The 143,353-nt window shown below is 43.7% G+C and overlaps 5 protein-coding genes across 18 annotated transcripts; 3 read left to right on the forward strand and 2 right to left on the reverse strand.

The window, feature by feature from the left end:
• Positions 1–284: 284 nt before the first annotated feature.
• Positions 285–35,325, forward strand: RP9 (RP9 pre-mRNA splicing factor). 4 transcript variants are annotated; one of them, XM_084857920.1, is made up of 7 exons: positions 285–573; positions 3,652–3,682; positions 3,958–4,087; positions 6,716–6,807; positions 9,346–9,407; positions 15,862–15,906; positions 35,075–35,325. In XM_084857920.1, the coding sequence occupies exons 1-7, from the start codon at positions 377–379 to the stop codon at positions 35,091–35,093; spliced, it is 576 nt and encodes a 191-aa protein (XP_084714046.1). In that variant the 5' UTR covers positions 285–376; the 3' UTR covers positions 35,094–35,325. The 4 variants fall into 4 exon arrangements, with proteins under 4 accessions (XP_084714046.1, XP_084714045.1, XP_084714044.1 ...); XM_084857919.1 differs by lacking the exon at positions 35,075–35,325 and adding an exon at positions 18,860–19,188; XM_084857918.1 differs by lacking the exons at positions 15,862–15,906; positions 35,075–35,325 and adding an exon at positions 9,978–11,566.
• LOC146344686 (uncharacterized) lies at positions 15,602–24,357 on the reverse strand. Its single transcript, XM_084857894.1, has 5 exons — positions 24,211–24,357; positions 20,036–21,919; positions 19,268–19,393; positions 18,185–18,307; positions 15,602–15,883 (listed from the first exon to the last, which is right to left on the reverse strand). The coding sequence occupies exons 1-5, from the start codon at positions 24,353–24,355 to the stop codon at positions 15,846–15,848; spliced, it is 2,316 nt and encodes a 771-aa protein (XP_084714020.1). The 5' UTR covers positions 24,356–24,357; the 3' UTR covers positions 15,602–15,845.
• KBTBD2 (kelch repeat and BTB domain containing 2) lies at positions 35,306–41,814 on the forward strand. Its single transcript, XM_084857903.1, has 3 exons — positions 35,306–35,613; positions 37,426–37,591; positions 38,791–41,814. The coding sequence occupies exons 1-3, from the start codon at positions 35,444–35,446 to the stop codon at positions 40,324–40,326; spliced, it is 1,872 nt and encodes a 623-aa protein (XP_084714029.1). The 5' UTR covers positions 35,306–35,443; the 3' UTR covers positions 40,327–41,814.
• A 3,481-nt stretch (positions 41,815–45,295) lies between these two features.
• AVL9 (AVL9 cell migration associated) lies at positions 45,296–85,080 on the reverse strand. Of its 10 annotated transcripts, none has more exons than XM_084857897.1 (16): positions 84,868–85,080; positions 75,947–76,067; positions 72,782–72,867; positions 71,682–71,753; positions 70,213–70,302; positions 68,966–69,032; positions 68,396–68,436; positions 62,665–62,703; positions 60,530–60,599; positions 58,460–59,001; positions 56,055–56,189; positions 55,111–55,330; positions 52,089–52,206; positions 50,625–50,678; positions 50,230–50,318; positions 45,296–49,296 (listed from the first exon to the last, which is right to left on the reverse strand). In XM_084857897.1, exons 1-16 carry the CDS (start codon positions 84,979–84,981, stop codon positions 49,202–49,204), a joined length of 1,953 nt encoding a protein of 650 aa, XP_084714023.1. In that variant the 5' UTR covers positions 84,982–85,080; the 3' UTR covers positions 45,296–49,201. The 10 variants fall into 10 exon arrangements, 8 of the variants coding, with proteins under 8 accessions (XP_084714023.1, XP_084714021.1, XP_084714025.1 ...); XM_084857895.1 differs by lacking the exon at positions 84,868–85,080 and adding an exon at positions 79,344–79,615 and having other exon boundaries at positions 45,297–49,296; XR_014792282.1 differs by having other exon boundaries at positions 45,395–49,296; positions 52,100–52,206.
• A 3,708-nt stretch (positions 85,081–88,788) lies between these two features.
• On the forward strand, positions 88,789–97,571 carry LSM5 (LSM5 homolog, U6 small nuclear RNA and mRNA degradation associated). 2 transcript variants are annotated; one of them, XM_084857930.1, is made up of 5 exons: positions 88,789–88,874; positions 92,211–92,306; positions 92,754–92,781; positions 93,945–94,017; positions 94,678–97,571. In XM_084857930.1, exons 1-5 carry the CDS (start codon positions 88,829–88,831, stop codon positions 94,762–94,764), a joined length of 330 nt encoding a protein of 109 aa, XP_084714056.1. In that variant the 5' UTR covers positions 88,789–88,828; the 3' UTR covers positions 94,765–97,571. The 2 variants fall into 2 exon arrangements, with proteins under 2 accessions (XP_084714056.1, XP_084714057.1); XM_084857931.1 differs by having other exon boundaries at positions 94,709–97,571.
• Positions 97,572–143,353: the final 45,782 nt, after the last annotated feature.

A 143,353-nucleotide genomic window follows, 5' to 3' on the forward strand; every position in this document is an offset into this window, starting at 1 on the left:
CACCAGCTGTGCGCGCGGGTTCATAGCACTTGCGCCGAGGCTACAACGGGATGACCGTGGCTCAGAGCACAACCCCACCGACAGCGCCCTAAATCTACTGGAAGCGCCGCTCCGCCCCTCTTGCGCTCCCCCGCGGCTCCCGCCGCCGACACGCCCGGAAGAGCGGCCCCGCTCCGTCCAGCGGAGTGGGAGGAGGAGGAGGGGGCGCTGCCTCGATGGAGGGAGGCCCGGCAGCCCGGAGGAAGTGCCTGCTTCACCTCCGCCTGGAAGTGACAGCGGGAGGCGGGCCGGCGGAGGCTGAGCTCGGCGTGGCGGGCCGATCCCTGCTGCCCGGCCGCGGTGCGTCGGCTCTCCGCGGCAGCCCGCGCTTCCCACCATGTCGCAGGGCAGCAGGCGCGAGGAGGCCCGGGGCAGCAGCAGCAGCAGCCGCCGCCGCAAGCGGCACCGGAGCCACAGCGAGCCCCGGCCCAGCAGCAGCTCCGGCGGGGGCGGTAAAGGGCAGGAGCGGAAGGAGCAGAAGAGGAAGAAACGCGAAGTGCAGCAGATCCAGCAGATCCAGCACCTGGAGTCCTTGTAAGGCGACACTCGCCGTCTGTTTCTTAGTCTCGCCTCCCGGGGAGCTCAGGATCTCCCCAGTTAGTTATCCTCACAACAACCCTGTGAGGTAGGCTAGGCTGAGAGAGAGAGAGAGAGAGAGAGAGAGAGCGCTACTGGCCCAAGCTTACCCAGTCAGCTTTACTGCTGCTGAGTGAGGATTTTAACCTGGATCTCCCAGACCCGGTCCAAATCGAATGTTCTGTCTACTCCAGCACACTGGCTCTGGTTCCCCACTGGATTAGGGATGTGCAGCTATCAGCCGGTTTGTTACTAGAAACCACAGGCTCATGGAAGCAGAACAAACTAAAGAAAGCCACTCTCCTGCAAAGGCAGGACCCCCAGCACCCCATTCCTCATGAGCTACCCAATTCAAGCCACCCTGTGCCACAAGCCTAGAGCAGGATGCCACAGAAAGGTCATCGCCGGATGGCTCATGCAAGCCGCATTGGGGCCGTGGCTCAGTGGTAGAGCACATGCTTTGGATGCAGAATGTCCCAGGCTCGATTCCCAGCATCTCCAGGTAGGGCAGGAAAAGCTCCTGCCTGAAACATTGGAGGACCACTGCTGCCAGCCAGTGTTGACAGCGCTGGGCTAGATTGACCAACGGTCCAACTCAGTATAAGGCAGCTTCCTATGTTCCTACATGGCCCTGCAAGGGAAGAGAAAGACCCAGGAAGCCCCCAAGAGACACCAGTTCATCAGACCCCAGGAGAAATCTTTCCCACCCCCATATATGATGATGAGTCATACCCTGAATGGATATGAACAAATCCCACCATTAGAATATTTCTACGGGGTATTTGGAGGGAACATAAGGAGAGTCATGCTGGATCAGGCCAAAGGCCTACTTAGTCCAGCATCCTGTTTCCCATAGTGGGCAACCAGATGCCCATGGGAAGCAGGATACAAGTGCAATGCCATCCTCTCGCTTGTGTTCCCTAGGGAGTGGCATGAGGAGCTATGCTTCCTCTGATCCTGGAGATAATATATATCCATGGTGATTAGTAGCCATGGGAAGTCTTATCCTCCATGTATTTGTCTAATCCCCCTTTAAAGCTGTCTAAATTTGTGGCTGTCACCATATCTTGAGGAAGCAAATTCCATTGTTTATGTGCTGCGTGAAGAAGTATTTTGTTCTGTCTGCCCTGAATCCCTCATCATTCAGCTTCAGAGGATGACCCTAGGTTCCAGTATGATATGAGGGGAAGAAAATCTTCTCCCCATCCACTTTCTCCAGCCCATGCATAATTTTATGCACCTCAATCATGTCTCCCCTTACAGCTCTACGCTACCCCATGTTGTGACTCTGTCTGCTCATTGCTGGTGCCATGTAGTGCTTAACTACTGTTATTTTTGTAAAAACAGAAAAGAGAAACCCTGGGCTCAAGGCTTCCTTGATGTCCTCAACCCCTGTAAGCATTGGTGGCGAGCTCCTGGATACGTCCAGACCACCGTTTTGTAGGCAATTGGGGCCCGTTTTGTTACTGTCATGCATAATCAATGGAACTTTACTGTACCAATCAGTGCTGGTCCAGTTAGAGTCACAGGGTCTTGGCAACTCTCCATCTTAATCATCTCTTCTTTCAGGTCTTTCTCCTCTGTTTCTGTTTTAGTTCTATCATCTGGACATAGCCTTTTCAGGGATGGTGACTTACTTATTTATTTATTTATTTATTGCATTTATATCCCACCTTTTTTCCTCTTGCACGGAACCCAAGGCGGCTTACATTATCCTTCTTCTCTCCATTTTATCCTCACAACAACAACCCTGTGAGGTGGGTTGGGCTGAGAGTCTGTGACTGGCCCAAAGTCACCCAGTGAGCTTCCATGGCTGAGTGGGGACTAGAACCCAGACCTCCCGGCTCCCTGTCCAACACTCTAGCCACTACACCACACTGGCTTAGCAAGGGAAATTCTGGACTGACAAAAGGAAGTACTTCTTCACCTAGCACATAGTTAAACTGTGGAGTTCACTCCCTGAAGAGGTAGTGATGGCCACCAACTTGAACGGCTTTAAAAGTGGATTAGACAAATTCATGGAGGTCGAGCCTGCCCATGGCTACTAGTCAAAATGCTGGCTCCAGTGCCATATAGAGTATGCCTCTGTATAGCAGTTGTTGGGGGGCACAAGTGAAGGGTGTTGTTACACTCATGTCCTGCTTGTAGCCTTCCCGTAGACATCTGGCTGATCACTGTGGAAACAGAACCTTGATCCTCATAGGCCTTTAGTCTGATCCAGCCAGGCTCTTCTTACGTTCTCTTTAGTGCTGTTTTTACCCTTGGCTGGCTTTGCAGACCAGAGTTGTCTGGTGCCAAATTACCACAGTGTTCCTGTCTGTAAAACAGCACAGCCTTTCAAATCAGTGACACAGAATTCTTTTAAGCAATAGACAGACTTCCAAGTTGGGAGGGGCCATAGCTCAGTGGGAAGAGCACCTGCTTTGCAGGCAGAAGGCCCCAGGTTTAATCCCCAACATCTCCAGGTAGGGCTGGGAAAGCTCCTGCCTGAAACCGCCGAGAGCCGCTGTTGGTCAGTGTCAACAACAGATGTACCAATGATCTGACTTGTTATAAGGCAGCTTCCTAGGTTGATACTGCAGTTCTGGCAGTAAGATAAGCTTATGACATTTATCAGTAGTGACAAAGTAGAGAAAATAAACCATCATGCTGTTTTTTACAAGGCGGCTGCAGTTTCAAGAAAAGAAAGCTTTTACATTTCTGACAAATAAGGTAATGCTGTGAAATGGTATCTTGAAGCTGTCATTTTCAGCCAAAAGCAGGTCAAGATTAGACAGAACTCTGTGACTTGTCAGAGGGTACCTTTTTTGGTTCATTCGAAAAGGCAGCATCTTAAATGGATCATATTCTGAATCTGCTTGCTGGGGTGGGGTAGGGGGGAGTTCCAGCAGGGAAAGTGAAAGCATTTGAGTGATAAGGTACTTTTTGAAAAAAAGAAAATCCCTTCCCCCATTTTTATTTCAGTTTAATATTCTGCCTTGCTTAAAAATTTAAAATTTTTTTTACTAACGGTGTATTTTTTTTTCTATTTTTCAGTTATGAGAAACTTCCTCCAGGGCTAATTAAGGTATGTTGGAAAGCAGTAAAGGCATTTTCAAAAGAAAAATTCAACAAATCTGTTTTAAAGGTACTTTTTAATTGTTACCATGGGTTACCACCAAGCTGCCTGTGTGGTTGCATGTCCCATGAGGTGAGCTTATTGGTGGCTACCCCGTGGCTAACATTTGCCTCTAGATCAGAGTTTGAACCAATATGCATCCACTGAGCTTCTCCCAGAGAGAAGTATCTTGCCCACTGCTTTATTTTATTTTCACAGCTTTATTTATTTATTTTCTTATGCAGGAAGATGAGACTAAACCAGAGGACTGCATTCCTGACGTACCTGGCAATGAAAATGCACGAGAATTCCTAGCACATGCTCCCACAAAAGGGCTCTGGATGCCATTAGGGAAAGAGGTCAAAGTTATGCAATGTAAGTGAGGCGAGTGTCTAGATTACAGAGACTCTCTTACATGTACCGCTACCAAAAGAGGTTTAGGGAGCAATCCTGTGGCTGCTAGTCAGTGGCTAGTTGGCCTTAGGATACGTTGGTTTCCGGCAACCGACCTTGGAGCTCGTGCTCGGAAGTCAGTTCCCTAAGAACTGCCCCCCACCCCCCCAGCGCAGCTTCATTGGCAGCATGGAACGGCCCCGCACTCCTCACTCAGAAGAGGAGTGGAGAGTGGCCAAAATGGGGCATTCCTAGGGGCATTCCGGGGCGGGGAAGGTGGAAGTGCCGGTATGACACATCCTATGTGTTGTCCGGCAACTGCTTCCCCTGTTCCACCTTCCCACAGCTAGACAGCCAAAATCAGCTGTCTAGCCGCAAATGCAGGGTGGCTGAAGTGTGGAGGGGACGATCCCCTCCGTGTTTCTCCTTCCCTGTATTGGATAGGCGGTCACCTCCAAGTTCAGAGGCAGCCAGTAGGATTGCACCCTTAGTTGGTGGGAATGTGAGGCAGGGCCTTTTCTGTGGTAGCACCCAGTTACGAAATTCACTCCCAAAGGAAGTGAGACTAACCCCATTTCTGATGGCATTTCATTCGGCAGTGGAAGCATTTTTATTCCTCTTGGTTTTTAATATAGGATTAAAGATTTTCGCTCTGCTCATTTCCATTTTAAGACCTTAGTTTTATTTTTTGTTATTTAATGGTGTCTTGTTTGTTTTCTTGTTATGTAAACTGCTTTGGGGGGCCTTGTTAGGGCCGAAAAGCAGTATTAAAATGCATTTATAAATAACATATGCATTTATATGTTACTTATATTAAAATGCATTTATAGAATAACATAAATCAATCTCTTTACAGCATTTAGGGAATTGGGGGGTGGGGGGAATGTAGACACAGGAGTATGCACTGTCAAATCTGAGGTACTGATTAACAAGCAGTAAAATGACCTTCCAGACTGGTTAGCTGTCAAGGACTGTTGAAACAGCTCTTACCAGAGAGTGTAGATGTAAGTTAGATAAGACAGAGATGGCAGGCTGGGAAGATGTAGTGAGGATGCAGTGTGGAGAGTCAGGTGCCAACAGATTTGCAGACAAGGAGGTCTAGGATGGTTTAGGAAAGGCGTTGCTGAAAATGGCCAATGCCGATTCAGTCATAGGGCATTTCTACACCAGCCTAAAATCCTGCATTTAAAACAGGGCTTATTGCTTCCTTTTTAAATGCAGGATCACCACTGACTCCCTTTACACGTGCTTCCCTTCCCCCCTCCTTCTCCCCGTATCTGAGTCTTCCATTATCTTTCATTGATCTCACTCCTCTTCTTGCCGCTTTAACTCTTTTCATGGAGAAAACTGAAGCGGAACACAACAGGGTAATTTGATAGCTCATTATCTGCGATCTCTTTAAAAACGGAACAAAGGGCATTTAGTACAGGAGGGACACGGCAGGGTCACGGCATCATGTAAAGAGCCCGCAAACTTCTGTGAAGGAGCAATCTCAATCGCGGGATAAAAGCGCTGTGTGAGGAATACTTCGAGTAGACCTATTGACCAGTAGAATTTAAGTGAGTCATGACTAACTTAAGTCCCATTGATTTCAATGGGTCTATTTTATTTATCACTAAGTCTGGATCCAGCTGTTGCACTTGTGTCCTGCTTGTGGGTTCCTGGTTGGCAGCTGGTTGGCCACTGTGTGAACAGAATGCTGGAGTAGATGGACCCTTAGTCTGATCCAGCACGGCTCTTCTTATGTTCTAACCCAATGTAGGTTTGGAACAGGATGGTAGCTACTGTGTCCTGTCTTACTCTCTACCCCTCGACAAATCAACGTTCGATGCCAAGAATGCTAAATTCTGTAGTCTGTATAAATGATTCACATTCAATATGTTTGTCTATATTTGCATGATTTAGGCTGCAATCCTATGCCTACTTACCTGGGAGCAAACTCAGTTGAACGCAGTTGGACTTACCTCTGAGTAAACATGCCTAGGATTGCACTGTGAGGCTCCAATCCTAAACTTACTTTCCTGGGAGTAAGTTCCATTGAACTCAATGGACTTAGCTCTGAGTAGACACGTCTAGGATTGCACTGTGGGGCTACAATCCTAGACTTACTTTCCCAGGAGTAAGTTCCATTGAACTCAATTGGACTTATTTCTGAGTAGTCATGCATAGAACTGCACTGTTATTCTCCTTCTCCTGGCAAAGGGACAGCCTAAAACGGATGGGGAGCCTGTGGCCCTCTAAACATTGGACTCCAACTCCCATCAGCTCCAGCCAACATGGACAGGTTTCGTGGGAGGTGTAGTCCAACAACGTCTGGAGGGCCGCAGGTTCCCCACCCCTGGTCTAATAGCTTTGGAGGGAGCTGGAAGTTTGCCCTGCCTTTCCCCTCACTCAGCCTTCCTTCCCTCAGAGGGGCAAGAACAGGAAGCTCTTCAGTCCCCTGAGGGCAAACAACAAATAGTTCTGTTCTGAACAAAAGTCAAGCAGGTATGAAGTTCTGTGCTGTTATTGTTGTTTTTAAAAAGATAACTGAAGTTTTCCTTTCTTTTCTTGTGCAGAACCATATTTAAAAGTTCTTAAAGAGGATTTTTATTTTATTTTCTCCTCAAGGCTGGAGATGTAAACGCTATGGACACAGAACAGGGGATAAAGAATGCCCGTTCTTTATTAAAGGCAATCAGAAGCTAGAACAATTCAGAGTAGTAAGTAAATTATTGCAGCATTAATTTTGAAGGTTCTGGAAATTCTGCTAAATTATTGCGTCTGACAGTTTTACTTCTTTCAGTCTGAGGGCAAAACTAAATGTTATGAGGGAACCTAACAACGTCTGCCCAGTGCTGTTGTGGGGACTGAGGAGAGGCACATGCAGGGGAGAATCAGCAGACGGGGTTGCTTAATCTTTTCTTACCTATTGATTTTCCCCAGCAAGTAGCTCCCTTCCCCAAGCTCAGGGCCGGCCCAGGACATTTTGTTGCCTGAGGGAGAGCAGCAAATGTTGTGCCCCACCCCAGTCAAGGTGTATAGCCATATTACCCAAGTCCAGTCAAATTATTTTGGCACCTGAGGCAGAAAATCCCACAAAGGCTTCTCCCTCTTCCCAGCAGTAAAAACACAATAATAAAAAATTAATGAACAATTGCTGCTGTTTAATGACCCCTGTCCCCCATCAGTTGCCTCATATTGTTAAAGTTTTATCCCCGCCTACGTACAAAAGCTGTAAGTAAGCCCAGCTATGGGGAAAAGAGCCTGGAAGGAGGTTTTACAGGAGAGAATCTGTGGGTGCAGGAGGGGTTAAGCACCCAGTCCATCTATTCATTAATTTATTTTCAACAAGTTCTCATGGAGGAATTCCCCTCACACACATATACACACACAAATGCTTTGTACACCCCCACATCAAGATAATGTGTAGTTCTACCCTGATGCACAAATCTTTTACGCTTATCTGGGGTTTAAACTAACAGCCTGATCCACTTGCAAAAAGTGGATTAAGATGGGTTGCAGGAGCTCTTTTAACAGTGTACTGGTGTGACCGATGAGCTTTCACCAGTGCAACAAAATACCCAGGATCACATACATTTAAACAATGTGCCATATTGCAAAAAGCTTGCTGTTTGAAATATTGAAGGAAATGTCAGATAACTTACCATTTTAACAAAGGAAAGCTACCATCAGAAGGAATGGTCGTATTTCCCTTTCCACACCCTGTTATAACCAGAAGCAAAATGGCCTGAACAAAGAAATGTCCCCCATGCAAACTTGACACTTTGCCATGTGGCATTCGAGGGTTGTTAATGGGAACAGGAAGTGGCTTGCATGTGGCTCAGGCATGTTGCGTGTCCCTGCAATTCATGTGTTAATTAACTCACAATTTGCTATGGGATGCCACCCAGCGCTGTTGGCTCAATGCATTGAATCTTCCTCCTGGGCAACTGAGTTAGTTTTTGTGTGTGTGTTTTTTAAAATGACCACAAATATCCTCCACATCATCTCAGAGCAACTTTATATCATTTCTAGCTGTTGTTTACATGAAAAAGCAAGCTCTAATTGCACGGGGGAAACAGCATTAAATAGAGCTAAATGATATTGGCTAGAAACCAATATCATTTAGCTAGTTGCTAACCAACTTTAGCTAGTTGCTAACATGTTTAGCTGTGATGTTATTCCCCCTAAGTATTATTTGTTTATGAGTACTGTGTACCTTGCATATAAATGCACACAAGTTTCTAGTCTGTAAAAATGTTTCCTAGCTCACCCAGTTGGGTCTGCTTGACCGCCCATCCCTGTACTAGCCATCTGTGTCCCAAAAACACCCTAAGCAAACCAAGTTTTGTACAGTTTCCATACCTGGTTGCCAGGGGGCAATTCATATTCATCACAGGTGACCAGATAAGTGATCATTAAAAGCTGGTGTAACCTAGAGGTGCCCTGCTAATTACGTATTTGGGGGAGACAACAAAAGTAGACATTCTGTGTTGAGTCATTTTGGCTAAACTAAAAACCAGATAATGCAGGTAAGCACTACAAATTTGAATGACCACATTTTAAAAAAACCCATAACTGTTATATTGCTTTATATTCTAAATTTTGAGTACACCATCACATTTCATTTTTGGCATTCATAGCTCAAAAGAATTAGAAATTAGGTATAAAATAGCATACTCATTTTCTTTGGCCCAGTTCAGGCGTAAGAATCTTAGTATGATAAATCATGGGAAATGGTAGTTTAAGCTCTGACTACCAACCAGAATTACAAACCAGGATCAGTTCACTTTGTAATGGGAAACTGTGGTTTAACAAATTCTGGAAGTATTACATTACTGCTCACGAGAGACGAGGGCATGTATGGGTTTATTGGACTGAAATAGTTACACCTGAACCAGCTCTTTGACTTGATTAAGGCCAATTCACACGTTACATTTGAAGCATGGGTTCATTTCTTGAGAGTGCTCCTGCTGCTCAGATTCCTGCGGAAATGTGACACTTGAACATTTTGTACACATTAAGTTGCTTCCCTCCCAACCTGCATCCAGCAGGTCTCTCGATCTGACTCCATAAATCAGAGGAGAGCAGTTTATATGGATGAAACCATCACTAATGATTGTGCATGAGGATGTTGACTTAAGATAGGCTGATTAGATCTTTGCTTGTGTCCCTAGGAAATGCAGTGTTTTTTGACTTCAGGGATTGTTTAAAACAAAGGGATTGTAAGAAGTTATGCTGGTAATTTTGTTTTCAAGGCACACGAAGACCCCATGTATGATATAATAAGGGAAAACAAGCGCCATGAGAAAGAAATGCGGTAAGTCTGGTTCTGTTTTAAACCTGGTCCTGTTTTAAACCTGGTCCATCATCATTTATTATTATTACTACTAATAATTTGTTGTTGTTATTATTATTAATAATAATAATAACAGCAACAACAGCACTTAGTGTTCAACAGAACTTATTGTTCAAAACACTGTGTATGTGGGGATGGATCCAGATTTAATCTGGATCAACTGCACCAGCAGAAGTGGACTTCCCTACCCCCTCCATCCCACGGCAACCCCTCCTGCTCCCTGAAAATGCTACACAGAGAGAGTCAGGCGATTCTGGTGAATGGGGTGAGCTGAAGTTACTTGAAACTCAGAAATTCCTGATTCGCAGTTCACCATGAGAGCCACTACATTTCTTTACTTCCCATTTAATGATGATGGTTTAAAAATGGAGTGCCAATTTGAGGGGAAATTCCTTCACTATTCTACATCATAATGTGGTTATCATGTTTCCATTTCAAGGCTGATATCCAAGTAAAAAAGAAACAAGCCGTTTGCCCACCCAAGCAAAGGGAGAATTTCATCTTGCGTTGGCCATTTATGCATTTATTTAGGATACAACAGTTGAAGCAGCTGCTGGAGGACTCCACTTCAGACGAAGACAGCAGCAGCAGTGACAGTTCTAGTTCTTCAGAGTGTCATGAAAAATGCAAGAAAAAGAGAAAGAAGAAAGAAAAGAAAAAGAAGAAGAGAAAGCACAAATCTTCTAAATCAAAAAAAGTCATCTGAGTCAGACTGAGGAGACGTCACCGCAGTGTTAAACTTGTGATGTGTTGTGAAGCATCCAAAGAATAGTCCTCCCCAAAGGGCTTTGGAATAGTTTCAAGGCACAATCCACAGGCCATTCATGTGCAGCCTTGGTGTTATTTTGTGAGTTGCCCCATCTAGAGGTCCTCCCACTGCATCTCCACATTGCATTTTTCACCTCGCTTGACTGTAAAAAAAGAAAGAAAGAAGGTTTGGTTGTTTGGTAGAAGAGCTATCAGTAGGAGAAATTGCCTGTGGTATGCACATGCTATTTTCCCCCTCTTGTGACTTTTCATTTTAGCATTAGGCTTCTTTTTTTAGCCTACCAAGACTTTAAAACTCAGCCTTGAGGTCCACAGGTGGGAAAAGCTGCCAGCAGGGAAACTTGCAAAGTAACTCCAACAGTGTTCACAAATACCTCTTGGTCATGGCCTAGGAGAATATACAGAAATCTTTTAGGTTCACATAAGCAAGGTCTCTGTAGTACTCCAGATGGCCAAGGCTCAGGATTCGTTGGATGAAGGTTAACGAACAATTGTTCTGGCCAGTCAGACTGAGGCAAAAGCTAGGAGAAAAGAGAACTAAAGAGGGGCTTGGTGTGGACTTTACTCTAACTGCCTTTAGCTGAACTTCTGTTTTAAAACTGTGTGATTCAACACAGACCATTACTGTCACAGAAACAGTGGTTTGTCTGCTACAGCTCAAGAAGACACTATGGCTCCTGTTGAACTTTAATGTTAACAGAGTTCTTTCTTTAACTTAAGTCAGCCTGCCCGGCTTGCAACTCCACAAGCTAAACACAGTCCACTAGCCATATATGACGGACTATCAGGAGTTCAAGAAACCTCCTGTTTGGGCAATCTGCCTGGAACTAGAACTGGAATTGTAATAGAAGGGGCTGCCAGGTGACCATGCTGGGCTGCTTTTGGCTTGCTGGATCACAAGTTGTGCAGGCCTGACTTGAAGCTCTCCATGCCATGTGAATTACTGGTAGGTTGTTGTCTGTGTTGTTAATTCTGTACTTCAGCTCTTCATGTATCCATGACAAGCCTTTTCTTTTAATAGGGCAAAATGATGTAAATCCAAAGCCACTTATGACACCTCCTTTTAATGTTAATTAAGGAGGTGGGCTTTATCACAGCCAAGGCATACGCCAGAGTTTGCATTGGCCTTAAGACACTAGAAAGCTGAGCTGTGATTTCAGTCTGGCCTTCTGTGCATCCTATTTTGTTTCTTCCGTTTTTGAGAGCACTTAAAATAATTTTGCTGCCCTACTGAATTGAACCCACAAGCGTTAACATCCATCTTGCCGGTAGTTTTTTTAAAAAATATATTGTAAGCCTGTTTGGTATGACTGCTAGGAAGGGACTTGAAAAAGTAAACAATATTTCCTGTAAGATGAGTTGCTTTGGGACATTGAGGGCGCAATCCTATCCAGATAGGCGGCTGCCTCCGAACTTGGAGGCAGCCACCTATCCAAAGCAGGGCAGGAGAAGCATGGAGGGGATCATTCCCTCTGTTTCCTCCCGCCCTGCTTTTTCTGCTAGACAGCCAGTTGCAGCTGTGTAGCCGCAGGAGCGAGGAAGGAGGCTGCCTGTACGACACCTAGGATGTGTCGCACAGGCATTTCCGCCCGCCCCGGAATGCCCCTTTTCGGCTGCTCCGCACTCCTCTTGCGAGCACGGACTTTGTTCCGCGCTGCCTCCGGGGCAGCACGGAAGTGAGGGGAGGTCAGTTCTCAGAAAACAAGATATCCCGTGGCCATCTAGATGCTGCCTAGCAGCCATTGGATTGCTCCCTGAGTGTAGTTGCAATGACTACATCATTATGCAATGCCGCCAGGCCATAAGTTTGATTTAAAAGGATAGAAATGTTAACAGTGGTGCAGCTGGGTTGTCCAAGAAAAGAATTGCTCATCCATCTGTGTTGTGTTTGACAGACGTGCAAAGCATCAAAAGGGCAATAGGAGCTTTGGGCCACAATCTTAGAGGAAGACATGAAGAAGACGCTAATGCTGCAGCAGCAGCTGATGCTTCAGGTTTTTACTCTGTGGAAGAGACACACCACATGGCCATTTAAAATGACAGCTGTAAAATCTTTCAAAACCTCTCCAGGCTTTACATGCACCTCCTCACCTGTCAAGAAGTGCATCCTTAGACTTTGTCCTGCAAAGGGGCTGTTTGGGGAGGTTGTGAACATGTCTGGGCCTTTGGCAGTTTCTGCTTTGTAGTACCAGGTAGGAATAGGGTCAGTAAGATCTTTCATTTTAAAAGGTTATTATAATGCAAGATTCCCTCATGCTAACACTCCCAACCTCTCAAAAGCAAGTTGTGCAGCTTAGCTTGTGAGTTCATATGGAAGCGCCCTCCGCAAACAGCGCAAGCTGGTAGCACTCTAGGGCAGGGGTAGGGAACATGTGGCCATCCAAATGTTGTTCGACTTCAGTTCCCATTGTCCCTCACCATTGATGGGAGTTGTAGCCCTCCAGCTGTCTTAACTGTCTGGAGTTGATGGGAGTTGTAGCCCTCCAGCTATCTTAACCTTCAAGTTCCCTAACCCTGCTCTAAGGGCAGAGCTGCACACAGTGATGATTGTAGCAAGGTCCCTTTAATAGGTGCCCATCCCTCATTTAATAATACGTAAAATGCCATCTCTTTTTAAGCTAGAGGAAGGTAGTGTGGTGAAGATAGGCGTATCTGACTCCCATTACTTTGATGGGGAGAAAATGCAACAATCTGTACTGCCCTGTTGGTCACATTTGTATTACAGAGCAGAGTGGCTTGTATGGAAAGTTATTCTCTCAATAAGTAGGCTTGGCCGAGAGAGAGGTGGCCCAAGATTGCTCAGCTCATATCTAGTGCCCGATTCACTAAACAAGCCTTCCCCAACCTGATGGCCTCCAGATGTGTCGGAGGCTGGTGGCTCCGATGTCAGTGGAGTGGTGAATCTGGTCTAGGTTTCACTCAGAACCAGTCAGAACTCTAAAGGAGCAATCCAAGGTGCAAAGCATCTTGGATAGCTCCTTTAGAGTTCTAAGTGAAACCTGGAGCAGATTCACCGCCCCACTGACATCAGAGCCACCAGCCTCCACTGGTTAGATTACAACTCCCATTATCCTCAGCCAGCATAGCAGAGACACATCTCAACAGTGTCAAGTTGGGAAAGTCTGCCCTGCCGTTTTGAGAGTAGGATTCAAAACGTCCATTTTGCCTGAGAAGGAGCTAGTACACAACTGGTCATGAAGCGAAAAAATAGGTTGCGAGCGTATGCTAGCTTTTCTCTGTTGGCCTAGAGGAAAGGAGCCGTTCCCACTCTTTATTTTACAGGCACGGGACCTCCAGAGTGTAAAACTCCCCTACTCTTTTCCTATGTGTTAGAGACTCACTATACATCTATTGAGTGGCTATTTGGAGCGCTCTGAGGTAAAGAGCCCCATACAGGAAGCCCTGGGAAATCAACGGAAATAATACATTAAATACAGCAACACCCACTAAGGTTAGGAAGCGATACCCAAAAGGTGCCCTTTTGCATCCCACACACAGTTTTGCACCCACCACTCGCAGTGGGAAAAACTAAAATGCCACAGGTTCTATAGATACCTTTCCCCACCTTTGTTTTACTGAAAGCCCTTCCTCAAAAAGCCAAGTATTTTTAAGAAGACTGCCCAACTAGATTTCCATGGATTTTTTCTTCTGGATTTTTCCTCCTCACCCCTCTTTTCGTATTTTCGTACCATCTCAGAAAAATCAAGAAGAAACCAAGTTCTTGAAGAGTTCCGGACTATATGGAGCTCAAGGGGAATCAGGGGCTTGACAGTGCCCATGTTCCCCCCATCACAGCCTTTCTCCTGGACAGCTATACAAAAATAGTTGCAGGTTGTTTCATCTAAGAGTTAGGGCATCTTATCTCATTCTCAGCTTGGAAAGCAGGGGTGGGGAACATGTACACCAACAACATCTGGGGGCCACAACTCCCATCATCCCTGATCACTGACCATGCTGGCTGGGACTAATGGGATTTGGAGTCCAACAACTTCTGGAGGACCACATATTCCGCATCCCATCTGCAAGGAATAACATGCCACACCAATTCCTCAGTGAAAGGGACAATTGACCAGTTCATTTATTACAATTACATTCTTCAAGGAAAAGGTGGCTCACGTGCCCCCCTTCCTCTCCGTTTTATCCTCACAACAACCCGTGAGGTAGGTTAGGCGGAGAGTCATCTAGTGAGCTTTACGGCCAAGAGGGGACTAGAACCCAGGTCTCCCAAGTTCCAGTCCAACACTCTAACCACTACACTACACTGGCTGGTTCACAGCAGACCCCTTCTATCTCCATCCCCCTGGAATATGTAATATTTGTGCTCTAGTGTTTCCTTTTGAACCTCTCCAACACTAACCAGCTAGCAGTACTGCCTCAAGCAAGTTGTTTGAGGCATGTTGGTTCCTTTTCTCTAACCTGATTCAGCTTTCCTGAGGTCCATTTCCTCATTTAGCATTAGTTCTCCCACCACCACCTTCCTATCTCACTTGCCTGCTGCTCCATCTCACTTGTTCTCCCCCCCAATCTCCTACCTGCCCTGTGGTTTTAACCAAATAATTGCTGGTCTAATCTGAGTGCTTGCATGCACTTACTCTATCTTTGTAATAAATCAAATATTCGACTACCCTAATCTCTGGCTTGCTGTCTCATGGCTCATTCCCCCTTATGGAAACGCAGATTTTGTCATAGCATACCATGGGTCTAGGTTTAAGATCCCAACCTGTGTCATTTGGGTGTGGGCAGACTAGGGATAGGGGTGAAATTCGTTCAGTTTGAATTTTAATGCAAACCTACTGAAGCCACATTCCTGAACCAATGCATGAACTGACATGCAGTTTTCCTTCAGTATTTGCCCTTCTGAATTTTGTGATTCAGTTCTTCAGTACATACAAAACTGCATATATTAAGGGAAATTGTGCACAAAAATGCATATATTAGTGAGAACACAAAAATTACAAAATGATCGGAGAAAATTGCTTTCAAAAAGGGGTATATTAGGAAAAACACACATCGACGTGTTTATGAATTTTCCTGCAAACTTAAGATTGGAAATATTGGAAGCTTGAGAGGAACTAGAATTGACCAATTAATCCATGTAGGCTATATACAAGTAAATGATGAAACGTGGTACTAAAAACTGTTTTCAGTGCTGTCTTGTCCAGAGGAAACAACGCTGCTGACACTGGGTGTCTCACTGCTGATGGAAGTGTGGAGTGTTTTTCTGAAAGTGCAGCCTCCCTCCCTCAACTCTACATGTAAATTTAATTTTTCTCAGACTAGCTTGTGGCTTCCACAACACTTTCATCCTTGTTCCAAAGTTGTCACTTTGCTTAAAGTTTTAGTATTCATAACCTCCGCATTACACATTATTCACAAGACATCACATTGGTGCACGTTTAACTTTAATTTTCTTTTTTTAAATATTGATTGTGTCATTTACAATACCAAGTGTCTTCATTTTGGTGACCAATTCATATTTTATATATTTTTCAATGTGTACTCAAGAATCTTCAGAGTGCAATTTTAATCTTGCTGAGCTGCTTACCACCCCGCTCCCCCCCGCCCGCCCTCCCGCCAGCCAATGCTTATGATTCAACTGAATGATACTGGCAAATGTATCCACAATTCTGATTATCTTCTTTTATAGAGAGATCGCTTTGTTTCACGCCCTGCACAAAAGATATTTCAGAAGGTTAGTCATTTTTTCAAAAAGACTATGAACTTGCTCTCCAGCAGCAGACTCTCAGATTTTGGTGTTTATCCAATCATGTTTTGACAGACATTGACTTACTAAAGCAAGGTTGGGGAACCTCTTTCAGCCTGAAGGCCAAATTCAATTTCAGAGAAGCATGGGGTGGGGGGCACGTTCCAGTGGTGGACAGGACCAAAGGCAAAGGGTGTGTGGCCAAAATACAAAAAAACCAGCATATTGTAGCTTAAAGCTCTTAGTGCCAGCCTTAGGAGAGACATTTCAACCTTTTAGAATGGGGAGAAACTGCACAAAAGCTGGGAAAGCCCCCAACAATCAGTCAGGGAAAAGGAGATAGAGCCAGGGGAAGGGGCGTGGCCATCTGGGGAACCCTTGTGGGCCAGATAAGGGCCCCAGGAGGGCTAGATTTGCCCCCCCAGGCCTGAGGTTCCCCACCCCTGTGGTAAAGGAATTGTTTAAAATTCAGTTGTAAATCTTATATGAGGGGTAATCTAAACATGGGTCATTTATGCAGGGCTGTTGAGAATGCAATACCCATCTTGGGAACCTGGAAGCCAACTTGCAGGGCTCCTACAATCTCTTCTAAAGAGCTGGGCTGCCCTCTCGTACAGCCCAATCCTGTCCACTATGAAGGCATACCTAAAGCTAGGTACATGTGGTATAGGCCTCCTAATGTAAGGTTATGCCACTTCAGAACAAGTCTGTCAGGAGAAAGGTTATATGTGGGGCAGCATCCAAACTCCTCCTTCCTGCCTATAGAAAGTGAGAATGGCAGGGCAAATATCTTCCTACAATTCTCATATTTTTTTAAAACATGGAACATTCAGAGGTGTGCTCCCCACTCCCATCCTGATGTGGTTGTCCAAGCGCACTGTGCCACATGCTTTTTCTAAACATCTGAGTTTGCCTTAAGTCTTAGTGTGAGCGCAGTACAGAGGCCCATTAAGACAGCCAGTATGGGTACAGAATAGACACAAATTCCAAGAATGTAAATATACCCAACACCTTCACAGGAAGACACATGTGCGCACACCGTGTCCTGGCTTGCAGCCACAAACTCTTCATGCCAACAGTAGATGCAGACTGGGTTCAATACAATAAGCCACACTGAAGGGTTGAGTATGGGTTGGAGTGTGGGTTGTTGTTGAAACGTGGGTTATCATGTTGTCCGAATCTAGCCACGCTAACAAACCATAGTTTGTTAACCACAAACAACCCATGAAGGGAACCCATTGTTGTTGTTGGGTTGTGAACTGTGGGTTGTTTGTTGTTAACTAACCATGGTTTGTTATTGCAGCTGGGTTCAAACAGCATGATAACCTATGTTTCAACAAGAACCCACAGTTCAGCAACAACCCACACTCAACCCTTGGGTGTGGGTTATTGTATTGTCTGAACCCAGCAGCAGTGTAACAGGCCACGCTGAGGAAAATACAGCAAACATATGAAGCCAGTTCCCAGTGATGAGCGATGCACAGAATGAAGGACAGATTTTCAACTAGAGAATCTAGTCAGAGTATAGGCTAGCTAGCAAACAGGAGTGCACAGAGCCATCTCGGCTGGCACCTAGAATTTGTTTGCTTTCTCTCCCACAGCCTGCTCAACCCACCTTTATTCAGCAGGACATAGGCTTGGCATTCCAAATATCTATGAGTATGGATTGTATTGACTTGAAAGCCTTATGATCAGCTACTTCAGCATTCACTGTTCAGGTAGTAGTTGTAGCCCAGGTGTGGGGGTTTTTAATCTTAGGTAGGGCAAGAGCACTATAGAAGCACACCTGCAGATTCATGTACCTTTTGCCCACTTCCACACTACCCAGGGTTTGTGTCTTTCAAAGTTAACCCCTAGAACAGGGATGGGGAACCTCTTTTAGCCTGAGGGCAGAATTCAGCTTCAGAGAAGCTTTTGGGGGCCACATTTCAGTGGTGGGTGAGGCCAAAGGCAAAAGGGGTGGGACCAAAAATACCAGCATATTGTAGCCTAAAGGTGCAATCCTATGCATGTTTACACAGAAAAAAGTTCTACAACTCCAAGTATGCCCCATCCAGCATGGCTGGCTGGGGCATGCTGAGAATTGTGGGGCTACTTTCTGCCTAAACATGGATAGGATTGCACCCTAAAGCTCTTACTTCCAGTAATTCAGCTTCAGGAGAGGCATTTCAACCTTTTAGAAAAGGTGGGGGGGGCAACAACAACATGCAGTGCACAACAGTAACTGGCATTAGTGCTAGAGAATTCACTAATCGAATACACTTGCCCTTGCGACGGGTAGTTCTAGGCTTCTCACATTCTTCGACTTCTGCATCATGTCTTGTGTCTCTACGTTTGTGTGGAGGCTTATGTGCCCCTTTCTTCTTTGGTGAATCTACACGCAACCTTTCTGAAGCGACAAAGAGTATTTCTGCATTCAAGAGATACAGTTTTATGAAACCAGTTTAAATAGCTGTTCATCGCCTCTATTGTTGAAGTAGGGCTCTTCCCCCACTTCAAATTTCTTCCTGTAGTGGGCTAGATTTTCAGTAAGTTAATGTGTAGCTATAGAACAGCGTGACTAACTCATTCTTAGGAGTGCTCCTAAACAGTGTTGTGCAAGCTGGTCCCAAGATGTATTAAAGGTTTGCCCAGAATCAGGCATGGGCATCCATCCTGCACACTCACACATGCATCATACAGGTACAGTAGTTAGAGAACCATCATTGGCTGCAGCTCCCAGCAGGGTTTTACACTCCATGCCAAATCCATGAGCATCTCTACACCAGCCTAAAATCTTGCATTTAAAACAGGGCTTTCTGCTTCCGTTTTAAATGCAGGATCACAATGACTCCCTTTTTCACCTTCTTCCTTTTCCCCCACCCCCTTCCCCCTCCTTCTCCCTGTATCTGAGTCTTCCATTATCTTTCATTGATCTCGCTCCTCTTCTTGCTGCTTTTAGTCTTTTCACAGAGGAAAGTGAAGCAGAACACAACAGGGTAATTTGATAGCTCATTATCTGTGATCTATTTAAAAATGGAACAAAGGGCACTGAGTGCAGGAGACGCCTCGGAGGATGACGGCATCATGTAAAGAGCCCGCAAACTTCCATAAAGGAGCAATCTCAATTGCAGGATAAAAGCTCAGTGTGAAGGAGCCCATGTCCGTCTCGGCATAGGGTAAGAAATTCCCCTAATAGTCCCTGCTCTATAAGCGTTGCCAATGTGTTCTCCCTCCATTGAAGAGCAGCAAGGAGAGCAAAACCAAATTTAAATAAATTGCAGCTAAAGCAAAATAAATACAGTTGATGCCACATTAATTAATATCTGAATATACTAATTTTTAAAATTTAAAATGGACACAGTCATACCTGTCTCTCTGCTTTTTGTTGTGGGCGAGAGGCCACCATGTGTCAGGCTAGCAAATTTGGGCCTAGCACCACTTTGCATCCAGTATTCATCAGCTGCAAATCTTCTGCCTTCCTCTTGTAACCTTCCTGGCCAAGACATAAGAAAGCAGAATCCCAGTCAGTCATTGGGTGTTTAGGCTGTTACACCTATAACTTAATCAGCCCCAAAGAGTCATTCACAAGATGGCTTAACCCAGAAATCCTTACTGGATCGAACTCTATAGGTAGAATTCAGTTATCTTGTATTCTGGGCCATTGATCCCAAATGTCACCTATCTCTAGTTAACCCATTTCCCTCTCCTCCCTCACATCCACTGATTTAACTGCAGAGCCTGATCACAGTCATGTGATGGTTTGCAGCAATCCCAGTCAAGCCTATGCCATTTGCCACCTCCGACTGCAAGTCAGGAAAGGAGCCTTTTTCAAATTTGTTTTTGAGAAGATGTTCAGTATAGTACCATTTTGAATTTTAGTGACGCTGTTACGTGGAAAGGTACTTAAGAACTAGCCCTCAAAAAGGTGCAGATGTAGAGGCCGTTAGTGTGAAGTCCATGCTGATGGGCATTCAGACACATAGCCCAAAAGCAGTTCGCACATACAGAGGCTATTTTCTTTTTTATAAAAAGGTACCTTAAACCCTTCTGTTCTCTTCCCACTCTTTGAACTACCAAGGCCACTATGTGTGAGAAAATGAACACTGCTTTAGAAGTGTTCCCCACCTGTACTCACCTGAACACTTTGATGAATTTCTTTGGTGCTCAAGTATTTCTAGCTGTTGTGCTGTAGGCCTCCTGAGGAGGAAGTTGTAGTCATCAAAGAGATCCCCATCTTGTTCCTGCTCTTTCTTCACTTTAGTAGCTAGTCCAGACATTTTTATTTTCTCTTGTACAGGCCAACTAACGAAGTGTGCTGGTACTGCATTTTTAGGTATTCTCCAAAACACTTGCTGGCCAGTTTGCCGGAAGGGGTTGCTTTTGCTAGGGTTCAAGCTTCCATATAGAGCAGCTTCTTGAATCAAGTAGTCCTTCTCTTCAATCTCTTCTTCCTCTTCCTCTTCCTCCTCCTCTGGTTCCTTCACCCAGTATTCTTCAGAATCATCAGCTTCTGATGGGGACAAACTCTTTGTAGCTTTTTTCTTGAGAGAGTAGAGCTGCTTGCTGCTGGATGATCTAGGGAGAATACCCAGCTTTCTACTTTGACTGGAAATCTCTTTAACCTTGACTCTTGAGCAGCTCTTTAAATTCCGGCTGTAGCCAGTACTGGCCTGCTCGCTCCCCACCACTTCCTCATCTTCATTGAGGGAGCCTCCACTTTTTATTTTCTCTTTCTCCAAGCCCTCTGTGCTTTTCTTGAAGGTACGCATACTCTTCCGAAGCATGTAGTCAGGGGCAAAATAAGACACTGGCGCATCGTCAGTTGATGAGCCTTCATCTATGGAAGACATCTCGTCTGAGGTAAGATTGAGTACACTTGGACGCTTTCTTTGAGACAAATAAATATTATAGTTGAAGTTAGGATCCATATTGTCCAAACAAGCCAACCAGCTCTCAGAAGGCATGTATTTCTCCGACTCATCACACCATAGGCTTTTTTCTGAAGCTGCCCAATTTTCACTGGTCACATCATGGTTCTCATTCAGTTTCTGAGGGAAATAAGGATCGTTTACTATCTCCATGCCAGATGGAAATAATTCCCTTTGCTGAACAAGGCTGGACACATCTTGAGGAGCTTTTGAACCACTGGACCTCTTCAAGCCAGAAGATCTTTTGGACAACAGCACATTTTGCCTCGCCCCTGGGTGGTCAGGTCTGGTTAGTTCAGCCAGCTGCACTGCCCTGGCTTCGTCTAGAGGAGACTTTGCTCCGTAGCTTGATGCTCCCTGTTTTTCTGAATCCAGCTTTGCTTTACATTGAGGCTCCTTCTCCTGCACATCCTCAAGAGCCTTTTGCTGTTCTGAATAAGGAATACTCGGCACCAACTCTCCTTGTTCACGAGGCCCATATACAACTCCTTCACAGGAACTCAGAGCAAACATATCTCTTTGCATTAGGTTCTCCGGGACTGTCTTCTTCGCCACATCATACAGAGGGATTGTTTCTTTGAAGGACTTCCAGAGTTGAATGGCAGGGGCACCACCATTAGCATACTCAATTCTTACTTCCTCTTTCTCAAAGGCGTAGCCTGATGGGGGAAGGCTTCGGAACTGTACAGCACCTGAAGAGCTCTTGGCAAAGTCTCTGTCTGGAACAGCAGAAGATACAGCCCTCTCTGGCTTTTCCAAGGAGCTCTCAGTTCCTTTACCAACACCAGATGAGACACAGCCCATATTTCCAGTATCACAGCCTTTCGTTTCTATACCATGATCCTGATGCTTTTTTGGTTTACTTTCAGGCTGTCTAGGATCAGTCTGTGTTTCTTTGGTCTCTGTTCGTTTGCCGGGGCTGTAGTGCCTGAACCGCGTGGCTTGATAAAACATGGGCGAGGGTGGATGACCATTAAAATAAGGTCTTCTGTTAACTCTCATATGCATGGGATGCTGTTGAACAAGATATCCAGGGTACTCATGGAGAGGAACAGAATAAAACGGGAAATATGGATTGGCACTTCTTAAGCCTAAGAAGAACAGAAATATACATTTTCCCCCAATAGAACATTTGCCAAAATAAAATCCTAACATACATTACTTCATAACAGATAAGCCCCATGGCTCATCAGATCTTTAACAATACCCAATATGCCATCCACTTTTGATCAGCTAATCCAGACCATTCCATAAATATGAGCCAACAGTGTGATGTGGCTGCAAAAAAGGCAAATGCTATTTTGGGCTGCATTAAGAGAAGCATAGCTTCCAAATCCCAGGAGGTACTAGTTCCCCTCTACTCAGCACTGGTTAGGCCTCATCTGGAGTACTGTGTCCAGGTCTGGGCACCACACTTTAAGAAGGATGCAGACAAGCTGGAGAGGGTTCAGAGGAGGGCAACAAAGATGATCAGGGGACTGGAAACAAAGCCCTATGAAGAGAGACGGAGAGAACTGTGCATGTTTAGCCTTGAGAAGAGAAGACTGAGGGGAGATAGGATAGTACTCTTCAAGTACCTGAAAGGTTGTCACAGAGGGGATGGCCAGGATCTCTTCTCGATCATCCCGGAATGCAGGACACGGAATAATGGGCTCAAGTGACAGGAAGCCAGATTCTGGCTGAACATCAGGAAAAACTTCCTGACTGTTAGAGCAATACGACAGTGGAACCAATTCCCTAGGGAGATGGTGGGCTCTCCCACACTGGAGGCATTCAAGACAAGGCTGGACAGCCATCTGTCAGGGATGCTCTGACTTGGATTCCTGCACTGAGCAGGGGGTTGGACTCGATGGTCTTGTAGGCCCCTTCCAACCCTACTATTCTATGATTCTATAATGCAGCCATGGGTAACTTGTGGCCCTCCAGATTTTTGGCATACAACTCCCATCAGCCCTAGCCAGCATAGCCAATGGTGAGGGATCATGGGAGTTATAGTCCAAAACATCTGGAGGGCCACAAATTTCCACCATTCTCTAAGGATGTAAAATGGTTGCATCTGTTGTTGACATAGCGACTAAATTGGTTTGTGTCCTCCCTGGCATCCTGTAAAGATCCAATGTATTGGGACCTTATTCCCAGCTGCATGCAAAACGTACAGTTCAGGACACTGTAAGGAAGTCCAGGGCAGGGCAGCATAGCACTGGCAGCCCCATCATGCTTCCATGCCGTTCCTTTTCAGTCAATACATGGCCTCAGAGCAAGACTGGGAGTGAGCCTCAGTATTGCACATTCTCTCTCTGCATGGAAAAGCAAGATAACCAAACTAGGGAGATCCCACATTGATTGTAGACATGTCCCTGTGGACTAAAACCCACTAGAGTGTTCTTACAGCACCACAGAGATCATGTGTGTGTACAACTCTGGGAATCTGGGGTCCAAGTAATAAATGAGCAGGTCAACATAGAGTCACCAACATATCCATTCAACTGCTGTAGGGGACAAGCTACAGAGTTATGGCTGGGATGCTCTTAATGCAGGTCTGCCTAACACATTTTGCCACCTGAGGCAGAGAATCTAAATAGAGTGTCCCATCCCCCTCAGCACTCCCCTGTATGAAGTAACAGCTCCTCACTGTTGGATACCCTTCAATGCAGGTGACTGCCTCACTCTGCCCAGTAGTATAACCAATCCTGACTTTACCATGTAAAAAAATGGAGTACCATATGCAAACTCTCAATGCAACTAAGCATTTGTAATGAGTATTGGACAGTTTTAAGTTTAGAGAAGATTTATGGCTTTCTATCACATGGCAAGTAAGCTAGCTTCTAGGAAGACTGGGCTTGCTGGTAATGCCTCTTCTTGATAACCATACTCATTTTGGCAGCAATACCAACATCCAGATCCTAAAGCCACACTGATGTCAATGGAGCCAGTTGTCAGCTAAACATGCTGAGGATCACAGCTTAACCAAACGTATTTGAAATAAGTCCCATTTAAGTTCAATGGGAGGACTTTTTTTTTTTTTTACAGTAGGTTAAGATGTTTTTCCCCTCTTGATAACATAATATGCAGAAGTTCAGCAGATGAAGCATTTCCTACTATTATCACCGTGCCACTGAAAGCATCACCCATTTAAATTCACCTGCCATACAGAGCTGTTAAGCCAGAGGATCCATTCCACGAGCAGCCTCCTCTAATCTGGAAATGCCACAGTGCAAGCATTGCAGTCAGAGAATGCATAACCAGTTAGAAAATAAACTAGGGAAAACACCAACATTAGGCATGAGATCCCATCCTGAAAATGAGGAGCAAGACCAAAGCTGGAGAACATATCCATGGCTCATTCCATGCATTTTCCTCAGTTGTCTATAGCTCGCCTTACCTCCTGTAGGGATGCCATAAGGGTTATACATCGGGCCAAGGATCCATGGATTATGGAATGGTTGCTGTGCTGTTGGGTGTGCATAAAAAAAGGGTCTTTGGTTTGTGGGATAAGGTCCGCTTTCTGAGGCTGGGGAAGCATTCATTTTCTAGGCTGGAAACAGATAAGTGTCAAGTGTCAAGTACTAGTTTAAGATATATACCTTTGCCAAGCTATTTGACATCCTAAGTTATCTAAGGATAAGGCAGATCCTGGACTCCCTGTGATGGTACAAATTCATCTAAGTCATGGGTAGGCAGAAGTTAGATCTCCAGATGTTTTGGACTTCAGCCCCTGCCAGAACGGCCAATGGTCAGGAATATCAGGAGTTGAAGCCCCAAACATCTGAAGATCTGTCTTCTGCCCACCCCTGCTCTAGGTAACCTTCTTCTACCATTCCCCCCCCCCCATGCCTTCATTTGGTCACTGGTGAGCCTTTGGAGGCTGTTATGGGGGTGGCGTTCCCCCACCATCTTCATGACCTTCAAGCCTTTCACAAGGCTAAGAGAAAGATACACCCTCCAGGTCTTGTCCATCTCCGCACTCCCGACAAGAGCAAGCTTAGCCAGACTTATCCCTGGAATGTTCGGAGAAGGCCCCATCACTTGGTGATTGGTTGGGGCAAGTTCCTAACAACAGACTTTGGGGGACCACACTGTAAAGCCCCATGCATTCTGTGGATCTTATTCCACAAGCTCTCTATTCAGAGAAGCATATAAACACAGAAGCAAATGCTTTTCCTCCTGTCCTATTAGTCACATACCCCAGTCAAGCCTGCCTAGTCAATTACACTGTGCAAGTTTGCTAGGAAAAGTCAAGTATCAATAGCCACTGCTTCCCTACCATGCAATGAAGGAATAGCCATATAGTTTAAAATATGGATTTTTTATATTAAAAGAAGGACCCCTTTTAGCTCAGAAGTATGCATGTCTACACTCAGAAATAAGTCCCACTGAATTCACCAGGGCCAACACCCAAGTAAATATACAGGGTACAGTACAGACCTAGTTTGCTTAGTGGTGAATCACCAATACTACTTCTAAAAAAGCAGAAGACTGTTCAAGTAAACACCTCCTCTCTGTTCACTACAGTTAAGATACTCTTCACCCCTCTTAGTCCAAGGCAAAAAGAAATTCTACTACAGATTTCCATATTAATCCACTAGTATTGCTACTAATGGAGTGTTTAAAAAACAACAACCTCAAACGCCAACATTAACAACCCACAGAACAAGCTATTCAGGGTATGTCACCAGATCTATAGTTCAGTATTATTATAAGGCTTGCTAGTTAAGATAGGTGTACACAGGTAGAAAAAGCAGAAGGGGGGGGGAAGAGAAAGATACCGACTCAAAGGGAATAGAAGGCCACACACCTCTTCTGGAACCAAGAGACAGCCAAACAGAATGGAGAGCCCTTTTAACCAGCAGCCTGCCTCAACCAAATGCAAGAGTCTCCTGTCTTAAGCTCTCCCCTATTTCCCACACCCTTTCATAAACCAACTATCCACCCCCCCACCTCAAACTTCTTTAAATCCTTAAATACAAACTCTAGAAAGCTAAGTCATTTCCACCCTTGCTGTATTTGACCCAAAAACAAAGATCCATCATGCTGCTGCTGTATCTCAAAACAGCCCAGCAAAGAACTAATTAAAAAGGCCTCTCCTCTTTCTTAAGAAGCACAATCCCTCTCTCCACACACCTGGAGCCAATTCAGTCCTTTTCGATAAAACAACAGGGTCTTACAGCCTCATCCTAGGCAGAGTTGAGTGGGCCTAAGATGACTGGTTTCAATGAACTTGGGCACATTGTCCTCTGCATAAAACAGGGCTGCTTGCAGCAGCTTTCCCTCCACTTTTAAAGTTAAAAATTTATCACAATGGTAGAGACATAGGGAGACATTCCAATTCAAGGCTTTGATCCTGCAAACACTCTAAAGCCTCCCTTGCCTCCAGCACAGTGGACTTCGGTGTGTTTAGCCTTGCATAGGTTCAGGCTGACAGAACCAACTCTTCAGGGCTCAGCGTAGTCCCTTACCTAGCAATATATGGAAGTGCTCCTTTTGACAAGATAAAAAGACAATTGGTGAAAGTTTCAGTCTGTCATCACTTGTTTGCAAATAGTCCCACTGACCTAACTAGGTATTTCTAGTAGCTGTTGGACTATAGTTACAAGCAAGAAATGCAGGGTTCATTAACATGTATCTTTTATTTATGTTACATTTGTATCTGGCCTTTTCCTCCAAGGAGCCCAAGGCAGCATACATGGCCCTTCTCCTCTCCATTTTATCCTCACAACAACCCTGTGAGGTAGGTTAGGCGGAAAGTCAATGACTGGCCCAAAGTCATCTGGTGAGTTTCATGGCTGAGCAGAGGCTTGACCCTGGGTGTTCAGTCCAACACTCTAACCACTACACCACACCGACTCCCCATAATTACATTGCATCCCATACCATTTCTATTTTAATATGGTAATGTAATATAGCTAGCATTTAGATAGCATTTTAGAGTGTTCAGTGTACTTCACATATATTATCCCAGTACTTCTAAAAGCATCTAAGGGAGATCAGTATTATTATTCCCATATTACAGATGTGAACCTGAAAGATAACAGATTGCTTAGGGAACTCACAATCTGAACAATGCTAAGCACCAGCTGAGCTTCATTCCTAAGCAAGGGGCCTGTAGCCAGTCCTCTAGCCCTCCTCTTCTTCAACTTTCCTGTCTCTGCTTAATAACTTACCTTTTCAAATGTGTGAGCAGTGATCAGAATTGCCATTTGCCTTGCCCTTACCCTCTGGGCAGCAATGTATAGCAGTAAATTTTAAAGCGCAGATGTTCATCATGAAGGTCTCCATAGCCACGCCCCCAAGGAGAGCCCATAAATGCAGGCAGCTGTGTCATTTCATCTCTCTCTCTCTGCATTACATATATCTTTTATAAAGCTAATTATCTTACTTGCCCATTCAAGACCAAGGCACCCTAAAATACTTTGCATTACAGCAGGGGTAGCTCACAACTATATGTTGTTGCTGGAAAAATCAATTTTCCCTCCCCAGCTGCTGCGAGGACTGTAGCTAAGCTCTGAGAGAACAGGGAAGCCTAAGGGGGTCCCTGCTAATCAGGCACTTCAACCCTGCAAGCCCTGGCTCGGCTACAGCCACAGTGATGTGGAACTGGTCAACAGGGAGAGGGCAAGCACCTGGGCAATGTGACTGTCACAAGGAGGAGGGGGCCCACTCAGGGCATCTTTCCCAAGAGCCTTGCAAATCTTGGAGCCAGCATTGGGACACCATTGTACAATGTCCGGTTGTTCATTTGAAGTATATTTAACTTATCAGGAAACTGAAACCCTCCTCTCCATTTTATCCTCACAACAACCCTGCGAAGTAGATTAGGCTGAGAGTCAGTGACTAGCCCAAAGTCACCCACTGACTTCATGGTTGAGTGAGGACTAGAACCCCCGTCTCCCACGTTCCAGTCCAATACTCAAACCACTACACAACACTGGTGCTCTTTTTAAATATCTAGGAGCTGACGGATACAAAATGTTAATTTGATATCTTTAGCATGAATCATAAATACATGTGCATACTTAAGAGGGAATATGATTTATAATACTAAAAAGAATTCACTGAATATTAAGTCGGTGTATTTGCATGCAGTACTTATGATGCACAAAATAAAAAGCCAATGCAAAATTGACTTCTAGTTCCACTATGCTCCAGACTTGGCTACAACTCCCATGTGACACATGAAAATTATTTTTTTGCATCACCTAGAAATGGTAATATGGCAGGTGGTATATAAATCTAGAAAATAAATAATTAAAATTATGACAAATCACACCGGTTCCACAAAAATGGAATGTCTTCTGGAGCATCCTCCTCCAGTACTGTCAAGCAGCTCCAAAGGCTAGGGCTGCAATCCTAGAGCTACTTATCTGAGAGTAAGCCAAATTGAACCCATTGGGACTTACTTTTGAGTAGATATGTATAGGATTATACCAGGGCCTGTAAAATTATGGGCTGTTAATGGGAACACCTCCCAGTCCTCGCAGCCGTGCTATCATTCTGTTCAATGAAGTCAAGAGAAGGCTTCGCGTTCTCCACTCCGGTTTCTACAGTGTGTGTGTGGAATTGTGCCCCTCCAGATGTTGTTGGACTACAACTCCCATTAGCCCACGCCAGCATGGCTAATGATAAGGAATGTTGGGAAATGTAGTCCAACATCAGCAGGGCCACAGGTTCCCCACCTCTTTTACACAGGAAATAAACCTTCGTGGGGGGGGGGGACAGAAGAGACAAACGCCTTGGTGGCAGTTCAGGTATTGATTTGGGGGGAGGGTCCCTCTAATTGCCAGAACAAGGTAGAGAGCGAGGGCTTTCAGCGTAGAGACACCACCCTGCATCCAGGAGGAATAATGGCCAGCGCGTCTGAGACGCTAACCTTCTCCTATGCCATTATGGATTGGCGCATTTCGTCACAAGATGAGGTGCTTGCAGTTACAACAGTCGCCCGGCAGGAGGGGGGTCGAGGAAAGGCTCCTTCCCCATCCTCCGCAGCCTTTCCCTCAAGCGCCCGCAGGCTCAATGAGAAGGCCAGAATCGCGTCAAGCCACGCACGCGCGTTATTGGAAGGAGCCCCTTCCCGTGCAAAGGAGGGCAAGCCGCGCATGCGCGCTGAAGGGGCGGGGTCGACGAGCGGAGGTGGCTCCGCCCCTGCGTAAGAACACAACTTTCTCCCCTCTCCCGCCCACGTCCGGCTCCCTCGCTCCGAGCCTGCGCAAGGGCGGGATAGAGTCGACAAGGGTGCGCTCGCGCGCTCTGTGGTTCTCAACGGACGTCGGGGCGCGCGCAGCCGCCGTGTGTCCCCCGCTCCCCCCCCTTCTTCTCCGTTCCTGGGAGGATACCGAGCGGCGGCGGCGGCGCAGGCCGGAGGTGAGGGAAGGGGGGGTCGGTCGGTCGGTCGGTCTCCTCATTTCGCTCTCCTCCCACCTTCCCATTATCTAGGCCTTTGCCCCGGGGTGGGGTGGGGGAACGCTTCCTCTTCTTCCTCTGTGGAAGGAAACGGCCGAACCCGCCGAGGCTTCGTTCGCGCTCTCCTTCCCTGTTTCCCCAGAGCCAGGCTGTGGCCTGGGAGCAGCCCCTGGGGAGAGGAAGGGAAATGGCCGAGGCGCTGCGCTGGAGCTGGGTGGGCGGGATGGACGGATGGGTGGATGGATGAGGGGAGAGAAGAACAGGGATGTTCGGCGCCGGCTTCCACGGAGCGTGGTGGGAGGGGGTGGGAAGGTCGGAAGACGGGGGCGGCGTCGCTTGGATCCTGCGCCGTGTTGCCGGGGCGGGGTGGGCAGGAGGGGGCGTCTGTGTGTGCGTGATTCTCGGGGACTGCGCTTCGGGGCCCGGCCTGACGGCCACAGCTCTCCTGCTTTCACCACCACGAGCCGCCGCGACACAGGTTGGGTGTTGACGTTAGTGGGGCTCTGCTTTTGGTTGCAGTGCAGCCCCCGTGCCCGCCTCCAATGTCATGCTGCGGTTAAACACTGCCACAAGGCGCTTTGTTCTGGAGCGGGTGGGTGGAGGTGCTTTTGGGGGTGCATAGCAGGGGAAGCGGGGGGGACGCTGGCAAGTGTGGCTTGCCCGGCCTTCCTCAGAATCAGACTCAGGTTGCGGGATGGGGGGGCTGGATCAGGCTGCCTGCATTGCAGCTGCAGGTTTGCTTAGGGACTCGGCATTCTCATGCTGCTACATAAAATACCAATTTGGATGTTGGCCTCTGGGATCCTTACAGAGCAGCGATTAGGAACGTTCCCGGCCCTCCGAAGAGAAGAGCAGCTAGGGTTTTTGACACTGCAGCCTCCTAGTGGGTGAATAATGATATTGCTTGCCCAAGAGGATGAGGAAAAGATGAATATTCTTCCCTAGCCCTTCGAAAGAGTCTCGCTAGATATAAAGATGCGATAGTACTTTCATAACAAAGGTACTTACCTGGGACTGAAATGGTGGTGGGGTGTGTCTTTCTTGTCTTCTGGCTAGAATGTGAACTTGGCATGTACAAGTGTTTTTAGTTTGCATAATGCTGTGTGAGGACGATGGTCAGATTACTTATTTGTCAACCTATTCTATATAAAACGGATGTAAATTGAACTGCTGCATAGAAGTAAGATATGCAGTTTTCCTAGGAGTGTAAAGTACTGTTGACCATTTGGCATCTTGCTATCGCCCCAAGCGTTTTGTTAAAAAAGGTAGGGAAGGGTGTGTTAAAGATTGCTTGTCATTCTTAATTTTGGCCAGATTTAATGACGGGTGTTAATGCTGCTCCTAATGAAGTTATCTTTCAGCAATAGTTGTTTCTGTGCAGGCACTGCAATTTATATTATTATTAGTAGTAGTATGTATCAAGCCTTAATTGATGTGTGGCTCATTATAAAAGGAGGCATTGCCCTCTTTAATACCATAGAATCAGATGAAGGGTTAATGTACTCTTAATTTCAGAAGGTTTAATTCATAAATGGCTAATTTAGAAAAATATGAATAATGTACAGTTCTGTATTAAGAAGTTTCAAAGAAAAATAGGTTGGTATAGTATTATGTGTTATTTGTAGTATGTTATGAATTCTTGTTTTTTGTCAGAACTGCCTTTCATTTGATTTGGAAGACTGCGATTGGAGCTCATTCTTGTGCAGTCATCCTATTTAGAAATTTGAAAAATATACACTGATATGGGAAATTTGCACATCCTATGGAAACTGCCATAATGTTAAGCAGTTGGTGTCATTAATGGTTAGAAATATGTCCTATGGGATTCCTCTCGGGATCTGAACTCAGTTTGGTGCAGTTGACCATCATTGCTAAGGCATGGATGGAATGGGCAGTATAGTGTACTTACATACCTGGTAAGTGAAACAAATCTGGGAGGAGATGCAAACACAGCCTAAAAATTCAAAATGAGTCCAATGGGCAGGTAGTAATATAAATGGTTGCTCAAATGAAAGCCATTTTTAATTGAGAAAAGTTGAGTAGAAGTTTCTGAAATAAGAACTTCAAAATGTAAAGAGGAAATAACTAGCTAGTTCACAGAATTTCCAATAAAAATTTAGGTATGTTAGTAGATGGCTTGCTGTGCATGTGGTGAGGCTGTCATGCATGCCCTGTACCCACATTTTATGCTGACATTGATTTGAACTGCCTGCATAGGGCTACTGTTTCAAAAGCTGAGAGTAGTAATGTTAAGCTTCATTTGGACTTCCATTCTGAGTACCACAGTTTAAAGATGATGTTGGAAACAATTCAGAGGGGAGTTATAAGGATGAGAGAAGAAAGTCTAGAATGCAAATCATATAAGAAAAAGAACAGGTTATCTTTAGCTTACATAACAGATTTTTAGAAGTGAGGGAAACATGTACTTCAGAATTACTGAGAACGAACCAAGAACAGTGGTCTGTGTTTCTATTTGCCACCCTTGCCTTAGCAAATAGTTCAACAACTTTTGACAAGGGTGATGATGAACCCTGCCTTCCTCTCTAACTTGGAGCTGAGAAAAGGGCAGGGATTTCCCCACAGATGCACTGAGCATGATCCAGAAAGGAAGGCGGATGTGGCTACTGAGGTGCTCATAGTGCCTTAGCTGCCCGGTGCCAAAACAAGACCCAGTCTTTTCCTCTGGTTCCAGAGGGGAAGGACTGAAGATGGCTGTTTTGGGGATAGGTCATGGAGCTGTTTGAAATGCCTTAGGGTACAATCTTATGCATGTTTAGACAGAAGAAAGTCCTACAGCTCCCGCCATACTGGGAGTTGTAGGACTTCCTTCTGCCTAACATGCATAGGATTGCACCCTTAGCTGCCCACTGCCAAAAGAGGTCCTGGCTCTAGAGGGAAAAGTAGGGGCTGGCCATTTTGGCAGCAGACAACTGAGGCGCAGGGAGCACTTTTGTCACTCACTGTCAAGATTAGTCCCAGCTAATCGGGGTTAGTGGTTTTTGTGGTGGACAACCAAGGCACAATGAGTTCCTCAGGTGCCCAGTATCAACACAAACTCCAACTTCCTGCTCTGGAGCTGCTGCCAAAATGACCCTATTTCCCTCCTCAGTTACAAAGGTTTAGAATGGTAGCAGGGAGTGAGGAACTAAAGTTAAAATTCTGTGTACACTTACTGGGGAGTAAGCCCCATTGAGTATAATGAAACTTCTGATTAAGCATTCATAGGGTTGTACTTGAGGGGAGTGTCAGGGGCTTGGAAACCATACATTCTGGCAATCATAGGTTTTGGCTTGGCTATCAAGGCCAGTCACACCTTGGAGAAAATTTGAGTGCAAAATAGCTTGGCTAGGGCAGGAGGTTAGGTGTATATGGTTCACTGGATCCCTTCTAAGATTCTGGCTCTATATTTTCTTTTCCACCATACTGCATCTCCTTAGTGCCAGCAGCAGAATTTTTCTAAGTGGTGAGAGGCCTTCTACAATTCACCCTCTCTCCCCCCAGGTGAAGTTGGAAGAGCCCTTAGAAGCCCACTGCAACCATTGCAGAAATCGCTAATTCAGTTTGACTTGGGATCCAGTTGTGCTAGAATGATCTTCTGTTCTTATCAAGCTTCTATGGATATCTTTCAGTATGCTTTTCCGGAGGATGTGGACAGGATTCTCAGATGTATGACCACATTTGTGAATGACTCTTACCCTTCTTGGAATTAATGGCTCCATGAAGAGTGCTGTGTACATGTCTGCTGTTCTCAAGGAGTTAGTTGTATGCCCGTAGTTGAAAAAGCCATCTAATAAGCCCTTCCAATTTGGCTTATTATATGGTTCTAAATACTCTTGGTTGAAGCACCTAGCTCCAAGTTGATCTGGATGAAGTTGTTTTCCTAGATCCTTTTTAGTCTGGCTTCAGGCCATATTTGGAGACTCAACTGCCTTGCTCACCCTAGTGGGGCAACTATTGATTCTCATGTATCTTTCAGTGGCTTTCAGTACCATCAACCATAGCACTCTTCTGAGCTGCCTTGCAGGAATGGGACTGGAAGGTACCTTGTTGAGGTTGCTCCAGTCATCTTGAAGAGCATATCCCTGGTGGTGCTGGGGAACTGTGCTCACATCTACCCATGGCTACTGGTTTATGGGATGTCTCAGGGCTCCTGCTTGTCCCTCATGCTTTTCAGCATCTACATAGAGCTTCTGAGTGTTGTCATTGGAGATTCAGGCTGATGTGTCATCAGTATGCTGATGATGCCAGCTCTATCCTTGGTTTACATCTGATCCTAGGGAGGCAGTGAAAGCCTTGAATTGTTTCTGGGGAGCTGTGAGGACCTAGATGTTGGTGAACAAACACATTTAATCCAGAGAAAATGGAAGTACTGTTGATTGGAGGATTGCCAGATTCAGCATTGGAGATGCTACCTGTCTTGGATGGACTCACCTTGAAGACTTGGATTTTCAGGCTTGAGATACTCCTTGATCCAAAGTTGCTCTTGGATGCCCAGATAGTTGTGGTGCCTTTTACCAGCTTTGACTAGCACACCAGCTGCACTCTTTCTTAGAGAAGGCGGGCTTGGCCACAGGCATCCATGCATTTGTAACTTTCAAACTGGATTATTGTAACAACCTCAATTTGGGATGGTCTGTAAAGTCTCTTGAAACATCAGCTGGCACAACTTGCCAGGCAGTTGTATGGAGTGCACAGTTTGAACATATTACTCCAGCATTGTTTGTTCAACACTGGTTAGATGTTCACTTCTGGACCTGAATTAAGTTGCTGGTTTTTAACTTATAAAGCCTAAATGGCTTGGGATCTGGACACCTTAATTACTGTCTTCCCCAGTATGTTCCTTTCTGACCATTACATTCAACATCTGAGGCTCTGCTTTGGATTCCTCTGCTAACTGAAGTATGATGGATGTTTGTAAGGAGCAGGGCCTTCTCTGTTGTGGCACCAACCGTGTGAAATTTTCTTTCTAGTTAAGGTTTGCCTTTCCCCAGCACTGAACACTTTTAAGTGCCAAGTTATGATCTGGCTTTTCAGGGAGGCCTTTGGCATGGGCTGAGTGCTGCCTGGTTGTTCTTATTCTGCTCTTGCTTTTGCATTGGGTTTTCTTTTTCCTGCTTTCTGCTGCTGCATTGTTTTTATTGTACAGCTGTATTTTTGCTGTTAAATGTTTGTTTTGTTTGTTCTAGTTATGATTTTATTGTAATTTGATTTTTTATGTTGTAAGCAGCTTGATTTCTGTTTTGCAGAAGAGACTAGTAGAGTAGACATTTTTACAATACATAGTTGGCTGTTTTTACTAGCATTAGGTATTGTTTTGCAGCTACTTGAATATAACATTGAGTAATTGTAATTTAGTTCCTCCTTGTTTGAAATGGGCCTCACATGAATGTTAAACATATGAAGTTAAATGGTCAGCTACCTTTGCACACTGTAGTTTTAAAAAAGCATCATAGCAACATTTGGCTCTTCTCTGTTAACAAGATCCCAAAATTTATCCATGGTACCTGTAAGATCTGGAGTCTGATGACATTTGTGACCATTTTACATATTTTAGGGAGAGGTAAAAACACCAAGGAGACTTTCTCAGTACAAGCACAAGGCAAGGCTGGTCAGACACAATCCTGAGTGGGTTTTATAATGTTTCTGCACTGCTACCCTTATTCAGTGCACCATTTCTAGTTGTGAGCATTCCTAATGCACTGAAGAGATAGAGAGACCATTGGTTTTATTCTTCTGCGCTGGCAAATATTCTTCATAAAAAAATAATTGTTTAAAGTGGTGTACCAAATGGTATTTTATGATGAGATTGGCTTAGAAAAAATGACTGACATTATTGTTTTTTCTTCTAGTCACGAGTGCAGCCATTGATTGAGAGATGGTTCAAGAAAATCTACCTCACAAATTCCATTTGTTCGCCAATGTGCTGCATCACTGGAAATCTCAACAGGAACTTGGGAGTCATTCTTGAAAGTCTCAGGAGAACAGATGGACACCAAATCAGTGTATTGCTCCCTAGGAGTGGGTCAAACTCTGAAGTATTCTTGATTCAGGAGTCCAATCCATCATTGCTAAATGTCTTAATAAAGTTTGCAAAGGCTTCAAACAATATTCCCTGTAGTTTCTTCTGAATTTTTCAAGAAATGGTTGCTTGTCCTCTTTCCTGCTGAAATAAAGTGGCTTCTCTAATCTGGTCCTGGAAATATTAATGGAATGCAGCCATGTCTACCCAGGAAGAAAGGCAAATCAATTCGGAATATGCTGTTTCCTTATTGGGGCAGTTAAAGCTGTTCTATGAACAGCAGTTGCTAACTGACATTGTTTTAATTGTTGAGGGCACTGAATTCCCATGCCATAAGATGGTTCTTGCTACATGTAGCTCTTACTTCAGGTATGTGTTTAAAGTAGTGTTGCTTCTTCCGAGAAAATGTGTTGTGTTAATCTCATATGTCCAAAACCTCGTTCTGTAGCATACTGTATTAGAGACTGGTTCTACTGGTAACTTGAAGGGAATGGAGAACTAAAATACTGTTTCAGTTACAAATATGAAAGGATGAAGCTAGGGTGCACAACTCAGCTATTTCCAGGGCTGCACTGACTCTAGAGCATTTCCTGAAAGAGTGGAGTTTGGGTGCCAGATAAGACTTTTTAATGCCAACAGTGTGCTATACTATGGGGAATACAGGAACTATGGAATGAAGATTGATTAATGGAAACAAGATCAGAAATGTCTCCAGCTCATGCTCAGCATTGGTGCAGGAGAGACCTTGCTTTTGCAGTTTTTTGAGATTTGTCAAGTGTTGGGCAAAATTATGCTCATCTTGCCCTAGGGATCTGAAGTTGGGGGCAGGGACAAAATCCCAGTGCTCTGTAGTGTATCAGAGGACATGAACAGGGGGCACCAGGGAAGTATAATCATATAAAATAACTGTCTGTTCCCATTGGTCCTGAAGATTAGCACTCTCCAGAGAAGCTTAGGGAGAAGAATATACTGTATGTGTAATTGAGAAATGATGGTTTAACAAGACTACAATGTGTAATTGAGAGATGATGGTTTAACACCCTACCCGTAGATGTAACGAACTGCACAAAAACTGTTCTGGAAGGATTAGGCATGATATTATTTTAGTGGTCTGCCAAGCTCTGGTATGAAGTGGCTGTGGTGGATAAGCCCAGAGCTCAGTATCTTCTGTGATGTTGCAGAGGATGCTGAGACATGCTTGTTTTCCTGTATGCTTCCTTACTTATACATATTTGAAGTTTCTTGGTGAGTGAAATCTCAGCAAGTATTAATGAAATGAAATAAAGACACAGTGTTGGTGATCCAGCTTGACTTGCCATTGTGCTGTGAGTACCAGAAAATACTGGTAACTTGAGTCTTCATTTGAAAATTAGACACTAGTCCCAGAACAAAATAATATAATCACCCTTGTAACTTAGATCAAGTACTCCAGGAAACAATGAATCAAACTGACTTAGTACTGATACCAAAGTTTCTCTGGTACCTGAGACGCAGCTATATGATGACTGCATAAAAGGGGAGGTTAAAATTACTGAGGTGCTGCAGATGTGTGTGAAATACTCAAATGATTCTCTCATTATACATAATTGTAAAATTTACATACAAACTGAGATTACATACAGACTTGAGTGCAGTGGGTTTACCTGCAATTTACAGGTGTCATGTGCCTTAGCCAAAACAGATATGAGAATTAGATAATAAGGAGTTGGAAATAATAACTGTTGGGGTTTTGCTGTGTAAAGGGCAAAATAAATTGAGCTCCTGTTGAGATAAATACAAATTGATCCAAGTATATAAATAAAGATGTTTAGCATAGCTTAAATGCAGAAGAAGTTAATTCCTTTCTAGACATATAAATAATGCTATCTGAAAAGAGGCTGATTTGTTAAAATAATTTGAGTAATTTGTAATGCTGAGTACCAAATCTAAATGGAGAGCCCAGGTGGTATACTGGATAGTACAGTGGCCCCAGTTGCAAATAAACCTGAGTGAAGTGTGATCAGTGTTCAAAGGGATCATGAGGGGTGCAAGTTGGAATGCAGCCGTTGTGAATCAACGCATAGTTCTGGAAGCTTTGAAATGTACTGCATTTTATCCAGCTATGGTCTCCAAAGAATTGAAAAAATTAAAGAAAATGTAGAAGATGGCCACAGTTAATGTATTTCATTTTTCTTCCATCAGAGCTATGTTTATGAGCGGGTTGAGTGAAAGTAAACAAACGCATGTCCATCTGAGGAATGTGGATGCAGCCACTTTACAAATAATAATAACTTATGCTTACACGGGTAATTTGGCAATAAATGACACAACAGTCGAACAGCTTTATGAAACGGCTTGCTTCTTACAGGTAAGTATTCTATACTAAATTTCCTAAGACATTTTTTTCTTAAATTACATCTAGAATGATTCTTAACGTCAATTAATGATTCTTAATTGAAATGTGTGAATAGAACAAGCTGTTCTGAAAGCCACTTGTGCAGGGTAACAACATAGATGAGAAGTATCCTGGGACAGAATCATAGAATCATAGGGTTGGAAGGGGCCTACAAGACCATTGAGTCCAAGCCCCTGCTCAGTGCAGGAAGCCTGATTCCCAGGTAGTCTCCCATCCAAGTACTAACCAGGGCTGACCCTGCTTAGCTTCCGAGATCAGGCACATCCAGTCCTTTGCTATATGGAATAGAAATTGCTGTGGAAGCATTTGCGTGTTTCACGTTAAGGGTCCTTTTGTAATACACTCTATATTAAAATACATTCTGTTGGTTTCAAGGAAATATGTCTAGAATTACGATGTAAAACTGACTTTTACCATGCATGTCATGAGCTTTCCACAGGGAATCTGTAGTAAAGTAAATTAAAATCATGAATTCAAAACAGTGACTAGGATCAGGGGTAGTAGTGCAGTAAAAGAAGCAGAAGCTCCCAAAGTTGCACCTCTTGTCCTCTTGGGAACAAAAAAGCATTGCTCAAATTCACTACCCAGAATTCTTCACACCATGATGTTTGTGGCTCTCAGTAGAAGATCTGTCTCAGCCCTTGAATCAGAAGAAGCTCCCAATTTGATGTATCCTCATTGACTGCTGTCTCTGAGAGGTCTGATACCTGGTAAAGTAGAAAGGTAGGGAGTTCTTTGAGTTCATAAAAACCTTTCCAGGAGTAGGGGAAGTATTTCTGTCCCTACTAGCACAGAGATAGTGCAGAAGACATGGATCACTGGGAGACTAGTAGTCCCTTCAGTAATCAATCAAGCAGCTTTGATGTCAGCAGACAAATGGGGGTGCTTTCTCTCTCCCCTTTCCTACTTTCCTGGCTACTAACAGTCCTAGATTGGTATGTTGCAGTCAGCATGTTTGGGCATGGGGAAAGACCCCCAAACTCACTGACTGATCTGTTCAGCCTTATCCAGTAGAAGTTGCTTAATAAGTTGAAGGGAGGTTGTCTCTATAGAAATCTAGGAACTGGATCTGTTACCGTTTTTCTTTTGACATTAACCTCATGTAAGTAGTGCTTTGTCTGCTTCTCATTGCATTGCCTTTTTCATTCTAGGTAGAAGATGTGTTACAGCGATGTAGAGAATACTTAATTAAAAAAATAAATGCAGAGAACTGTGTCCGGCTTTTGAGTTTTGCTGATCTTTTCAGCTGTGAAGAGTTAAAACAGAGTGCTAAAAGGATGGTAGAACACAAGTTCACAGGTGTATACCACCAGGAGGCTTTCATGCAACTCTCACATGATCTGTTGATAGATATTTTGAGCAGTGACAACTTAAATGTGGAAAAGGAGGAGACAGTTCGTGAAGCTGCTATGTTATGGCTGGAGTACAACACAGAATCTCGATCACAGTATTTGTCATCTGTTCTTAGCCAAATAAGAATTGACGCACTATCTGAAGTTACGCAAAGAGCTTGGTTTCAAGGCTTACCACCAAATGATAAATCAGTAGTGGTTCAAGGATTATATAAATCTATGCCGAAATTTTTTAAGCCAAGACTCGGAATGACTAAAGAGGAAATGATGATCTTCATTGAAGCTGCTGCTGAAAACCCTGGTCGTCTTTACTCTTCAGTATGCTACAGCCCACAGGCTGAAAAAGTTTACAAGCTCTGCAGCCCTCCTGCTGATTTGCATAAGGTTGGGACGCTTGTAACTCCTGATAATGATATTTATATAGCTGGTGGGCAAATCCCACTGAAAAACACAAAAACCAACCACAGTAAGACTAGCAAACTTCAGGTTGCCTTCCGAACTGTGAATTGCTTTTATTGGTTTGATGCCCAGCAAAACACTTGGTTTCCAAAGAGTCCAATGCTGTTTGTTCGTATAAAGCCATCCCTGGTTTGCTGTGAAGACCACATCTATGCAATCGGAGGAGACAGTGTAGGTGGAGAGCTCAACAGAAGAACAGTGGAAAGGTATGATACTGAGAGAGATGAATGGACCATGGTAAGCCCACTGCCCTGTGCATGGCAATGGAGTACAGCAGTTGCTGTTCATAACTGCATTTATGTAATGGCACACAACTTGATGTACTGTTACTTCCCCAGGTCAGATGCTTGGGTTGAAATGGCTATGAGACAAACGAGTAGATGCTTTGCTTCAGCTGCTGCTTTTGGGGATAAAATATTTTATATTGGAGGCTTGCATGTTGGCAGCAACTCTGGTATAAGACTCCCTACTAGCACTGTAGATGGGTCTTCCGTAACTGTGGAAGTTTATGATGTGAATAAAAATGAATGGCAAATGGCAGCCAATATTCCTGCCAAGCGGTATTCTGACCCCTGTGTCAGAGCTGTTGTGATCTCCAACTCTTTGTGTGTCTTCATACGAGAAACCCATATGAATGAGAGAGCCAAGTATGCTACCTACCAATATGATATGGACCTTGACCGGTGGTTTTTGCGTCAGCATATATCTGAGCGGGTGCTCTGGGATTTGGGGAAAGACTTTCGGTGCACTGTGGGAAAGCTGTATCCATCTTGCCTTGAAGAGTCCCCATGGAAGCCTCCTCCATATCTCTTTCCACCAGATGGAGCTGATGAATTCGAGCTGGATGGAGAGATGGTTACACTACCCCCTGTATAGCTTCCAGAAGTCAGAGACTGCATGCCTGTAACTGGTTATCAATTTTTTTTTGAGAGAGAATAGGGCAGGAACTGAAACATTAAGCTGTCTTGTCTGTATGCCCTGTTTAACATGTCGTCACCATTGACTGTAAATCGGTGAAATTTACAAGCAGATAATGCTTCCATAATCTGAAAAAATCCCTCTGATAGCCAATGGGATCTATATGTATATTGCAAGCTTAAAGTATCTGCTTATTGTTCAAATTTTAGTCCTGTGAAGATTTTTAGTTCAGGAAAATTTCACAAAAGCAGCTTCTATTTCTAGGATGGTATGTAATTGCTCAAAGTATCTTCCAGTTATATTTGAGTGAATTCTGGAAATCTCTGTATGTGCTAGTTATATAGATTGTGTGGCCTAATGGAATGTGCTGCACTTAATACACAACAGCCATGTTGGTATATAATGCCATGTAAAAGAAGAAACAAATCCCATGGATCTACCTGTGGTAGGAAGGGTAGATCTTCCATTTTACGGTGACATGCAGGGCAAAATGACTGCAGGCTCAGTCAAACTGTATTAATATTATAATAATTATTAGGTGCATGTATTTTCACTAACTTATACCTGTCTATTTAGAATACAGGTCTTCCGAGCAGCTGGTAGTTTACCAGGTGTGAACTTAGGTTGCTGGGCTTGCAATATGAATTGCCAGCCCTTCCTAGTGCGGGTCTCTGTGGAGCTTTTGATCAGTAAATAGCTCCACATTCTGTGTTTCAGAAACTTTGGCTCATGCATATTACTTCCTGCTGCTTATGTTCCCCCTGCCCCAATGTAAACATAGTGTGGATTAACCAGGTCTTTATTTTTGTTAATTTAATAACACGCATTACTGTAGTGTGACTGTGTATAGATATCCTTTAGCTGTCTTTTTTTTTTTTTGAGGGGGGGAACAAACTTTGTTCAGGAATACTTTGTGCAGGAGAGCAGTTGACTAGTGCTGCTCTGGCATTAATCCCAGGAACCACTAGCAGTAGCGGGGCACCGCCAATCTTACATGAGCACAGGTGCTTCATGATGGATTGTACTAGCATGTTCAGCTGCATCATGTTCTGGCACTGTATTTTGAATGGTATTAATTTATTAAAAAACTGAATCAAAATTAGTTTACCCCTGTATTTTTTGCAAAACAATGGGATTATTTGCATGTCATTGTAAGCTACAGTTGTTGAGAATTCTGGCTTATTGTGAATAAGCAAGCATGCTAGCATATGATTGTCTTATTAGGACAGCAGCAAGCCAAGGATTCCTAGTTCAGATGTAACACCAAACAAATAGCAAAGAAATAGCTAGCAAACATATTTCTGAAACCTTCCAAAGAGATAGCCACATTAGTCTCTGGTAGGTTACAGTGTCTTGTGCTACCTTTAAAGATGCAATGCATTCTTTGTGACATAAGCATTAGTGAGCCAGAGCCCACTTTGTCAGCCTTTCAGTGTCTAGAGCACTATTCTGAAAATAAAAGCAAGAAATAAAAAATAGAAAATGAAGGTTTGGGATGGGAGGAGTGGGGAATGGCAATGGTAATAATGTATGGTCACAGAAAGCTGTGCATAAATTCAGAAGTAGATATATCGTCATACAGTTGAGCATGCCCTTGCTAGGACTAGAACTTCATTCAGTATAATACCATGTTGTTGAAAACTTCCTGTTTGGTATTGTATTGCTGATATGCCTTCTGTTAACTTTTTTTTTATCTCCACAGCATTCGGTATGCACGTTTTCATTCTCTGTGGGTGTGAGGGGCAGGGAGAGGAAGGGTAGAGATGATATATGATGCTGTTCATTCCTCCCTTGCTTGCACAGCTCCCTTTTGAATCATAGGCAAATTGCTCAAGTACTATATTTAAAACAGACACATGCCATCTAATGCCCCTCAGTTTATCGTTTTGTTAAACATATGCAGTTCTCTTGAATAGTAGGCTGGTACAAAATCTTCCCTAGCACTTTTCTGCCATTTTCTTAGTCAAATTTTAAAACTTTTTGGTGTATGTTCTGTGTGTTTTTTAATGTATTTTAACTTTCTGTGTATTTCTGCCACGTGGGGGAGATCTGAAGGTGGATGAATGGTATCCGAAAGCCCTGCTGGGTTCCTGCCAAAAGGGCCCTCCCTAGGCTGCTTTTTCTTTTTTTTGGTACAAATTTCTCCAATTGAAATTAATGGAGGACTACGCCAACCTCTAGGGGTGGCATAGGTCTGCCACTGGATCAGGGTATATCTTGTTAACGTGAGAGGGCTGTGAGTCCACAGCCTCTCCTGGCATGCCTCTTCTCCCTGCCCTCCCCCCCATCAGAGTAGAACCAGTCGCAGAGGTTTCTGCAGCTGCTGGGGTGGTGGTGGGAGGTTCAAGATCAGATCTCCTCTGAGGACAGAACTGTCTGCCCTCAGAAGAGGAGATCAGACAAATCCTATGGTCTCTGGAATGTCCTCCCAAGGACCACAGGATTACCGCAAAGTTTTCACTTGCAGTTGTTCAACTTCACAAGCAAGACCATTTATCATCTTTGTTGCTTGATGAATATATATGTTCCTCTAACAGAACTGGAGGAGACATTATCTTGTTACAGAATTTGTAACTGAACTAGCCAAATATCTTCAACAAAGCAGTACAGCAAGCAAATATCTAGAGTAATGACCCACAGCTTGCATTTTTATAAAGATTATTCTATTTCTGCAAGCTCATAGTGCACTTAATTTGCTGCTATAAAGCAGAACAAGATCAATTTCTTGATTTTGGTCAATACAAACTGATTTCCTTAGGCAACATTTAAAAAGTACAAGAAACAAAGCTCTGAATTTAAGTGATTAGTGCCTAGTAGTTGCTATTAGAATGTGATCTGTAATTCAGGCTGCAGGTGAAAATGTAAACTATCACTGAGGGACTAGCTTTTAGCAAGTGTATAAATGTTTAATCAATGTTCTACAGCCAAAATGAGAAGCCACTGTATTAGTAATTGCATTGAATCTAGATTTACACTGAACCAACTGACTGAAGTGGGCTTCCCTGCTCCCTCTTTCCCAAAGGAGCCCCTCTAGCCCCCTGAAAATGCTACACAGAGTTGTACAAAATTGGGTGGAAGGACCTTTTCATGGAAGGCAGATCCTGTATCTAACCCAATACCTACAACAGGAGACTAAAATTATTTTGAAGGACAGTTTGTTAAATAGAACAGAACAATGGTAACTCTCTGCACTGTAAAAGTCATACCTTTTCAAATGGACAGAAACCGGTCCAGTTAGGTTGGCAAGGGGACATATTTAGATGTTACTCTTTCCTCTGCTTTTGTTCTTTCCCCCTGTCATTCTTCCCAGTAAGTCTCAAGATTTCCTTCACTAGTTCTCTTCTACAAGTTAATGCACATCCTCTCCAGATCCGAGATACACATGTAAAAAGGTTTATCCTTGGCAGGCTCAGCAAGTCTTAACAGATTTGTTCCACACAGATGTTCTATTTGTCATGAAGTTGGTTTATCGGCCACACAGGAATCCATAGCGTACATAATGGTTACGTTGGAATTGATGTGCTTGTAAGAGGCAGTGTTTGAACTCCAATATGGAATTAGCTCATACGACAAAGCTATGCGCACTAAACATGAGGCAGAAGATCAAATAGGGACTGTACAACTTCAGAGGATTCATAGATGGGGTAAATATCTTAAGGGGAACTGAAGGTCTAAATCAAGGGTTACTGCTCTTAGAAACTAGAAACTGGCTAGACTTCTGACCAAAGCTTCGATCAAAAGATGAACAAGTCTCTCCAAAGCACTTGCACAATAGGGAGGTGGAGGTTACAATTTGCAGGGAAAGGATGTCTAGATGATATGACAATTTGAAAGATACCTTCCCAGAGACCTGATGGATTGTCCTGAAGACAAAGCTGGAGTGTGGAGGAAATCCTGCAGCTGCTGCGGGGAAGGGGCTTTGGGCAAGGCTCTTAGCTGCTGTGTGACAGGCCTCCACTTCAGTGGCAGCAGGATTCAGGCTACCAGAACCGGGCATTCTTGAGGAAACATGTTGCTGAGGCTTTGGCAAAGCCCCGGGCTCAATGGTTTGGAAAGTGATTTTAGCAAGGATCTGAGAGCCAGTGGGAATGGCAGGGAACACTGGGTACTTGGGCCCTGAGTTTATAGCGTATTTTTAAACATAGCATAGCTAAACAAAAGGGAAGTATCCTGGCCAGCATGTATAGCAGCCTTAATAGAGTGGATTCCTCTGCCAAATTTAAGCAAAAGCATGGGGATCTCCACCTGACCATCACAGTTAACAGCATTTATGCAACACCTTGGGTGTATGTGACTCTTTGACTGGATATATTATGCCTTGTTATGCCTACAGGGCACTTATTTTAGTATGGCTAATTGGGTTATACTGCTGAATCTTGCCTTGTATATGTTCCTAGAGGTTCCTGACCTATGATGCAATGGGCCTATTTGCACATAAGCGCAGCAAATCATGGGTTAATTAATCCGCGATTTGCTGGGTTGTGGGCCATGCACAAGGCGCTGCCACTTTGTATAATCAGCCTTCAATCCGCAGTTGTGTGATGTGCAAACCTGGACACTGGGTTATTTGTGGGTTAAATAACTAAAATGTTTACCCAAGAACTAATCATAAGTTAACTCTGGGTTGATTAAACCACAAATAACCCATAGCATCTGGGTTTGCATGTCATACAACTTCCGATCAGGTGCATCTGAGACTGATTATGCAAAGTGGCTGCAGCTGGCCACTTGCTAGACCTCCTCACCCATTACTACAAGCCCTCCATGCTTATCATTCCAGATGGGGCAGGGCTGAGTAATAGCAACATCAGCTAATATCAAATAATATGGGGGCAAAGTGTCTCCCAGGCCTTGCATGCCAACAGTTGCCACTTTGAGTCCTGCTCATGATTTCTTTATATTCCAGAATAATCCAGGGACAATGTCTAAATCTATATACCATACTCATTGTATTCCTTCCAATAAACACTTTTGTCCAGCAAGATACATTCAAGCTAAACAAGAACAATTTTTTTTAATTTTCTTTAGAACAAAATATACAGAAGCAATAGTCTTTTGAACACAGTAACTTAGTCTTTGCACATTGACAATAGATGAAATACCCAAATTTACCAATCTTCCTCCCACAACAACCCTGTAGCAGCAAAGATCAAATGGAAGTAACCTACTATGGTGCATTCCACTTAAAATAACCCATGATTAGGCAACTAATTTCAGTTGTACACCTGAAAACCAGCCTTCTGGGCTTGATGTCTCCTAAATTTGGTAAGGGGGTAGTGGTATTTCTAGTCTATTTGGTGCACATTTCCAAATACTTCGAAGATATTAAAAAAATTAAAATCAATGCCTTGTGCATAATGCAAATATATAACTAATAGAAAGCACCAGCACACAAAAGTGTCTCAAAAGTGCCACATTAGCAGCCTGATCCTAAACACTTGCGTGTAGGGTGAAAAGTTCTAACACCAGCAATTAATATCCCTGCAATAGCCACAAAAGTTACATTATGTAATGCGTTGGCACAGCATTCAATGTGTTGCATCCTGAACATGTGCTCTCGTAGAGTATGTCTAAAGGCATGTAACTCATTCCGATATTGAGGGGCTTAATGGTCATGCTGGTTTTGCTCAGTAGAGGGGGTGTTTTTATTTTCATCTGCCCTTCCATATTGTATTTGAGGTTCAGGCTTGTTCCTGTGCCCCAAAACATGTAATATCTGCAGGCTATACACACCAGCCTTAAAGAATATCTCTAAAAGTTCAGATGGACCAGGTTTTTTTTAAATCTTAGCTTTTAGAAGTACCCCTAAAGTAGTAAAGCAGAAAAATAAAAAGACTCAAGACTGGAAGTTTAAGGGCAGCATTTCATGCTGCATGTTGTTCACACATCAATGGATGACTGCTCTACAGTACTGTGTAGTACATTAGTGCTTTCTTCATTGTAAGTACTTCAAGCAGAGCATCTACTTCTAACATGTATTTACTGCAAAGTTTAGACCAAATGTTTATGCCCATGGCCCAGACTCCAAAAGGGAAGTTATTAATGGCTAGAACACAAAGAAATACTGTTCATATTAAATGTGAATGGTCCTCCTTTATATACCTCTAAAGCAAATTAGTTTTGGAGTATCAACAAAGCTACTTTAGAAAATTCTTTTGGGTGCTATTCCACTGTCTATGACAGTTTGTTCAGTGTACACTGCATTAGCTGATGAGTCCGAAATGCCTAATTGTAACTACATAGTAACAGAACTTTTATTGCTAGATCAGAGAAAAATGTTATGATTTAAATACTATATTAACTGCATTGACCTTACAGAATTAAATACTGCCAGATTTTTGTAATGTAGTATAATTATAAAGATGTGTAAATAGTGTGTGAAATACTGAACTGTCACTCCAAGATGGTGGCTACTATAAGCTGTCATTACAAGGAGCTGTCATTTTTTCCTCAGTTTTAACCATCAGTTTTTCTCTCTACGCTTTCTGCTGCTTTTACATGATAGAAGCTGTAGATTAATCCACTCGAGGTGTTACCAAGACAGCCCTCTTAAAACCATGTTCCATTTAAAGGAGGATGAAAAGCTGGGCACTGTATTATGCGATGTCACACCTCCATGGAGCTCTGAAGAAAAAGCAGGCAGTTTATAAGCCCTGTTTGAACCTGCCTACATTGCAATGACTGCCATGGCATCGCATGTTACTCTGTAGTTTCAATAAAGGGGTGACAGCTTTGTGGCAGGACCACATGATAAAATATTTCTTTGGAAGCAGCCCACTTCTGTGGTTAAAGAACTGACCCAGAATGTAGAGGCTCACGAGTAGTGCGCTATTAACGAAGAGAACACATGCAAGCCTTTTTTGTCATGTGATGAGTACAAGATACTGGCTATGTACTGTCTCAGATATCAGAATACATTTGGAAATAGTAGCTAGATAGTGATTTGTTTGCAAGAAGCTATCAGGCATAGAGTAGAGCATCTGTCACTTCACCACACTTGTGCAGTTTACCTATGAAAAATATTCTGTGTTAAGTGTATGGAAGTGTATACACTCTATACATCAGTACTTCTAATGTGCCACAAGTAGCCACTAATTTTCATTTCATATATACAGAACAAAGTAGATATTGCATTAGCCACACACACACGATAATGTACTTTTTTTTTTCTTTCCTTCCTGTGATATCTTACAGGAATGTTGTGTGAAGTACCCTTAACTGCTTGTATATTGGAATATACAGGCTGCTGGTGGTGCAAACCACAGCCATCTTTGAAAACTGGGCCTTTGAAAACTGTGGCAGAATACAAAAACCTCTGGTTGGGATAAGCTGTGCCAGCCACCAAGAACAAAATGTTAATAATGAATATTTAGTTTCTGGAAACAGACCTAGTAACTGGACTAGCTACAACCATCACAGCCTACATTAACACTATGTATATTCCTCCTATACTTAGATCATTTCAGGGTTGAAAAGGGAAATCATTAAGGATAGCAGAGGAGGAACTGTTTCAAACTGGCAGTTATATGCATGAAAAAGTGTGTGTACGTGTGTGTGTAAATCCTGGAGTTATTTTCTTTTGGTAAATCACGATCATGCTTGAAGCAGTGCACTCATGCCCCAAACCAAATTGGTTGCCCACTGACAGGCGTAATCTCACTGACACCTATATCACAGGGGCAGTAGTTACAGTTACTGCAATTCATAAATTCACCACTGGCAGTAAACCAAGTTAAGTCATTACCATGGTTTCTCAAATCTCTGCTAACCCACACATTGAACTAGAAAATTCCATAGCAGCTAGGAACAAAAAAGAAAGATGCACGGCCGACTCCTGCATTTGGAACCTAACTGTGCCAGAGAGGTAGGTATTTGCTTATAGGTATTCATTGGTGAAAGTTTCCTAACACCTACTGTGGGAATATCACACAAGCAAAGGGGAATGTGAAATCAAACCGTATCCCTAATTAACAAACAAACAAAAGAAAGAAATTTTAAGTTAACATATATATCATGAAAAGGGGAACATGTAATGACTGAGCGAGGAGCTGTTCCTCTTCTTAGAGACGTCCCAGACAACTGTTCCAAACATATAACAAAGCTGCTTGAAGAAATTATGATGAAGCTGTGTACTTCAGTCAGTTTTAACATGGGAATGACCTTTAAAAATAATTTAATTTTTTTTAAAAATGAAAAATGCTGGGTGCTAGTTGTTAAATGGTAAAATGCCAAGCCAGAGCAAAACTGCCCATAGGTGCTGAGACAGACATATTAGCTTTTATTGGGGAGTTCTAAGCATTAACCTGGGCACCCAATTCTGCTCATTTAAATCCCATTTGTTTCATTTAATTCCACCCAGAACTGCTTAAGAGTTGCAGTATTAGGCTGCAATTCTCTGCGCAAGTTTATGGAAATATGTTCCACTGAAATGAAAGGAACTTACTTCTGCATATAGGACTGGGGAGGGGGAGTGTATATGTATATAAAGTTCTTGAAATGTTAACTTCATAGCTAAGTTTTCTGTTCCAAGCTAAAGTATGCTTCTCAATTTAAAAAAAAGGCTAGACAACTGGACTTAAAATACAGCAAAATTTACATGAATCACCACTATCCAAAGAACAGCATACGTTGGAAAATACAGCCTGTCTTACAACAAGGCTTAGATTTAAAACACAAAGAGGCATTAATGCAAATTGAAAAGGACATCCTGTGATACAGCTTTAAAAGGCCATTCTTCATCCTCATGCTGCTTGAACTCATGTGCATGTTTTTAGCAAAACCTCTTGGTTTCTTCCTCAAAATAAATGCAAGGGTTTGGTCCACTGCAGAAGAGTTACTCCCCAAGGCCTTGTGTTGACTGGGTGAAGGTAGAAAGCCACGAGGACATGGCTGACTTCGCGCTCGTCAGGGCCCCTCCAACTGACTGACCTGTATTTTAAAGTCAAGGATTGGGGAAGGAGGAAGGAACATTAGGCGAAAACAAGTTAGAGAAGAGAGATTAATAATATGATCTTCTATGTTACTCAGAAGTAATTTCCCATGAAATTCAATGGGACTTACTCCCAGGAAAGTGTAAATAGGATTGCAGTGCAGAGTCCATGCTCTTATTTTTCTTTAATAGGCAGTGTGTCTGAGATAGCCAAATTAAAATGTTAATCCGTATTAGACTCAGGTTGGTTCATTTCCTGTTTAAAACAGAATACATGTAATAAAATGTTTGCTTAAGCAGCAAATAATGTTTCTAAAGCTGGTTCAGACTATGCAAGTCTCCAGCAGAAAGACATTCTGCAGTTGAGGGAAATCAAGACTACTCAGATGGTGTATAGAACATCTGGTACAGCAGCTTTTCTGAACCTGGAGCCATCCAGATGTTTTGGACTACAACTCCCATCAGCTCTGGCTAGCATGGACCATGGAACAAGGAAGATGGGAAAGAAAGGCTGTGCTAGAGACTGTAGTGGAACCTAAGGGGAAGAGGCCTCAGCATAAAAAGCTTGGCACCTTGTGCCCAGATGGGTGCAACCCAACATCCATGGATGGCTCTGGACTCAGGGTGAGGAGGAGAAAGAAAATGAGTTGGGAGGTTGTCTTAGCTCATTGCACTAGTAGAGGTAACTTTTGATTAGATAGCGCTGTCCATGCAGTTTCCTGTTCCACTTATGTTCAATATACAATGCTTCAGTTACCTTCCAGTTACACTTTCAATCACCAGAGGTGGCAACATTTTTGTGGTCTTAAGAGAGATAAACATAGATTTTAACTTGTTTGAAAAGGGCCATGGAGCCTAAAGGAGTTATTGAGTATGTGTTTGTGACATGAAGCTGTCGGCTCATACTGGTTTCGAATTATGGAGCTTCTTACCTACAGCTCTTCCTGTCTGTACAACATTCCGACTGGTAGTAACCATGGCATTTCCAAACTTCTTACCCCGTTCACTATTCTGAACAGAACTAAACAAGAGGAAAACGATGGCATCATCCAACTGACTTACTATTTCTAAGCATGTAACGTTGATCGTATCAATGAAGCATGGTCAAATGCACAAACCTGATTTAAATGGCAGATATTTAGCAGAGATCTGGTCACTAACTCAAACAATCCTGGAGAATTGCATAATATTGGGGACATGGACATAAGAGTCAAAGCACATTTCAACAGTCAGAACCTCCCAGAGTACGAAGCCCAACTGAAATGAAAACTTTGTGTACAAATTGAACAAAGCGACATTTAAAAGCATAGTCATATACAGTACTTACTGTGATAATCTTAATTTCACATCTGAAACAGAGTATTGGCCCTGGAACGGGTGACTAAAAAGTTTGGAAGGGAAGAAGAAGGATAGAGGAAAGGGAAAGAGAAAAGAGGACAAAAATTTGAAATGTTTTCTCAGCTGTAACAATAAAAACAAGAACTATAAATCATTACCCTCTTAAACAGAGCAGAAACAATAAAACATTTTCACTCCTGTTTTGATAAGCTTCCATTTGGGGAGGGAAAGATTTCAGAGGATCCACTGCATAGGGAACAAAGTATTTGGCATTGATCCATCTCGGAATTTCTTCCCTGGGCTACACCCAGCTTCTCCCCTGGAGCTCCTTCCCCCTGTGCTGTCTCTCCCCTCCTCTCTATCCACCCCCTTCTCCCCTTGTTCTGGCATTGGTTGACCTTTAAGAAACTGTTCAAGTGGCAGCACCCCGTGCAGGGTCACACCTCAGTTGCCTTCAGCATCCTTGGCCCTTCCCCAATACTTCTGGCTTTACGGAGCAACTGTATACAAAGGCCACAGCCAGTGGCCAACTGCCTCTGCATCTCTGAACCAGTTTAAATTATTTTAGGGAGATAGTGCAGCAGTAGGGAAGGAGGCAAATTCTTATGCAGAGAGCTGCTGAAATTAAAAGCTCCAAACACCTCTAAGAACTATATTCAGGTGTAAAGGTCAAAGCAATATCAAGAGCCCAGGTATGTTGTGGTCTTAGGGCTTGGCCAATGCAATTTTGGAAGCCCTTTGGATGGCACTTTCAGAACTTCGCAAAAAAGAAAAATTTGGAACCTCTTACACCACTAAACAGACAGAGTACCACACTCTGTTCTGTCTGCAGAATGGTCTTCAGGGAAAGCAAAGTTCAGAACGCAGAGCATCTGAAGAACAAGAGTGAAATTTGGGGACATGCTATTGATAGAAAAAGTTAAGATTCTAGCCTGCACTTCCTGGAAATCAAACAACAGACATAAGCAGCCACAGAGTCTTGTGGCAATCTCAAGAAAAGAGAGACTCCCTCTGTAACTATGGTTCCAACACTGTAAGTGACCCACAAAGAGTACTTTGTTCAGAGGTCACCTGCCACCTCTATTGGAGCTTCCTCCCCATAATCCAGCATTGGACTGTCAGCCAATCAAGGATTACTTACTGGACATGATGATGCTACATAGCCTATCAGATTTGGTTATGTGCTAATATCGCTAAGGGCAAATGAAGAGCATGTAGGCAACACTTCCTGTGTGTATTACATGGGTGACCCTAGCCAATCAGGAGTGTCCTTTGCCATACTTTGCAGGTCTCCCCTCAGTTGTCAAAGTGGCAGGAGGGGCTTTCAGCATTGATGAAGTTTTTAATTTAATGGGGCCCCAAAATACGGCTGAGCCATAACAGTATTTGTTATTCTTCTTAATAAGTATAAGCTTCCCCAGTTCTTCCACACAAATATTTTACATTTTCTTACCTAGGATTTACCTCTGCAAGAGCTGGGTGTTTGTTGCTGTTCCATACTCTATAATTATGCGTATTCTTCCAAGCTGCTACAAAAGTTGTTCCAAAGTCTGACAATATTTTTTCACTGTCTGAAATAAAATAGGTGGACAAAGTGAGTCTGCATAGTTGTATAGAAAAATGTGCTTTACTTTTTTAAATAAAAGGGAGCATATTTGTGCTCCATAGTAATACTGTAAATGCCACGCAGGCCAAATGGACACACAAATCCCTAAGGATAGTAATAAACAGCAAAGGACAATGTTGGCTGACACTAACTGGTTTACCTTATCTCTGAAGAAGTCCACAGTCTGTTATTTTTCTCCCATAACCATGTTATCTAACACCTCACATAGAGGTGTACATGGGGTGGGGTCATCCCCAGTTATGGTGCCAATGTGTGTCACCAAACTGAACAGAAACACCACCCTCATATGTACACCTGTACTTGTACCTGGGCTAACAAGCAAGATAGGGGCACACACCTGGGTGTAATAAGCAAACATACAAATATATCCTTACTCAAACTGGAGAAAGCAGATCACTGTTACTTTGCAAAACGTAAAACCGCTTCAATCGTCCAAGTGCCACAAAATCCAGTAAATCCATAAACAAAACAAGCGTTTTGCCACGTGTAGTTTCCCAGTACTACTTATGAGGCAAGAACTTCTATACTCTGAAGATCAAATATCCCTGGGAGGTGAAAGGAGGTTCAATTTGTGAAATCAATGGGAAGTAGCAGCACACTTAAAGAACAAAAGAAGAGCCATGCTGGATCAAATCAAAGGCCCGTCTAGTCCAGCATTCTGTGGCCAACCAAGACACACACAAGCTTGGGGTAAAAACTAATCTGGATTTGAACTGGGCTTGGAGAGATGGGACAGTTTCTTCCCATACATCTGGTACACACCCCATCTCATAATACAGGCTTTTAAGCAGCCAGAGGGAAGACCTCAGGACCTGGTCCAGCTGGACTCCCCCCACCCGACTGCCCCCCTGGGGCCATCTATCACTGGCTGCCCTGTGGGAAGGATCTTGATGAGTTTTATTTGGTAATACTGTTTATTGTGATTTTATCATTTTTACGTTATTTCTAAGCCGCCTTGGAAAGATTTGTATCCTGAAAGGCAGCATATAAATAGTCATAATAAACAAACAAACCAACAGGGCCAAGTGCCACAGTGGGTCACAAACCTTGACAGTCTGCATCAAGGAAATCTCAATTCTGCAACATTTTCAGGTTCCAATCTTGCCTCTGGCATGAACTCAGTAGGTGGGCTTGGCAAGCCCTTCTCTCTTACAGAGCAGTCCCATGGCTTCCCAGCGTAAGCAATATTACGGTGGCGGCGGGAAAGATCCGATTATGGATCTTTACCCCCTTACCCCCTCCCAATCACTGCAGAAAGCTTCTCTTATGCGGACACAACTGTGACATCATGAGAAAAGCTGGAGAGGGAGAAAAGGGGGTGTGCTAGTGGGCGGGGAGAGGAGGGAGGAGGAGAGGCCAGGATCTACAGGATCCTAAAGTCTCTTCATTGCCTGTCCCACCACCAAGAGGTAAGTCAATACATGGAAAGACAAGAAGTGGGAGGTTTTCACCTCCATCTTCCTGCTGCCCTGCCTGGCTTCTGCCAGCAGGGCATAGGATAGACAGAGAGCTCCAATCTCAGAGCCCTCTGCCTACTGAGCAGCAATCCCTTAGGACTGCACTCTTAGCCTCAGCCCCTATTTGGAAAGGATTACATGGATTGGATCCAGACTTAAGCCATAGAGTAGATCTACTGAAATCAATGGGACTTTAGCCACAACTTATGTAAGTCTCACTGATTTCAAAGGGTCTACTCTAAGTATGACTAACTTTGAATCCAAGCCAATGTATGGGAAGCACTTTAAACACTCAAAAGCGGTATATTTGATCAAATAATTTATGAAATGATTGGCAAGGAGGTGAAGGAAAGGGCCTGGAGACTGTAATGTGAGGGCAACTGTGCTCCAGCTTGTGCAAGACACTGAAACAACTTGCCCCCCACCCCTCACAGCCAATGGAAGTTCTGCCCACTCCTGCCACCCACATGCACTTCACATCTGAATGTCCTCAGCCATGAGCGCAAGAATACACCTTCAAAAACAAGGTGCCATTTTAAAGACAAACAGGCTCTCCAGCAGATACCTTGCTTCTTGGGTTGTAAACTGACAGATATATATAAGGGTGCTGAGGACGGTGGTTTACAAATAGCTCTTCCTTTTAACACGAACATAAGAAGAGCGGTACTGAATCAGACCAGGGGTCTTGTCCAGCATTGTGTTCATACAGTGGTCAACCAGATGCCCAATGCAAGCCCACAAGTAGGACATGAGTGCAATAGCACCCTCCCGGTCATGTTCCCCAGCAACTGGCATGCAAAGGCATACTGGCCCTGATACTGGAGGTAGCATATAGCCCTCCTGACTAGTAGCCCTGGATAGGCTTTGTTGTTGTTTATTCGGTCAGTCGCTTCCGACTCTTCGTGATTTCATGGACCAGCCCACGCCAGAGCTTCCTGTCGGCCGTCGCCACCCTCAGCACCCCCAAGGTTGAGTCCGTCACCTTCAGAATATCATCCATCCACCTTGCCCTTGGTCAGCCCCTCTTCTTTTTGCCTTCCACTTTCCCTAGCATCAGCATCTTCTCCAGGGTATCCTGTCTTCTCATGACGTGGCCAAAGTACTTCAGTTTTGCCTTTAATATCATTCCCTCAAGTGAGCAGTCTGGCTTTATTTCCTCGAGTATGGACTGGTTTGATCTTCTTGCAGTCCAAGGCACTCTCAGATGGATAGGCTTATCCTGCATGATATCAGATCTTCCCATCCAAGTACTAACTAGGACAGACCCTGCTCCCTGGATTTCTTTGCCGTCGTCTCCTTTGACCCTTCCTAGTTAGCTGTTAAATCTTTTGACAGAGGATTTTTTCTACCCCAAATAACATTATAAATAAAACAATAACGTCAGAGCTTACCTGGCTGTAGAGTAGCAGCAAGCAGTGCATGGAGATATGAGCCAAACTGCGCCCGGATCCACTCATCTCCTCCTTCCCAGCCAGTGCCATCCAGGAATACATCATCCCTGTTGTCAGTTACATGCTTCACTAAGAAGTCTGCAAATCTCAGGTCAGCTGTTGTAGGATTCAGAACCTTCCTGAGCTCTGGATCGTGGACTTGGACGAGAGCTTCCTCAATCTGTTGAGAATAATCCCAAGTGAAAAAGCACTCCAGAAGAAAACTGAACAGACAACGTGAGCTCTGTTTTTAAGAGGAGTTATTCATTTCCATCGTATCATAAGCCACAAGTAATGTGCAGTGCTGTAGCATTTGGAGATGTACACAAACGGACTGTGATGCGAGTGGCTAAGATGGCCTAACAATTAACCATGTGTACATTATAACTTGCAATCACTGATTAACTATTTCTATTTTTTTTCCCTTAGGATAAACTGTAGCATAGATTGCACGAAGTAGGAGCTGTAATATGGAGATGGGCGCTCAAGACAGTCTTTTCTAACACACATGTTTGAGTGCAAAGGCTCATTAGTATTACCCTGGTTTTGGAACAGTACCTAACGGAGCCTTGCAAATAATTTTAAAAACCAGCTTACTGCCAGTCATTAAGAGACAGAGTAGGACGTGGCTATACAAAGAACCTTCTAGCTGAGTCAGATATATTACATAGTTAAGCAACTCCATGTGGTAGGAAGCATTGTCATTTTTATAACTATAGTGCAGACAAAAGGCATATTTTATGAACATCTCTCTTTTTTTTTTTAAGCTGAAATTAAGTTAGAAAATAAGCCTTCTTGGAGCAGATTCTTATTGCACTTAGCATGTACCTTGTCTCTTTGCTCAAAATGCATTTATAGTGCAATTGGTGCTATTTTAAGGAGCTCTAATGGGAAAGGATCCATACCTCTACAATAGCATCACTCAGGTGCTTCTGCTGACGAAAGAGAATGTTGGTGGCTCCCGCAACAAAACCACGAATAGTTACATCAGAGAGGAGATGGTGTTGTTGCAGTGCCATGTACGGCAAACAAAGGTATCCCTGAAACAGAGAAGGGAAGAGAATAATTGTGAACACACACACACACACACACAAAGGCGGGGGGAGTGTTATTATAATGTACTTAGAAGTTTTAGTGAGCAGCAGGAAAATAATAAAGACCATAATTACTACATTAAGTGCTGCTCCCTCCTCACTATGGAATTCATATTTACAATTGCTACAGTGGAATATTACTTTGTGGAATTTTTACTCTCGCAGACCAGTGTGAAACCTAAGCAGGCTATAGAATCATTGGGTCAGTTCAGATGTAATGCCAAACCAAGGTTTGGCACTACATGAATGAGTCCTGTGCTTGTGTGCTCCCTCCTTTTCCCTTACATGATGTGCTGATTCACTCCCTCCCTCCTTCCCTCATTAGCAAAAAGCTGAGTTATATCTGAAGTGGACAAACTGTGACAGTGAGAACAGACCGATCTGACTGCAAGCCCAGTTACTGTGACCTTTAGAGTCTTAGCAATGAATGCAAGGACTAGATGTACAGAGATTCTGACTTGCAACACCGGCAAGTCTTTTACAACCAAGGTATGCTGCAAAGAAAGTTGGGCGGGGTATAAGAAAATGTCAACATAGAACTTTCCCTGCTTTGCGATAATTCCCTTCTAGAAATACCCCCAAACACATGACATTAAACATGGGAAATTATTCTCCCTCAAAGTCACCATGGTAGTGGTGGAGGGAAAAAGTTTATAAAAGTGATTAAACCATAGAAGAATTACAGGAAATCACTCCTATGATACAATGTTACCTTATAAAAATTGAGTGCACAAACTCATTCTAAGACAAGCTGCTATCAGCATTTCCAGTTAGAGTCTCACAAAATTAAGATTACAGAGCAATTGGCTATGCTTCCTGTATTTCCAGTGTGTGTTTTCTTATGCCATCAATTATGCCTGTTCTTTCCAGGAAAGTGTACTATTTTTAAGAGGTTTTTAAACAAAATGCTTTTATGTAGATTACACCCCAATTTTAAAGGATGCTATCGAAGGCATAATAGTTTAAAATTATAAATAGAATCAGTAACTCTAGCCCACTTCCAGCACTTATAAAAATTGTGCTGTTTACTTGGAAGGGTACAGGCACATAGAATGGGGAGGGGAAGGACTTGGGTGTTGTGTCATTTCATCTGAAAAAAAGAGAAAAGAATTCCAAAACATAATATTTGGGGACTATGGAGAGATTGTTTGTAATATTAGTCCGTCAGACCACCCAACATTGCAGTATCAACTCACTGCCTGACATTCTATGACTTGCAAAAGTCACTAGCATAAAAGGTTTTAACGTTACTTTAAAGTAACTTTTATTAGTGGGTATTAGCCATAGTAGCCAAGGATGGAGCCCACATGTTCCACAGGCCTCTTCACATCTCAGTACATAGCCCCTATTGGGTTCCTCTCCTGGGTTGTTCATGGTTAACAACCCATGGTTTGTTAGTATGGTCACATTCACATATCATGGCAACCCAGAATTCAACAAGCCAACCATGGGTAAGCATTATCTCTCTTAAACCTTTGCACTGACAATTTAACTCTTAGAAGTAAGAATTTAATGAGTGTTCCATACACAGTGGGAACAAGAAATTGGGAGAGCTATGGAGCTGCTAGGCTGGGTCCCAGATCTGCCAAGGATCTCACTGACTGACAAGTCAGTGCTGCCCTTTTGACATTTCTTTATTTTAATATTACATTTCTATCCCACCTTTGTTATGGGTCTTGGTTAAGCGATCTGGAAAGGGCAGAGGCAGCATTCACCACTTCTAACCTAGCTGGTCCCTGCAACCTGAGAGTTCCTAATGAGGGCACAGGGACTCTGCGGTGCTCTTAGTCTATTTGCCCTACCCCTCTTTGCTTCCTCTGAGAGTTAAGAGGCCCGTCAAGGTGGCGAAAGGGCTTCCAAAAGTTGGACATCACCGGCCTTGTCAACACAGCTGCTCATCGTATATTACCAGGATAGTGAGAACTGAAAGATCGAGTTGTGCTTTAACTTCCTTCTCCTTTTCCTTCATGTCTCCCTAAAAAGTTGGCAAAGCTACTATTTCTCCTCACACTCCACAATCTGATGCTTTGGTTCGATACCTCATTCATCCCTCTATAACAGTGGCAAATATCCTAACTCGTTCAAAGCCTGTCATGATCTAGATTCATGGCATTTACTGTCCAAAAATGAGACTGTATAGGAAATGGCTCCTCACCTTTTGAAAGAGAGGCCCAACATTTTTTGAGGATTTGCTAACTAGTTACCAGAGGAATTACCTTGGTGAAGACAGCTAATGGCATGCCATACTGGTCCTCTTCCAAGCCAGATATAAGTCCAGGAACAAGCACCGTGTGCCCTGCATTAGGTTGAGGCTGCACAGTAATGGGAATGCTTTCAGATTCCTTCTGAAGGATTTCAGTCTGTCCTGCTACTGCAGTAATTTCATGTTCTCCTTCTTTCAAATTAGGATCCTCTAGGACACTCGGGTCTAAGGTTTCCCAGTCACTTTCAGAGGACTCTGGAGAAGGGCGGGAAGGAGGTTTCAAATGCTGCCCAGTGTCCCTGGAGGCCTGTGTTTCATTGAGATTGTCCTTGGTCTGGAATAGAGGCACATCCACCTCCTGAATATCCCCTTCTTGGTCTCCTGACAACCTTTGGCCTTCCTGAACCATTCCAAGGCTTGTATTTGAAAGCGTCACAGCAGAGAGAGAAACATAATAACCTGAAGGAGGTGGGACTTGCTGCTGGCCAACATCCTCTGATATGCTCTTTCTTGGCCTGTACTGTGAACAGTCAGTAAGACCATGCTCGATCATACCTAGAAATCATAACATGTTTTGATAACTGCATAATGGAAAGCGAGTTTAGCACAACACATACTGCACTGTGCATACTTCAAAAAGCAACCTTGAAACTCCATATTTGAAGGGTCCCTTCTGTCTAAACAAAGACAGTCACTGAACTCCCATGCAGAGTATATCTAAAGCTTTGAATTACAGTTTGTTACACTTGCCGAAATACACTGTACTAGTAATCTCTCTGGACCTTTTAAGATACAATGTTGTTTCTCGATGGGGAAAGCAAAAAATTGAACAGCTGTTGCAAAACCCTCACTTTTCCACTTATACAAGTATTGCCATGGCCTCTAAATCACGGGTTCCCAGCAGTGACAGCACTTTTGATATACCTTGGAAAATGCTATTATGAGGCTAGAAAACACAGCTCTCTTACAACTCTTCAGTATGGGTGCAGGTTGCACAAATATCGTAACACCGTTATTGGATAGTGTGACATATCACTCCCAGGGACTTACACTAGTCCCTGTGTAAACTAGCCACACTATTTTCAACACGGAGGATGGAAACATCCACCCCCTGTTCTTCTTTTCCCCAGGAGGCTATAGACTTGTACTCCCCCAAACTTTTTGTTCCCAATAACAAGGATAGCTCCATTTCTTCCACTGTAGGGGGTTGGAGGGAATGGGACGGATGGTGACACACAAGGAATACTGCTGCAGAAGCTGCTATCTAGAATACAATGTGAATATCTAGAATACAATATTACTTTCTATAAAAAGACAATTCATATTGTATTCTAGATATTCTGCATGGTATTTCTCTGTATTTTGACAATAGCTATAACTTTGTTGTCACAAAGGTATGTGTATGCGTGCACATGCATTTTCCAAAAAACACAGTCCTATGCTAGTTACCCAGACTAACGGAAGTTAAAGAATAGCCCTGTAGGATTGGACCAAAGGTCCATTTAGTCTAGCATCACGCCTAGTTTCCCCACAGTGACAGACCCAGATGCTTCCAGGAAGTGGGAAGGGGTTGTGGCTCAGTAATAGAGCCCCTGCTTTGCATGCAAAAGATTCCAGGTTCAATTCCTGGAATCTCCAGTCAGGGCTGGAAAAACTCTTGCCTGAAACCCTGGAGAGCCACTGCCAGTCAGTGTTGATAATACTAGGCTAGATGGGCCAATGTCTGACTCAGGATAAGGCAGCTTCCTACATTTCTAAGCACTCAGGGAGGGCATGAAGACAATAGCTCTCCCTCTACTGTTGTAGCCCAGCAGCTGGTATTCAGTTAAATGCTGGCTGTAAATATGGACATTTAGCCAATACATTTAATCACTATCGACGGTTGGCATGAATTGGTCTAATCCCCTTTTAAAGCCATCTAAGCTAGCGGCCATCTTGTGGCCATTAATTATAAGAACCTCCCATTTCTGCTATTTGTATTCATTCATGTAAGTAGGTCATCAAGGGTTGTAACTTCTTGTCTGATATTACTGTATTTTGAAAAAGTCGATAAAAACTTTAATATTGAAAAAAAAACTCTCACCAGGAAAGAGGGATAAGATGGTCATGAGAGCTCCCACCAGCCTATTCACTGGAGAGATATAAAACAGAACCTGAAAGAGAGAGAAAAATGACAATGTTGACTTCTGGAGGAAAAGAAGCAAAAGGAAGACACCCCTCCCCCATGGATGCCAATTCATAAGACCCCAAATGGCAACAGTCCATGAGAAACACTACTATGACATGAGCCTCTGGGCACTTTTATCCAGGCAAATGCTCAAAGAGCACAATAAGCAGCCAGCATGCAGAACTCTCTAGCATTGAAAGTAGTACCTACCGGTAGTAAAATCAAGCTGAAAAAGCATGACAGCTATTGATTTTTCCCTATATTCCAGCAGTTTAAATAGATCATCCAAGGATGCCCTAGTACAGCTTTCCCCAACCTGGCATCCTCGAGATGTGTTGGACAACAACTCCTAGTGTTGAGGATGATGGGAGTTGTAGTCCAACACATCTCGAGAGTGCTAGGTTCAGGAAGGCTACCCTAGTACCATCCATATCCAGAGGCTCGGAGTAAACGGACTACTTTGCCTGTAGTCTGTGCCGGTAATACTTTCTGGAAGTATTTGGTTCCGGGCAACACGTTCTACAGTAGGAGTGGGCAACTTGCGGCCCTCCAGATGTTTTGGCCTACAACTCCCATGAGCCCTCACCATTGCCTATGCTAGCTAAGACTGATAAGAATTGTGGGCCAAAGCATCTGGAGGGCCAAAAGTTGCCCACCGCTGGTCTAAGGTCTGAGCCAGCATGACTGTTCATAGTTAAGGCATCATCTTCTACAACTTTCACCCCCTCCTTTGCCTTGTGAGAGATATTTACCCTCTCCTCTTCTGCAAAGTCTGAAAACTAAGCCAGTGCTAGTTATGCAAGTATAAATAACCTCCATGCCCCCAATGAAGATTGAAGCTGCGAGCAGAGGATATACCACCCCCTCCCCAGGCAGATGAAGTAGAAAGCAAAGCAGTATTCCTTATTTGGTATTTCCCCCTCCTAGGTTCAAGGAAAGAGTCCCTAGGTCAGAGGTCACCAACGTGACACTGTGGGGACCTCCAATTGCACCCATGAAGCTCTCTGCTTCCTGACCTCTTCAAAAAACTTATTTTAAAAATAAAAACCTTGGGAACTGTTAGGGTAGTATTCCTTCTCTTCCTTTCTAGCCTCTAGCCTTGGTCTTTCTCTCCCCTCTACTCCTTTGCCTTGTTATTTCCCCCTCCCTCCCAGCCTCTAGCCTCACTATTTCTCTCCCCACAACACCATCTCTTTTGCTCACTTCTGACTAGCCAGGCCCCCATGGCAGCCATTCTGTACTAGCCACATCCACCATGGGAGCAATTTTGTGGTGGTGCCTAAAGCAGTTTCTCAAATTCCCAAATGTGCCCATGAGTCCAAAAAGATTGGAGACCTCTGCCCTAGGTTCCCAGAGCTTTAGAACTGGACAGGCAAGAATGAACCAATAGGAGTATTACTTTCTTGGAACACCCTCATTTTGTATATTATGACTTGTAAAAAGTTCAGACTGATCATCTTCTCCATATTGCTGTAGCTATAATAGTATGCAGCACTTGACCATTCCACCATTCATTTTTAAATAAGCATAGTTATTGCAGAAATCTAAACCGGAAGGCTTACGGAGCTTAAAATTGCTGTAAGAATATAAGAATATATGTATTTCTAGAATATAAATGTTGGTGTTGCTCAAACTCAGATATTTTCTTATTTTGGATGTACCTTTCTTTCCTTTCTGTAGTCACCTGTATAGTTTTACATTTTCTCCTCCAGACCTTCCCTCTTTATTGCAGATATATTTTATCTTTTCTGGCCAAGGAACTTGCACAGAGGCTCTATAGCCATCTGTGCATAGTTACATAGCTGTATAGATACAGCCACACCACACCTTCAGCAAAGTCTGCTTTCCTTTGCCATGGCAGCTACTGTAAACATTAAAAGCAAGCTAACTGCATGTGTGGGACTGTGCAGCTCATCTATCTATAGAGGTCTTTAATACATCTTACAGTCAACTTTAAGATGTATTACGTACATTCATCCGCATTACGGATGTAGTTTAGCAAGTCCATTTAAATTTTTTCTGTCACTTTAGAGAGAGGAGAAGGATCTTACCTTTTTCTCTAGAAGAATCAGCTTAAAAAGAATTAAGACCTTCAAAAAAAAAGGACACAAATCTTAACACACACCAGCAATAAGTATAAACATTAATTTTTCATTATAGTATTTCCATTTGATACTTCATAAATGCAGAATAAAAGTCCAAGCAATTACAAAAATGATCTTATTTATTTATATTTGTAATTGGCTTTTCTATGAAAATACTCGAAGTGGCTAAAAATACAAAAAGAATAAAAGAGCTCATAATAGCAGCAGAGAAGAGTTAAAATTATTAACATTTTTATAAAGAGCACTTTTATGCAACCTTTCCATTTTCACGATAACACCAAACACAGCTAACATGCATGTAGGGATGTACAGATTTTGTAAAATTTGTTTCGTCTGCATTCCGCATATTGTCAGGTCCCTTTCGTTCCATCGTCCTCTCATTGACGGAATTGGATTTCTTCCCATTTCCCAAACTTGCGCAAATTCGCAAATCCCGCCCCGCCCCCGGTGCATTTTCATGCTTTAGCCTATGGGGGAAATGTGTCTTTTTAGCTGGTTTTTTATTTATGTATATTTCTATGATTAAATTTTTGCAAAATTCCAGAAAGTAAAAAAAAAAAAAAAAAGGTCTGCAAGTCTGCAGAATCCTCGCAACTTGAAAAAAGCCGGTCTGCTATGGAATCCACAGGTCGGATTCATAGAAATCCAAACTCATTTGATTCTGTTGCAGGTTTCTCCGAAATGCATGATAACAATACATGTTTTATTAAAATAACCAACAAAAACACTTTAGAACAGATAAGGAGCAACAGATAAGTCACAGCAGGGAGCTAGTGAGGCATAATCAAATTCTGGTAAAGTTAAATGCTTGCAGGAACAATATTAAAGAAAGAACTATAAAAATCTCCCAGATTTTCCACCCTGTCAAGGTGGAAAAGGGCTCAACATCACCCACTTAGCAAGGTGAGCCCCATGGTTTTGCCCTGATCCTTGGGGCGTCCTCCTTCCAGTCCACCTTCCCCTTCTTGGCAACAACTCTTTTTCATAGAAAAGTGCACTCCCACCTTTCCCCTCCCAAATGCAGTAAATGTGACTACTGCCTTCAGAAGCGAAAAATTGGGGGTGCACTTTTCTATGAAAAACACCTGCTGGAGAGTGAGGCAAGCAGGGATCCGAAGCAGGGCACCCCCAAGGGTCTGGGCAATCTGAAAAACCTGGGGATAACCTTGCTAAAGGGGTGATCTAGCCCCCTTTCCAATACCTGACAACTGTCAAAGGCTGTCAAATCACCCTATATTCAGGCTTGTCTTGCCAGTTACCTTGTATGATTCATATTTTGACAGCTGAAGCATACCAAGCAAACGTACAGTCAGGGCCAGAAATACTGGAACAAGGATAACTGTTTTGGCAGTTGGCCTCTGTACACCACCACAGTGAAGTTGAAAGGAAACACACCCAGATGGGAGCGAAGTCAGGACTTTCAACTGTAATTCAAGGGGTTTGACCAAAGTGGGGCACTAACCATTCAGGAAGTACAGCCAGTGGCATACACACACACACCATCATTGGTGGCCCATAAGTAATGGAACAAACCAACATCATTTCAAACTTCAGGATCGCCTTTAATACCTGGATGAAAATCCTTTGCAGCCAATGACTGCCTGAAGTCTGGAACCCATGGACATGACCAAATGCTGAGTTTCCTCCCTCGAGATGCTTTGCCAGGCCTTTACTGCAGCTGCCTTCAGCTGCTGCTTGTTTGTGGGTCTTTCTGCCTTCAATCTTGTCTTCAGTAAATGAAAAGCATGTTCTATTGGGTTGAGATCAGGTGACTGACTTGGCCATTGAAGAACATCCCACTTCTTTGCCTTCAGAAACTCTTGGGTAGCTTTTGCTGTATGTTTTGGGTCATTATCCATCTGCAGTATGAAGCGGCATCCTATCAGTTTGGCAGCATTCGGCTGAATCTGAGCAAAAAGTACAGCCCTATACACTTCAGAATTCATCCTGCTGCTTTTATCAGCAGTCAGGTCATCAATAAACACCAGTGACCCGGTTCCATTGGCAGCCATATATGCCCATGCCATAACACTGCCTCCACCATGTTTGACAGATGATGTGGTATGCTTTGGATCATGAGCTGTTCTTTTCCTTCGCCATACTTTTCTCTTCCCATCATTCTGGTACAAGTTAATATTGGTTTCATCAGTCCAAAGAGTTTTATTCCAGAACTGGGCAGGCTTTTTTAGGCATTTGCTGGCAAAGGCTAATCTGGCCTGTCTGTTCTTGAGCGCTATCAGTGGTTTGCACCTTGTTGTGAAGCCTCTGTATTTACATTCATAAGGCCATCTCTTGACTGTAGATGTTGACAATGACATGCCTACTTCCGCAAGGGCGTTCTTGACCTGGCAAGATGTTGTGAAAGGGTTCCTCTTCACCATGAGCAGAATTCTGCGGTCGTCCACTTTAGTTGTCTTCCGTGGTCTTCCAGGCCTTTTGCTGTTGCTGAGCTTGCCAGTTAATTCCTTCTTTTTCAGGATGTTCCAGACTGTTGTATCGGCCACTCCCAATGATTTTGCTATCTCTCGGATGGGTTTATTTTGTTTCCTCAGCCTAATGATGGGCTCCTTCACTCGCATAGACACCTCTTTGGACCTCATGTTGGGAGTTCCAGTGAACAGCTACTAAATGCAAATGTAACACTCAGAACCACCTCCAGGCCTTTTATCTGCTTGCTTGGTCATGGGGTACCCAGGAAACAGGCCACACCTGTCCATGCAGGTGCTTGTCAGCCATTCGTTCCATTACTTATGAGCCTCCAACGATGTGTGTGTGTGTATGCCACTGGCTGTACTTCCTGAATGGTTAGTGCCTCACTTTGGTCAAACCCCTTGAATTACAGCTGAAACTCCTGACTTCGCTCCCATCTGGGTGTGTTTCCTTTCACCTTCAATGTGGTGGTGTACAGAGGCCAACTGCCAAAACAGTTATCCTTGTTCCAGTATTTCTGGCCCTGACTGAATGTATGTTTGACAATTGGAATTGCGCACACCCACAATTGCAAAAAAACAGCAAAACAAATAACAATACTGAAGACACTTGTGCACATTCCCAGGGCTGAATTATTAAGAAAAAATCATCCCTGTTTTGCACGTCAGCCCTGAAAAATTTCAAAAGTGGGTTTGTGAATGAGTGAAAGCCCCTCCTAAGTGCCCCTTGGGAATCACTGGAGGGGCTCTCACTGCAGCACAGGAAAAAATGTTAAAAGCCGGGAACTGTGACTAGAGTTGCCGGAGCCAGCAACAGAACCGAGGGGGAGAACAACCCATGGTAAGCCCGATCATATTCCAGGCTCACTGTGGGCTGTTCTGAGACAACCCATACTACGTAGCTCATTTGGCAGTGTGGGCTGCCAGGTCGTGTGAACTCAGCCATAGTCATTCTGACCTGCGTGCTCTCATCAATAGTTTGGTAGCAACATTTTGAACAAACTGTAATTTCCAGACTATGTAGAAGTATTACAGTAATCTAAACTAGATGTGAAAAGGGCATGAATGACCGTGACCAGGTCCAGGAAAGGGCACTGGTGACGTACTAACTGAAGCTAGTAAAATGCTTTATGTACTTCGTGGTTTGGCTTAGCATTTATATGGATTAAAACTGAACATCCATTTATAAAGCTTTTTCACAAAGACAATTCACTGGACGAACAGGAAACGTTATTAGAATTGTATAGTAATTAACGGTGGATGCTGGTGGCTCCAATGTCAGTGGGGTGGTGAATCTGCTCCAGGTTTCAGTTAGAACTGTAAAAGAGCTATCCACAGTGCATCACACCTTGGATAGCTCCTTTAGAATTCTGACCAGTTCTGATTGAAACCTGAATTGGATTCACCGCCCCACTGACAGTGGCTAATTAACCTGAAGTTTTGCTAACATGAAGTTTATTTATAGTGTCTAAAATTCCTGTTAATCCTATGTGGATGAACATATAACAGGCCTTTCAAATATTAGAAATCCATGGCACAGATGTACAAGGTTGGTTTCTGATCTATTTATGTCAGGGGTGCACAACCTTCATTAGGTAGGAGGCTGCACGAGAAAAGGGGGCATGTCCCAGGTCAAAAAGGGGTTTTCATCAGTGGTCACTGTGGCCAATACATTTGGCAATGAAACATATTGTTTAATAACCAATGCACCCATCTATTATACAACATATATTATTTTATTTTATGCTCCCCATTTCATCTCAACCTTTTCATAATTAAAGACTCCCCACTTTATGTATTTTATCCCATAATAAACAACCCATCATATCCCCTCTACTTTATTTTATGTTATCCCACTATATTTCTTTTATTTCATCCCACCCCTTTTTAATAGACTCCCATATCCTTCTCCACCTATTTACTATCAAATATTTTTATTTCATCTCCTGTTAACCCATTTTACTCATTCCATCCTTTTTATAATGAAAATTCCCCAGTTTAACCCACTTTATGTAGTCCATCCCATAATGAACACCTCCACTCTATCCCATTTATTTTTTATCATTCTATTTTATTGTACTGCAGTTTATGTATTTTATTGCCATCCTTTTTATAATGAACACCTTCCATTCCATCCCACCTAATGTTTCCCTCTATTTTAAAAAATATATATATTTTATGTTACTTAACCCCATGTCATGTCATCTCCCATCTCAACTGGTATTGTTATCATGAACATTCTCCTCCACCCTCCCAGCCCAGTCCGCTTCAAAGCATCAGCTTGCTTTTGCTGGAGAAAGCAGGTATTCACTGAGCCTCCTGGCAGCAGCAGCAGACAGCAATTGTTTTTTCCCCAGATCATCTTCTAGACGAGGTTCTGGGAATCGCTCTTGGAGGGCTCTACGGTTCCTGCCATAGTAGCCCCATCCCCAGAGCATCCCCAGAAGTCACCAGGTAAGGAAGTAATGAAGGAAACATTCACCACCGCCCCCGAAATGCACGCAGGACAGGATTACTGGCAGTGGCAGGAGGTCCATTTACAAATGCGCAATTGTGCAAGATGCTCAGTGAACGCTAGAAGTGCTTTCTCTGCTGCTTCTTTTATTTATGCTGCCTGTTTTCCACGGCAGCTGGGTGTCTTGGAGGGCCGCATACACCCCTGATTTATGTGATGGTGTGTGTTAGCTTTTGGCTGGAAACACCAAACATAAGAGTGCTGCAGGCATTACTGAGTAGTAGAGACTTCTCCCTCCATCTTCAGTGCAGCTGGCATAGGCATATGGAGAAATGTGCAGGCAATGACAAAGAAAAGCCAGGACACCTTCCCATATAGTCTAGGATCCAGGGAAACTGTTGACATCCAGGGTGTACTAACCTATCTTTAGTGTGAGGACAATAATCAGAGAGGTGAATATATCTATCTGCAGAGCATCTCTAGCTTTGGCACAACATAGGATCTAGCCCAGCCTTCATCAACCTGGTGCCCTCTAAATATGTTGGAACAAGACCCCGTCATCCCCAGCGAACAGGACCATTGGCTTGTTGGCTGGGAGTGAAGAGAGTTCTTGTCCAAATACTTCTGGGGGGCACCAGGTTGAGGAAGGCTGGGCTAGCATTTAACCATGGGAAGGACTGTGCATACTTTAAAAATCAGACAGAAGTATTACGTTTAAACTATATGAAAAATAACGATAAAATGCAAGCACAGCTGTGTGCATTGCACACATTCACATAATGAAGAAACATACCTTGTGTCTAAAGTGAAGGACAAGATCTCGTGGAGACAGACCTAAAAAAACGGAGTGCAAAGCACCTCAGTAAGAGCAACCAACTTTTTTATATCTGTTTGTAGGACTCAAACTATATTGAAGTCATATATGCACCTCTTTGTTATATATGCATTGGGAAATACTGAACTATTTGGTTCATTGACCACAAATGCGAATTGGATTTTAACTACCAATAACAGTTGCTTTTTCCCATCAAATCTAACAGAAAAGGAAATGGAGGAAGGAAAGTGGTATGACCTATCCTATTAATACCCCTTTGATTATCCAGCCATTTCTGAATTTGGAGAAAGGAGCTGAGCACTTCACCTCACCGAACAACTGAAATGCTGTAAAACCTACATAAAAGGAGAAAACCTCAGGGTTTGTGATGCAACGGAGTTACCTAGACCCATGACTGAAGGGCAAAGTAATCATAATAATTAGTAAATTATTTGGGCACACAGGCTGGGCGTTAGACTTTATATGTATTCAAGTACTTTAGTAAGTGAAAATGGGGCAATTATTTCTCATTTAGTAAACATTGCTTACCAAGATAAACTTGTGACCCTTCCAGTGAGGTTCCTCCCAGTGAGCTATTCATATGTTCATAAAGTTCCTGGAAAAAAAAACCATACAATTTTCAAAGCATTAACACCACTTTCTAAAGGCAGCTACCAGAAAATAAATGAAAAGGCTAGTCTACTTCATATAACAAGGATCTGCCAAAATACTACTACTAAGAGCTTTGGCATTATATTAAAGGAGTCACTAAATGCATGGGCATCAATCCAATGGGCTCCTATAGGCTTGGGCTAGGATCCAAAGAACTACTTTAGGTGTAACACAGGGCTTTCACATGCCCAATGGGATTTTCCAGTTCACGCGCACTTCGGTGTATGTATGCCATACCACAATCTTTTCAGCATCATCTCACTTCAAAAAGTACTTTGCCAGGGAGCATGGGGGAGAGCACTGTTTGAGAAAGGCAGGAACAAAGCTCCCTTAGGTGTGCAGCACTTGTTGCCTGGTTCTTTCTAGGAACATATGAAGCTGCCTTATTCCAGTTTCAGACCATTGGTCCATCTAGTTCAGTACTGTCTACACTGGGTTGGATGCAGACTTGCCCCTGTGAACTGAAAGGCCCCTTCTTGTTGGTGGTGGGAAATGGAATTCGGCAGAGGAATGAGATCCAGCAGAGTCTGGAGGAAGGGGATGAGGCAGCAATGTTCGCTGATTCCTCCTTCCCCCTGCACCTCACACAGTGTTCTCGGGGGTCCCCCAACTCTTCAGAGCTGATCTTTGGGGGCATCAGCAAACGTGGCCACTCTGCACCTTTCCTCCAGCTAGATGATCCAACTCACAGAGTTTCAATCTGCTCAGCTCTGGATACAATCCACTGACTAGTACCACCTTTCCAAGGTTTCAGACAGGGGGCTTAACCATCCCTATCTGGAGATGCCATGGATTAAATGTAGGACCTTCTGCTTGCAAAGCATATGCTCCACCACTGAGCTACAGCCCTTCCTTTCTATCTTATCCTGCCATGGAATCTAGTGAGTTCACCTACGCTTCTGCTTGCAAGGCTTCCCAATACACTTCAATTGAAAGGGAAGCTCTGCAAATGCACATGAAGAGTAAATTTAACCTTGTTGATGTTTAGGAAACAAACAGACAATGAGGAAGATCATCTATCATTCATAGGCCAATATCACACTTACAACTACATCTTCGTTTACTTAGTTATAGCCCAAACATTCTTTTACAAAGCCTTAGACCTTTGTATATTGAAAACTTACCTTGAGAATGGAAATTTGTGAGAAGTCTTTTTCTTCAAAATAGGCATGCGTAATTAGCTGCAGCTTAGCTTGGAGTAGCCCATACAGAGGCTTGCAAGAAAAACACATTGCGTTACAACAAAAAATCCAGGCAGCGAAGAACAACTATATCTATCCTTTTAGTATGCATGGAAGTGTATAATCTCTTATTATCCTGCACATTCTCCAAAACATATAGTGATATTAGGCAACAGTTAAACTATAAAGATTGATGTCAGTCATTCTATCCAGCAGCATCCTACCCTCAAAGAAAGCACTGGTTCCTGTCTCTTCATAGTTCTGTGTTTCTTTAGCAGTGTACTGTTGTTGTTCAAAGTCTTGAATAACAGTATGGTAAAATACAGACCAGGTAGGGCTACCTTGCTCCATTTGAGAGCTGGTGTGGTTACAGTGTTTGGACGAGGACGAGGGAGACCTAGGTTCAAATCCCCACTCAGCATGAAGCTCATTGCATGACTTTGGACTGGTCACTATCTCTGTCTCACAGGGTTGTAGTGATGATAAAATGGGGACTAGGGGTGTGGAGAATCATGTACACTGCCCTGGGTTCCATGTTTCAGATCAAGCTCTTCATAAAGAATTGCTCTTTACAGAATTTAGCTCCAGAATCTAACTTTGAAGATCATACATATGCTGATAAAAGGATCTCACATTTGGTAGTTGTTACATCAGGTGTGTCTTGAATGCTAAGAAAAGCCTTTATTCTGTGAGTTAATATGGCCTAATAGACACATTTCATTCGTTAGAACTGGAACCAGGCCCTGGACTGGGAAGTGGGCAAGTCATTCTCTAGACCAGGGATGGGCTGCCTGGCGGTGGGGGGGCACCTTGCTCCCCAGCCCCCACCACGGCCTGCACTCCTACCCCTTGCTGCCATCCAATATGTCGCTGAAATTTGTGGCAGGGAAAAAGTGGTGTTCCTTTAAAACAAAGAATGCAGAGAGCAGATACCTTGTTTTAAAGCAAAATCACACTCCACTTACATCTTTAAAACGAGGGGAAAATGCTGCTTTTTTGCTGCTGCTGCTACAGATTTGGCAGTGGCAGGGCAGCGGGAACAGCAAAAAAGGCTGGGTAGGGGTGCATGTAGCCTGTTTGGCACATGCTGCCTACCCCTGCACTAGTCTCTGTTCCATACCTGTGCTGTGATAGGCCTCACAGATTTTAAGGATGATAAAGCCTGTAAAGTGTTTTGAACAACAGAAGTGTTATGTGTCCTATTTCATGTACTACACAAATGTTAAAAAACAGCCATACCATGTGAAATTAGAACTGCTCTCATTTTAAGAGCTTACAAATCGCATTTTTCTATTTACACCACTTTGGAAGGATGCCTTTGACTCAGATTTCAATACCCACATAGCTTTTTAAGTCTAGTATGAAAAAAGTCCCCCAAACAAGGTGTTTCTAGGCGTGTCACTATCTCTTACCAGCTGACTTAGAACACAGACACTTTTCTGAACTGTTTCTCGAGTAACATCTGCTTGTCGTACTTTCAATACCTTAAAAAAAGAAGAAAGAAAACAAGCTTTTACCAAATATTTATTCATCTGTATTTAAAAACAAAATTATTTATTTAGAGTTCTGCCACTAAAAGAGGCCACTTATTTAGAAACTAGGCACTCTACAAAAATTTAAAATAGAACAGGCTCTGCCTGCAGCCTTATAGTCTAATCAAACACAAGACACATTATGTAGGAAAGAGAAAGAAAGTAAAAGGGAGGGAAGGAGGGATCAATCAGGAAAAAAGCGGTGTGAAAAGATTAATGTAGTAATAGAAGCAGAGGGATCCAACCCTTTGGATCCAACTCTAGAATTTTTCTGATATTGCTATACCTTTTCTTTATTCCTCTAGTTTTTCAGTCTTCTTGTATAAGTATTATTTTTTTGCAACACCTAACATTACCAACCATTTCTTACAAAGTGATGGACTCCTGCGAACATCTCCCTATGTTAAAGTAATGTCATTCTCAATTTTCGTCTTAAAGACCATACAAAAATAGAATTTTGTCTTGTTCCAGGAGCTTTCAGAATAACTAAAAGTGGGGCTCAATAAAATGATCACCATTTTGGTGACCCCAGTAATGAAAAACAAAGAAGATTTTCCCAATTTAAGAGAATGTCACATTCGTACCATCTTAAACGAGGTACTTCACTCCAGCTGAATTACTTTAAGATGGTGCCTGCTGCCCATGGTTTTTGGATGCATTTGATTTATTTAATTATTATAGGGATAATATACTGGGGAAAAATTTGTAGTATTTTGAAAATGAATTTCCATATTAAGAATGTCTGATTGGAAATTCTATCACTTTTAAAGTAATGACAAGGATATGCCAGCATGGTCTTTCATTAATGATTTAGGAGATTAAAACAATTTTTCTCTTGATCCTTTTTGTTACACATAATTCGTATGCATTGTTTTCATATTTTCATACTTTTTCTATTCAAAGAAAAAGAACATTTTGTACCTTGGCTTTTGCACAATGTGTTTTTTATTTTAAATTTCACACAACTGCAGGATAATTACCTTAGCTTCTATCTGCCTATAGCAGGAGACACCATATACTGTGCTTTGATCTCCACTTCTTGGCGGCAAGTGGAAAAACACAGTGTCTGAAATAGAAGAGAAGACTCTTACCACCTTTCTCAGGATCATCCTCAGGGTCTGCAAATTAATGTAAAGATATCCAGGAAAAACAGCAACATCGTGGTGTGGGATACCAAGCGATACTTGGGCATATTGCAACAATATTCAGGGACTGTTCAAGCTGTTCTGCCCTAGGGGAAACATTTTACTCACCCACAAATGGATCTTTTTCTGGTGGTGGTGGTGAAGCACCTCAGACAACAGGGGCAAGAAATGTTGTTCTTCCCCTTAATGCTTTCCCCACTTGCAGCCATTCGTTCCTGCTCCATTCAAGCAAACCATATGTCTGCTGCCAAAGAATTGGCAGGCTAGTTCAAGTCAGTATCTGAAATTCAGCACCACCGCTGCTCCTGAGCCGGGATGCCTCCTTAGGGTGCTCACCTCACAATGCTGCAGTGACAGCAGAAGCCCCAGCTGGAAGAACACCTTCCCCCGCATCAGCCTGCGGACTAAATCCCAGATATAGTAGCCCTGCGCCCCTTTGGCCCCCTTGCTGCCCGGCTCCCTTCCTTCTTGCCTCTCCCTTCCTCACAGCAACTCCTGACTCTAGGCCCTAACTGCAGCTTGTTCCCAGTCCTACTTCCTTCATGGCTTCTTTCTTCAATTCCATATCTCCACCATTCACTGTTTTCTCAGGTACCTGCTTTTCATTTTGCTACCTACCCATTTCCTTTAGCCATCCTGTCTGTTGACCAACCTTCCACCCCACATAGGAGACCTTCCTCATAAGCATGGTGACCTTTCTTCAGAGCCCTTTCTCTGTTTGCCTCACCACCTTGCCTCCTCTGTCCATTTCCTCAAGCTTCTTCTCTCTGCCAATTGCCTATTCTGCACCCTTCCTTCAGCCACTTTGCCATTAGACTCCCTACTGCAGCCTTCCTCCACCTGCCCCCTGGCAACATGTGTTCGACTGCAAGTCCCATCATCACAAGCCAGAATGGCAATGCTCACTGGGGATGATGGGAGTTTAAGTCCAATACTTCCAGAGGGCGCCAGATTGGTGAAGGCTGCCCTAATGCTTGGCTCAGCCAGCTCACAGGACTTTCTGATCCCCAACTATCCCCTATGTGAGGTTTATATCCTAGCCAAACTGGCATCATTTGCTTTCCTCACAGATGTTTGACAGCAAACTATTTAATGTCTCAAGTAACTGGACATTCCAACCCATGATACCAGCTTAGCTAATAAGTGCAACACACTAGGCCAAGTTTAGCACCAGATATGCTGCCTGGACCCAAATTTCCAAATTCGAGACAAAAGAGGTGTGGAACAAAGCAGTAATTCTGCAAACAACTTGCTACCGGCCACTCTGAGAGATGGCTGAGATGGGGCTCTCGCCCACCATCCCTCACTCCCATCTCAAACCAGCCCTTTAGGAAAGTAGCTGCTCATCAAGGTTCTACAGATCTAATTCAATAGCCTTTTCATAACGAAACTCTCATGATCTCATGATCAACTACATATAGATGTGTGCATGTGTTGTCTGTTTTATCTGTTTCTCTGTAAACGGTTTTTATATTATGCACAATACTGTGTGTTTAAGTTTTTGGAGACAGCAATCCTATGGTCCCTGGAGGAGCATCCCAGGGACCATAGGAATGCTAAGAGAAACCCTTCCAGGGTAGGTGACAGTGCTCCCACCTCGGAAGGGGGAGTCAGAGATCCGCCCTCCTCCCCCTTGCAACTGGCACAGAAAAAACTGCGCTGGCTGCCTTCCAAAGTTTGAAAATTGATCTCGGAGAGGGGGAAAAGGGGGGTTCCAGTGGGCAGGGAGGGGAGGAGACCAGAGTGGCCAGGATACAAGTTATCCTGACTCTCATCCAGCCTCCTTCCCTCCCTTTCCAAAGTGCTCATGAGATGGGCTGAAAAGCCCATCTAGCAAAGATCATGAAAGATGGAAGATGGGGAGGCAAAGATCGCCTCTGCCGCTCCTCCCGCCCCGCTGGCTTTAGCCTGGTAGGGCATAGGAATCTCGGATGCCTCTGAGTTCAGAGGCTTCCAAGCAGTGAGGGCGTAAGCGATAGGATTGTGCCTCAAACTCTGTAAAACATCCAGAGAGCTTTGGCTATTGGGCAGTGTAGAAATGTGATATTTGAAATGAAATGGAATTGTCAGTATTACTGACAAAGAGCCTCAAGCAAATAGCTTGAAAGGCAGCCCTAAGGGAAGACAGTACTTGATCCTCAAGAAGAGTTGCCTTACACACTTTCAAAGCAACCGTGAACCTCCAACCAACAAAGAAAGATGCAGCAATACTCAGGAGAATACTTTCAGCGGAACAGGTCTGATTGCTTTGTTGCTATGATGGCTTTGGAGCAAGTACTCTTGCTTTTAGCAACACTATGCACTAATGGCTTGTTGCCATAGTAACAGAATGGCCAGCAGCTGTGCTTTGGCTTCTGCAGTTTGGTCCGTGATATTTAGGGATGTTTCACATTGTGCAGTAGAGGCAGGTAAACATTAACAGTGTGTTAGGGCTGGTACGGTTTTGTACCAAATTTGCCTATACTTGATATATTGTATAATTTCTCCTGCTGTGTGGAATCTTTGCAACCATAAGGGCTAGAAACTTGGTTTCTTAAAAAACAACAACAACAATGAAAACTGAGATCCAAACTAGATGTTACTTTAATTGTGCGGTTAGCAACCACATAAGGTGTTGCTGTTTTTTAAATACCCGCCTGGTGGCAATTACAATTGGTGCTAGTGGCAGCTTTTTCCCCCAAGAGAGTTTTCCTCCTAAAGCAATTGGAGGGGGGATTTTTCTCAGGATCACAGCTGGAGAAGGAAAGGATAACTCTCTCCTCCTCACATACTGAGTTCCTGATGAAAATCTGCCCTGCCCTGCCCACCCCACCCCACCCCACACAGAGCATTAAATATTTTAAAAACCAAGCTGTGGTTGCTAATCACACAATTCAAGCAGTTTGGACCTGAGATCCTTAGGGTGCGGAGTTCTTCACCCAATAGCACATTCCATACTTCCTAGTCATGATCATAGAATACACATAGCACTGAGTGGAACCATCACAAGTGGCTTCTTACCTTCTTGATAGTTGTGAGCACCATCTGGCAATGCAAGGAAAGGCAAGTATTTCCATTCCTCGGGCAAACTGTGGCTGTCATGGCCTTCTCCTGGGATTAGGGGAGGGTATGAGAACTCAACCTGCAAAACAGCATGTTATGTTATACGAACTGCTACATGAGAAGTGCTTTCCGTAACGAAATGTAAGACAAAGCACTCTGTACTCCATCCTCCAGGAACCTTTACTTTACATAACCCGGCCATGGGAATGCCAGGTAGGTCAAAGAGCAGTGCTTATAATTTCAAATTCACTAACAGGTGGGACATGGACACATCTACAAAATACATAGTTATCTCTAGTAGTAGCAAAACATACAAGCAGGATTTATTGAAGAGATCAAGTTCATTAAGGGCGCAGTCCTATACATGCTTAGACAGAAAAAAAGTCCTACAACTTCCAGCATTCCCCAGCCAGGATGACATAGCTGGCTCAGGAAAGCTGGGAACTGTAGGGCATTTTCTGTCTAAACATGCATAGGACTGCATCTTATCACACAGAATAGCATAGATTTGTTTGCAAATGCTACGTGAATGCAGTTAATTTATCAAATAATAAGGAGGGAGGGTTCCCATGATGCTTCCCTTTATGATCACTCATAGAACATCTTAGTCTGTGAATTTTAATTTCTAATCCAATCTATCTCCTTCTCTGCCTTAAAAAACAATCCCAAAGGGAGAGAAATGGTTGAATATCATTAAATAAGACCATCTGAGATAAGCATGGCTCTCTTAAAATGTGGTCAAAAGCTAGGCTCTTTGAGGCTCTTACCCACAAACACACACACAAAATAACATGGCACTAACATGAATGAAGCAGCCTCTGTTCACTGGAGCCCTACAGAGCAAATATGTAGCACAAGATATGTGTTGATTATACTTCTACCAAATCCCTTCCTATTTATCTCCCCCGATAGTGCAATAAGGATATGCCTCAATTTAAAAACATACACACACTAAACAGTACTTAAGATAAAATTAAATCATCCTCAGACACAAAAGATCTGTGAGCACAAAATAGTTCAGCCCTGAACAGGGAATCTTCAAGTCACTAATCCAATGACACAAAGCAATACAACACAACAATGAACATTAAAGCCAGCACAAGGTTAATAAAAATAGAGACAAAACATGGATTCAATGCACTATTCATTTTCATATGCATGCCTACTCAGAAGTAAGTCCCACTGAGTTCAATGGGGCTTACTCTTAAGAAAGCATGCAGAGGACTGAGGTCTAAGGAGGAATTCCAAGTCTACATGTTTAAGGCTATTGCCAAGAGCACTTCTGCTGTTGCTGCATTTGCAGTAAGAGCCCTTTCATGTATATCAACAGCAGACATTGCAAAGCCTGCCTGCTAATTCTCTCCACCAAAGCCAGCTGGATTGGGTTGATCCATATGGCCACTACGGGATAGGCCAGTTTATCTGGGATAAGGAGGCAAGTTGGAAAACTGGGCAGGCAAAGTGTGCTCACTGCTCTTATGCTGCCCACTCTGCTATATAACAATTCCATGGTAGTAATATAAACTGGATGAAAAGAGATGCTGCTAATTTAAGGACATCTAAAGAATTGCATGATTAGGATTTTTTGTTCCAATGTGCATCACTACTCTTGCTTAAATTCAACCGCATTGGCCATTTTTATGCCTATTCTCCCATTTGGAGAGATCCTTTTGGAGCTCTTCACAATTCCTTTTTGTTTTAACCACACTAAATAATTTGGTGTCATCTGCAGACTTGGCCACCCCGCTGCTCACTCCTAATTCCAGATAATTTATGAACAAGTTGAAAAGCACCGGTCCCAATACAGATCCTTGTGGGACAACCGACTAGGAAAGAAAACTAACAGGCTGATCTGATGCAGTCGGGCACACTTACAGCGCAATCCTACACATCTACACAGAAGTCCCACAGAGTTCAGGGGGGCTTAGTCCCAGGTAAATGAGTGTAAGATTACAGCCCATCAATTTCCATTTTATTTCAGATGAATTTAGGCACATGATTGGCTACAATCCTGAGTGTACTTACTAGACATTAAGAACCACTAAACTGTGTGGGCCTACTTCTGAATAAATGTGCTTGAGATTGGGGTGCCTGTATAAATACTATAAATCTATTATACTGTAAATCTATTGCAGGATAAAGAACTAATGTTTGTGTCACAAATGTTTGTTTTCATGACAGTTTCTTTCACTCATACAATAAAGGCTATTTTCTCCATTGTCACTATATTGTTTACCTAAAACATTCCTGGCAAAAGCATGCTAGCAGTGATGCAGGTATTTGCCGAGATGGAGGCAAAGTGCCTTTTCTCTTTAATGAAAACAAAAAACTTCCTCTACAAGCCTTATTTAAATATGAACTACCATAACATATATGAACTTGAGCACACTCCAGGAGAGAGCGGAGTTCAGGAAGGCCTGGCGTGCTATGTTCCATGGGGTCACGAAGAGTCGGACACGACTTAACGACTGAACAACAACCATAACATATAAATATTAAGACTTATTAGCAAGATGTCTATCACTCTGATAGGGTGAGAAATAGCTTGTGGATTGCAGAGATCCCAACCGGCAAAGACAACGTCCTCTCCCAAGGATTCCTGACAGGTGGACACTCTGGTGGCATGCAGGCCTGTAGTACCTGAGGCCTGCTCAGCACACACAGCAATTTGCTGCTGTGTCCAAAACAAGCTGATCAAGTTGACTCTCCACAGCCTGCTTCTCTTCATAAACTGTAGCAGAGATACCAATCAATAGGGCTAGCCAGAGGTAGGGAAACTTTTCAGGGCGTGTGAACACATTTGGCACTTTGAGAAAATGTCCTGGGCACCACCACAAAATGGCTGCCATGGGAGGCATAGCTAGTCACAAAGAACAAGTAACTTGCTCAGACTTATCCATCACCTATCATTCAAAGGACTGAAGTTCTTACTGCTCTTGCTACATTGGAATGCATCTCCGATAGCCATCAGTCTCTTATGGGAGCTTAATTAGATATATGGGCTGCTTAGATTGACGTATATATTTGAAAAGAGTTAAATCCCTCTTTTTTCCTCTTTCTTTTGTATTACGGATGATGTAAATGATTACTATGTATGGATTTTATATCTTCTTCCTTTGTCTTTCTTCCTTTTCTCTCTTTTGTGATTCCCCTCCCCGCTTTTTTGTTTGATATTGTTATATTTGCAATTTTTTTATTTTCTTAAAGGCAGAGGCGGGAGGGGCAAGGCATCTCAGCAGGTGCCAAGGAAAGTGTCCTGTGTTAGCCTACCCTGGGCTAACCTCCAGTAAAGAAAGAGGTCTCTCTGCATCCAAAGCAAGTCCAGTTGAGGCACAAAGCTTCCTTTCTTTGGTACCTGCATTGCCGCTGCAGCGAGTGAGGGAGGCTGTTTGCTCTTCCCACTGGAGATGTGTGTTACAGCTAACAGAATGCCTGATGGGAAAAAACATGAGGTGCAGGGCAAGTTTGGAGAGAACTTGCCTGCCCCCAAACCTCTCAGCAAGAAATGGGACTTGAAGAAATGGGCCTTTTCCAACCCCTCCATTTTCCATTGCCCCACCCTGTCTCTTGATCACAATGGAGCATGAACAAGAGACATTTGGATTTTATATATATAACAAATCCTAAAACACAAAAGACAACAGAGATACTACTTCAAATCCCATGCATTAATATTATAGTTTGTTTCCCTGTTAAGATTCCAGATAGTGTCATAGTGAAGCCCATGCATGACATTTTCAACCTACTGCAGCTACAATAGTCATAAAGATAGTGCATGGGAAGGAAAAAGGAACAACCCATAGATGTTAGAAGGCAAAAGTATATACATTTCTAAACTGTATTAGAATAATCTGGAACAGAAGTGGACTGGCTTTCTTGTTGGCACCTGACTAAAACCCATCTTTCACATCAGAGCTAGCATATCGGGTTGGATAAATATTTCAAAACTGGAAATGCAATCTAATTACTGATACAGAAAAGGAACTGATTTTGCAAACTCTTACTCACATGAACATTTACCACAAATGCAAAAATGCACTATATCAAGAACACAGCAACTAAAAGTGTATCAGATTTATTTAAACAAATCTTAGTCACACAAATCAACTCCCCACTGTAACAGTTACTCTATAGTGACATAATCAACTGCACTGGCTTCCAATTTGCTTCCAAACTCAATCCAAAATGCTGGTGTTGATCTTTAAAGCCCTAAACAGTTTGGTATCAGAATCTCTCAGGAAACACATCCCCCATCCCCAATATGAACCTGCCAAGGACCTTTGGAAGCTCTTTTACAAGTTCCACCATTGTCTAAGATTACGTAAGCAGTCTTCTCGGCTGTAGCATCCAGGATGTACAATGGCCTCCCAGAAGAGGTACCCCTGGATCACAGCCCCCTCCCCACTACCACCCACCTAAAGTAGGTAAAGAAGACTTTATTTAAGCTGACCTTTTTAGAATCTTGGTGTTATGTGTTCTGTTGCTGTTTAAAACTGGTCTGCATTTTTAACTGCCACTGGTTTGGGTTATGAGTTTATTTTTAGTTTTACTTTTAAGTTTTATTTTGTATTATATTTATGTTACATAAACAGCTTAGTATACTTTAAAGCAGAGATATAAATTAAATATGTTAAGTCATTGGCTTGTTTGCAAATTATGCTTATCAACAGGACAATAATGACAAAACCTTGTAGTTTCACACACTGTACTCATGAGGTCTCCAGGAGAATTTGGATTTACCCTCATTCTTTCAGGAAGGTATTTCATCCCTTATGCAATGCTAACTTGCCCTTCTAGCTCCAGGTGACAATAACATCACAAATGACAAATAGCACCCGAAGACCAAAAAGCTGCTCAGCCAATTACAGAATTAGCTATGAAGCTAGATACCAGTTCAAGCTGGAGTTTGGCAAACAGTGCATTTTATATTTTGTAATCTGAAAAGATGGTGTTCCGAATTGCCTATAAATGTAAGAATCTTTATATATTTAGAGGGGTATTATGTGACTAAGCAGAAAAGAAAAAACACACACCACAGAACATTAAGCAAAATCAGCCCCAAAGTTCCTAGCGCATCTGGAAAAACAGATGTCACAGATTAAGCCAGTTACAGAAAAGCAATATAATTAGCCTTACAAGTCTGAGGAACCAAGATAATCAACTACAGTAATATTATCTGGGATCCAAAGGGCTACTTTAGGAACACCCAAGGATGTGGGTATACCCAATGGGATTTTTTCACTTTGTTTTAAAACAATTTGTGCCATATCACAAACTGCTTTTGATATTCCTTTCAGTTTCAAAAATGGGTTGCCTTGTGGTGGAGGGGCTGGTATTCAAGAAATTCAACTCTAAAGGTGCAATCCTATGCATGTTGAGACAGAAAAAAGTCCTACAATACCCAGCATGCCCCAGCCAACACTGCTGGCTGGAGAGTGCTGGGAGTTGTAGGACTTTTTTCTGTCTAAACATGGATAGGATTGTGCCCTAAAGCACGCTTAATAGCATGGATTTAGTTGTGTAGTTCTTTGGATTCAAGCCACTGAGTTTCACCCATAAAAATACACCGTCAGAAAGGGGGAACCAACAAAAAAAGTAACAACTTGTGTGTTGGATGGGAATGTAATCACCAAATAGATTGTTAATACTAGGTTACAAATGTTCATCTGAAGGGCAACTGTTACTTGGACTTGCTGGGTCAAGCAGTGACATACTTTGGTCACTTTTGACAACTGCTGAACTGCCTTCCTGGAGACAACAGTCTGAAAGGGAAATTGCTGTCCCCATTGAGTCCCTTGCCATTTTTCACATTGTTGAAACACAAGAGAGAAAACTGATTTCCCAGGTAATGTCTACAATACACTACCATGATCAAATGGTAGTAACTTACACCAGTCAATTAAAGGCCCAGCAGAAAGAATATATGCACAAGTATGAGTGAACTTAACACAAGAATTCACATGGGGAATTTAGCAATATAATGTGTCTACATGTACAAAGAATTGACTGGCCTGTGACAAACATGTAATAATTCAGCTTGATCCCAGGCAGTGTTATCCAGACACAAGTCCCACTTGGTTCAGTGGGTTTCACTCCACAATAAATGTGCTCACGGCTGCAGCCTTAAGTTTATTTGTGCCATTTCCTTTACAAAAATAGTTCCTCTCTCTTTGTCCATTTATAATCATTACTTTACCTTTCAGAGGGATATCTAAGCTGACAGGTGCCATTTACCCTGCTAATACTCACGCTGCTGCCACTTCTCTTTAAGCCTATCTGAAAATTGGCATCTTCTGCTAAACATACAGCCTTTGAGTCTGAAAGCTGAGAAAGTCATTCTAACCATATAAATATTCTCATGTATAAGTGCAGGATGACAAATTGAGTCATTCCTTCTGGAGGGGAGAAGTGCTGCTGATGCCAGATGGAATAATCAAGGCCTCACCCCCAGAGACCAGGAACAGTTGTCAATATTTGTTTTTATTGTATAAACAGAAAGTCAACCCCCAAAATGACTTCGCCTATTTACAAAGCATGAAAAACACTGTGCTTTAAAAATGATATACACTACATAGACTTATTGCGCAATCTTACACATGTCTACTCAGCTTGATCTTGTCTGATCTCGAAGCTAAGCAGGGTCAGCCCTGGTTAGTACTTGGATGGGGCATTGCTTGGGAATCAGGCTTCCTGCACTGAGCAGGAGGTTGGACTCGATGGTCTTGTAGGCCCCTTCCAATTCTATGATAAGGCAGAGAAACATAAGAAGAGCCATGCTAAATCAGACCAGAGGACTACCTACTCTAGCATTCTGTTCCCACAGTGACCAACCAGCTACCTGTGGGAGGCCCACAAGCAAGGCATGAGTGCAAAAGCACCCTCTCACTTGTGTTCCCTAGCAACTGGTATATAGAGGCATACTGCCTCCAATTCTGGAGGCAATATATAGTCCCACTCAGTTCCATGAGATTTACTCAAAGGTAAATGTGTATAGGACTGCAGGCTTAAGAGAAATCCTTTTCAACATAAAACAGGAGTGGAGAACCTGTGGGCCCTCCAGTTTTTGTTGGACTCCAACTCCCATCCAACTCAGCCAGCATGGCCAACAGCCAGGGATGATGGGGACTATAGTCCAACAATATCTGGGGGCACAGGTTTCCCACCATAAAACGACATCCTCAAATCTTGTGTTCCATAGCAAGCACATTGTGGGTTACAGAATGTACTCCAATAGTGGAAAACAATAAAATATTCAGTCACTCAAAATAATAAGCTCATCAAAACGACTGAGCTGGTATCATGCTCTTTCATATGGTGCTCAGTTTTACTGTCATCTTAACCTACAGAGTACCATATATGTACCACATGCAGGTACTAACAGAACTTGCCCTGCTTGTGATTTTCCCAGAAGCATCGGGTTGGCCACTGTTAGAAACAGGGTGCTGGATTATTTTTTACTTTATTTATTACATTTACATACTGCCCAACAGCCGAGGCTCTCTGGGCAGTTCACAACAATTAAAACCATAAAATACAACACGATAAAACATGATATAAGACATTAAAAGTAGCATGTAAAACCAAACTAAAACCCAACGGCAGTTACAAGCCAGGGATTAGATGGACCCTTGACCAAATCCAGCAGAACTCATCTTATTAGCAGGAAATGCTCTGTGGCAGAATCATGCTTTTGGAGATTCACTTCAAATGAAAACTCTTTAAAGTTCCTTTCATTGCAGCCTCTCTCCCTTATTTAATCCTTTCCTTATTAAAATTGTTCTAGCTGTGGCCTCAGAGAAACACCAGGACAAGTATACAGATAACTATATCAATTTAACCTCAGACATATATGTGGACACATACCTATCTAATGCCACATATGCAAGATCACACCATTGTATTCTGAGTTGCTTACAGTGCAGTCTTGTGCATGAGAGTAAGTCCTACTGTGTTCAATGGGGCTTACCCCCTAGTGTGTTTAGGAATGCACTCTTAATCCTAAATAACTATCACACTCCAGTTCCATACTCACAATCCCTAAAGCAGACTAGAAACCACACTTCTCAGTCATAAGCATACACTGAAAGGCTGGAAGTGATCTATTACTTTTGCCCTTCCACCCACCATGATAGAGGAGAGCAAAAAGGTTCCAGCTTAAGGTAATTAAGACAGGAACTCTATGTGCACTTCTCTAGGAACTCAATGGGACTTGCATCCAAGTAAGGATAGACAGGATCATGCTGCAAACAGCAAGTTATCCATAGTAAAACAAAAAACAAAGCTTTATTTTAAAAAAAGGGGGAAAAAAGAACTACAGCCCCCACCCCACCCTCCATCTTGGGACTCTGAATATGCAGACATTCCAAGTTTCACCATCAGAATTTTTTCCCTCCCCTACGCCCCCTTCCAATCTGCCTTTTGTAACGTCTTGCCTGATGAAGAGATCTGGAGATCTCAAAAGCATGCAACTTTTTGTGATCGTTTAGCTGACCTTATCGGATTACATTAATATGGATTTTTGGAATTATCCGTATTAGGCACTCTTGAAAAAACACTGTTATCTGGATGAACGGATAGGCTATGAAACACCATCTCGATATATACAGATATAAAAGAAATACATATTCTCAGATATATTGGGAAATAGCGATGGAGGGGGCGGCGGTTAAAGGCGTAAAAGGCGAGAGGAACCAAATGGCAGGGCAATGTGCTTAGGGGAAGGGTGGATGGCAGAGGAAGGAGTCCGATTGGAGACTGGGGAGGAGGACGGACGGATTGGGGGAGAGAAGGGGGGGAAGAAAATCTGGCTGAAAGGGCAGAAGGCGAAGCCGCTAGGAAGGCAGCGGGAGGTCGCGGAAGCAGAGCCGGCAGCCCCTCACCTGGCAGCCCTTCTTGTGGTGGAAGCCGACCACCACGATGTGCAGCACCGGCCCCCTGGGGCCGCCAGCGGTTCGAGGGTCGAGGTCGCCTTGTGCTCTGCCCCTTCGCTCCATGAACGAGCAGGCGGCGGCGGCACTAGCAGCAGCAGCGCCGCCCGCCCCTACAGCAGGAGGTTGTTTACAGCCCGGCCACGGGCGCTTCCTTCCGCAGTCGAGAGGAACGCCGGCTGCCCGTCGGGATTTGCGGCTCGGCCGTCACTGAGCATGCTCCCGGGGCCGAGCACGCTCAGTCGCGTCCGCGGAAGCCGCGCCGGCCCTCACTCGAAGCCCTGCTCCCCGCTGCTCGGGCTGGCAGCCGAGGAGCGGGAGAGAGCGGCAGGCGGCAGCATCTTGGGGAGGCCTTCGTGCTCCCGAGGGGGGCGGCGAGGGGCGAGCCGGGCTCTTCAGGGGCAGCGAAAAGCCAGCGGGGCTGAGCGAAGCTGCCGGCGGCGTTTGCAAAAACTGGGAGCGAGCAGGAAGGAGCGTCCGTACCCTATTGCCTCAGGCTGGTTCCTCTTGGCAACCGGTTGCCAGTGCTCTGTTCTTAAAGGTGCAGGACACCCACTTGCTAAGCAAAAGGTTACACGCTCTGGCAATCTCAACTTCAGCAAGGTCCTCCGGCATAGCTCAAAGGCATTCATATGCTCGCGACAGCAGTGGCTGGTTCAATAAAATGTATCGCCCTACTAAGGGGCAGTCCACAGCCTTTCCAACGAATATGCGCAAGCGAAGAGACTTGGCCTTTAAGAAAACAACTATAAAGGGGTTCTGGCCCCATCACTTCCTGGCAAGAAATGGAAGCAGTGACAGATTTTATTTTCTTGGGCTCCAAGATCACCGCAGACGGTGACTGCAGCCATGAAATCAAAAGACACTTGCTCCTTGGGAGGAAAGCTATGGCCAACCTAGGCAGCATAGTAAGAAGCAGGGACATCACCTTGCCGACAAAGGTCCGTCTAATCAAAGCTATGGTTTTCCCAGTAGCAACGTATGGCTGTGAGAGCTGGACTATAAGGAAGGCTGAGCAGCGAAGAATGGATGCTTTCGAACTGTGGTGCTGGAGAAGACTCTTACGAGTCCCCTGGACTGCAAGGAGGTCAAATCAGTCCATTCTAAAGGAAATCAACCCTAAGTGCTCATTGGAAGGACAGATACTGAAGCTGAAGCTCAAATATTTTGGCCACCTAATGCGAAGAGAAAACTCTCTGGAAAAGACCCTGATGCTGGGAAAGGTTGAAGGCAAAAGGAGAAGGGGATGGCAGAGGATGAGATGGCTAGATAGCATCACTGATGCAATGAATATGAACTTGAGCACACTCCAGGAGAGAGCGGAGGACAGGAAGGCCTGGCGTGCTATGGTCCATGGGGTCACAAAGAGTTGGACATGACTTTATGAAAAAACAGCAATGACAATAGAAAGCAATAACAGTTGATGTGACTTACAATATTTATATACTGCTCCACAGCAGATTTCCGAGCTGTGAACAACAAATTTAAAAGAATAAAACACCAGACTGAAACATTTAAAACATTTTTTAAAAAGACAAAGTACAGTAAGGTCAAATTTAATAAACCGCCAAAATAACAATGCCTTCAGGAGGCGCCAGAAGGAATGCAACGTTGGCACCTGCCTGACCTCCAAAGGCAGGGAATTCTACAGGAAGAGGGTGACTTAACTGGAGATTTTTAAAAAGGTAATAAAGGTATGCATATGACTGGGGAAGGAGCATTGCCCCATTATAAAGGGCTAGTGTTACTTATCAGGGCCATAGGTCTGTTTGGAGTCTAAACTCTAGACATTCATGACTTCATGGTGGTTGTAATGCCTTTGGAACAGCTTGTAAATGGTCCCTAGTCCTAACATGAGCTTGCCCAGGTTCCCTTCTTTCACAACACAACTATGTTACATCTAGCATAGCAGCATGAACTTACCCTTCGTGCACTGGCATGATGAATAAGGTTGACTAATGCTACATGTGAAACACCAGCGTGCAGTGGATTGGTGCAGCAGTCCTACCTACTCCTTTCCTGAGACAGTGTTCTAAGATTAGGACTTGAGGCTCAGCTCCTCAACATTTCTTAGATGTAAATTCTGTTAAAATCTATGGGGTATGCTCCTGTCAGTCAGGAACCCTTGTGTGGGTTCTCTCACCACATGTGCAAATCTCACAGGCAAGAGGTTGCTGTGGTGGGGGGAAGGGGCTGGTCTTATGCATAGGTGCTTTCACAGAGAAGTCTATCAGTTGCCTCCCTTCAGTCCCACAGCTAATTGTCTCCTCCCCAGTCTCAGCAGGAATATGGAGGGAACACTGAGTTTATGGCCCTATGGATCAAGGCACAGGTTTGAAATATGTAACATTTGTCAGATAAAAATAGGCAGACTTGTTTATTATATGAAAGGTTTTCCCAGCCTTCCCCAACCTGGTGACCTCCAGATGTGCTGGACTGTAACTACAATCACATCTAGAGGGCACCAGGCTGGGGTAGCTCCTCATAAGTAGGGTGCAGAGAAAATGCCATGAATAAGCCTGTTCCATGGTATTGCTTAGAAAGCAATGTATTTTTTCTGAAATACTGCAAATCATGTTTTTCAGCATTTATTTATTTAAAGCATTTTATGCCACTTTTCAGCCAAAGAGGCTCCCAGACCAGCTTACCAGTTTTGAAAAAGGGCAGTCCCTGCCCTCACGCTTACAATCTGAAGGAGACATGGTATTCAAGGAAAAAGGGATGGGGAGGGAAAAGCAAGCTCAGACTCCACCACTTAAGCTATCATTCTTATAACAATCATCTGGGAGGGAATGGCTGCTGCTAAGTGACAGTTGTGGGAAGGCCAAAGGCAGCTGGGTTTTCAGCAGAGCCAATGGAAATAACCCTGCTTCCCTTCTCTCCCTCTCATACAACTCTTTTTCACACACTACACATTCTCCACAACTTAAAATACAATATTTATATGCTAGCAAAGTTGCCAGCTTTGGTACTAAAGAACTAAGGCTGGAATTTTACAAGGCAGATGGGCATATTTGGCAGATATGCTCTAGTTGTTGTTGTTCAGTCGTTAAGTCGTGTCCAACTCTTTGTGACCCACGGATAAGTAGCACATCAGGAAGAAGATGGTAGAATCCATCTTTTTGACAGGTGAGCTATCCAAAAACGGTGCTTTGCTGGGGTGGATCAGTCAACCCACATTTTAAAGTGGTACAGACCTTGAAGGATTGCATTACATGTTTTTTTGAGAACAAGTAGATCAGTCTTTAGGGTCGATCCAGGATCTATTTTCCATCCCAGAGTTCAAGAATATGTGGATAACAATAATAGAATCATAGTGTTGGAGGGAGCCTACACGACCACCGAGTCCAACCCCCTGCTCCATGCAGGAAGCCTGATTCCCAGGTGGTCTCTCATCCAAGTATTAACCAGGGCTGACCCTGCTTAGCTTCGAAGAGCAGACGAGATCAGGCCCATCTGCTGCTGAGCATATACGAAGTCAATTCTTCCTTGCCCCCTCTAGTCCTCCGGTAACTGGAATAAGGAGAAGAGCTCCAGAGATGTGCATTCCATTCAGGTTTAAATCCCGATACCTTTAGACTGCCAACCTGTAACGCTTACTTGGGAGCACGCTCCGCTGAATTCAACGGGACTGACTTCTAAGCAGACAAGAATAGGACTGTGCCGCTAATGTGATAAAAAACACCAGTACCTGCGTACAGCTACACTTCGCTCCTAGACGCGCGCACTAGCTCCGCCTCACTTCCGAGGCTCGATTGCCTTCGCATCGATTTGCTGAGTCTGTTCGAGCTGGACCAGCCCGCCCCGTCAGGAACGGGAACGGAGCCGCCCCCGCGCCGCCTTTTTAACCAGCCGCCGCGCGGCGGCGCCAATAAGAGGAGGGCGGGATCGGCTGGTCGCGCCTCGCTGCAAAATGGCGGCCAACGCGACTACCAACCCGTCTCAGCTTTTGCCGCTCGGTAACGAACGCCGGGCTCGCGCCCGAGGGTTATGCGGAGGGCGGAGGCCGTTCCGGCGAAAATCGGACTTGGCGGCTGCGGGGCCGAGGAGCTTCTCTGGGCTTTCCTAGTGTGGCATTTGTGTGGGGTTGGGAGCGTAGCAAGGAAACTGGGGGCGCGATACGGACTGGATGGGAAGCGGAGGGGCGTTGATTCGCACAGGCATGTGCCCCGTTCGATCACCTCGCTGAATGATTCGGAGCTCGGCTTGGCCCTACGCATGCAGCAGAATGAGGGGGCAGAAAGGCTATTCCAGTTCAGACCGAGGTTATCTCCCCCCCCCCACTTTGGGGGGAGGGTTACTGTAGAGGAGGATTCAAGTCCCCGATGGTAGAAAAGTAGTATAGCAGGAAGAGAGCGAAGTTTGAACCGTTGTCCTTAATGTGCCATTTTAGTTTTTTTTTTTAATCCTCCACATGTAGTCCAAAGTGGTACAGCCTGTTCTACCTTTCAGCATTCTAGCTTTAGTGGCAGACCAGGCCCTAGACCGAGCCTGCCCATTTACTTATCTAGGATGCAAGTCTATGCATGTTTAGACAGAAAAAAAGCCCTACAACTCCCAGCATTCCCCATGGCTAGCTGGAGCATGCCGGCAATTCTAGGACTTTTTCTGTCTAAAGATGCGTAAGATGGTGCCTTAAAGAGATTGTAAACCTGCCTTTCAGGGCACACTGGCCGAACAAGGCAGCTTACAATATTATGAAAACATGGACACACGGTTACAGTTAAACACACACATGTGCACACACATGGAGAAGGAGCAGCTCGTTATTTTTTGGCATCGAATGCAGGTGAATAAATGTAGCAGCATGAAGTAGTAGGCTGCTACTCTAGGTAGAGGTTACCATTTAAAGTGTGATTCCCTAACCTTTGGTTGAATAATGAATTCTGTTCTACCACCTCATTCTCCTGTACACATAGACTAGTCTGGAATGTGTGAACTGTCTCAACTGAGAAATGTCTGTGATCATGGGAGTTATATGGAAGTTCTTTGTATGGGAAGGAGAGCACTTTATTCTCTAGAGGAGAGGTGGGCAAACGTTTGGGGTTTATGAGGATATTTGGCCATTTGCCCTGGGCACCTCCACAAAATGGTTGCCATGGGAGGCATGGCTTACTAGACAGAAGTGACAGGACTCTCTTTCTCCCCCTTTTCTTGGTGGCTGGGTACATTGCAGAAGAAAGTATTGGCCTGCAGCCATGCACCATCTTCATTTTGTAATAATGTCTCTGAACCCTAGCTGTGTCCCAGAGGCATTCATGGGAAATGAAGATGACAGCAGCTGGAGGTCCTCACTTTTCTTTGAGGCAATCCCAACTGCTCGTGAGGAAATGTGTTATTTTTTTAAAAAAGTGGGAGGGGTAGGGCACCTTGGCAGTCACCAAGAAAGGTATCCCAGGGTGCACTGGTGCTCACGGACACCATGTTGTCTAGCTCTGCTCTAGAGCAGGGGGTTGGGAACCTGTGTCCCTTGAGAAGTTGTTGGGCTCCAGGTCTCAGCCACAACCAGTGTGGCCAATTGTCAGGGATGATGGGAGTTGTAGCTCAACAATGTCTGGGGAGCCGCAGATTCTCCACTGCTGAGCTAAACAATGGTCCAGGGGGTCAGAAGTTTATTTTACTGCATAAACTGAACCTTCACAAGTGCGTATTCTGTATAATACAGTTTGGCAGTATTGGGCAGTTGGAGTTTCTTATGTCAGGAATGGCTGCTTAGCTACTGCATACAAAATCTTTAAAAAGAAATTAATCTTGGAGATACTCTATACATCAAGTTATTTTGGCTTGAAAAAAGTTATTTTGTTCATGAGTGGAATTCTGGATTTTATTTTTTTACCATAGCTTGATTTCAGTGTAGTAGAGTTAAAGGGCCAGATCTGGTCTGCGGGTCATCAGTGTCTTAGCCTTAAGGAAATATGGATGGAAAATGGAGGAGAGAGGATGAAGAGAATATCGCTGTCAGGCACCCAGTGCAGATATTGTGCTATTAGTAAATTGAGAAGGAGAACAGAACTATACTTCTCCCACTGGGTACAGTCAGTGAAGACATATGGATGCATATAGTGTCCTGTATGCTGGGTGGGTAGAAAACACGAGAGCTGAAAGAAAACAATTGGAGATAGCAGTTACTGATAATCAGCAAGTATATTTCTGTGTACCTGAAATATACAATTCAGCTAGTATATTTCTGTGTACATTAAATATACTATTCAGCTAATATATTTCTGGATGGATAGATAATTATGGTGGGGAGAGTTCCCATAACATTTTATTCACTTACAAGTTTTGTGAGTTTCTAAGGCAGGAGTGGGCAACCTTTTTGCCCCCAAGGGGAATATGCAGAGGTGAATCAGGGGCTGCATGCCAGTGGGCATGGTTGGAGCTGGTGGTGCGTGATGCCTGGGCTGGTGGTAGACATGGCCAGAGTCAGTATCTGCCCTCCATGTACACCCACCCTCATACACAGCTTCCCCCCCCCCCGCCCCAAATTTGGTCTAATGCACAGCATTTCCATATTCATGAACATCCACGCTCCTCACACATAGTTACACACACAGCCTTCTCCCCCACCCCACCCCCACCTCATTCGCACACAACCCACATGGGGAGGAGATGGGATGGTTAATTCTTCCCTTCCTGAGTTGTGTCTTCCCCATCACAGTCATGCTCCCCCCAGCCAGCTGAGCAGATGGCTTGTGGGAGTGGGAGTTGCAACAGTGGGGCGGGCTCATTGAGAGCTTGGGCATGGGCACCTTTCACAGGCTGCACTGAAAGCCTCGGAGGTCTTCGGGTTGCCCACATGTGCTCTAAGGGTTTCTTCACACATCACAGATTACTTGCTGAGAATTTTCTTCCAAGTGGAGAGTGCATACAACACCCATGCAGATTATTCTTAGACACTCTCCCTCTGACTTCTGGGTGCAATTATGTGCTGGTAAAATTTGTAATTCAGAAATGAAGCCTTTTGATATTTAAAAGAAATCAAATTTCTTTGGTCCCAGACAATCAGGAAACACAGCAAGGTATAAGAGTCTCGGAACTGCAATCACATTAAAATTTGATTTAGCAAATTTCCTTAAATATTAAGTTTTGAATATAGTCTATTTTGGAGATACAGTATGTTTGAAAATTGTTGTTGTTCAGTCGTTCAGTCGTGTCCGACTCTTCGTGACCCCATGGACCATAGCACGCCAGGCCTTCCTGTCCTGCGCTGTCTCCCGGAGTGTGCTCAAGTAAAATCATTAAATAAAAATCATTAGCAACTGCTATTTAAAACCTGTTTTTCTGATTAACAGAGCTGGTGGACAAGTGCATAGGCTCTCGCATTCACATTGTGATGAAAAGCGATAAAGAAATTGTTGGCACACTCCTAGGATTTGATGACTTTGTCAGTATCCTTTACAAGAAATATTTGCGTATTGGTGTATTGTTTTGATAAACAGCCCTTTGAAATATTATTCTCTGGAAAGGAAGATTTTGATGGGGTAAGATTAAATCTACAATTTGGCTCACACACCCAATGGTTGCGATGTAACTGCCTGTGCGAATATGCATATGACCACTAGGCTTGTGTGGAAACTCCCATTTGAATGAACTGGCACCTCCATATGGGGAGGACATCTCTATCTATACCCCAGTTCCTGTGATGCTGACAGAATACAGGTGGAGCCTGTTCTTTTTCCTTTCCAGGCTGTGAGCCTAATGGCCATTATCTGAAATAACTGTGTACAGCCATAGAATGTATGAACACTATTCACCATCTTTAATATCCCATCAGTGCAGGAAAAATATTATCAGTACTTTTCTAGTAATTTATTTCCCTTGACACTAGTCTCCAGACATGGTATTAGAAGATGTTACAGAATTGTAAGTATGGCTGCTTCTGGCTTCCAGCTTCAGCACACTCTATGCCTAATTGGTTCTTATACCCACGGTTGTCCGTCCTTTTGCCAGCACCTGCTCTTCTAAATGTGCCCTTTTGATTTTTCCTATAGTTTTACATAAGCTAACACATTAGCTGCTTCTGTGAGGGTTCTTCAGGACAGCATACTGTAATTCTGTGCTGTTTCCCTGTGTTTTCAGAAAAGTAGTGTATAATACTCCCTTCTCCGCTCAGGAGAATTACCTTAGGGATGTTTTGTGGCTGAACCCCAGAGTATTTCTTAGTCTGGCTTCCTGTGGTGTTAATAGCCATGCTCTCTGTGGCGACCTTTGGGATGCAGAACGGTGGGTGGTACTCTGTAAAAGTCACCCAGATTAGCATGGCAGTATTTCTAAAAGAGGAATCTGTATTTCTAATTCTTTGGGGGCCATTCTTCTTGCATTGCATCAACTGTGTGGAAACAATTGCAGCAGGGTTACTTCCCACACTGCTCTGGAAAAGTAATAACTGCAAGATTGTGTGGGATTTAACATGGAATAATCTGTATACAAGAACAATTACCACTTTGCTAAATGAAAATAACAAAACAACGATAAGTAGGTTTTCTTGTATACAAATTATTCCCCTTTAAAAATCTGCTAAATAGTCATGCAATTATTCCCTTTCAAATCCCACATAGTCTTGCAATTACTACTTTTGCAGAGCAGTGTGGAAAGCAACACTGCAACCCAACTGTTTCCATACAGTTGAGAAAAACAGTTATTTCCCACACGAATGTTGTCCTTCCTGAGAGGTTGGATTACTCTGGCATGGGAAGTCATCATATTATTGACTCTTCCCATGTGATCATGTTATGTTTCCAGAGTGCTGTGGGAAGCACCCACATTACAGTGGCTCCCATGCTGTTGCGGTAGCACAAGAAAGGGAACTGATGCCATTGGTAAAAAGGCTGTGATTTTTCAGCCCGTTTTACTTAGGAGTAAAGTCCCATTAACTTCAGTGTAACCAAGTTTCACGGAAGAGTGCTTGAGATTCAAGATTTGGCTATTTGATAAAGACGGCAATGAAAAATGTATTGATAATGGCCTTAATTGTTTCCATCAAAATGTCTAGCTTTGTAAACTTATTACTTTTTAATGTTCAACAGTGAGATCACGCCTGAAGGACGAAGAATCACAAAGCTAGATCAGATTTTGCTAAATGGAAATAACATAACAATGGTAAATAGTTTTTCTTGTATACAGATTATTCCCTCTTAAATCCTTGCTAAATTAGGCCAAATGGCAGTTAACTGGAAGCTGAATTAATTGATAATTCATGTTTCCGTAGCCATTAGGTGAATTAGGATTAGAATGTATTGATGCAGTCACTTTGATCAAGGTTGACCGTAATCGTTTTTCAGCCTGAAAACAGGAATCTTTGCTTCAAGAGAGACAGAATTGCACTATGGAATTTCTTGTTTAATAGGATTCCCTGAAAATATTCCCTTGTTTTCTGGTGTTACGCTTTGAAGCAAATAATTGTTTCTGATTTAATTAATGGACATTCAGCAAAAACAGTAAACCTCCCCAGAAATGTAAAACAAGGGTTAATTGGTTATTTTGATGTAATTTATTTATGTTTTATATTTATCTTTTTCTACCAAAATAATTCAAGGTGATTCACAGGAAGTATAATTAGAAAGAAGGCAAAGCAAGCTAATGGAAGGGATCTCACTGATATTCAAGTTTGAGAGGGGAGGAGGCCAGGTGGCTGTTGCACCAGACAGGCCAATAGAAGTGGCCTCTCTGGGCATGTTTCTGTAGACAGGATGGAATGGGATTGGTGCACAACATTTCTAGATGAAATACTTGTGTTCTTTATCTTCTTACACGATATAGACATGGCTGTTTTTCCCCCCACCCTATACAGCTGGTTCCCGGAGGAGAAGGACCAGAAGTATAAACAGATTCATTTGCCATCACTGAAGAGTTTCTGTTAAATATTCTGTAGGAATATCTTGATGAAATGTGATGAGTTTTTTCATGTTTACATTTCAAGTTGATATTTGAATATAAAGTACAATTTCCATTTCAGGGAAAATGCATCACTTAATGATGACTTTGTAAGTTAAAATCATGACTGTTGTAATGGCAAAATTAACTTGCTGTTCCGAGCAAGGCAATAAAGATTTTTTTTAAGTGTTAAACAGTAGTTTTTGTACCTTTGTTGTTGTTCAGTCGTTAAGTCATGTCCGAATGTGATTAATATAAGAGCTTGATGTCAGGTGCAATTATGAATCTTTAAATGGTTCTGGTTCAAGCTACTCGAGTTGGTATAAATATTTCATTTTTTTAAAAATCTGGCAAAAGGACTAGTTAAACTGTGATACCCAAAGTGTGTGGGAATCCCATTCCTCCTTTTCCAGTGTTGTGCTTGACATTCAGGCTATTATTATATTTGTTAAAATACTTTATGATTTATGTTTATCAGGCAAAAAGAAACATTGGCCTGTTCACACATAACAGTGGCAAGTCATGGGTTAATTAAGGAAGTTCACTGAAAGACATTTCCTGTCTCCTCCTACCCTCCCCATGCCCTATCCCACTTTGTTCAGGACAGCCCTTGGAGGGGCTTTTGAGGGGTTGCAGGTTTCTGCAGGGAATAGGATTGGGAAGGAAACCTTCCTTCCATGAGCTTCCTTAAGCTAACATCTAAGGATCGAAGCTACTACTCAGAAAATTGAGCGTCTGCATCCAACAAAATAACATTACTATAAATGAGCCTGGCCTTGTTTGCTCATGTGTGTGTTTTATTTGCATCATATTACATACCTGAGTAATACATAAACAACAAAAAGTATAATACGATAAACATGGTTGTGACAAAAATAAGAAATGATGGTGATAAAATAAACATCTGCATTATAACTAAACTGATATTAGATCACTCCAAAAGAGAATAACGTTGAACTACATCTTCAACTTTTTCATTTCAATACAGAATAAAGAGGCTCCATTTTTCTGTAAAATGATCATCCATTAACATTCCTATTCTTTTAGGATGTTAGTAAATTTTGTAATAAAGGCCATATCCGAAATCCTTATAGAACACTCATCAATTGTGGGTGGATTAATCTCCTTTGCTCTATAACATTGCCATACATGTTGCTGTCAAGAAATGACTTGCCATTTCAATATTGCCAGTGGATCTTAGGAAAGCTCTTAATATAGGGCCTTTTTACGTTTTCTTCACAGAAGTAGTGCAAATAATTTTTCCTCTGTTAATTTTTTTTTAAATTACATTGTTCAATATATTTGAGCATATTTTACAGCAGGGTTGGACAATCTGAGGCCTGCATATCCATGGGCTAAAGCAGGTCCTGGATATGACGAGGGACAGAATCCCCCTTGCTGCCCCGACAAAAAACACACACCCCACCCTGATTCATATACACCGCACATCCCCTTTCCATGTGCTGCCACCCCGCCCATGTTAATTGTATTCTCCCAGCCTGCCAAACTGCTGTTTCAGCATCAGGGAGTGTGCTTTTCACCCGGAGAGCAGCAGGTGCAGAAGCATACTCCATTTTATTCTTGTAGTCAATATGGTGCCCCGATTTAAGTGAGTTTAAAAAGCAAAACTGCACATGCTCAGTTTTTTTTTTTTTAAACCCAGAGTTGGCAAACTGTCTTGTTCTAACATCAGGAATGTCAAAAGTGGTTTTAAAGCATGGAATTGCATTGGGGTGGTGATGAAGAGGAACGTTAGTTATGTACTTCACAACTGAAGTAATACACATGGTCATCTAACGGGGGTCTCCTTAAGAGTATAAAGCCCTTGGTCTAAAATGATCTAGCTGCACCACTTGGCACTCACGCCCTGTGTGTAGGCGAAAGTGCCTTCTGATCCAAGCCATAGGAGCCTTGCTGGCTTTCCAGAATCCTGCTTTTAAACATCCACTAGAGGGAGACTATCTGAACTAAAGCAATAATTGTAAGGCCAAAACCCAGACAGATTTTTGATACGTATCTCAGGGCGAGTATAAAGTGCATCAGTCTGGAATTAGCAGTTTATGCTTTTTATTGTGAAATTAAAGTGTGGTTTCATGTAGGATTAAAAAAATAATATGAAATGTCAGAACCACATGAAAGTAACATTGAAAATTCCAGGTTCTACTCCTCCCTTCATTCTTTCTTTCAGGATTTCATTAGTATATATAATGAATTCTTTTACACGCTTATTCTCACATAATGACAAAAAGTAAGTTAGCACAGAGAATTATTTGAAGAAAGGAAATGTAGAGGCAAAAAGCTGCTACCTATCTGCCAGAAAACATGTATGCTAATCACGTTTTTTAAAAAGATACGGTGGACATTCATGTAGCATTGTAACTGACCTATGGCAGCTTGTAAACAGATGTATGTAAACCACATAGTGTTAGTGGGGGCCGGGGGGGGGAGAAAATGCTAGTGGTTCCTCTGGATTCTGTTTTTAATAATTTGTCCTGCAAATGCTTGTTAATATGATCTCCCATGTATGTTCTCTTAATGTCTTCAGTGAAGTGTTTTCTTGGAATGTTCATACTTTTACTAAACACTTGCTTAGCATCCATATTTTACTAATTGTACCTGATGTTTCTTGATGTCCGTGATGTCTTTTGATAAAACAAAGTAATTCCTGTATTTTATATATAAACAGTATAAGTACTATTAGAACTGAACTTCGGTGTATAGTATGTTGTCAGTTACGTACCTTGAAGCTACTTGGCTGTATTAAATCTAACTCAAACATTATATTGGAGTGCTGATAACTTCTCAATATACTCCTAATATTTATTTATTTATTTAACATATTTTATCCTGTTCCTCAGATAAAATGGCTCCCAGAATGACCTGCAATCATTCAGTAAACAAGACAGTCCTTGTCTGTAGGCTTACAATCTAAAAAAGACATGACATACAAAGAAAAAGGGATGGGAAGAAGAAAAAAGAACAAACCCTGTTCAACCTCTCATCTCCCAGGGTGGATGGGAGTCAACTGGAGTACACCCTGCTGTTTCCTTTGCCTGCTCCTGTCTCTTTTGCTCCTTCCTTCCCATAGGGCAGTTGTGCGGGCGTCACATACACACACACACACACACACACACACACGGACAACTGGCAACTGGGTAAACAGTAGCAGCATATCTTAGTCAAAAGATCTGGCACACAAGCTAAGACTAGACATGATGGAATTAATTTCACTGGCTGTAGTTCTGTACTTATTTACCTGGGAGTAAGTCCCATTGAACGCAGTGGGATTTACTTCTGATTAGACATGCTTAGGATTGTGCTGTCAGTAATTATTTTCCAAGATGTTGCATAAGGAATTAGTAACTGCAAGTCATCAATGTTTGTTTAGTTTCTTCCAAGTGTCTTCTGTTTTTTTTTTGGTAGGGTATGTTCAAATAAAGACCTCAGCTCTCCCAAACGCTTATATATGTTAAAATGATTCAGGTGGTATCATTTAAGCTTTTATCCCTGGCCCTTCTACCTTGTTGTTTATTCGGTCAGTCGCTTCTGACTCTGTGACTTCATGGACCAGCCCACACCAGAGCTTCCTGTCGGCTGTTGCCACCCCTAGCTCCCTCCAGGTCGAGTCCATCACCTCCAGAATATCATTCATCCATCTTGCCCTTGGTCGGCCCCTCTTCCTTTGGCCTTCCACTTTCCCTAGCATCAGCATCTTCTCCAGGGTATCCTGTCTTCTCATTATGAGGCCAAAGTACTTCAGTGTTGCCTTTAATATTCCCTCAAGTGAGCAGTCTGGCTTTATTTCCTGGAGTATGGACTGGCTTGATCTTCTTGCAGTCCAAGGAACTCTCAGAATTTTCCTCCAGCACCACAGTTCAAAAGCATCTATCTTCCTTCGCTCAGCCTTCCTTATGGTCCAGCTCTCGCAGCCATAGGTTACTATGGGGAATACAATTGCTTTAACTATGTGGACCTTTGTTGTCAGTGTGATGTCTCTGCTCTTAACTATTTTATCAAGATTTGTCATTGCTGTCCTCCCAAGAAGTAAACGTCTTCTGATTTCCTGGCTGCAGTCAGCATCTGCAGTAATCTTTGCGCCTAGAAAGACAAAGTCTGTCACTGCCTCCACGTTTTCTCCCTCTATTTGCCAGTTATCAATCAAGCTGGTTGCCATAATCTTGGTTTTTTTGAGGTTTAACTGCAACCCAGCGTTTGCACTTTCTTCTTTCACCTTCGTCATGAGGTTCCTCAGCTCCTCCTCGCTTTCAGCCATCAAAGTGGTATCATCTGCATATCTGAGATTGCTAATGTTCCTTCCAGTGATTTTAACTCCAGCCTTGGCTTCATCAAGCCCAGCATGTCGCATGATGTGTTCTGCGTACAGGTTGAATAGGTAGGGTGAGAGTATACAACCCTGCCGTACTCCTTTCCCAATCTTAAACCAGTCCGTTGTTCTGTGGTCTGTTCTTACCGTTGCTACTTGGTTGTTATACAGATTCCTCAGGAGGCAGACAAGATGACTTGGTATACCACCAAGAACTTGCCACAATTTGTGATGATCCACACAGTCCAAGGCTTTAGAATAGTCAATAAAACAGAAATAGATGTTTTTCTGAAACTCCCTGGCTTTCTCCATTATCCAGCGGATATTGGCAATTTGGTCTCTAGTTCCTCTGCCTTTTCTAAACCCAGCTTGTACATCTGGCAATTCTCGTTCCATGAATTGCTGGAGTCTACCTTGCAAGATCTTGAGCATTACCTTACTGGCATGTGAAATAAGTGCCACTGTTCGATAGTTTGAACATTCTTTGGTGCTTCCCTTTTTTGGTATGGGGATATAAGTTGATTTTTTCCAGTCTGTTGGCCATTCTTGTGTTTTCCAAATTTGCTGGCATATGGCATGCATCCCCTTGACAGCATCATCTTGCAAGATTTTAAACAGTTCAGCTGGGATGCTGTCGTCTCCTGCTGCCTTGTTATTAGCAATGCTTCTTAAGGCCCATTCAACCTCACTCTTCAGGATGTCTGGCTCTAACTCACTGACCACACCGTCAAATCTATCCCTGATAGTATTATCCTTCCTATGCAGATCTTCCATATATTCTTGCCACCGTTTCTTGATCTCTTCTGCTTCTGTTAGGTCCTTGCCATCTTTGTTTTTGATCATACCCATTTTTGCCTGGAATTTACCTCCGATGTTTCTAATTTTCTGGAACAGGTCTCTTGTAAGGTGGCTAATGGTCTCTAAAATATGAAACCGTAATGCTCTAAACCCAGTCCAATATAAAACCCAAGAGCCTTTTGATACAATACTTGACAAATTATCTTAGTTTTCGAAGATTATCTGGCCAGCAACTGTGCTTCTGCATGTATACATAATATATGTGCAGCAGCACATGACAAATTACCAGGCAACTGCACATGCTCGATGAACAGGGAATTACAAAGCAGCAGGTCACTTTGCTCTCAAACAGTGGAAAAGTACAGATTTGCTTATGATCTTGATTCTTTAATGTATTGCTGATTCTTCTTTCCTGCTGCTCCCCTTAAATGGCCTTGGCTACAGTAATTGCAGTATTACTATATGTTTAACCTGTAACATATTCGGGTCTGTAAATTTGTTTTAACATTCAGCTGTTAAGATTAAGGTCTTCTGTTATTTTTATTCAGTTTTGCATGGTAGCATTAGGATAAAGCTGGTGAATATTGGTTTAGCCAGTATTGGTCTGGTCAAAATAATTCACTCAATTCAGTGGAACGCTTATGTCAAGGTAAGTGTGTATGGGACTGTAACCTGAAAGGAGGTAGCAGATCTAGTGTATGACTACTCATATATTATTGGCTCATGGTTTGATCCTGCAGAATTTAAACTCACAAAATAATGTTTATTTAATTTAAGTAGTAAATTTTTGGAAAGCCAAGATTATATTAAGATCTATGACATGGTATTTTTGGATATGCCTTCCAATTTCTTGGCTTCGAGTTCATTTTATTTTGCCCGTTTATGTGCATGTACTCGTGCACACATTTTACTGGGAACAACAATTCATATTGATCCAATCAATATGAATATCAGTCTCCATTTTCTCCCTTACCATTCCTGACTCACAGTCTCTCTGATTTCTTCCTATCAAAGCCACATGGTTCCTCCAGTTTCTATGACCTATGAATCATAGAATCATAGAATAGTAGGGTTGGAAGGGGCCTACAAGGCCATATGTGAGGGCTTTTCCCCAGTCCCACTTACTCCTTGACTCTTGTGTCTTTCAGACTTCTGCCCTGACTCATCCCAGCTTCTCAGCCCACTACCCTACACCTTAACTTTTTACTCACCCTTAAGAACATAAGAAGAGCCATGCTGGATCAGACCAAGGGTCCATCTAGTCTAGCATTCTGTTCACACAGTGGCCAACCAGCTGCTCATGGGAAATCCACAAGCAGGACATGAGTGCAACAGCACCCTCCTGCCCATGTTCCCGAGCAACTGGTGAACTTAGGTATACTGCCTCTGTTACTGGACTAGTAGCTATTGATAGTCTTCTCCTCCAGGAATTTGTCTAACCCCTTTTAAATTGGTGGCCATCATGACATCTTGTAGCAGCAAATTCCATAGTTTTAACTATGCACTGTGTGAAGAAGTACTTCCTTTTATCTGTCCTGAATCTCCCCGCCAATCAGCTTCATGGGATGACCCCAAGTTTGACTATTATGAGAGCAGGAGAAGGAGAAAAATGTCAACCTATCCACATTTTCCACACTATGCATAATTTTGTACACCTCTATCATGTCTCCCTTTACTTGCCTTTTTCCAAGTTAAACAATACCAGCTGTTGTAACTTTCCCTCATAGGGGAGTTACTCCAGCCCCTTGATCATTTTAGTTGCCCTTTTCTGGAGTTTTCTCAGCTCTACAGTATCTTGTTTAGGTGCGGTGACCAGAACTATATATAGTATTCTAAGTGTGGTCACACCATAGATTTCTATAAGGGCAGTATGATATTGGCAGTTTTATTCTCAATTCCTTTTCTAATTATGCCTAACATGGAGTGTGCCCTTTTTACAGCTGCTGCCCACTGGGTTGACATTTTCATCGAGCTGTCCACCACAACCCCAAGACCTCTTTCTTGGTCAGTCACTACTAGCTCAGATCCCATCAGGTTATACTTGAAATGAGGATTTTTTGCCCCAACATGTATCACTTTACACCAGAGCTTTCCAAACTTTTCATGTTGGTGACACACTTTTTAGACATGCATCATTTAATGACATGGTAATTCAGTTTTACTACCAAACCGGAGGTTAAACTAACCCGTTATAAGAGATACGGACACATACATAAATTATAATAACAAAATGTATGAGGATAGAACATATCTCATGAAAACCTTTCATTTATATTTTTTAAAATATATGATTTGTAAGATAATTATATACATTTTTGTCATTTATGAGTAACAGTATGTAAATATGTGCAAGAAAATGTGAAAAATTAACTAAATTAACTAAAGTATTTACATATTAGGACAGATAGGTCCAGGTAGGAGCTCAGCTGCAAAAACACATGAAGTAGAGAAGCAAAAGTCCAACAAAAATGGTGTAAATATATATGTCTCACTACAAGGCTATTGTCAGGGTGGACACTGAGCCCATAGAATCCCAGAGTAGTTCTGATTCTGAGGAAGAGCAGTTGCTCCGGGGAGAGGAGCGCGCTCCTCTTTCCCAGAACCCACAGCTGACGGAGATTCCTCCCACCAGCATTCCTAGCTTAGATAGCAGTCCAGGGAGTGACAGAGCATGGGAAACAGACTTGATGGACATGCGACGCCGACGCAGAGAGCGGTGCCAAATGGAGGGCGCAGAAAGGAGGCGTAGTGCCCGGTTGGCGCGCAAACAACGGCTGCGCCCAGAGGATCCAAGGGAAAAGGGGAGGGACTCTCCCTTGTCCTTAAGTTCAAGGGTCTGCCAGTAATTCCCTTTCAAACGGGGACCAACTGTTCCAACTTAGGGCATAGGTTCGGTGCTGCTCAGATCTAGTTGCAAACGGTATAGTTAAGTTGTAAAAGAAGAATAAAGCTTTGAAAGGAATCCCTTTGTCTGTGTCTGGACTTGGCTACTGGATTAGACTGAGAGAGGCCTCCAAGGAGCCCTTGACAGCTATATTGCTGTAAGTATTTGCAATGCCTATGTCCAGAGTCCAGTTTCAGCACTTTCCGGTGGTACACTGCTGGTGGGTGGTTAATCCACAATTACAGCAGAGAAAAAATAAAAATAAATGGCAGAAATCAAATTATAAGTGCCATGTGGTGGGTGGCTTGCTGCTTGCCACATTGGGTTTGGGAGGGTGGCCTCCCTTCAGCCAGCAGCAGGTGGGTTGACTGGGTGACAGCCTGCAGCTGCGCTCGCCCAGGTGATTGGGAGCACGCCGATTCTGAGGCTTCTGGCCTCCACTGAGCTCCGTTCCGACTGGCCAAGACAGCGGACGGCCAGCTCGGTGCAATCCTAGGTGGTGTTTCCACCCGTGCGCTACTCTGGCCTGGCCGCGCAGGAGCGCGGTGCAGAAGTCCACGAAGGACACGCTCAAAATCTCATAGGGCTGGTGGCCGCTGCCACTTCTCTGCACTGGCCAAGCTCTGCTCCCAGGGCGGCGCCTCCCCTCCCCTCTCTTCACCCTGCGCCTCTACCTCGCCGTACTGCTCCAACACCACCAATCACGTGCAACCTACGTCAAGATGCCACATGATCCTAAAGCAGCTAATGTTAAAGCAGCTAAGCCTTAGCTGCTTTAACATTAGCTGCTTTAGGAAGTTCCGGGGGAGGGGCCAAGGGAAGCAAATGCGAGTAAGGGAGCTCCGCGGTGCCCTTCCGCACAATTTTCTGCATTTCGCGTGACACACACACTGCCGCCGACACACAGTTTGGAAAGCTCTGCTTTACACCCTTCATCACAGGTCTTCCCACTGGTTTCTAGTTTACACAGCATTCTTTGCCTCTTCCTTCCTCCCTACTCCCTGACTGTGGAACTGTCAACATATAGGTTGTTGTCTTACTATAGGCCAGTTATGAGTCTTTCTCCAGTTCATCCCATTCCTTCCTAGTGACACTGTCAACCTTCCGTGATTAGTGCTTCACCTTGAGCTATTGGAATGTTTATGACATCACAGCAGTTTGGCCAAAGGTTTAGGAGAAGGACTGGCTAAAAGGCAACAGTCAAATTTTAGCCTATTTCATATATAGCTCAGAGAAGTAACATTGCTGTATGTTGTTGATCCCTGTCCTCAGGTGATGTGCATGCATGTGTGAATGACGTTCCAAAACATTGCATAAAGCAGTGTTGCTAAGCTTCTGTTTCACATGTTTCTGTTCTAACCTCACAAGAAGGTATGGGGGGGTGGAGATTAATTAAAATTACAGCCATGGTAACCTGCTAACTATCAATACAAACATAAGGTTAATTCTAAAATCTGAGCTGCCTGAGGTAGGGAAACATTGTGGAAAAAGTAACCCCCTAAGAGAAAAGCATGTGAGTGATTCATACTGCCCAGGGCTTTGCAATGTTAATCAGAGCACAGTGACTTCTCTCCTGATAGGGATCTGGTTGTTAGGCTGTGCTAATGTCAGATTCATCCATGTTGTCTCTGGCATTTAAACTGCAATTGCTCTAGGTAAAAAAAGATGGCTGTATGTAAAGAGTTGGAAATCATGGTCTTAAGTTTAGCCTTTTATTGCAACACTTACACAATAGGGGTGGTGTGGTAATGTTAATTAACAATGTGGGGAATTTCTGAATGTGCAGCAGCTGCCTTGCATTTATTTAGCGCTAATTAGTGTGGTAAGTGTCGGGTCTGGGTTTCCTGAATGCAGATTGTTTGATGGGAGGAGTAATTGGCAGTGTTTAATTCCTTGTTTAAAATCAGAGGTTCACCATAGATATAAATAAAATGACAGCTTGGGATTTACACTGTCTAGTTACTGGTCAGTAAAAGATATGCGGATGCTAGATTACAATATATTGCTCTTATGGCTGTACTAGGTAACTTTACTTTTTTTCTGGTGCGAAGAAAATAATCAGAAAGCATTAGCTCCACAGCATAAATTGCTCAAGGGAGAAGCTCTTTGTGACGTGATAAATCAGTTCAGTGAATGATGGTTAAGTCTATATTTATTGAAGGGGTCTTGAGGCTTACTAATGGATTATGCTCCAGTTTGTGGTGGGACCTATCATGTTCAACCTATCATGTGGCATCTTCCAGTCCCATATTTACACTTCACTACACTCAGTTCTTCATTCTGAATAGTTATAACAGCAAACAAGGCTGTGCTGCTGTGAGATATTTTCAGGCTTGTAGTCATGACAGGTTGTACTGGGTCCTTGGCCCCCAGGACTATTTTTGCAGACAGGTCCCAGCCAGCTCCCCTCCACCTGCCCAGCCATGAGCGAGCAAGCGCACCTCCTGCGTTTGTTCTTCCCCCTTGGCTGGGGCCTCCTGAGGGAGGGAGGTGGGGGTGTGATGAGGAGAGGCAGAGGCAGTGCTGCTGCTGCCTGGCTGCCTTCAGCTGAGCTCACCCCACAACATGCTGGGTAGTGGCAGCTGCGACTGCACGAGTGAGCTGAGCATGGCTTCCCTGCCCGAGCTAAGATGGTGGCCTCCAGAGCCAGCTTCTGAGGCAGGCAGGAGAGTTTTAGGGGTACTGGCTGCAGCCCAGACAGTGAAAACCTGCTCAGAGGAGAAGGTGAGTTAGGTAGAGGGGAAGGAGGCTGAATTTCTCAGATCCGTGGGCAAGATCACTTTTGAAAGGAGGATGGGTGTGTGTGTGGAGCATGTGGCACAGCCCTTTTTATACGGGCAGCACAGCACCACCTCTAATTATATATATATATATATATATATATATATATATATATATATATATATAAACCCTCCCTCCTGTGTAGAGCTATTGGGCAGAATGAAGTGGTAGACTGAGAGAAGGTGCTAGAATTTTTTTGCTTGGCTTCTAAGCTGTGTTTTACATATTTATTCAGGAGCAAGCCCCAATGAGTCAACGGGACCTACTCCCAGGTAAGCATGTGTAAGATTGCAGCATAAATGCCATTGTTTGCTAGCTCCTTTTTGTTGCTTTTTTGCAAGCTTGTAAAAACTAGATGACATAAAAAGGTGTTTCATCATACACCTTTGCACATGTTGGTAAGCCCTGCGTTGATAGAAGTTGAGAAACAGGAATATTGTCCAGCATTTGAAAAACATTTTTTATTCAGTCCTTTGGCATATAAGCTGGTCTGTTGCTGAAGAGGTTTGTAATTGTTTGGCTGCTGTTTATTTTTTTATTGCTGTATTTTTTATTGTTTTTAATGTAATTGTTTTTATGTTCTAATTAATATTTTTTTAATCTGTATTTTATTAGCTGTATTTAGTGCCATTTTTTTTGGCACAATGGCAAAATATAAATTAAATAAACAATAAACAGTAGGGAGGAAATATCCAGGTGTTTTCCATTTTAACAATCTGTGAACAAGTTGATTGAAAGGGGATTTTTCTGCCTGAACATCTGACCTGGCCTCCAGTGTTTCTATTTAAGGTACAATGCAATGCATGCTTAGACAGAAAAAAGTCCAACTTTCCCTGTGGTTTGACCTCAGTATCTGGTCCCCAGAGGTGTACTGCCTCTGCACATGGAGGTTCAACATCGTTATCATGGCTGCTGATGGAATCACCCTACATGAATAAAAGCTGCCAATGAGAGTAGCCATCACCACATCTTTTTGTCAGGAAATTCTGTATGTTAATTGTGCACAGCTGTTTGTTATTTTCTTTTGCAAATCACTGCACTCCTTGTATGATAAGAATGTGTCCTTATGAGGGTGAGATTTTGTTTTTCCTGTTAACTATCCGTGTTTTTTCCTGTTAACTTTTCCGGTACAAGCAGTGTTACTGGGAGGCAGGATAGTACCCTTGATCATCAGAGGCGGGGTACCTCTGATTGCCATCTCGCTCTGTTTGTGAGCTTCCCGGAGGCATGTGGTTGGCACTGCTGGAGATGTGGTTCTGCATTATTACTTTATATATACCAGGGGCGAGAAGTAAGGTGAACATTGCACTGCTACACACACTTATGTGGGAGTAAACCCACTGAAAGTAAACCCACTGAACGCAATGGGACTAGCACTGATTTGCATTGAGCACTGAAAGAGAAGGTGGTGAAATCACAATTGCACAAACATAATTGGGAAAAATTATGACTTAGAGATAAAGTGACTGGAAGCTCATTTTTATTGTATAGTTGTACAAGGTTGTATAATCTTAGAAGGGGCATGGCTGTGAGGGGGTGTGGCTGTGACTATTGTGAAGGGACCCTCCACTTCTGAATTTGCTGCTGCAGTACTGGATATTTTAATCATAAACGATGACAAAGTTGATGTCAACACATTGAAGCCTGGACAATGAAACCTTGAACTGCTGAGAGATTTTATTATATCTAGTGGTATAAAAATGTCACAAATAAATAAATACATTGGAGAGGATGCTTACAAAAGCACAAAATAGTATGTGTGCAGGATAGCTGAGCCTAGACCCAACAACCCTGCAATGTAGGACTGGCCAAACCTGGCCACAGATTCCCCCAATAACTTAGGAGCCTCCCACTCTGGCCAATGGGCACTGAAATGAGCACTAAAGTTATTCAGAAACACACACCAATTAAAAGTAGGGGAAAGTTTATTAAGAGAAGGAACAATGCGGAAGGGGAGAGGTAGTAGATTATACAGGAAAGTACAAGCAAGGTTACAAGTACAAGAAATGCTCAGAAATGCAGAGAGCCTTTATACACCCCCTGCCCCTGAGCAAAACAATAAAGCTAGCTAGTCTATCCTATACACGCTAAGTGTATGGGCTTTCCAGGGTAACATACCCCCAAAACCAAAACCATCAGGGACAAGAAGACTCTTCCTCAGTCCCTCTATTTAAAGCCCTGCCCTAGCAACCCAAGGCAGAATTCAGATGGCCAATCAAAGCTCAGCCCCAGGACGCACCACCCTCACTTCAGCAGAGGCAGGAGCTTCCCACCAAACCCAGCTGTTACCTCTTTCCCAGTTATCATGGACTGAGCCTGGCCTTGAGCTGCAGAGCAGAAAAACTTAGTTGTTGTTGTTCAGTCGTGTCCGACTCTTCGTGACCCCATGGACCATAGCACGCCAGGCCTTCCTGTCCTGCGCTCTCTCCCGGAGCGTGCTCAAGTCCATATTCATTGCATCGGTGATGCTATCTAGCCATCTCATCCTCTGCCGACCCCTTCTCCTTTTGCCTTCAGTCTTTCCCAGCATCAGGGTCTTTTCCAGGGAGTTTTCTCTTCGCATTAGGTGGCCAACATATTTGAGGTTCAGCTTCAGTATCTGTCCTTCCAATGAGCAGTCAGGGTTGACTTCCTTTAGGATGGACTGATTTGACCTCCTTGCAGTCCAGGGGACTCGTAAGAGTCTTCTCCAGCACCACAGTTCGAAGGCATCGATTCTCCGGCGCTCAGCCTTCCTTATAGTCCAGCTTTCACAGCCATATGTTGCTACTGGGAAAACCATAGCTTTGATTATACGGACCTTTGTCGGCAAGGTGATGTCTCTGCTTCTTACTATGCTGTCTAGGTTTGCCATAGCTTTCCAGAGAAACGGTTAGATAACCCTTAACTCCAGGTGAGAAACTGTAGCTAACCCTTAACTCCAGGTGGTTGATTTTTGGACATAACAGCCTGGCCTATTCTAATGCCAGAAGCAGGCCTTCATTCTTAACAGTATGTATTATTTTATAGCAGTAGTCTGGAAACTATTGTCTGGAGGGTTCTTTATGGCAGAAAAGTTATCCAATTTAAATATCAGTATACTTGACTGGTTCATAGGCAATGGGCTGATTGTTTGACCTGGTAATTTTTAGAAGGAACAGATAGTTCATTTTAAAAATATGAGGAAGATAATAAAAGATGGACTTTTCTGTTAAAAAATAAAATTAGTATCGTCTCTTATGTTCCTCATCTATTGGGAATAAATTATTGTGTAAACATAGCTACTAAACCAGGAGTGCGTTTGTCTGTCTTTGCACATTGGGTTGGACCAGACTTAGTCAGAGTAGACCCATTAAAATCAATGGGACCTTAGTTAGTCATAACAAACTTTAAGTCCTATTGATTTCCGTGATTCTATGTATGACAGGAAGTCTGGATCCAACCCATTCTCTTTATATACTGTTGACATCTTTCAATGATTGAAGAAACCCACAAAGGACTTGCGAGTAAATGGAAGATCTGGCTTAAACAAAATGTTTGAGTTGACTTTGTGTTTATCTCTGCAAACCCCAGTAAGAAAATGTGTCTGAGGCAGGAGTCCTTCGAATAATGTGTGTTTAATACACTAGGCTGGGTTTCACTGCCTTATGAAATTCTGCACCTGACAATTTTTTAGGTTGGGTATAGCCCAGAACAATGAACTCTATTAAAATGTCAGGGATTTTTGCCTCCAGATGTCAAAAGAACCACTTTCCTGGCTTCGCATGCGTTATGATTGGATCTTTCCATTGTGTGGGCACAAATAGGCTGCATATCCTCCTAGGGGGGATCTTCAGGACAATGGAATGAGAAGCGCGTTTGAGTATTACCCGGATTTTCATAGAATTGGCTTTGGTCCATCAGGGACACATGAAGCAAGATAAGCCGAGTGTAGTGTACCTTTAAAAATCTGATTTTCAGCGGTTGGAAGGAACATACTTCCAGGCGGGGTGGGGAGGAGTAGAACTGAATATCATCAACCTGGCAGGGGCTGCTCAACCAATGAGAGTGGCTTGTTTCCTGCCCCTGTCCAGGCTCCCCACAGCCACTATGTTATGAATGGAGAGCAACTAATTTTCCCAATGTGTGCAGATTTCCCTGAAGAAACTAAAATCCCCAGTCCTCCAGTGCAGCATCTGAAGGTTCCTGATAGCTCCCCTGCTCCAATTTCCCCACATCCCAGAAATCTGCTGTGTAGTTATTGCTCCCCACCCCATTTTTCCCGAAGTGTGCACTTTTGCCTATTGCTTCCAACCCCCACTCCCCTTTCTGCCTTTCTCCTTCTCCCTGCTAGCAATGAGAAACTCCTGTAAGGGAATTTACATAACAACAAGCTACAGAACAGAGTGTCCCCACTACTGCGGTAATGTGAGGGGTCCCTGATGTGCTCCTGGGAATTTTCTCAGTGGGAAAACTACTTCCATTGGGGAAACAAGAGGGAATGGGGCATCCCACTCCCTTGACCACATCACTGCCAGGCACAGAGGCACACCCAGGATGTAATGCAGGGGAGGGACATGGCACACTGGTAAAACTGCCAGGGACCTGCTTTCAGTTAAAAAAAAAAAAAAAGTCAGAATAAAGGAGTTTCACAAAATGTGCCCTTTCAAGAGAGAGGCAGCTGGTTGGCAGTGGATGGGTGATGATGTCATCTGTCATGAAGGACCTCAAACTGCTCAAACCGCATTGAATCGCTTATGAAGACAGCCCCCAGGTCTTTGGCCAAATCGGGCCATATTTGGGAATGCCCCCAGATATGTTTAACAGTAAGCCCCTGAATGTGATCAAAGCCGCTCCATCAAGTCAGCCCAACATACACTTTATGAAATCCATATCCTGCATCACCCACCATCATGTCCCTGATTATGGCAGTTTCATCCTCAGGACCAAACTAGATTGTTAGTGCAGATTAATATTATGGTCAACAGACCAAAATCAGAACATTACAGATTCCGTTACAGTTGCTACATTTAAAATATAAAACTGTGATACGATACAAAATGAAGTGTCATCATAAGAACCCCCACAAGAACCTCCCCAGGATTGGATATTACATTAAATGCGCAGCTGCTGCTGAAAATAGCAAACTCATGTCTGGCTCCCTCCATCCCTTTATAGCATAGCATGGCATGGAACTTGTTCATTAAAGAGGTGCAGAACCTCTTTCAGCCCAAGGACCAAATACCATTTTGGAGAAGATCTTGGGGGCTGCATTCCAGTAGTGGGAGGGGCTGAAGGCAAAGGGGTGGGACCAACATGCCAACATACTGTAAATTAAAGCTGTTACTGCCAGTAACTAAGCCTTGGGAGAGGTATCTCGATCTTTTAGATAGGCCGGGGGGGGGGGCGGAACTTCACAGAACTATCAGTGGTTGGGTTAAAGGGGGTGGGGCCAAGGGAAGGGGGCATGACTGGTACCTCAGTTGGGCCAGATTTGGCCCCTGGGCCTGAGGTTCTGCACCCCTGCTGTATCATATCACATTTCCCACTTCACATCACTGGCTGCCAATGGTAGGGGAAAACACAGAATGTTTGGATCTCATGACACAAGTAAAGAGATGGAGCAAAAGACGCAGTTGCCATTTTCACAGGCAGGCAGTTGCGCAATTAAGGTAACATCTTGTTTGGCCCCAGTTCTAAAACTGAGTTGATTTCTTAAAAGTTGTTTTTAGATATATGTTGTCTCTGTGTGTGTTTTTATGTAAACTGTCTTTAAACTTTGTATACTGTATTTTTAATGTTTTGCAATCTTTGTAAATTGCTCAGAGAGCTTCAGCTATGAGGTGGTATAGAAATGTTAATAATAATAAAAATAAAAATATATAAAAAGTGTGAAAAATGAAGTTAGATACTGCACTGATTTCTCTGCTGTATTCCAGTGACTATTCTTCGGTTTCAAGACTTTGGGTGGGCAGAAATCATGCCAAAGCAGAAGATGCTAGTAGGAGTTACCACAGAGAATCCACCTCCTCTCCTTTGGTGTAGTTGAATGAAATGCCGGACGGGCTTGCCAATTCCCTCCTGAGGAGCAACAAAACACCCTCACACTTCTCTCACTATAATTTCAGGTCTTCTGCATCTCTGCTATCCCTGTAAGGATGAATGTTTGGGAGAGTTGAGGGCGGCTGGGAACAGCCTTCCTAGCATTTCTAGAAAATCTGAGGATTACGTTCACTCATAATTACTGTAATACATCACTCATCACGGCTAAGCGGCTGATAATAGACTAAGGGAAAATTGCCCGTGCTAGTGCTGTGATTACATTAATCACCACACCTCTGTAACTTCCAAGAAGGGAAATATATGATTACATAGTCTTGGCTACGATAACCTACAAGGCTGTGGATATGTATGAGGCTGGGCTGGGTGATACACAAAGTCCAATAGAAATACATATTCATTTATTTCTGTGTTATTTGTAGTTATGGTGGGTTGCTCAAATACTGTGGAAACCAACACAACAATCATGTAATAAATTATATCTATCCAAACAATAGTACTTTTCTCTTTTGCGTTGCAATTCTCCATTTTTTGCCATGTTCCCAGTGCAATCCTGAATTAAATAAGTCTCATGGTGTTCAGTGGTGCTTACTCCTGTGTTAGTGGACAGGTTTGGATGATCATGGAAAGAAAAGCTTTTCTTTTTCCTACCCCACACGTGCCGCTCACGCAACCATTTCCCTAATTAACCATGAGGAGGCGCAGGTTCTCATGTTGTCCAAACCCAGCGAGGTACTTGACTGGGATGGCTTCTAAACCACCTTACAACCCCTACAACAAGCCATGGATTGTGGGACGGTTTCAAAACCAACCCCGCTGGGTTTGGATGACACGATAACACACACCGTGTCACGGGTAAGTAGGGAAATGGTGGTCATATCAGCAGCACACATAGGGTTGGGCAAAGAAGCCACAGTGGCTGCTCCCCCCCCCCCCCGTGATCATCTGAACTCAGCCAGGATGTTTATGATTGAGCCTAAGGGCACAATCCTATGCATATTTAGACAGAAAAAAGTCCTACAATTCCCAGCATTCTCCAGCAGGACGTTTTTCTGTCTAAACATGCATGGGATTGCACTCTTAGGCTGCTATTCAAAACATTCAGAATAAGTCCTATTATTTTATTTTGGAAAACTGTTAAAAGCTTCTTTTTTTAACCCAAATGAGACATTAAAATACATTAAAATTCTCCCTCAAGAAGCATGAAAAAAAGGAATAAGTGCTATTGAATTTAGTTGGATCTCCATTTGATTAAACATGCATAGGATCCGGCTGTAATAATTCATCTAGGAATTCCTTTCCTTACTGCTCTCCCCTCCCCAAGGGGAGGCAGCTTTATCTCGTGGCCATGGTGTTGTTATAGTCTGGTGGAGACCCAAGCCACCTCAGCAGCACTGATGTCATAGGGAGTTTCCACTGCTAATGGAATTGTCCCTTAAGTGAGTATAAATGATTCTACTATACTCAGACTAAAATCTAAGGCACAAACAAAACTCAGACCTGCTCCTTTTCATTTGTTGTTCTTCATATCCAGTGCCTGTCTCTGGAGCTGGTCCCTGAGGGAAGAAACACAGAGTAGCAGCATCAGAGATAACATAATAGGTGCCAAAAAGAGACTTTCCCTCCCAGGGGATATTACTTTGCCTGATGACTAAAGAATGGTGCTTTCTTATTATAAGCAAATCAAGAGGTGGATGAAAACAAGCCACAGTGTGTTTAGCTTTATAGCTCTCTCCATCGCTGAAACCACCACGTAGATAGCAATAGTTCTTTCCCCCTTGAACGCTCAAAAGAACCTATACGAGGAAACCAATCTTATTCCCATTTTACTAGGGCTGCCAACTGATCAAATAGCTTAAGTTGATCAACTGCCTTTCAGCCAACTGATCAATCCTGGGTTTATCTGGAAAGCTGTCACTGACCCCAGAACAGGGGAACAGCAATAGGAATCATGATGATAGGAATATCTGCTCTTGGGTGCAGGTATTGCTAGGATGTAAAGAATGGGGTGGGGGAAGGAGGTGAGGAGAGAGAGGGAGCTGGGAACAGCAAGGCCTAGAGGTTCTGCCCTTCCCAGTAAGGACATAACCATTTCTTTCTGAGTCAAAACTCCCTCTTGGGAGATGGGGCTTTTCTAGAAATTTCCCACCAAGCAACACCAAAGTTGCTTGGGGTGTTGTTACTTTGGGGGTTGAATGAAAGAAAAAGCCATCCCATTTTCATTTTTGAAGGGGATTGTGGAGCAATACCTTGAAACCTGATGTGCAGGATGAGTACATTTTAGATTCTTGAGTGAGAAACTGGAGTAAAGGAAGCAGTATTTAAGGAATGCCCAGGTGTTTTTTTTTTAAATTTGCATTTTGTTTGGGAATGCTCTTTTTGTATGGGCTGGTCTCACCCTATTGACTGAAACTGCTGTTTTGTTTTGAAGAGTTAATTGTTGCTTCTAGGTAGGCCTCTTCTTTTAACTTTCTATTCTACTTTGGCTCTATGAACTTTTCTTGTGCTATTACTGCATATGTACCTGGGAGAGGTGAGATGGGCCGCCCTATTACAGTGTTTCTAAGTAGGGGCATGGCGCTGAAGGTTTGACATGCCAGGTAAAGGGCAGACTAATTAGAGATCTTATGCCCATTCTCTCTTCCAGTTTATCCCTCAACCAGATAGTCTATGGTTGCCTTATCAGCTTGCCCTTGCTTTTAAATGCCATGTAGGTTCATAATAAAATCTCACTCATCCATGATTAAGGCTGCAGTCCAACAGATCTGGATGGCACCAGGTTGAGGAAGATTGAGCAAGAGGAACTTTGTAGTGGAAACTCCAAAGAAACCTACTTCTGCACAGAGTTCCTTTGCACACATCTTCTAGGCAACATAGGAAGCTGCCTTATACCAAGTCAGTTCACTGGACCATCTAGCTCACTATTGACCATGATGACTGGCAGTGGCTTTCCAGGGTTTCAGATGGAGAGGTCTTTCGCAGCCCTACCTGGAGATGCCGGGGATTGAATGTGGGACTTTCTGCATGCAAAACGTGTACTCTGCCACTGAGTTACTACCCTTCCCTTGCCACAACAATGTCACAAAAGGCCCTTCAGCCACCATCCTTTCTAGTATCGGGGGGAGCAATCCTATGGACCCTAGACAGAGTCTGGGAGGCCAAAGGATAGTTCAGATTCCTGGATCCAAGGTTGGAGACAGCCAGGAATCCAAGCTCTCCCCCACCCCCCCTTGCAGTGGGCATGAACTGCACTGGCTGCCTCTCCAAGCTCACAAAGCAACCTCAGAGAGGAGGGAAAGGGGGCATGTGAGGAGGAGGGGAGGGGACTGGGAGGCCAGCTTATGATGTAAACTCTGGCCTCCTTCCCTCCCGCTCTGCAGAGCCCCAGCTAGATGGGCAAAAAAGCCTTTCTAGCCAAATGCAGAGCGAGAGGAGCATGGAGGAGAAGATTACCTCTGCTGCTCCTCCTACCCTGCCTTGGATGGCCATAACTTCTGAATTTGGAGGCTTACAGCTATCCTGATAGGATTGTACCCTAAACGTCAACTTCACAGACTGTGGGACCTTCTCCGTAAATAGGTTTAAATGGCTTCTTTGGAATTTTTTAAATTTTTTTAGATACAGCCAGTTCACAACCATAATCAGCATCATGAAAGGAATTATGGCAATTAAAAATAGGCATGTTTCTTGGCAAGTGAGAGTATGATGTTGAACCACTTAGGCCCCAGAGATCAAGATGTCACACCAACATGTTTAATAATAGGGTTAATACAATGGGTGGAGCAAACGTATACAGAAACCCATTGGTTCCCAAACAGCATAAGCTTCCTGAAAATTTTGGAGTGGTTACAGATCATATAAGGACACAAAACCAGAACAATTGATTTGGAGCAGTGGTGAACTGTGGAATTTCACAAAGGTCTGAAATAGACATAGGAGCGGGAGGTGGATTGGCATTTCCTTCCCCTATACACGAGCAGTCTTTGCACTGTGGCTTGGCTGGGACCTGTAAACTCACAGTCTGGCTTGGACAATATTGTTGCCCAAGATCAGCTTGTATTTGCTATTCCTTTTTGGAAACAGAGGTTACTTCAGATGCTATCCTGATTCCTGAATCGTATCACTAACATCACGCCATTATACCTATTAGAGATAGGAACTGTGCCAGTTCCATCACATGCTCTAGGGCCAGGGTGCAGAAGTCAGGCCCTAGGGTCAAATACGACCTTGCCTGGTGTCCCAATCTGGCCTTTGAGGGGTTCCCCAGATGGCCATGCTCCTTTCCCCAGGCCCCATCCCTTTCCACCAACCACCAATCGTTTAGTGGTTTCCTGGCTTTTGTGTAGTTTTCCTCCTGCATTCCAAATGGTTGAAATGCTTCTCCTAAGGCTGAAATACTGGCAGTAAGAGCTTTCAGCTAAGAAATGTTGGTATTTTTTGGTATTTTTTGCCTTCAGCCCCACCCAGCACTGGAATGTAATCTCCCCCCCACAAGAGCTTCTCCAAAATGGAATTCAGCCTTCAGGCTGAAATAGGCTCAGCAAGAAACAGAACCCCGAAAGGGGACTAAGCGGAATGAAGTAGGCTTTGTTCTCCAATGTTTGGGTCACTGGGAGCAGGTTTAGCTTTTATTCCAATAATGTAGACCTCAAGCGCACCTCATTGCTTTACCACATAGCAGTGAATGCAACTATTCACTTACATGGAAGAAAGTAAAGCACTGCACGGGAGGGCAGTGTTACAGAGACAGCAAACTTGCCTGCCACCTTTGACACTAAGTGGCCCAGCCCTCACCGACAAATATCTTATGGGGCAGCAGAGGGGCGGGGGAGAAATGTGTCTCTGTCCACAGTATGTGCACAGATGCTCTGCAAGGGGTCCTTGCAGTATACAAAATCCCCTTTACATACTTACACACACTCCATGATTACAATAGGCATTTTGCTAAATATTAATGAAACATTCCTTTATAATGTAGAGAGGATGAGGACCATGTAAGCCGTCTTAGGTTTCTTGCAAGAGGAAAAAAGGTGGGATATAAATATAATAATAAATAATAAATACCTGATGGAGTGCCTGTCCCGACACGAACCTACCCATATGCTACGCTTAACATATAATGTCCTCCTCTGGCTGCCTACTCAGAGGGAAGTGCTGAAGACAGTAACAACGGAGAGGGCCTTCTTGGTGTTGGCCCTCCAATTTTTGGAATGATCTCCCTGATGAGGCCCACCTGGTGCCAACATTGTTATCTTTTCAGTGCCAAGTCAAGACCTTTCTCTTCTCCCAGGCATTTAGCAGCACATGATGAGTTTTAATTGATCCTGGATTTGTCTTATGGTTAAGGTTCTTCAAAACAACTTGAAGTTGTTTTTAGATATACGTTGTTTTTATGTATATTGTCTGTTCATGTTTTTTTATGTAAATGGGTTTTTAACATCTGCATACTGTATTTTTAATGTTTTTAATCTTTGTAAATCACCCAGAAAGCTTTGGCTATGGGGCAGTATAGAAATGTAATTAAATCAATAAATAAATCATAGCTCTATCTGCTTGTTTATGACCAAAGGGCACTGCTCCTTGCAGGGACCTCTGCTACAAAAGGCTATCACAGTTTCTGAAATGAACACATCTCTTACAGCACATTTCCACAAGTCCCTCCCCACCACCACCCACAAGCTGTTCAAGTGAACCCCCTTGTTTTCAAATCACTGCGAATCCTGTAGCCACGAAGTTTGTGATGGTATTGCCTTCCTTTATAGCACACTGCACAGCTCATTCACTGGGCATTATCCTGAGCCATTTGCTTCATAAACATTTCTGTGCTTGTGGCAGATGTGCGATCTGCATTGCACTCGTTAGTTTGTTGAGGGCTGGTGGGTGGAAGCATAACTTCACAGCAGGAGCCTAGACTCTTCCCAACTCCACTTTGATGAAAGCAATGGTGGCAGGAGAAGAGAAACCACTAAAGGGGAGGGCAAGTGATTGAGGGACAAATTCTGGCGAGGCAGGTGGAAAAGGAAAAGAATGCCACCTCCGTTTGAAAATGCATAAAGCAATGTAACTGGGGGTGGTGGTAAAGGATTGAGTCACCCATGTTGATCCCGATCAGGGATAGTCAACCTGTGGTCCTCAGGCCCTATGCAGCCCTCAGCCTAATTTCATGTGGCCCTCTGCTTATTTTCAAAAGTGCTCAGCAAGCAATCAGTTCAGGCCCCTTGCAAGAGCTAAGTATCTCTCCCCCAGGAGCCCACTTGATGGGGAGGAAGAGGAGAAGAGAGAGAGAGAGAGCAACAAGGGGGTGGCAGAGAGAAAAGAAACCTACCCACTTTTGGTTCTGGCCCCAGCCACCACTGACATGCAGTCCCCAACAAATTACACCTGAGAAAATGCAGCCCTTGACAGAGAAAAGATTATCCACTCCAGTCTTCAGCTGAACGTATGAACAGCCTCCACTGAGCATTGCATTAGAGGTAGCATCTGCGGTGTGTTTGGCTCCCAACAGGTCTTGTAGGCATGCAAGTCGTTCCTTCATATTGGAGTATTTGAGTGATGTGCATGCATGTGTGAACTCAGTAGAGACAGAGAGGAAGAAATGTCACCAGATCAGCAGTAGATCAACTACAGGGATACAGCTGGGGGAAAAACTGATAAAGAAAAACAATGATGTGGAAAAAAAATCTATCTCTTTCTACCATACTTAAACTTGTAGCTGAGCCAGTGCTTGTTTACATAGTCAAAATACAGAGGTTGTTAATATCTTAAACAAAGAATAGCAGGATATTTTGCTACTCTCTTGGGTTACTTATTGGGCACTCCGCTTCTAGATGTGCTTTCTATTGTGTAGTCACCCTGCCTTCTTCATGGAATTTTACAGGGGTGGTGGGTGGTGGTGGTGTCCAGATAATGTTGTCTTCCATTTGCAACCCTCCCATGTTTTCTCGCTGCTTTTTCTATCTCTTTGCTTACCACAAAAAACAAAAGAAACACATACACACACATACACACACACACGCACACACACACACACACACACATTTAACAAGGGGAAGATGGAATAGCTGTACAATGCCTTTGGCCTTTTGATTGCTAGGAGCTGTCCATCCGGAAGCACCCTGTGTGTCACAGTCAACTACCCCTCTCCCCCTTACCTTGCTACTGTTTACACATAATCATTTTCCTGGGCTGGCAAGACCCTCCTTTTTCTGGGTTTTGTTTACCCTCAGCTCACTTCAAGCTCCAATTCATCCCCACAAGCATGTAAACAAATCAGATGGTTAAAATGACTCAAGAGGTTGTTCCCCTAAGTTGACTGATTGTCTAAAGGGGCCCACCTACGTATGCACCCAAATTAGCTGTCTGTGGATGGGAAGAGATAAGATGGAACAATGATGAAGTTTGTTATAGATTATCCATTGATAATGGATTATCCATTGATAATCTATAGGTTTGTGCGTTGCTGGAGCTTTCTCAAAGGAACAATTAATCAAAGATGATGGCAAGCAAGAGTGAATGGCAGCTGTACAGATGTTCAGATTAATTTGGAACAGGGTACGCCTAAGATGAATAAATCTGCATCTCTGTCCTAAAACCTATTTTTCAGTGCTTGGGCTCATCAGCAAGGGGACCTCTGAACATATGTAGAGTGCTTTCCCTCCTCATCAGCAAGTCAGTCCAACCCATCCCCATTTATGTGGGTTGGAGAAAGGGTTTTCAGAGCAGAGGGCATGAGTCTCACATAGTTTTCATTTTTAGAAACAAATCAGTGCATCTAGTTCAGCCATGGAAGTCCAAGAAAGGGAGAGAGAGCGAGAACCCAGAGAAAGAAAAGTAGGCTTGGTGTAGCGAAGTCAAGTGGATCAAGGCACACAAAACTCTAGACCAGCCTTCCCCACTGGTTGTGCTGGCTGATGATGGAGATTGTAGTCCAATACATTTGGAGGGTGCCACATTGGGAAGGACTGCTCTGGGCATATAAAAACCATACAAACTAGTTGATAGTTAGAAAGCGACAGCCTGGTCCCATCAACGCAGTGATAAGTATAAGATTAGACCAGGGGTGGGGAATGTGTGGCCCTCCAGATGTTGCTGGACTGCAACTCCCATCAGCCTGAGCCAGCATAGCCAATTGCGAACGATGATAGGAGTTGCGGTTGAACAACAACACCCGGATTCGACCCGCAGAGCCAGGCCAGGACTTTAATAGACAGGTCTCTTATTATTCATCTTATTTGAGTTTATTGTTTGGAAGTCGCGGAGGCATCTGCTGCTGAGAGACGGCAGAGGCTCCTGCTGAGGGAGCCGAGGAGGACCAGCCTCCGCTGCGCTCGGCGCTGAGGACGGGGCAGGCGCGGCGGCGGCGGCGGCGGGGGGCAGGCGCTGGGCGGCGGGAGGGCGCCCCCTTTCGCTCGGCCCCGGCGGTGCGGGCTTCCCTGCGTGCGCCTGTGCGAGAGCCGGGAGAGCGGGAGAGCGCGCGCGCGGGGAAGGGTGGGCGCCCAAAGCCGCCCGAACTCGGCCGCCAAGGCGCCTTTCCCGCGCGCGGGCGGGCGCCTCGCCTGGCTCGGGGCGACGTTCTCCGCCGGACCCGGGCCCCCTCAGCCGCGGCGGCCATGGGCTCCGTCACCTCCGCGCTCACCCGCTCGCGCAACACCGTGGTGCAGCTGGGCTCGGAGCCCGCGGCGCCTCGGCAGGCGGCCGCCAGCAAGCCGCGCGCCCTCCGGAGCCGGAGCAAAGGCGCCCGCGAAGCGGCGGGAGCCGCGGGGGCAGCAGCGGCGGCGGCGGCGCCCGCCCGCCGCCCGCCGCCCGCCCCGGGCGCCTGGGAGGGCGGCGGCCGGCCGGAGAAAGCGGAGCAGGACGCGCGCCCGGAGCTGTCCGCGGTGCTGAGGCGCCCAGAAGCGGAGCCGGGGCGGGCCTTGGCCGGGATCCCTCGCCGCAGCCGCAGCGCCCGTGAGTGTGGTGCTGCGCCGCCCCGCCGGGGCTCGCGCGCCTGACCTTTGCCTCGCCTTCCCGGTGTGCTTCCCTTCGCTCGCCCCCCCGCCAGCCGATGCCGCTTCGCTGTCGCCCGCCACCCGTGCCCCGCTCGGGGTCTGGCATCTGCCCGGCCTCGAGACAGGCAAAACTTTCTTGGAAGCTTTCCGGACTAAGTTGGCGGGAGGGGCTGTGGCGACCCGGGGCGACCCGGGACAGGGCTGGCGTGCGTTTAAGACGGGGGTGGGCCTCATGCACCCCCAGCCGGGGGCGTTTTGCTGCCCCCCACTCACTGGCACCGCCGGATTTGCCTCGGAAAGCCTCCTGCGAGCGCTCCCCGCGTGCTTTGTTTTAGAGCAAAATTGTGGGGGATGTTGTTGTTGTTGCCACTGTCGCAACATGGTGGCTGTGGCGGGGGGCAGGGATGCGGCCCCCGATTGGTCCAGGGGGGCTGTGCGCCCCCCCCGACCCCAGGAAGTTGCCCATCCCTGTTTCTAGTGCACTAGCTGAAATTTTATTTATTTATTTTATTTATTGCATTTATACCACGCCTTTTTTCCTCTTGCAAGGAATCCAAGGTGGCTTACATTATCCTCCTCCTCCTCTCCATTTTATCCTCACAACAACAACCCTGTGTGGTGGGTTGGGCTAAGAGTGTGTGACTGGCCCAAAGTCACCCAGTGAGCTTCCATGGCGGAGTGGGGACTAGAACCCGGATCTCCCAACTCCCAGTCCAACACTCTTGCCACTACACCACACTGGCTCTCTGGTTCTCTCTGGTGCCTCCGTATCAAAGTAGAGGAGTCTTTCTATGTTTGATAACATGTGATTATCTTACTGCTGCTTCTCAGGAACTTAGAGTGGCATTTTAGCCTTGCAGCAACCCTTGTAAGTTAAGTTAGGGACAGCTACTTTCAAGGCCCATTCACTGCTGAATGGAGATTTGTACCCGAGTTTCCTGTTCAGCACTCCAGGCTGTCACCTGTTGCATCTAATCACCATGGTGGGCATCCCTTTGCATCCTCAAAGTGACAGATTAGGGTTTTTTTCGTTGCACACATACTTATTTACAGAGTCCTCAACATACACAGTGTTTTACAGAGTCTAAGAAGACCAGTTCCTGCCCAGAGAATTTACATTCTATCATTCGACAAAGGGGTGACTACAGAGGGAGGGGAGGAAAGGCAGAAGTAAACAGGGGAAGAATATGCATTCATTTCAGTTACATGAACTTGGACTTGGTTACAGTAGGGCTTGATTGCTGATTCAGTAGTCCTGGTGCTGGCTGGGGATGATGGTTGGTATGGTGACTGGCATGTTGCTGGTATGGCTGGCCTGGTGCTGGCTGGGGATGATGGGACTTGTGGTCCAACATATCTGGAAGGTGCCAGGTTGGGGAAGCCTGGTCCTGACCATCAGGTGCTTCATAGTATCTCTACTTACTTCCTAGCAGCTGGCAGAAAGGAAGTCTGTAATATGCAGCATGTCACCTTCTGTTTCCCAAGAAGATTTCCATGCAAGCATGTGCTCCCTCTCTCCCACAGTCATAGAATTCAGAAAGTTGTTGCCACTTGCATTTTGACTTTTTCTTCTGTTTAAAGATATTGCACTCATCTCACCTAATTATGGTATGGAAGACCAGATGGGAAGAGTCCCTGCTAATGTTTTGTCATGTATAGATTAGCATTGCTTACATTATAAGCACATTACTGTTTTAAGGCATTGGTGGAGAATTTGCGGCCCTCCAGCTGTTGGCCAGTGGTCAAAATGATGGGAGTAGGAGTCGAACAGCATCTGAGCTATTTATTTATTTACACCATTAACATACTGCTTACCAGATACCTCTATGCAGTTTTAAAACACAAGGATCTGGCAAGAGCAGGATGCATTTAGATTGTATATTGATATACCAAACTGTAAGGAATTCTGCTGCTTTGAACTTGACTCACCCTTTAAAAAGTGTCTACATGAAAGTAGCAGGGGGGTGGATCTCACTCCTCATATTGAGAATCTGCTTCATTGACAACATATACTTGCTAGAACATAAGAAGAGCTGTGCTGGATCAGACCAAAAGGCCTACCTAGTCCAGCACTCTATTCCTGCAGTGGCTACCCCGATGCCTATGGGGAGCCCACAAGCAGGCTATGTGCTACCCATGCTCTACTGTGCAAACTGCTAGGAGGTAAGTAAACATGCTCTGAGGCTTCAGGTGGTCAGAATGATTGAATCAGCACGATTGTACTTATGGTTTAAAGAAATAAATGTTAATTGATAGGTCCAGCCTTCAAGTGCCCTTTGGTTCGAAGAAGAAAAATAAAAAGTGAATAAATACTGGGCTTTCTTTTCTTTCCTCCCCATCCACTGAACAAAGAAAATTCACATTGTGAAACCCATAATATGTTTTTATGGAGAATTTGCAATTTTTTTTTAGATTGGCATTTGATGTGGTGATTTCAGAGTCAGATCCTTTTGCTTTCCCATAATTTCAGCCTGACTTTCCAGACGTTAGAGAGATTGTGTGTTAAGGATGGTTTGTTTATTAACTGTTCACTTCTATCACATGTTCATTGTACAAGTCAAAGGCTGCTGACTTGTTTCCAGCAGGGAAGCCATCTTAGTCTGTTGCAGCAAAACCAACCAAGAGTCTTTTTGCAATGTAAAGACCAACACATTTATCATGGTGTAAGCTTTCATGGAGTCCATTTCATCAGATGCATGAAGTGTTATCTGAAGTTGGCAGGCTATACATGGGTGTAGAGGGGAAAGAACTGTAAATAGTGAGGTCAGAGGGGAAATTAATTATCATGAACCTTGAGACATCGTGGACTCACATCAGGTAACCCAGTTCAGAGTCTCAATTGTATTTATCAGAGAATGTAAGCTGGATGTGCCTGATCTTGTCTGATCTTGGAAGCTAAGTAGAGTCAGCCCTGGTTAGCACTTGGATGGATGCCTGGGAATCAGGCTTCCTGCACTGAGCAGGGGGTTGGACTCGATGGTCTTGTAGGCCCCTTCCAACCCCATGATTCTATGATTTACTTTGCTTACAAGGTTCTGAGCCCCTAAGCCACTACAGTTAGTTGTGCTGGTCCATTACAGCCCCCCCTCCCCCCACAACAGCAGTGTAATTCTTTTATTAGGACCAACTAAAACATCATGCATCAGTGAAAAAGCTTTCGAGTCCCCAAGAACTCTTCTTCAGGCTAAAGGTTCAGTTAAAAAAAAAGCATCAAAAAAGGAAGGGGAAGAGATGTTTCAGGGCATGATGAGGGCGGGGAGCCTAATATTCTGCTATTTGTAACAGTCTAAAGGTGGAATCCAGGAGCTATTATGGAGATGTCCAGTGTAATCATGTGCATGTTGAGTCAGAAGTAAATCCCATTGTGTCCAGTAGGGCTCACTCCTAGAAAGGATTGCAGCCTAAATTAGGTTAGGCTGAGTTAGATGCAGATTTCCCATTCCACTATGGGCTAAAGGTTGGTTGCTGGACCATATCTCATTGAGGAATCTAATTTGATATTGGTTTCAACTCAAATATAACTTTTCTGGTAGGATCAATGCTTGCCTTGTCAGGTTTTCCCTCTCTACAGCAGGCACCTTTAAGTGGATTGTGCTTTAAATGGGCAAACGTCCCTCTGGTGAATGGCTGTGGGAGAAGAGACAGCCAAAATGGGATGGAGTTTCAAAGGTCCATTATCATTCTGTCACATGATAATTGGAATTACCCTGTGAAAAGCATGATACTATGAAGATGTTGCTGATAATCCCATGGTCATATGGGCAAGACAGAAATGACTGTTCCCCTGCTTTATTCCTGGCTTGCAGGCATACCTTGGACCCAGTATACTGGCCAGGATATAAAGGGCTACATATCATCCACTGCATATACATGGGGGCTTTTCAACCTCCCCTTCCAGCCTTTTTCCACAGACGCTGCAAAGCTATCTGGGAAAGTCAGGGACCCCCAGAAGCAGTGTCCCATGAAGGATGCAGGAGGGGGGGCTCCCCCAGAAGGGAAGATCAGTAATGTAACCATGGTGCATGTGCCTCTTTGGATCCTGGCCATTATATTTCTTTTCAGACATGATTTTCAGACAAATGTCCACAGACATTTCTAAGATCTTGTAGGTGCTTTCCCACCAAATTCTGCATTTGTGTCCACAGATTCTGTTCTTCACAAGTTGATTTAAATGTCCAAATGCCTTCCACATGATTTGGGACTTGGGAAATAAGGGGCAACATCTGGGGATCAGAAAGCAGTTAATGTCACCCTTGTACAAGGTACAGGAGGAGAACACGCAGCCCTTGGCCAGGAATTCCCTAAACTATGTTTGTTCTGATGGAACATGCTGATGATATGGTCAGTTTGCACTACCACCTTATATGAAGATGCACTTGGAAAGAGAAACTATATGACAGATCCTGAGGGAACAGGTTGAATAATAAGGCTTGCTTACATGTCACCAATGTTGCAGCTAGGCAATTTTTTTTTTTTGGATCTTGGACTTAATGGTCTTAGGGGAAGATGACCATGCTGTATTACTTCAGTTGTGAAGCACCCAACTAACATTTTTCTTTCTGCTATTCCATGCTTTATCAATGCTTATACATTCCTAATATGTTTGAGCACCCCCACACACAAAACAAAAAACTGTTTGTCACTGAGCACATGCAGTTTTGCATTTTAAATTTAATCACATCATAACACCACCATGACTACAGGAATAAAATGGAGTTTGCTTCTGCTGCCCTGTTGTTAAAAACATTTACTTGGGAGTAAGAAGCATTTTGTTGTAGAAAATTGATTATATATATACTGTATATAATAAAATACACATGTGTAACCATGGATGTGCTCAGCCAACTCTCCCGAATATGAAATGTTTATAAAATTATAAGATATAAAGGATTCTGCAGCAAGCAATGTCAGCCCCTGTGAGCCCTAGCATGCCCATACTAGCCCAGGGCTGATGCCAGCTCTGTTAGCCCCTGTTCCCATCACCTGCTCCTTTCTCAGGCGTGTGTCTGGGGGTTCATTTGGGGGTGCTGGGTTGGAAGGCCCTGGACTTTGGTAGGCCCCTTCCAGCCCTATGATTCTATGCTTCTATGGTGCTGAGTTCCAGCCCTAGCTGCACCACTGCTTGTCACGTGAGTGCCTTGCAACTGCATGATCTATAGACATTCAGAAGAATAGCATAGTATTGCTACCCAGTGGCTGTACTATTTCTGAATGTATGTGGGGCATCTCATAATTGAATGCATGTGGAGGACCATGTCAAAAATGTTCTGCACCTAGAAACCTAGTGCGCCAGGAACAATTCTAGGACAGGAATGTTCATCCTTGATAGTTTCTATTTGTGGAAGGAAAACAAAAAAAAAGTAACCATGGATGAATGGTCAACCATGAGATTCCTCACCTGCATTTTGAATGGGTATAGTCCCCAGAAGGGCTGTACCATGTGAGTCTCCTGGAGCTGTATATTGGCTTATAATGTAGCATCAAAACCAAAGAAAGTAGAGAAGGAAGAGCTCAAAGATCTTTAGCAATCCCAGTTAAATTAGGGAAGTATTTATTTTTTCCAGTATTACTTAGAGAGGAGTAATGGAATGAGAGATATGAGAAAGAGGAAGAACAAAGACTAAGAAGAGAAATGGATGATGGTGCATAGATTTCTTACAGGGAGATGTTATTTTAGTGCACATGCAGACATCTGTCTACTGTATATGTAAAAATTGACTATGATAATTTAAATGAGTTGTGCTGATTTGAGAAAAAAGAACTGCAGTAAGTAGGAACAAGCAAGCCGAACTTATTTTTTTCATCAGGGAAAATGTGATCACAAAGAGATATATATGTAACATTTTATTATATCAGCTAAATGAATCTGTCTCAAGAAGACTGGTCCATACTTGTTTCATAACGAAGAGCTGGGTGCAACTCAAAACACATTAGGGATGTGATTGCTATCGTTATTCTTGCATCCTTCTGCTTTAATTTTACCTTTTTGGGGGGTGCTACTCCCTTGATAGATCTTGACTTGGTTTCAGCAAAATGGGAGAACCCATAGCTCAGAGGGAGAGCCCCTGCTTTGCATGCAGAAGGCCCCAGGTTCAATCTACTGCATTTCCTGCCAAAACTGTTCTCAGGTAGGAGGGCTGGGAAAGGCCAATGGAGAGCCATAGCCAATCAGAGCAGCCAATGCCGGGGGGCGGGGGGATAGGTCAGTGGTCTGACTCAGTGTAAGACAACATATATATTCAGCAAACCTCCTTCACTGGAGGTATTTAAGCAGAGCCTGGTTGGCCATCTGTCTGGGATGCTTTAGTTGATCCTGCATTGCAGATCCTGCATTGAGCAAGGGTGGGTGGGGGGTGGGGATGGTTGGACTCAATGACCTCCCTTCTGTGATTCTATAAAATGACCACCTTAGTACTGCAAACTTCAATGACAGTTCTTTGCTAATGACGTCTACCTGCTAGAAAAATGACGGCTTTTGTTATTTCATACGAGATTATTAGAATTCAACTTCATGATAGTTGATCCTCCCATATCATCCTGTCCATGCATTCAGATCTTAGAGGTGGCTCTTCTCCAAGTACCATCAGTGGGAGAAATACATTATATGCACTTACAAAAGAGAGAGCTTTTTCTATGGTGGTGCCCAGCTTTGTAATGCCCTCCCAAGGGGGGATACAATTGGTGCCAACCATGCTTTCTTTCCGGTGCCAAATCAAAATATTCCTTTTTGCCAAGGTATTTTAAGTGTGTGTGTGTTTTAATTGACTGGTTTGTTTGTTTGCTGGTCGAACAGATTTTAATGCCTCTTATTTTGTAATGTTATTGTTTGTTATTTATTATATGGTATTTGTCCTTTTACAACGTTATGTACGCTGCCCTTGGATTCCTTTTGAATAAAGAACAGTTTATACAATTAGAAAATAAAATAATCAATAATTTTATAAGGCATCTGGAGCTGAATGAATAGAGAATTGCAAAAGCTGCACATGGTAAGTGCAAAGAAAAGATTTCTGATACACCAACTAGTGACACGTCAAAGGGCATTCTGCTTGTGACAAGGGAAATACGTTAGTAGGCTGAGTTTATTTTAAGCCATCAGGAGATGTATATTTCTAAATTGGGCTCTTGAGGATTTATTAATAGGTGAGGACATGCAGAGCTCATGAAATATACTCATTAGTAGTTTGCAAGGTGATTAGGCTGCAAAACATAGAATGTCAGAATGGAAGCATTTGGTCAAAGGAAAATTGCTCACTAGTGTAGGATGGTTCACCCATCCCTTTCGATGACTTCAGCATCAAGTGATGGCATTCCTGAATGAATCAACCATCATAGCTATCACATTAAACACAAAGGGTTGGATCCAGATTTAGTTATACTCAGAGCAGACCCACTGAAATCAATGGGACAAGTTAGTTTGGATCCAACCCAATGTTTTTCAGTGGAGTCAGTTCATATAGTCACCTGTCAATAATCAAGTGAACAGTAATCAAATGCAAAGAAATCAAGGGATGTATATGCATCTGTAAACCAGGCCCATGGGACACGTGGTTTGTCCTGACCCTAGCACTGCAATGATTCTTTCATCCACCTTCTCTCCCTCCTGCTGTAGCAAGCAAAACTTTAGTCATACTCCACAGTAGGTTGGGACAAAAAGATTAGGGAAGTGGATTGGGAGAAACTGAGGACATCAGCCTGTCCTGTAGCTCTTACACAGGTAGACAGAACTGGCAGACCAGATTCTCATACTTAAAGCTCATGTTTTATGAATGGTCAGTCTAGCTGTGATTGAGAAGCCTGGTCCCATGTTGTAGGAACATAAGTAGGATCTGGATGCCACCACATTGGCTCTCCTCTGGGAAAGCCCCTCATGATATCATAAATAGGCCTGGAAATGTATTTTATAGAATAAATTCCCCCTCCCCACCAACAGTAGACAAATTAAGTTTCTACTTACTTGCCTTAAAATGTTTGCTACATAATGATCATCCACACATAACCTTTTAACAGCTGGACCTATGTACTTTGTGTTTTGTTCAGATTGTATTTAATATCCTCCAAAACTCAGTTCCCCCAAAGGCTAAACTTCAGTACAATCTGGATCGCGGAGGTGGGGTGGTGGTGGGGGAATCCTGTTGCCAACTTCTGTTCAAAATAATGTGTGATGGAAACTGTCTCTAAGTGTATGGGTTGGCCTTTGCTAGATGGCAACCCTAGCACTTATGTGATGTTTTTAAAACCTGAGCAGCCTAAAGATGTACAATCCAGCCCAAGTCCAGGTTTGAGGAGGCCCTTGGCAAGGGGCCCTCTAGTGGGCCCCCTCCTCCATTTAAATTTTCCACAGTGCTCTAGAGCGATGCCATGTCAGGGGCACTGTGGGAAATTAAAATGATCACCAACCACTGCTGCCACCAGGTAAACCCACAGCTGGGGCTCAGGTAGCTGGTGTGTCCTTCCAGATGTTGGGGTCCTGGCAGCTGCCGTAAGGTGTCAGGTGCAGGTATCTGGTCTGCTTATAATGCATCCTTCCATCCACCTTTGCTGTTGTATTGATCCTAGGCAGAGGGCTCATTTTATTTATTCATGTATTTTATTTATATCTGGCTGTAACCTAATACAAATTAAAGTGGCTTACAACCAAACTAGTTAATGAGCCATGGGGATCTTTATGACTGAGAGACTGGAAAAGTATTTCCTGCCTTCCTGCCTTCCTTGTTATAAAGTTTACAAAGAGGAATTGGCAACTTTAGCCAGGGCCAGCCCCACCATTAGGCAGAGTGAGGTACTTGCCTCACACAGCAGTTCTTGGGAGGTGGCAGCAAGATGTTGGAGGAAAAACCTGTGTGCCATGCAGCCAGCTCTGTTCCCCCTAAGTTAGCCTGCTGCCTTCAGGGGCAGTGGAGGATGCTGTACTATCGTTAGTGCTGAAGACATATCCGTCTGGCAGGCCAGTTGGCTTTCATACACGGAATGGGAGGGGGCACCACCTTGTTCTTCACTTCAGGCAGCAAAATGTCTTGGGTCAAACCTGCCTTTGGCCATCCAGTCTATTCACAGAACTTTCTTGGGCTGAGCAGCACCAGCTCCACAATTTGGAAGCTCTGGGACACTGTATTTTCAATGGGATGCCTTAACCTGATAGAGGCAGGATGTGCAGATTCAGAATTCTTTCACACTGAAACTTAAACAACACATGGAACAGAATGAAGTGGTAGAATGGACTGAACCACAACAGGTAGGGAGCGGGTCGTATTTAGTTAATTCTCCTTTGCATCAAAAAAACAAAAAACAACTCCTCCCCAAATGTAATATATTATCACATCATGGAGTGGGGTGACCCAAAATCTTTCTCTCTGGTGGGCTAGTTTGTGTGTACATGTGTGTGTATTATTTATTTATTTAAAATCACTTTTATCCCTCTCTTCAGCTAAGGAGATCAGAGTACACTAAAACAGTAACACAATATAACCAAGTAATAGCAAAGCAGTCAAAATATTTAGGAAGGCTCAAAAGTCCAGTTCAAAAGAAAAGTTGCAACTGCCCTCCTAAAGGCGAGCAGTGCAGGAGCCACAAGGGTCTCCTGAGGAAGAGAGTTCCAAGGCAGGGGGCCACCATGGAAAAGGCCCTGGTGTGCATTGTCACCTTATGAAAACCTGGAGTGAAAGTAAGAAGGGCCTCTGTGGAAGATCTCATTTCCTGGACAAGATTATTAGGTGGAAGGTGGTCTTTCAGGTAGCTTGGTTCCAAGCCATTTAGGGCTTTATATGTCAAGAGCAGCACTTTGAATTGCACTCAGAAATGAATAGGCAGCCAATGTAGTTAGTGTACAAGTGTGTGTGTGTGTGTGTGTGTGTGTGTGGTGGTGATGTAACATGAGCCCTATAGGCCATCCCTTTAAGAAGCCCTAAGGCAGTATTCTGAACCCACAAAAGTTTCCAAACAGTCTTCAAAGGCAACCCCACATAGGGAGCATGTTACAATAATCAAGATGACCGGTGACTAAGGTATGGATCACCATGGCTAGACTGGAAGATTTCAGAAAGGGATGCAGCTTGTGCATTAAACATAATTGTGCAAATGTGCTCCTGGCTACAGCCGACATCTGAAAATCCAGGTCTAAGGTGGGTCCAAGAGCACCCCCAAACTAAGAATCTGAGTTTTCAGAGGGAGTGCAACCCCTTCCAACAGAAGTTGAATAGCCAAATTGAAACTCTTTCTACTGATCAGAAGAGTCTCTATCTTGCCCAGATTTAGTTTCACTTTGTTAGCCCTCATCCAGCTGAAACTGAAATCAAGCACTGGTCTAGGACATCTATAGCCTCCACGGGCTTATTAACAAGGGAGAGATCAAGCTAAGTGTGCTCAGCATATGGATGATATTGTACCCTCGAACTCTGATCACTCCCAATTGTTTCATGTAGATGGTAAAAAGCATGGGGGAGAGAATTAAACTCTGAGGAACCCCAAAGGCCAAAGGGTTAGACAAAGATCCCCCAGGAACATCTTCTAGAAATGTCCCTCCAGGAAGGACTAGAACCACTGCAAAGTGGTGCCTTCACTGCCCAACCCAAAGAAATATGATCCAGAAGGATACCATAGTCAATGGCATTGAACTCCACTGAGAGGTCCAGCAGAAACAACAGGGATACACTCCCCCTGTCTAATTCTCAGCAAAGGCCATCTACCCAAGTAGCCAGATTGTTTCAGTCTGATGACCAGGTTGGAAGCAAGATTGAAATGGGTCTAGAACAGGCGTAGGCAACATGGTGCCCATGGGCACCAATGTGCTTTCAGACACTTTCCTTGGTGCCTGTCAAAGTGCCCTACCCCTTCCATGTATTTTTAAAAATTTAACTCATTGTCTTACGGGCAGCTGGGATTGCTGTAAAATAGGTTTCTGTTGGTGCTGAAAACTGTGGTTTCAAAGGAGTTGTTTAGTGTACTGAGGCTCAGACCCCACCTCTGCCTTGCACTCAGTCTTTTGGGCAGATTACTAGTCCTTTGCCATGCCTCCATGGCATCCATTTTGTGGAGGTGAAGATTAACCCTTCCTGCTCTCCTTTTGAAGTCGAGAAGGAAGCAGGCACTTTCCTCTCAGCTTCCATCCTGCCAAAGGAGAGCGGGAACGGTTTACAGCCCAGGCCAAGCCACCAGTCGGCCAAGAAGTGGGGACTTTGTGCAGGGTGTGTGCGGGACTGGCAACCAGGACTCCCAGCTCTGGCACAGGCAGGAGCCCAGCTAAGCATGCCTCTCCCCTCCTTGCAAGGAGACCTTTCCCCTCCTTGCAAGTTGACAGTGGTGCCCTCATGGATTTACCAAACTAACCCTCACAAAATGGATAGGTGGCTTAAAAAGAACTGAACTTAGAACCAGACCTTCGAATCGCTGTATCAGAAAGTGTTAAACCAAGATTTTCAAAAATAATGAAGCATATTCAAACACATAGCTCTCACAAAAAAATATTTTTTAGAGAGCTGATATAATAAAAAATTATTATTAATAATATTTTTAAAGTGAGAGCAAAAAGAGTTTTGCACTGTTAATAACAATATTTTTAAAATAGTTTTTTATTTTATTTCATCTTTATCTCATCCTGTTTAATTTTATTTTTGTATATATTTTATAACATACATAGTATATTAATACAGCAGTACATGTATATAATTTATAAATTAAATATACATATATTGGGGGTACGTGCTCAAACATTTTTCACTGATGGGGTGTGCAATCAAAAAAGTTTGGAGACCACTGGTCTAGAGTAGGTGCTAGGCCTCACATCTCCAAGAATCATATCCACATCCTTGGGCAACACAAGCTGAAAATAATCCATCAAAACAAGGCAAGCAGGTGCCGAAGTCACCAAGTCAGAAGAAACAAATAATACAGATACCTAAGTCAGAACAAATCTGCATGATTCCATCTGCAATGTTTCCTGCAAACCTGGTCACAGTGAGCTGTAACAGGTTCCTGTGTCTCTGTGGAATTACATCCAAGGAACTCTTTGATCACCAAAAATGGTTCTGCTGGATAACTCTGTGCAGATGCAACGGTGTTGGAGAACCTTTGCCAGTCTAACCACCACAGTGTAGACTCTAATGAAATGGGCTCTAGCACGTTCGCTTGGACTTTTCCACCACCGTTGCTCTAATTGTCTCTCCAGTTTCATTGCCCTGAGCTCTGAGGAAAAACAAGGGGCACACCTGTTTATACTGGACCCCAGAGAATGTGCAGGTGTGATTGTATCAACCACCTGAGCCATTTCCTTATTCCAGAGATTGGCTAGGGGTTTTGATAGAAACACCTGCCATATGGCCAGGAAAATCCCCAAAAGCCAGATCAGAAGAGCATTTAGATTCATCAGATTCCTGGGGTGGACCATTTTAATAGGTCCTCCACCCCTGAAGAGGGTCTGCTCCATTAAAGAAAATGGTGTCCTCTGTCTACAGACTGAAATGGTATAGTCTGCCACCTAATTCTGCTTCATATATAAACCAGGCCTACCAATGACACTGAACATATGAGGATGCCTTCTACTTAATACTGACCTGGAAACCGCTCCCTGGTTCTTTCTCAGAAACCTCTCCCTGGTCCTTTTTTTTTTACTGGAGATGCCAGGGATTGAACCTGGGAACTTCTGAATGCAAAGAATGTGCTCTGTTCATGAACTATGGCCCCTCCCTGAAAGGCTCCTTCTTGGATACTCTGTGCAAAGTGAGAAGGGTAATGCTGTTGGAACAGTGGCCCCTTTGCTGGTCTTGAGGTCCCTGTAAATGCTTGACCTCACACCTTGGAGTTGGTCCTGCTCATGAGTTCTTCTTCCTTTTAGAGTGCCATTTGGCTTCCTTTCCCTCTCCAGGGCTTCATCACACTTCCCCTACCAGCTTTTCCTTTAAAAAAAAAAAAAAACTTTTAATTCTATTTTTTATCTTTATAAATGAAATAAACAGTACCAACAACCTAGTCATTATCTACAGTTTCCAACAATACAGTATTCCAACAATACAGTAATACTTAGGACACAGCAATAATGAAAAAGGGAAAAAAAACAAGAAGGAAAAGGAAGAAGAAAGCACAAAATAAAAAGAAAAAATATAAAAAGTTACTTTAAAGGATTAAATTTAAACTCCATTACACACAAACTTCAAATATCATTCTACTTAAAAGTTATATCTATAACACTGCCAATATTACAATTCAGTACAGCATAGATAATCAACCTTACATTTCAATATCATATCAACAGTCTTATAGCAAGGGAGCAAGCCTACAATTCATTTCCAATAACCATATATTGCCCTTCAGTTAACATATAATAATAAAGCTTAACAATTTAACCAGCCAAAAATATTACTAATCAAAGTCTCATAATAATGATAGTAATAATAATAAGAAAAAAGGAAGGAAATTAAAAAGGATAAGTAATAATAATAACAAATCACTAATATTTTTTTTGCTATCTATATTTTAGATAGTGTCATTTCTAAATCTATATATGAATGTATACATATCTATACACACACAAACAGGAATTTTATTATACAGTATATCATGTCTAATGTAAAAAAAAGAAGTAAGAAAAAGAGAGAGAGAAAAAAGGGGATATGTGTAAACAGTCCTCTGGCATACTGCCCCGACCGTATAACCCAAACAAATCCGAAGAACCATAATAATTGAAAAGTTCCCAGCTCATGAGGCTGGGGAAGATGTCTTCCATGCCTTACTTTGAATGCCAGCTAGCCAAGCCTCCACCATTTCATGATTTAAAAAGTTTTTCATCTGGCCTTCAAAAAGAAGGCAAAATATAGCAGGATATTTGATATGATATTGCAGATTAATTTGTCTTGCCTGATTTCTCGCCTTGGTAAATTGCCTTCTTTTGTCAGCGATTTCTTTAGTGTAATCCGGAAATAACATAACTTTGTGTTGTGTTGGCCCCCCAAAAAGTTCTCCGACTTCTCTTGCTAAGCGCAAAATATGATCTTTTGTAGAAACTCTTGAAAATTGAACTATAATAGTATGGGCAGTCCCTTTGATGCCACGAACTGGACCTGGAACATGGTATGCATGCTCAATATCAAGTAAATAATCAGATGGCAGAGCAAGTAGCTCATGCAGAAATTTATCCAAGAATTTAGACAGACTTATATCAGCAGGCAGATCTTTGATACCAAGGATACGCAGATTCGCTCTACAAGTATATGCCTCCATTTGGGAAATTCTTGCAGACAGGATATTATGGGAGGCATGCATAGCTGTCTCTTGCGCAGACACCTGGTCTTGGAGAGCATTAACCTTCAATTCCATCTTTTGCAAAGAACTATTAATTAAATCCACAACCCCTTGAAGGTTAGTAATAGAATCTTGGATTGTATCCAGCCTCTTAGCCTGTTCTGCTAATTGAGAAGACAAAGTTTTTATCAGAGCCAGCAACTCCTCTACATCTCCAGCATCTCTACAAACCTTTGCCAAGGGAGAGGTTGGGGGAGTTGGTGGTGGTCCTGCGACTTTTTTCCTTCCTCTTGATGCTGCCATAAAGAAAGCAAGTAAGTATAATTACAACCAAACAGTCACTTCAACAGATTTTGCAGTTCCTCAAATATTGTTGGTATTTTTAATTCATAAATACTTTTGGAGCTCGTCAGCCCTGAATTCTCCTAATTACATAGGAGTTTCAAAACAGCTTTGAGTAGATGATGCTCCGGAAAACTGACCGTAGAGTCCAGCTCTTCTGCTGCTCCGTAAAAGGAGTTGTTCTTCCAAGATCTTATCCAGATGGTACTCTAGCTTCCCCTTTTAATTCCAGGGGAAGATGAAAAGGTTTTTCAACCTTTTAAAAGCTGTTTGAGGAGGCAACCTGCGGAGTCTCTGCAGGATGCCAGCCATGGCGACATGGCTCCTACCAGAAGTCCCCTACCAGCTTTTCCTGTACATTTCCAGATACATTGTGTTACAAAGGGACTTACAAGGGGGAAAGGGATTAATTTTTAGAGCTACTTTCAGCTAGTAGCATAGTACAGAGTAGCAAGAACATCCTAGGGTTGTAGCCCTCATACCTATCTGTCACTCTGGGTTGCTATAGAAACAAAATACTATTGGGATTTTGAAAAAAAAAATATTTCAAGCTGATCAACTAACAAAGCTAATGAAGGTAAAAGTGTACTTTTAATTGAACAACAAGGGGTTTAGAAAGGAAATGCTATTTAGACAATTGCAAACATGTCTTATTTCACAGCTGCTGATGAGAGAGGGATTTGAAAACTTGGATTAATTGTTTCTTTAAATATATGTACACTGATCCATTGGGGGAGGTTTATACACCTCTCCTCGATTTCCAGTATGTTCTATCTAGAAAAATACAAATATGCTGCTGTCAAGAAATCCATTTTCCATTTGTGATCAAGCTGTCTGTAAAACATTTTGTGGAGATGGGCCAGCACGCACTCGTTAACCCACCTGTGTGTGTTATCTTGTGCTGCCCTGGTCTCAAGGCCTTTCAAGGCCAGAGCAGAACTCCTGCCAGTTAGACTGAATGATTTCAGCTGAGCTTCTGTGAGAACTTCCCACCCACAAGAAAGCCTGGAAAAACTGGTCAGCCAGCTAAGGAGGCTCAAGTCACAGTTGTCAATGGTTTTTGAGTATAAAACAAAGGGGGCTACGGCTTTGTTTGGTTTTGTGTTTCACTTCCAATGAGGTTTACCACCCGCCTTTCACACTACGCAGTAGCCACCTCGAATTGGAACCGGAATTTCCCACTTCTGTGCTCCCGCTTTCAATACCCTAATATCCCGGTATTTCCCCTTAATGTGCTCTGATTTTCCGCCTTTGCTACCATATCCGGTCGTAGTCCCCTCCCCCGCATGTCCATATGCGGCGGTGTTTGTATTTCCCTCCTGTCCAATCACAGCTCTCAGCGGCCCCATGTCTTCTTCCAGCTACCAATCGCATAGCTTCCTCAGCAGCCCCCATTTCCTCAGCAACAAGCTAAAGAGGCTGTTGATAATTATCCCAGCAATCTTAATTCTGACCTGTGATTCATCCAACCTGGCATTTCTCATGATGTACTCTGCATATAAGTTAAATAAGCAGGGTGACAATATGCAGCCTTGTCATACTCCTTTCCCAATTTTGAACCAACCGGTTGTTCCATGTCCGATTCTTACTGTTGCTTCTTGACCCTCGTACAGGTTTCTCAGGAGACAGGTAAGGTGGTCTGGTACTCCCATCTCTTTAAGAATTTGCCAGAGTCTGTTGTGATCCACACAATCAAAGGCTTTAGCAGAAATAGACGTTTTTCTGGAATTCTCTTGCTTTCTCCATGATCCAGCGAATGTTGGCGATTTGATCTCTAGTTCCTCTGCCTCTTCGAAACCCAGCTTGTACTTCCGGTAGTTTTTGGTTCACATGCTGCTTAAGCCTAGCTTGTAGAATTTTGAGCATCACCTTGCTGGCATGTGAAATGAGCGCAATTGTACGGTAGTTTGAACACTCTTTGGCATTGCCCTTCTTTGGAATTGGAATGTAATCTGACCTTTTCCAGTCTTGTGGCCACTGTTGAGTGTTCCAAAATTGTTGGCATATTGAGTGCAGCACTTTAATAGCATCATCTTTTAGGATTTTAAATAGCTCAGCTGGAATACTGTCATGTCCGCTAGCTTTGTTGTTAGTAATGCTTCCTAAGGCCCACTTGACTTCACTCTCTAGGATGTCCGGTTAAGTTCAGTGACCACACTCTCATGGCTATCAGGGACATTCAGATCTTTCCTGTATAGTTCTTCTGTGTAGTCTTTCCACCTCTTCTTAATCTCATCTGCTTCTGTTAGGTCCCTGCCTTCTTTGTCCTTTATCATGCCTGTCTTTGCCAAAACGTTCCCTTGAGATCTCTGATTTTCTTGAAAAGATCTCTAGTCTTTCCCATTCTATTGTTTTCCTCAATTTCTTTGCATTGTTCATTTAAGAAGGCCTTCTCGTCTCTCCTTGCTATTCTCTAGAACTCTGCATTCAGTTGGCTATATCTTCCCCTTTCTCCCTTGCTTTTCGCTTCCCTTCTTTCCTCAGCTACTTGTAAAGCCTCATCAGACAGCCACTTTGCTTTCTTGCATTTCTTCTTCTTTGGGATGAATTTAGTTGCTGCCCCCTGAACAATGTTACAGACCTCCGTCCATAGTTCCTCAGGCATTCTGTCTATCAGGTCTAATCTCTTAAATGTATTCATCACCTCTACTGTATATTCATAAGGGATATGATTTAGGTCATACCTGAATGGTTTAGTGGTTTTCCCTATGTTCTTCAATTTCAGCTGAAATTTTGCAAGAAGCAGCTCATGATCTGAGCCACAGTCAGTTCCAGGTCTTGTTTTTACTGACTGTATAGAGCTTCTCCATCTTTGGCTGCAAAGTACATAATCAATCTGATTTTGGTATTGACCATCTGGTGATGTCCATGTGTAGAGTCGCCTCTTGTGCTGTTGGAAAAGAGTGTTTGCTATGACCAGCATGTTCTCTTGGCAAAACTCTATTAGCCTTTGTCCTGCTTCATTTTGTACACCAAGGTCATGCTTGCCTGTTATCCCGGTGATTTCTTGACTTCCTGCTTTAGCATTCCAATCCCCTATGATGAAGAGGACATTAAATTAAATTCTGCATAAGAATTTACATAGCCTATCACGGCTAACCCCCCCCAAAATGGCGGCCGCCATTTGCGTTCCCTATTTTTCGCCATTCTAGCCTATGTAAATATTTACGTAGGCAATTACGGCTTAAAAAAGGGAACTGCAAATAGCGTAGTGGGTGCTATTTGTGGTTCCCTATTTTTCGCCGTAATTGCCTATGTAAATATTTATGTCGGCTAGAATGGCGAAAAATGGGGAACGCAAATGGTGGCTGCCATAGCCGCCACCATTTGCGTACGCCTTTTTTTGGGGGGGGGTTAGCCGTGATAGGCTACGTAAATTCTTACGTAGCCTATCATGGCAGCCTGGAAGGATGGCAATGGCGGCCGCAGCAGCCTGGCCATGGCCGGCCAGGAGACTAGCTGCTGCCGCTGCCGCTGGAACTGCTGCTGCCACCGAATCCGCCGCATCCGCCCCAGGTAAGTTCCATCCTGGGGGATTCCAGGGTGGTGGGGGGCACAGGCGGCCGTTCCGCCATGGATTCCGGGGATTCTAAAGAATTCAGCCTCACTGGAATCCGTGGCGTAATTCTCTGCCATCCCTAATGTTAGGGCAAACCCCCTACAAACACAAAATAGTTTGCCATTAAAAAAAACAAGCTCTGATCATGTGCAGTTTTGCAGTTTAAACTCACTTAACTCAAAGCCTTGTGACTTCAGGAATAAAATGGAGTTTGCTTCTGCTGCCCTGATGCTAAACACTTTTACTTGGGAATGAGCAGCATTTTCTTATAGAAAATGATAATAGATTTAAAAAATAAAAGTGAAACAAGCAGCTGTAACTGTGAACATACCCAGCTGTCTACACACTGAATAAGAAAGAATGCTGCAGTGACCAGCATCAGCATAGGTGAGTCCCAATGCCAAGGCTGGCCCAAGTTCTGATGCCAGGCCTATTTGCTGCTACCCCCATCATCTCCTGCTCTCTGGGTGGTCATTTGGGGGCCACTGGGCTGCAGTGCCCTAGACCTTGTCCTCAGAGTCCAGATGTAGCTGCATCACTGCTCCTGGGGCCCATTCTGGATAGTGCTTTGCACTGGACCATTGTGGGCCTGATGCTGCTTCTAAGGGCAAGTTTGCTTGTGGATGTACAGCAGCTAATTTCTAACAGCTAACTGGAACAGTGTGGGAAGTAGCCATTGGGACGTGGTTCCCATGCTTACTGGCAATGGCATGGGAGATGCTTCTCTGTAATTGCTTCCCATGCTAGTCCAGTAATGGAAAATCCACATGGGGAGACTGTGATCTCATGGAAAGAACTATCAGTGGTCAGACCAGAGATGGCCAGTGTGGCAGTGGCATGCTTCATCTCATGTGCCTCCTTGGTTTCTCAGAACTGAGATGGGACAGGAAGCAACCAGGAGGATATGGCTCTCTTGCTGCTGCCCTAAGTGTGAACTGGCCCTAAATACGTGGACTAGCTCCAGTGAAAAGTGGAGGTGATGTATATGGCATAAACACTCATTTACACATAGAAACCCTCAAGTAACAAACATAAATGTGTGAGTGCTCCATTCTGTGCAAGAGAAAGGCAGTAGGGAAATACTTTCCTCAGAGAAAGTACCACTGACGGTGCAAGACAGGGAGGCCTGATAGTGATTTTGTAGTCATCATCATTATTACTGTTATATGAATTTATTAACAAGTGCAATTAAGTGTAAGAATTTATTTTGAGAAGTTAAGAATTAAAGATAAACTGCTTCTCCCTGCTAACATAACAACAACAACGTGCATGAATGCACATTGCCTATCGCTGAAGAACTCATCGAACCATTTAAATACCCTTTCTCAGTCCTGCAAACAGATGCAAGACAAGTTCCCCAAAGCAAGCTTCTATATCCCAGCCAATGAGTGTTTAGATACTTCCATTTCATGCTCTTTTGACTTTGTGAAACATGGCTACACAGCATGCAGCTAGCTCAAATTTAATAGCACTGCACAGAAATCAAATGGAGTGTGCTATTGCACAGATGGGTATGAAAGCATAAAGATTGTGGGCCACATTTACAAATGCAGGAACTTAAAGTCATGCCACAATTGCTTTGGAAACGAAACAAACCAAGGCAACAGAGACAAAAACTAATCAAGGAGAAAATCCCCAGGGGGTGGGTGTAAAAAAAAGAAAAGGAAATCAAGGATTTACCACCACCACCACCACCACCCAAAGGGAAAAATAGTAGTGGAAGTAAGAACACTATTTAAGAAGTGAAAAGGCCTTAAATAAAAGGCACAATAAGAATAGAATATTGATTTCTATTTGACCAAAGGTTTACATTAAAAGTAAATCTTAAATATCAAAAATAGCCAGGCATCTATCCTCAAAATATATTGTAATGAATTTAATGTTGCTTTTTTGTTGTTGTTTTGGGATGTTCAAGTCTGACACCAGTTTTTGAGATTTTACAGTCTGCAACAGATTTTTTTGTGCATGGGGAAGGGAGTGCTTTAGTAGAAGGAGGAAAGGATGGCAAAGTGAGAAGTAGTAGAGGTGTGAGTGTAGTTCTATCTGGGTCAAAATTTACATTACTTTTAAATATGCCTTTGAATCTCGTGCTTGAGATCTGGATCAGGAAAGAGTGTGTGTGGGGGTTGACCCTCTGCTCCCCCAAGGTGCCACTTGCTGCAAACAAGTAGCTGGGGGGGGGGGTTCAGTGAGGAAACTCTGCAGGGTAGTTAAACTCATGTCACTCTTGCCATGGGGGATCTCTACACCTCAGCTTTATTACGCAGTCATGGTTGCTCACTCACTGGATTGTACAGGTCCATTACATTTACGTCATTGTTGTCCACTCATTATTCTACTATTTCCTCCCACCTATCCCGCGTTTACCTCAAACGAAAAAAATGGGGTATTCTTCCAGATATGTGCAAATGGAGCGCCATGCCCTCCCTGTGCATTTCTCCCGTGGTGTGAATGATGTGCCGAGTGTGGTTGTTGGGGACATGGTCATGATGTCGAAGGTGGTGATGAAGGTCTGATGGGCATTCAGCCTTCCCACTCCTGTGCCATTTTGGCTCCTTGCCATTGTCAGCCTGTCTGTACAAAACAGAGTGGCAGAATGGCAGAGTGGCAGCAAGTGGGAGGGGTGGCAGAGCAGAGGAGCAGCAGAGGAGCTGAGCAGCAGGGGCTGGTCAAAAGCATGGAAGCGGGAGGTGGGGCCCAGGGAGATTGGTGGGGAGGGGGCTGTCCACGTGTCAGTCCCCATCCATCAATAATGTGCAAGGGGAGGGAAAGGGGCAGGAACCCAGGAGCAAGTATCGCTGAACCTGGAGTGTGTGTAATGCCTTTTCACCAAAACAACGCTACGGGAATGGCCATCTACAGTGAAGGAAGCGCATGTAAATAGGGATGTACGAAAGTCACTTACCTTTTCGTAGCTTGGCTTCACGGTGGGGGGGAGGCGCTTCGCTTTTCCCCCCGAAGTTCAGGCGAAGGGGGGGAGGCTTCCCGCCTCGCCCGGCCAAAATTCAGGCCGGGGAGAAGCGCCCCGTCTCCCCGGCCGTGAAACAAAAAGTAAAAAAAAAAAAGACCCCGTGATAAGCTACGTGACGATTTAAGTAGCCTATCATAGCTAGATTTCCAAAGACAGCCGTGATAGGCTACGTAAATCGTCACGTAGCCTATCACGGGTGACTTTGAGAAAAAAAAAAAGCAAATAGCGTGTCCTTATTTTCGCTGTAGTCTACGTAAATCTTAACGTAGACTAGACGGGCCAAAATAAGGAACGCAAATGGCGGCGCCCATGGGCCGCCGCCATTTGCGTACGCGCTTTTTTTTTTCCAAAGTCACCCGTGATAGGCTACGTGACGATTTACGTAGCCTATCACGGCTGACTTTGGAAATCTAGCCGTGATAGGCTACGTAAATCGTTACGTAGCCTATCATGGTTGGTTTGTTTTTTTTTACTTTAGTTTTTTTTTTTTGCAATGGCGGCGGCAGCAGCTGGTCGGGAGACCGGCCGCCGCCCCCGCCCCCGCCGAACCACCGCCGAACCGCCGCCGGGACCCGCCGCCGGGAGGGACATTCGCCAAAGGTAAGACCCATCCCGGGGGGGGGGGCGGGGGGGCGGAGAATTTCACCGCCGATTTCGGGAGGCCGAATGCGTTGGCGCTCAGCCCCCCGAAGATTCAGGGAGAAATTCTCCGCCATCCCTACTTTGTAAAGGGAATTAGTTGTGATCCTTCATTTAAAATGGAAGTGGAAAGCCGCGTTTTAAATGCAGGATTTTAGGCTGGTGTAGAAATCCCCATGGTCCTAATCCAGATTCAGCCTTCCTGCTGCTGCCTCTGTTTTGTTTTTGTTTTAAAGCACAGGGAATCCTAAACAGGGCATTCAAAGATGTCTTTAAAGTAACATGTAATTTTTGACCTGAGAAGTTGAGGTGATGAGGCAGCTATGGAAGACACAGAAGTTCTGCCCTAAATGTTGAGGTTTTATATTAGGGGTGGGCAGTCTTTTCGGGGTCAAGGGCTACATTCCCACGTGGGAAAGTGGGGTGGGGGACTGCATATTGCTGGCAGTGGATGGGACCAAAGCCAGCAATAGGTGGAGCCAAAGCAAAGAGTGGGTGGGAACACCGCTTTTTTCTCTCTGTCCTTTCTCTTTCACTGAACTTTTCTAGACAAGGCTTTTATTATGTGCTCACCATTCCTCACTCACAATTGTCTGGACAATGTCAGCCTCCTCCAGTTTCACTTTTGTGTTTTCCAAGCAGTTTTGTAGGTTTTACAGGGCAGGGAAAATCTGCTATTTTTTGGCATCATGAAACAAATTGGAACTCTCTCACCAGTGTAGTTTCATTATTCTGGTATATCACATTGCCACTAGAGTTATGAGGCAGAAAGGTAGGAAAGGGGGGGGGACATTATGTAGAGATCCAAACTTAATTCTGCAAATAATCTGGAAGCAGAAGCAGCAGCTTAAACAGCTGCGTATAGAAAAGCTCTCTCCTCTTGATTCATTAATCCATTCCTCCACCATTCCTCTTCTCTCTTACACATGAATCCATTCTACGTCAGGACTGTTGGAGGAGAGCCAGTTTAGAATCTCCCTCAGCAATCCCAATGAAGGTAGTTGTCTATGTGCTGCTAAGAGCAGCG

The sequence above is a fragment of the Heloderma suspectum genome, chromosome 5 (genome assembly GCF_057233095.1).
Source record: "Heloderma suspectum isolate Gila_16-S chromosome 5, 16-S_ref, whole genome shotgun sequence".
Taxonomy (NCBI): Eukaryota; Metazoa; Chordata; class Lepidosauria; order Squamata; family Helodermatidae; genus Heloderma; species Heloderma suspectum.

What these genes read in the sequence shown, in the direction of transcription:
- AVL9 (XM_084857895.1), bottom strand. Translation starts at nt 79,532, where the DNA reads ATGGAGGGGTTGGAAAAGGCCCATTTCTTCAAGTCCCATTTCTTGCTG. An exon ending in TCGCTGCAGCGGCAATGCAG is followed by an intron (nt 76,068 to 79,343) that starts GTACCAAAGAAA and finishes GCTGTTTTGCAG; the next exon opens with GTTGAGTTCTCATACCCTCC. An exon ending in TCTGTGTTCTAAGTCAGCTG is followed by an intron (nt 70,303 to 71,681) that starts GTAAGAGATAGT and finishes TTTTCTTGCAAG; the next exon opens with CCTCTGTATGGGCTACTCCA.
- RP9 (XM_084857918.1), top strand. Translation starts at nt 377, where the DNA reads ATGTCGCAGGGCAGCAGGCGCGAGGAGGCCCGGGGCAGCAGCAGCAGC. An exon ending in ATCCAGCACCTGGAGTCCTT is followed by an intron (nt 574 to 3,651) that starts GTAAGGCGACAC and finishes TCTATTTTTCAG; the next exon opens with TTATGAGAAACTTCCTCCAG. An exon ending in CGCCATGAGAAAGAAATGCG is followed by an intron (nt 9,408 to 9,977) that starts GTAAGTCTGGTT and finishes GCATTTATTTAG; the next exon opens with GATACAACAGTTGAAGCAGC.
- LOC146344686 (XM_084857894.1), bottom strand. Translation starts at nt 24,355, where the DNA reads ATGAATGCTTCCCCAGCCTCAGAAAGCGGACCTTATCCCACAAACCAA. An exon ending in AAATTCATCAAAGTGTTCAG is followed by an intron (nt 19,394 to 20,035) that starts GTGAGTACAGGT and finishes TGTCTTGGCCAG; the next exon opens with GAAGGTTACAAGAGGAAGGC. An exon ending in AACAAAAAGCAGAGAGACAG is followed by an intron (nt 18,308 to 19,267) that starts GTATGACTGTGT and finishes TTGTCGCTTCAG; the next exon opens with AAAGGTTGCGTGTAGATTCA.
- KBTBD2 (XM_084857903.1), top strand. Translation starts at nt 35,444, where the DNA reads ATGTCTACCCAGGAAGAAAGGCAAATCAATTCGGAATATGCTGTTTCC. An exon ending in ACATGTAGCTCTTACTTCAG is followed by an intron (nt 35,614 to 37,425) that starts GTATGTGTTTAA and finishes TTCTTCCATCAG; the next exon opens with AGCTATGTTTATGAGCGGGT. An exon ending in AAACGGCTTGCTTCTTACAG is followed by an intron (nt 37,592 to 38,790) that starts GTAAGTATTCTA and finishes TTTTCATTCTAG; the next exon opens with GTAGAAGATGTGTTACAGCG.
- LSM5 (XM_084857930.1), top strand. Translation starts at nt 88,829, where the DNA reads ATGGCGGCCAACGCGACTACCAACCCGTCTCAGCTTTTGCCGCTCG. An exon ending in GTCTCAGCTTTTGCCGCTCG is followed by an intron (nt 88,875 to 92,210) that starts GTAACGAACGCC and finishes TCTGATTAACAG; the next exon opens with AGCTGGTGGACAAGTGCATA. An exon ending in ATGGAAATAACATAACAATG is followed by an intron (nt 94,018 to 94,677) that starts GTAAATAGTTTT and finishes TACACGATATAG; the next exon opens with ACATGGCTGTTTTTCCCCCC.